Consider the following 137,616-nt stretch of genomic DNA (forward strand, 5'->3'; position numbering starts at 1 on the left):
CAAATCATAATGATTGTTATCCTGATTACTACAGTTGGCTGTTGTAGGCGCCGATAGCCACAAAACGTTTTCACGATTAAACTTTTCCTCGGCAAGGATTCAGCTTTAGTCGGTTTAAATATAAAAACAGAGAGAGTGGGTAGATTCTCTTTCGTTTTAATTAATCATTTTGAACTACCGGTTTAAAAAATACCCGTGATTTTCTTTCAAACCTCCGAAACATTGTGGAAGGTATTTTCTAATATCTTTTACAAAGGAACTGACACGAAGCTCAAAACGATAAAAATGGTCTGACAAAACGAGATGAATAGAATTCAGTTTCTAAGATTTTCAGACATGTTTACGATTACTTTGCAAATTAAAGGAAACTTTACATAATTTGCATATCAGCACATCTTCAGCGTGTAAGATTTTGTAAAGGCTTGACAGAATTCTTATGTTATCATATGGGTACGGTAATTAAGGAAACGCTGAGAGAAATTAAAGAAAATACGGAGCTTAAAATTCAGGCAATAACCGCATGGATTCAAACTGGTATAGTAGAAGCCTGTATCCAACACGGACTCCACTTTGCTAGCACAGCTGGCAGCTGTAAATGAGGTATGAATACCCTATTTTTGAATACTTGTTTTCATTTTAGAATTCTTTGTTTATATACAATAAAGCATAAAACAATCTCTTAATACAGAGAATTCACAGTAGAATTGTCCCCAGTGTCAACTGCAGCCATTAGCCCACATCTACAAGTTAGAAACCTCTTTATACACAGCCTGAAATGTGTGCTGTAAAAACTATAAATGAAAGGGTTTGCCGCAGCAGAAGCTATGGTTAGTAACTGGCTTAGTTTCCAAATTAATTCCCCTTCATACCAGTTAAAATAACGAAGTGTTCGAGTGAAAACGAAAGGAGACCAAAACGCGAAAAAGACTATCGTGACTACTCCCAACATTCGACTGGCTTTTCTTTGGCGCGCTCGCATTGAAAGAGCGATTTGTTGATTTGGTGCGACCTGCGATTTAAAAACGCGTTTGATCTTCAACTGCGTCCATATCATTATTAAAAGAGGAGTAAAGAATAGTATAACCCCGGTTAAACTGTAATAAATTCGCCTTCCGAGGTGCGACCATGCGTCGTTTAAACAGCGTATGACGCTGTTACCATTTGAAGTTTCTTCCGTCAAATTGTACGCGTAGAGAAGAGGGGAGCATAGCAGTATGGCCAGACTCCACACGATTATGGAGCGAGATCGTCTTTCTTTGACCCGCTGAATGCGCGATTTTATCCGTAAATCCGAGATTGACTTAACCCTCTCGCGGCTGATTGCTATGAGAGTGAGTATACCAGCGGAGTAGCATAACTCGACAAGAAATCCCTGAAGTTTGCACAAAATGGCTCCTGTGGTCCACTCGTAGAGAATCGCGTAAACAGCATCAAAAATCGTCAACTGCGTGAAAAGGAGGTCCGCAATGGCAAGATTGGCGATGTAAAGATTGAAAAATGCTGTGCGAGTAGGTTGAAAGGCTGTGTTTCGACTATTTTTAGCGCAGATATACAACACCACTACGTTCCCTAAACTCGAGGTTGAATACACTACAATGTAAAAACACATGAAGAATATTCCCATTAGTGAGTTCAATGATAAACCGTTTGCCATTTCCTCTTGGACTGTAGAATTTGGTGTGAAATATGGTTCTACAGTAGAATTTACTACATCCAACTGAATTATTTCGTGATGCTGGTAAATTAACAGGCGGAATTCATCAACAGAAGGAGGTCTTAGGAGGGCCTGCAATGACGTAAACAGCAATCAAAATGCTCGAATATCAGTTTGAAATTCTAGTTCCTCTGTCTTTACTGTTGACACTTTCCGCGGAGAATCATGGTATCATTCAAGTGTCATAAGAATTTAAACACAGACTATAACATTTTTGTAACAACGATAGAAAATTCTGATAGGTTAATGATTGCAGTATTTTCTGAATGACACCTGTCGTCTCAGAGTAAATGAAAGTTGTTGGAAAATGGCATCGGCGTACAGATTTTTAAACCTACGTCAGTATAAATTCGAATGTTTGTTTACGCACTAAAACAAAGATTGACAAAGGTAGCCACTTTTCGTATAAATAGGAAATAATATTTTAAACGGTGTAGAGAGTACGAAAACCAGTTTCAACCCAATCTCTTGGTCGTGACCACCCTAAAGTAAAAATAGGAAAGCAGATGTCTTGCAAACTCGTTATGGTAATTAATTATTTGTAAAGCAAAGAAAGACTAGCTGATTATCTCGCGCGATATTTTGTCGTCCCTCCATTTGCGGAGACTAGCGAATGGGATAAAGGTTTAACGCTTTTCTTTTACCTACTTAAAGAGAACAAAAGAAAGCCATTTTGTTAAATTTATTACCCTTTCGCTGACAGTGAAAAATCAAAAAAGTTAATGAGAGGTTTCACATTTGGTGCAAAGTTCTTTCGTAAGTGGCTCAGTTCTGCACATGCTACCATAAAAGATTTTCTCACCGACTGGGAAAAAAAGGATGTTAATTATTTATTTATGCACTTTAAACAAACGGAATAGATGTCAAGCTTTGACTTGAAATCTAAATAAATTGCACTGATAACCTTCGAAAAAGAACAAGAAAATTGGGGAACAGAAGTTGCTCGTGAGCTGTTGACCCCTTCCAATTTTTTAGTCTTGAACAAAATTATTTTTGGAAACATGATTGCTTTGGTAAGCCGGACATATTAGATCCGGCTGCTATTTGACTGGTTCAAATACTGCTTGCGTCACGTCAGTACGCAGTTATCAAAAAATGTATATTTGCTTTTATCCAGAACTGTTCAGTTTGGTTACGCTGGCGGCAAGTGATTGCTTCTTTCTTTATTCGACAATCAAATACGAAATGTTTCGTGACACGATGCATGTTCCCTTTTGGTCGCAATTTCGGAAGGTAAATCTTGATTTAGATTCTGGATTGTGGACTCAGGTTAGAGTCGGAGTCCGATAGCTTCTGTGCCCTAGTGGAGATGGATTGTAATGGCACCAAAATCACAAACCACATTTGAATAACTCACGTCTAAAGTTAAAACTTTCATAATAAAGGCCACATCTAGTTTCTGCTGACAGGAGTGAAAAAAATGAACGATAATAAACAATGTGATGTAGTTTAACAAGCATTAAATTTGCTTTGTTTCCAAGGAAATCCCATGTCGCTTTGTTCTATACTGTTCTGTTCTCTCGATGAAGAACAGAAGATGTATTGCATGGGTGGTTTAATTTCGAACTTCTACGTACCTCTACTATTAATGGACTCTCAAGATTTCACTCGCCTCTTTATTTTTAGTGCATTAGGCTTTCGAAGCATCCTTTATCAATACTTTAATCTGATAATTTTTTCGCGATTATTTTTCTTAAAAACACATCAACATTACAATCATATTCTATCAGTCAGCTTTCGAGCAATATTCATCTCGCGCAAAAGCACATGCTTCTGTCTCACACGCGTACGGTAACCGTAGTGATGAGTTTTCATATCGATATAGAAATCAGTCGGTTACGAATTTCAAATCCTAAAGAGTACCATTCTTCGACGAAATTAAAATTCATAGCCAGGATATCCCGTCGTTCCATTTTATCCCAACAGCTCAAGTGCTAGCAATTCATCTCATATACACATTTCAATATAGATATTGTCGTTAAGACCGAGAGAACAATCCAGTGTTTGCAAAATATAATTATTTTTATGTTGATAGACGATCTTATCTGGTGTTAACTAAAGGGCGTATCGAAAAAAATATTGTAAATCCACATCCACTTAAGTGTCTGATAGGGGTCAAGTTTAATATAATTAAGGGCAATTGCTCTTCTACCAAGAGGTAATTATCAAACGGAAGAAGACTACGTTTCTGGCAAACTTGATACTAGACATACATCATTCATCGAGCAGGTGATGAGAATAGACAAACTTATCATCTTGATAGAACACTAAATTCTCCTAACTAATTTACAGGTAAATATATATTAACTAGAAGGGAAAATTACTAATCAGATCTTAGCGGTTTCTACAAGAAAAAAGTGAAGGAGCAATATAATTTATGAATGGAACCGAACTGGACACTCGGGTCCGACTTTCAAGTGCTTCAATCCGCCTTCGCCTTGTTGTCCCGTGTTCCAGTTTGCAAAGGACTTAAAAGCAGTATCGTTTTTTTTTTTCCTACGTGGGCTTGTCCCGGTATAATTTCGATAAGTTTAGAGCATTTCGATTATAACAGCTGGTATTTTGAAATTCACAGACACGGAAAACATATCTCTGTGTAATTAGATACCGATCGATCACAATGGACTTTGCAGCTCCTTGTAATTAAGTCCCGAGAACAAACTGGGACAGAGAAAGTGAGTGAGACAGACAGAAGTGTTAGGCGGCCATAATTGGTCTCGGGCTTTGGAAGTCCTTTGGAGCAAACACCGGGGCGCTTAAGTTGAGGGAGCCGCGTAGGAGGTCCCTGTATTTGTTCCTCCCTGGCGCCCTCAAAACTTCCTCCATAAAGAGCTTGCAACTGGTTAATGAGTAAGTATTAACCACTGTTTGTGGAAAGAGAATGGTCACTGATGGAAGGACGCCTTTTGCTAACAAGGCTATATGGATAACTTTATGCCTCTCAAGTAGAGGGCGATTGAATATTGGCTGGGACTTAACTTGTTCAATACATGGGCTAAAAAACAAGCCACTACTCGAGAATTGGATTATGGCAATCCTCTCGGATACGGGAAAACCGGAAAGCAGCGAGATGCGAAATCGTGCCCAGTCTTCGCCTCAACGCATGATCTGCTTTATATCATGGCCAACAGATTACTTATCAGGCGCCAAAAAAACATTTTATTATTTCTTTATATCAACATATCTTTCCAACACATTACAAATGTTATCATAATATATGATATTGAAAGTTTGCTTGTTTAGGATTCACGTCGGTTCAACATACCTCATGCAGTGTGAAGTCACGCTCATGGAATTTGTGGTGATGGGGTTTTGTCTCGAAGTTTAGTCCTGATTTCTCAAATGTAATTCGACCTCCTCCCCCTCGATCAAACGTTGGTACAACTGTGCCTTTTAAATACTGTAATTAAAAGCCCCAAAATGAATTAGGACGGGACCTTTTGGGCAAGTATCAAAAGAGGATTTTGACAGCCACTATCGTCAGATAAGTTTAATAATTAACAACTCCATAGGCTACCTAAACCTATCAAAACAATGTCTATTCTTTTTGGAAATGTTTTTTTCCTCTATCTGCATTTTTAAGATTTTTCTTTATGATGCTTCTTTGTCTCCTTCGTAGTTAAATATTTAGTCACAGCATGCGTTCGTAACCTCTGTAATTCAGAGACGCACAAAAATCAGTTTCTCAAATGATTTCTTCAAGTCAGATTAAACCAGCTGTATATCAACAAACAACTATGATTGGAAATATAAAAAACTCACATAAATGTAGAAATAAACAAAAGGAAAAAACAAAACAGAAGGGGAAAAGTAAGACTTACTAAATATAAAGGTTAGATAACGATCTTAACCATAAATTCACTGCATTGATTCGGTAATCAAGATTATATTGGCTGCCAACTTTAAATATCCTTAGGAGGAGATTTTCAGGTAGTTGATTTTCTCGCACAAATATGATTGATTTATCAGTCGTCAAATGATATTTCTTACTGTTTTGTTTATATGTTACGTTTTTTCTGATGGGCTCTTGAAAAGGACAGACATTTAATATTCAAGCCTGTTACGTGCTCACCCACGCGCTATGCCATGACTCAGCTTAAGCCACGATTACGTGACATACTCAAGAATTTCTCTCGTGTTTATTTTGCTGTAAGCTCTTTGTGGCTTTTTGAAGTTTAAAAATAAGTCATTCAGCTTTATTGGTAGTGTAGGACGCTCTTAGAAATTTCATTGGGCTTTCTTGCAATAATTCCTTCGTATTTCAAATAGATTTGCCTGTCGCCAGTAATTAAAGTGCGTGACGGACATTGTTATAATGATGTCACTCAGGAAAATCCGTAATAAAAATTTGAAAATAGTGACTTCCGGAAAACAACTTGAAGGTTGTGTTTGTCTCCACGTCTATGTTAACTTTTGAAAAACAAGCCTCTTGCGTGCTTCTACGAAGAAGACAGAGGACGGAACGTCGTCGAAATATATTATGAGGAAGTCTAAAAGATAAAGATTTTGTGTGGGCTGAAGCTAAACGATTGACATGGACTTGTTGACGTCTTGTTTAGCTACTAGAAATCACTAACCATACATCCGGTCACGAACTCCACACCACAATGGCTGTGATTTTGAGGGCAGACGCGCCGCGCCTTGATAACATCGTGTGTCTAAGGGCTCTACGACCATCCAATCACAGCGCAGTGCCCAAGAGAGCGTGGAGAAATACATGAGCAGGAAATTGCAAATTCAGAGTGTTGTGGTCAGTGCGTTGTTAATTAGCTGAGAGGCAGTGCAACAGAAATACGAATCAACTAGTTGCGTTTTTCCGCTTGATAACAAGCTGTTGTGTTTGATTGCTTCACTAGACCTTCGGTACTCTACAGAGGCTTGACAGAAATTTGAAAGTGACGAAATATCCCTAAAGGGCCTTGGAGTAGCACTTGGCGTTTAAAAATTTAGCAGCTGGCGTTTTTGAAATCTAGCACTTTGAGAATGGCAGCAAATGACAGCTCAGAGATGAACAGCACTTTAAAACCCTCTGTTGTGGATGAAGAATATCCCTTACCGCTGGTTATAGGATATGTCATCTTGTATGTTGTTTTCTTCACATTCGCCTTCTTTGGAAACATTATGGCACTGTTGACATGCTACAAGAAATACCGCACATCACAATCAATTCTTCTCTGTTACATCTCGAGTCTAGCGCTTGCAGATCTTTTGTTCGCTATTCTCTCCATTTTTGACACCGTCTACTTCTTTCTGGGTGACTGGCCCGGTGGCAATCCCGTGTGCAAAATTCAAGGGACTCTAATCGAGATATCGTACTCCGCATCAATACTAACCTTAGTAGCAATCAGTTATGAAAGATCGCGATCTGTCACATCGACAAGTCTGGCCAGAAATCGCGGTATCGAGCAACGCACCATAGTCATAAAAATTGTGTGGACTGTGTCGGTTATTTTATGCGCACCTTTATTTTACGGGTACGCAACGAAAGAAGTGAACGGTGCGCAGCTCTGTTTGAACACTAACTGGGGTGACGGCGGCAGGCAAACCTACTATATCCTTCAAGCAATTTTCATATTCATTTGCCCTTTAGTTTTCATGATTTGGGCGCATACGAAAATTTTGCGCGTTCTGCAAACGCACGTCAAGAACACTTCAGGAGTGGGATCCGTCGAGTCAAAACAACACAAAGTAACGAAGATGTTAGCTGTAGTGACCCTGGTCTTTTTTTGCTGTTGGTCTCCGTTTATCATCGTTCGCGCACTGCGCTACTTTTACGTCTACGAGGGAAACGAACTGTGGAAACTCACGCAACTGATCATATTTGGAAATTCGGCAGCCAATCCAATGTTGTACTGCTTCTACAGCGGACAGTTCCGAAGATCTTTTAAAGAGATTATCAGATGTAAATTTGAATTTGAAAGTCGACGTAAAAGTCGCACCAAAAGTCATTCGACCTTCGCTTTGCACAACGTCCGTCATAACAGCGTAAAAAGAACCGCTGCGATAGAAATGCATCGTGATTTGACGCTGAACAGCTCCACTACGGATTTTCAGTAGAAATGGAAGATCTCATGTCTTCATACTAATCTTCTAGCCTTTGAAAAAAGTTTTCCCGACCGTCCAGAGAGAACAGTTTTCTGCGCGTTTGCTGGGAAATATTTCAAGAACTCCCACTTATAAACAATTCTTTGTAAGAGCACGGTGACCCTGTATCTCTCACCCGGTGGTTCGAGCATCTTCATCAGAAAAACTACTCTTTATTTCAAAACTATTGGAGAATATCAGTAGGGGTCGAGACCTCTTATTGCGCGTTATATTGAAGTTTAGATCTCAGATCAAAACAAAGTTATCCACATGGATCATGTCGTTTCAATTGTTGAATACTAAACGACCGGATCTAGCAATTACAACGCAATTTCCGTCCCATATTTCATGACCATGTAAAAAATTTATTGCTCATCATAAGCAAGAAAGATGTAATAATACTATACCGTCGCTTTCCTTCACATCATACAAGCAAATGAAATTTCGCGAACAGAAGTTCATTTATGTTTTAGGATAATATATTAAGATTGATTTTTTTTCTTAAAGGGCCTGCTGGTTGCGGCAAAAGAAAATATGCATTATATGTCAATATAATTTTCTAGAATATCATCTGCTGATTGCTAATTTAATCAACTCCTTTCATCTGAAAATATGGATACCGTGATAAGATATTGTTGGTTTTTTTGGATTTTGATTTACTTTGACATTGCTGACACATATGCCGACGTCATCTGTGAAAAAATAAACAAATACAAGATGTATGGAATGAGTCCCCTCTTTTTTGTTTTCAAAGAAATCTTACACTCATTAGTAGGAATGAAAACTTTAACAAGTTAAATTTTATGCAGTGATGCGTGTTACCTCATCGAAACACTTTGTTTGGCATATATTGCGCCGTCCTAATGCCGGCTAAAAAAAAGCACTTCTCATGGAAATTTGCCCTTGGATTTGGACGAACTAACTGGTAAAGGGTATTACAACTGACTGCACATGTACCAATGTCAACCGACTTTGATGATATAATCAAAGTTCTCTGTGAGCAAACTCGTGAATTGACACACGATTTTTTGGATTATGTTTAATGTTATCTGGTTTAGGGAATCTTGTGGTTGATTGTCGTATCTAGAGTACGAGCAGTAGTTCAGTGTTCGCTAATATAGCAAAGAAACAAAGTAACGTTGGGATAAGAAGGCATTACAATTGAAATGATCATGCTATTGCATTTGACAAGGGTGGATGATGTCATGTGTTTTAAACGTATATCATTTCTGTTTCTGGTTCAAAAGAAAAGGTTGAAAGAAAACGTGGGTGAAAAGTGAAATTTACTGTCTATCATTGTAAATATTAGAAAATCAAGGCAAAACTGTCTTAATGAAAACATTGACGATTCCCTCTTTGTCTAATGAGACAAATGGGAACGAGTTTTGAGTAATATAACTAAGCCAAGACTGCCACTGTCATTTTGGATCTCCGCCTGGGTAGATTTTAGTCACGTGCAAGGCAACGTATAAGCAGTAACAAGATAGAATTTCATTTCAGGCCTATTTATCAATTTTGTGGTGTATGACTTTCGCATTTTAGTCCGTAATATGTATTTTGAATCTTCAAATTGTCTTGAAACTTAAAAGAAAATTGTTCTTTAAAAATTCACTGAAAATCGGTAGCTAAAATTGTTTGTTTAGGTGTTATTTGATTTTCGTGTTAGCTTGTAATTTCGTTAGTCGCCGGCATCTTTTGTTGCTTCGCAGAGGAAAAACACGCGATACGAAACGTAATGATCAATTTTATCCTCAATCTCACGCCGTCACAGAAAAAGCCTTTGAACATCTGTAAACTCCGAGCGCTTCGCAGTAAGTGATATTTTCAATGAATCTTCGGATTGTTTTCAAGTTAAAGGATTGTCAATTACAATTTTATGAAAAACGAAGGTTGTTCTGTTATTTCAGTGTGAATCCTTGCATGCTGCCAGTCGCTAGCGCCGCTTGTTGAAACTAAAACGAAAAAAAAAACTCTTTTCAACCAATCGAGCGAGCGAGCGAGTGCCATTCCCCACATCGTATCTACAACTCGCTCTTGCGCATGTGCGCAATTCACGAGTTAAAAATTATATTGTTTCTTCTTCAGTCATTCTCAGTTAGTCTGAAGGAGCCCTGTGAGTCATTGCATAGAAACGTCATTTAAAATAATTTAAGATTCACTCGCAAAACCCAGGAAGAGTCTCATGAAACGCAAGAACTTACTAGGGAAATCGGTTTTGCCTGGAAACAAGCATGCTCTTTTATTTTTATTTTCAACCTTTTTTGAAATGTTACTCTGTTGGTTTTCTCACCTGCAGATGGTTTTAGCTCTGTTTCAAGAAATCTAGTGGTGTCCTTTAAGATAGCAAGCATTGAGGTAAAAAAAAAAACGTATATCAAAACTTTTTAAGTTCTTGTCTGTGAACTACTCTCGCTCCCGAGGTCCTGATCTCGAGCCAAATATTTCCCTGTCCGGCCCTCTTTGTAAATCAATAGATATATAGTGGTTATAGTACGTGAATTGCTGTCGGGCCGCACATCTGATTATAAACTGACGAGAATAATAGGAAAAATGCCACTACAGCTCTTTTGTAGTAGTGTTTGTTTTCCCCTTATTCACTCTCGCTTTTTCCCCGTTTTTGTCTACAAATCGCTGATCGATTACACCAAGATCTTGGTACTTTTACCTTTTGCCCTTGCGAGTGTGGCTGTGATGTGCAAATGATAAAATGTTTTAGCCGAATTGCAGATGTAGAAAGGAAAGAAATGGGCAAATGAAAAATTGGCTTTTCGGTAGTAACCCCGAAGAATGCAGCTATAAATTCTCGTGCTATTTCCGTCGCCAAGCGAAGGTTCTGCGCTTTTCGTCGGGAAATCGTTTCATGACTAAACTTCCCAGCGATCCGTGCGTGACGGTTCTTCAACTTTGTCGCCATGTTGTGCGGAGGTTGTAGGAAACGTTAGTAATTGAAATTGCCGTTTGATATGTTTTTTTACTTTTATTTTTGTTTATCTATTTATTTAAAGCCGACTTAATCAGTGTTCGTACCTCCTATTTGATTTTGGTCATCTCACTTAAATTCATTGCTAGCCATAGCCCAGGATCATGTAGCAAATCGCTCCTACGTCGGATCGCAGGAAACAAGATGTGTTTACGCCTAATATGGTCAGGTAGGCTCATTTCTTATCAGGAAAATCTTCAGCTCAAAATGGCATCGGATGATAAGGATTTTTTTCACGTTGATCTAAGTTTAAAAGAAAGGGTACTAATTTTCTATGCAGAAGCTTTTTCTGTATTGTTACACGAGGATTGCGTGACGTTTCAAAAAGTAAAGTATGTTAGATATAGAATAATACATGGACTGCGCGTAAATATGGAATTTCTCTTCGAGTATTTACCGTAACTCGATAGCTGACAAGTGAACACGAGAAGAGAAATTTTTCACTGTTTTAGCAGCCATAATCAGAAAAAATTCTGACATATGACCATGGATTGAGAATGATAAAGGCTTTTCCATTCATTCATCAACCTGACCAAGTGGTGCAAAAGACAATTGACGTGTCAGCAGCTGATTGCCGATATCAAACACGTAAAAAAAAAATCATATTTTTTCATGTGTGTTGTTACAGCTTTTCTCAGGGCTGGAAATCCTTGTATAACACCATAGTTTATGTGATAAATTTTGGTAGCGTTGAATATGCACTGTGTATAGCTACTTAAACTCCAAATATCCTTTGCTATTCATATCTGGGCTACTCATGCTCAAACATATTGCAATCATTGCAGGAGTAAATGAGTTATAATTATCTCTTTATGCTATGTTATCTCACTGTTCTAGGATACACTAAAACAACCATTCACCTTAGTGTCTGTGGCTAGCAATGGATGATTGCAATGGGTAATAACCTTATTGTTTAGCAGTCCATTAATGATCCACCACAAGCCACCTCCTTGTGTTGAATAGTACAGATAACTTATTCCATGATACATCACTTTTGACTTAAGTTTCAGTGTTTAAACTATTATCAATTATGTTGGACAGCTTACAATAAAAACATTGTAGCTTGATGAGAATTTTCACTAGCCCCAGTCTATTGGACAGCACTTTGGTCACACCCTGATCATGTAGGCCACTTCACCTTGTTACGGTATAATCTAACTAACAGAAAAACAATACAATCCTACAAACTCAACTACTTTATTAAACAACAAGTAGTATTCATGAAAAGGAGCAACTCCTAAAGGCAGTATAGTACTCAGGCTCAATAAACTTACTTAAGCCCACTACAGTCTATAACTTAGCTCACCACTGAGCCAACCTCACAGTTTCCTCTGTTTCTTGAAATTAGCAATCTTCCACTTTAGCTCTCTCTTATGGCATAGCTCTTTATGTGGTCGGTCACTCCTGACAACAACAACAACTACTACTACATAACAAATCCTTATATACATTCACAAAGTGTTCTGAACATTCCAAAAGCTTACAAAAGAACTATTTTAGTAGTATTACATAAATGTAATAACTGTGTGACTTGATGAAATGTTCTTGAAAGTTCTATGGTATGCATGTTAGCATGACAAAGCAGTCTGGAGATTTCTAGAAGCTTATATTTACAACAACAATTACTCATAACAGCCTCTAAGACTTGACCTTCTTTCACTAGATTAATGAAAAGAACAACTTTAACCTGATTATGGCTTTCACTTACTATCAAACCATGATCCTATTTTTAGTTCTAACTTATAAAACTGGTTTCTTCTGATAATTTCCTGCTTGCTGTGTTAGAGCATGGCTGATGTTTACTTTACATTCAAAATGTTCCTATTTATGTAAATTCTCTTTCTTACCATCTATTACTGAACATTCTATGAGCATCTGCATTCTTATTCTATTGGCTGTTCAACTATCCACTTACCATCTGATTTGACTGATCAACTTTCTGACTGGCTTACTGACTGACTAATTGACTTCATCACTTACTGACTGGCTCCTTGACTGACAGACAAACTGATTGATTTTATAACTGACTGATAGATAAGTGGACTGACTTGAGTGATTGTCTTCATCACTGACTGGCTGACATATAGATTGAAAGATGGACTGACCTGCTCACTGACTTCATGACCCACCAGCTCATTGACAGACTGACTGACTCACTGATTCACTTACAGCCTGATCAACTCAATGACATACTGATTGACTGACTAACTCACTGATTCAATGACTGCTGTATAGACTTACTCACAGACAGACTGTCAGCCTGTAAAACTGACAGAGAAGTGCCTATATGCCTCTTAAGGTGGTACGTTTTTAGTTGGGCTTCAGAACTTTATCCTTACCATGAAATTTTTCCATGCTCCAATTAAAAAGGCCGTAGCAAATAATTAGATATCTGAAAAAATAAGTTCTGGAGAAAAATAGTGTTTTTTTAATGCAAATAAACAGTTTTCAGTTTTAATTGTCCTAATATAATCTCCTCCAATGTGGATCACAAATCAGAAGCATCTAAATTTTTTGACAAATGATGACACTCCTACTTATTTGTTAACACAACACTAAAATGAAATGACCATAAAATTTGATTGAAATTTCAGTTTTTAATTTGTTTTTATTACAGTAGAGTTACTTGCGTGTTAAATAATTTCAATCAATCACATACTGCTAGCTTTCATCTCACAAGCCAGTGACATAGTACTACTTGTCTTCATTAAGGCTGGCAGTATAAAGTCAACACATTACATCTTACTTTACAAGTCACGTCACTTTCTCCACTCATGCCTTATTGCTGTTTATAGCTGGAGTCTGTCTCTGTTTCCTTCCTATGAATATCAGGGGTATTGTTGCACCCATTGGATGAAACCTGGTCACCCTACATCATTCCTATCTGGTATGATGGTTACCTTCTGCCTCCAAAGCAATTCATTCCCCTCACAAAGTGATCTCAACTTCTTTTATAGGAAACAGGTGTAGATGCCAACTGTGGAACAGAGTGTCAGCTTTTGGCCCCACTGGCTTTAATCAGCAATACAGATGCCAGGTGAAACAAATGACTTCTATCAATAGTAATGCACCAGGAAAGACTTGCTTATCCAGGGGTTTGAATCACCTTTTCCCTTTTTTTTGGCCATACTGGCTTCAATTTACAGTACAGATGTCAGGTGAAACAGAAATGAATTCTATCAATAGTAATGCACCAAAAATGACATGCTTATCCAGGGGTTTGAATCACCTTTTCACCTTTTTTTTTGGCCATACTGGCTTAAATTTGCAATACAGATGTCAGGTGAAACAGAAATAAATTCTATTAATAGTATTGTACCAAGAAAAACATGTTTATCCAGGGTTTTTGATCATTTTTTCTTCCATAAGCAGCTAAGGATGGTACAATAGGATGCTGCATAGGGAAAAAGGATTGTAAGGTAAATCCAAAAAAAGAGGACCTGCATGCAAGCTTAACAGATGGTGGTTAGAGATCTTATGGGCAGGGGTAAACTGCTGGTAACCTTCTTTCTTTAGGGACACCTGCTTATCAATTTATTTAACCCTCTAGATCCCAAAGTCTGATTGTTTATTCCCCCATCTAGCTGCTACACATTTCCTTTTAAATTAGTTACAAGAATTTATTGTTAGATCAAGAGAGCAACCTCTATCAGATAATTTTGAGTATTCTCATTACATGTTTGCTGTGTTATATATAGATATTTTTGGGAGAAGTTGCATGTTCATCACGTCTGGGAGTTAAAGGGTTAATGATTCATTGCTCAGTACAAGGGTTAATTAAATTTTCATTTTTTTTTTTACCTATTTTACCGGTTTCTGAGATAGAAAAAATGGGAAAAATTCACTCTCAAAAATCAATTTTTCTTGCACTGCGGGTACATGTTGGATTGATTTATCTGTGCATAGCGTTTGCGACTTATAGCTTTCCTGGTTCCTCCTCCTCCGTGGCGTTTACAGGATGTTAAAAAGCTTCCTCTCTTTCCCAGCATCCCCCCTCTTCTTACATCCCCCCCCTCACTCTTCCACAAACCTTCCCTGTTTAAAATTAGGACATTAGGGGCCAGAAAAGACTTTTCTTTAGTTGAATGAGAGATTCAATCCATCCTTTTCGTATTAGACAATGTGTTAGGCCCACACGATGCGGGTAAATCATATTTATCCAGCCGCGATGTTGTTCGTTTCTGCTCGTCCCTCCTCCCATATATTTTATAATCTTAAACTTTTTTTGTCTTGACGTATCCCACACGGAGAGACGAAGATCTTAAATATGTCAATTTTCTTAATGAGATCCATGTTTTATGTTCTTTCCTTCGACTCATTATCTTACATTTGCGGATTATTTTCTATTTTTATTGGTATGACCTGGAAAAGGTATATCAAAAGGCACTCAATGATTCTGGACTTTGGTTAACTGTAATATTTCAATATTCATATCTCGTAGATCTATCTCCTACATGAATATTTAATCGTTTGCCTCACCTATCACGTGTATCTTCTCCCGAGGAAAAAAATGGCGGCTGGTGTTAAATTTTAAAGTTCCTTCAAGCAACCACCTAAAGCACTCTTGCGCTGAAATTCGCCTTTTTTCCAACCGTGTATGTGTGCTTCAGAAGTTGGGCGAAGTTTAAGCCTTGGAAGAACACGTGAAAGGGAAAATGGACGCATTGGACGCTAAGTGGTTATTTTGTTAAAGCTTCTTTTGGAGAGGTAAGCCGTGGTAACTAGCATATACGTCAATATTTTATTTAGTTAACCTCAAAGAAGACCTAGTAAGCTGATCCCATACATTAATTGTCTCTTCTGAGTAGTTTTCATAGCGTTAGATAAGATTTTAGATTCATTGATTTTGTGCACGAAGGTACTCGCCCTGTGTTAATTTATTCAGGCGTCTGAAACGACATCTTCATGATTGATACCTTTGTAGATACTCTGTGTAGTGTAGCCCTCAAACCAGTTCACTAACCTATTTTCTAAAAACCGAGTTCTGGTGGTAAAGATTTTCCTAACTGCACTTTACACCCTGATATCAGTATGCAGATTCTCAAGTACTATTCTGTAGACATTTCCTAAGGTGCTGACATGGAGAATTTGTTGAACAATCAAGAGCTTCTTTAATTTGATGATCATTTCCTTTATTGATCTTTTGTAACCTTAATATGTGATTCATGGGTGATATTGCAAGGAGAAATTAGGTGCTAGTCAATCGTAGGGGTCAAGATGGTCTTGAAATTCGGCCTTTACTTGTCCTGATTGCATAAGTTCCGCTAAGAAAAAACTTTGATAAGAACCACAAGAGTATCAAGTTCAAGATATATCGTAGGAATCTAAATTGGCCCTCGTATAATCTAGCGTATTCACTCGCAATTTATCTTACAACAGGTAAATTATGACACAGGATGAACAAAGAAATCAGAAAAGATTACAAAAGAATTCCAAGAGGGTGAAGTTAACTTATCTTGAACAAGGTGGGTTGTTTTCTTTATTTGATACGATTATTTTAATCTTAATTTAAGTTATTTTTAGCCCCATTGGTGTATGGTACGTACATGCTGATTGCTGTGTCCGAAAAGGGGAGTTAAGAAATATTTCGTTATACGGTAATTACGAGTGTTTTTACCTGACTCGTAGTTAAAAGAAAGCACATAAGTACAGAAATATCTTTTATCACGAAAAAGACAAGAATACAATCGAGATTCGTTGTAGGAAGTTTTGATCATCAGTTCATGGCAAATCTTTTTTATTTCGGTGGATTCCGCCATTTTCAATTTCCAGCGATAGAATGACCTAGTTCAAAATACAATATTTCTTTTGATGCTCGATCCAAATATTTTAAAAGTCCACGCAAAACGAAAAACAGTTTTCGTAAATCATCATCCAACAGCTTTCACAGTTTCTACTGTGCTTTGGCACGAAATCGCAGGGGCAGTTTGTGGCAGTTTGTGGCCGTTAGACTTTTTTAATATACTTGAGTTTGTCACCGTTTCTGTTGAATTCTGTCTCAAGTAACCTCGATCCAAGAGGGCGTCGCCTTTTTCCATTTTTTTTCCATTGACTTTTTTAATGATACCCTCTTTAGAGAATTTTTCAACGCAGTGAAACAAAATTAATGTCGAGCCCACCAGAATTCAACATTAGATGACAGTGTTCCACGTTGTCCCAGGAATGTCAGAAAATTATTTTCTGTTCCATACACATCAACATTTATTCTTGCTTTAGCCAGCTGTGTTAAAGTTTCCGCACACGCCTCAGAAAAAAAAAATTATTTATCAAGTTTGTCTAGAGGAGATATCAACAAGTTTAACCATTTCGTAATTGTTTGAGCTGTATCGGCCACGGGGCACCATTGATTTGAATAAACGGTGAACTTTTTCGTGGCGTGATGTAAGTGTGCTTCAGCACAAAGGGAAAACAGTTGAAGTCAATCGGTTGTATTAAAACCATTCTATCGACGGTTTTTCACAAGAGCCCATATTTAATATTCGGAATTAAACGTCTAGACTGGTTTCAATTCCATTTCATTGCAATATACCGGCGATCACTTCGCTCATTTTTAAGAGATTTATTCATCTATCTGTTCTGTATTTTAAACTGAACAAAAAGAGAGGGTTGGACACTAAAAATGCACCATCAAAATTCCATAATGCCTCGAAAACACAGTGACATCAAATTTCCATTTCCTGTTAACTTTTACACGTGGATGTTTAGCTTTTTATGAATGTGAGGGTTCATTTAACAACATTTTAAGGCTACCTTGACATAAAACATTGCAGTTCTAGAAGAGTTTTTCATAGTTAATGTTAAGAGTTAGTTAATTGGTTAATTTAAGAGGAATTGAGGCAGCGTGAGTTAAAGCAACAAAAAGAGGCCGCCTTTGATTTTCATTTCATGGCGTGAAAAAATAGGAGAAAGAAAAGGTAAACATGGAACAAACAACGCAAGCTATTATTATTACTACAATGTGGTTTCAACATTCCTTTTCTGCTCGTGCATTTGTTGTCATGCAAAGAAATATCCATCACCTTGTAAAAGTAGAATAATTATTGTAGCTGGGTTAGGAATGATTATTCTAGCAATCTGCATGTACAGTATATATATTGATTTTATCTTTTAAAACTGTCAACGTTTTAATTGGAGGAAGTAGATCGTCGTTAGTACGAGTACTGCACTGCATAGTTTACTTGATGTTTGTCACAAAGTGCGAGGAAAATCGAGTAATGATAAATTTTGCCAGTTGACTTTATCAGTGTGCTAAAATAATAGCCTACACACGACGGAAACCTGTGCTATGTGATTGAAATGTAAACCTTGTTCTGTTTGAGACATTTATTGATTTGTTTGTTTTTCTGCTCTTGCAGATTGCTTGATAACAGATATCAGAATCAACTGCGCATATACTTCAGTGTGATGTTCTTTCAAGTCAAAAGACAAGCTCAAAGCAGAGGTAGAAATTAAATTTTTACTACAATCCCCACTGAAGTCAAATTTCAAGCAAAGATCGTGTCTTCTGATTTCCAGAAAGCTTTTCTCTTGCTCGGCTCGTACCTCAGTCGAAACAAATAGATGTTAACAAAGTTGCGTAGATTTGCTGTCAGTAATTTGAAGAGTCTTTTTCAACCCCAAATTCGCTTCGTTACTAATCGTCAAATTTTTTTCATGGAGACTTTCCTCGTTAATATCCTTTTTAAAAATTTATTTTCCTACCAAAAAATACGGGTGCTTAAAACATGCATGCGTCAAGTTTTTTAAACTTTGGGAGTAAAATGGCGTAATTTTCCCGCCAAAAAACTTAGAAAAATACAGGCGCCCAAAATACGCATGCGCCGTTTTTTTTTTTTTTTATCAAAAGTATGTTTAGGACCTTATCTGTTATTGCTATAACAATTCTGTATCGTCGTTATTAAATAAAAGTCAACAATGTTCACTGTCTCGTGTTTGATCTTTATTTTCTTTCTTCAATTATTTCATACAATCAATAATAAGTGTTTTGTCTTTCAATTCTTTAATTAGTTAAGTAATTTTTTCATTAAATAATCAAAAAAGTGTGGAGAAAAATTCGTTCAGATATATACTAAGACTTTTGGCGGGAAATTCTAGAGCAATTTGCACAGATTTTCCCCTGATAACATCTTCCACAAAAAATTCAAAATGGTTTCACCTTGTGCAAAACAATTTCTTACAAAAATTGTGAAATAGCTCTAAGATCTAATTTCTCATCGAAGTTTTTGAGGAACAGCTCCCTCACTGAAGTATTTTAGTGTTTAAAATCGTTTGCACAAGGTGATGCATACACTTTTCTACTCGAACGATAAGAAATATGGCAAACTCAATTCATTGTATCTCGCAAATTGGTTTCTTCAAGATTTCTAATTTTCTTAGAACGATTAAAATATGCCTGAGCTTGCCATGTTGCTACTAAAAAGACCTTTTTCAGCCAACTAATTCATTGTCTTTCTTGCACAGGACGAATTTGATGTAGACTGGCCAATGTTTCGAACCATATGAACTTTTGTTAACAACCAAAATGATCGTAGTGTTTTTTTTATCCTTTGGGCCAAGTTAGCAGTGTTTCCTTTTTGATCAAATTATATCAGACAACCAGATCATCGCTGGGCTCCAGATATCTTTAAAAAATTTTAGTTGAATCAGATTTTAATCTCCAAACTTTCCTTTTCTCCTTTGTTACAAAATTGTAGGCTGAAAAAGTTCTTTGTACGTTACAAATGATAAGATAAAACCCAACGGCTGGTTCATAGTAGAGGATTATCAAATGAAGATCTTCCGGGTAGTGTTACTTTAAACGAAAACACTTCGTCACTAGTTATACAGACCACATTAAGACGTCTGAAACTCTAATCAAACTATTTTATTCCTCTTTTTCATACATGAGAAAAGGAAATGTCCAATTTACTAAAAGCCCCTAAGTTTCAAGTTCGCTCTGAATAAACTTTCGTTCATCCGAAACTTCTAAAAGACAAACATAAATGAAAGTGGCTTTGTAATTTCTTTTTTGCTTGCGTTTGACAGACAATTTTGTTGCCGTGTAACTGTGTTAGTGAGTGAGTACATTGAGAGTTGAGAAATCAAACCTAAAAGTCCACAGTATTCCTGATCCACTACAAAATTGTTTAATTTGTAACGCAGTTTTGTTTGTTTACACATTATAAATGGACAATTTTTTAGCTACAAGAACCTGTGATTTCACAAGGAATTGTTTTTCGTATACAGGATCGATTTTGTGGTCTGTATAACTAAGTTACAAAATTTTTGAGAATCCTAGCGTATATAACAGTTATATACGCTAAATTTTTACAACGATAAGAGAACGTAGGCAATTGGATTTTCACTGGGATAAAAGTTTTTTTACAAATTATACAACAGATTTTTTTTAGCCTGATGAAACAACGTAGAGTTGTCGTAGTACAGGTCTGACTTGTCATTTCTGATCTGTGATCGGTCAGTTTCCGTCGTTCTGTTCGTTTCGTTGTCAATTGAAAGACGTCAATAGTTTCATTTGTACGTTGTTAGCACTAGTCGATCTTTGTGTGTTAACGGTCAGTCGCCAAAAGCATCGAGAGCCGTAGCTCAAATGTTGAATTGTCTGTTGCAGGTAGACTCGCTGATTTAGCATGCATCTGATACTATAAATAACTTTTTGTTTGTTAAAAGATATATCCCGGCTTGTTTTCAACGTTGTTCAGGTATGTCCGACCTCGTAAAGATGTCGTGAGGGCAAAGGTCTCGGTACGTTGTCACTGTACTCGTCAGTCAGGTTAAAAGAACATCCGCTCAGTAATTTTAGAACATCTGCGTTTGTTGCGTCACATTCAGTTAACGTGGTAGTTTTATATTGTAAAAGTCGGGCTACATTTTTGATATCTTTTTCCTCCGATAAATTTTGATGCCTCGTAACCTACTTGCACTCGTCTCGACAAGTCGCAGAGTCGTAACTTGGTGTCAGATGTCTGGTTGTAAAAATGTCTTTTTTTCGCAATCTGTTGTCATACGTTGGTTTTGTACACATAAAATAAAGAAAAATTTTCATCCTCTCCAACTTTTTGAATGGCTGATGTGTCAGCGTTCTTTCAGTAAATGTATCGTAACCAAAGTGGTTCTTTTTCGGTTCGCAGCGAACAGTTAAACAGAACTTATGGAACAAATTTTTCTCCAATGTATGTCTGATTTCCAGTGTTCTCTTACCCATTGTAAAAATATTAACGCAGGAAATACGTGAAATTTTTAGGGTGACACTGATCGATGAATAAATTGCACTTGTCGAAGTCTAAGCATGTTTTCCAAATTTTTAAAAAAGTGTCGAAAAGAAGAACAATAGATGGAATGTTGTTTCATAGCTGAATGCCGCTTTGACAACAATAGTGAAGTATACTTTTGAGGAAGATTTGAATAATTTTGTTTGCCTTGTTAATTTAACGAGCTGAGCTATGCTCGTTTAAAAGTTCAGTTTTCTTAAAATATCATTGCTTTTCAGTGCCACCTTAAAAAAATACATTTCCAATGGTGGCTGCCATCGCCTTGAATTGAGTCTCACCTTAGTCCTCCTCGGCTTCTTTCCGTTTCTTTAAGAGTCTCTCCTGATACTCCATGACTCAGGTTTAATATAAGATCAAACAAAAGCAAATTAAGAAATTTTGGCAGCCACCATTTAAACTAAGACAGTACAACAGTATCAGAGGTCTTATCTTTGCAGGGTTTCTTCTTTATTCATTGACTACATTTTTCCTCTTGTGCTCTCAGTTCCACAGTCATCTTCTTCACCTCACTCTTCCTGCAATAGAAATAAACAAAACAATTTTGAGTCGGTTGGCTATTTTCAAACCTTTCAAGGAACGAATAATGACAAATAAGTGTGGAAGGGGTGACGCGTAGCGAACTTCAAGTAAAACAGAATTCTAGAGGCAACAACGTTGTTTTCGGTGACACACGAAGTTTATTGTAGAAGCCGATTTTGAAATGTTACTGCCACAATTTCTTTGCAGGTTAAGAGTACCCATGAATATAAACCTCAAACGCACCTGGCTGCGTTCTATGTGAATCTTATGTGCTATTATCTTTTCGAAATGTTACTCATCAAGAGTAATTTCCTCCAAAGGTATGCACGGTATTTCTTTCAACTAAACAATTTGGCGTTAAGATGAACGACTCGAATGGCACGAAGTCGAAGGCGATACATGAAGCGAACCAAAAGCGCAACGTTTAGCGACCAGCTCTTTCCAACCGTTACAGTGAGGGAAGATAACTTTAGTAGTAATTGTTAAGGAGAAACCGAATGCTTACCTTTAGACATCCTTCAAGTGTGAGTCAACTTTCAACAAAGTGTAGTTGTAGTAACACGTCCTCACACGTCCGCGACCTGGTTGGTTTGAGAAAACTTTACGATTTGCTATGAATACTGATTATGAAAACAGACCAATCACCGATAAATACGTCACCAATATGACGTGAGTTGAGTTCACACGCCCTAAAGGAGCCAATCAGGAACCCGCTTTGGGTTCGGGTCACTCCACATGCAACTCTTTAGTCAACTTAGTTACCGACGCATTAAAAAAAAAGTTTCAATTCAAAAAATATAACATCAAGTTACAGTGACATGTACCACGTAATTAGCGAGTTCGAGATAATAATAACTCCCGCTGATGTACTGAAGTGAAAAGACGAGAATAAAGAGACACTCCGCTATTTATAAGTTTGGTATAAAATGGGAAAGGGACAAGACATTGAACAAATATCAAAAAAAAAAAATTATAAAAAACGGCAAGTTCCCTGGGTCAGGATCTCCATCCTGACTGGGACCGCTTTCGCGGTACAATGCTCTACCCACTGAGCTGCGGGGAACTTGCCATGAAAGGAGAGCAAATTTTAAGATGATATTTAACAAGTTGAATTCGTACTGCAAGGAAAAAAGGAACAAAGATTCTGAGGAAAAAGGGTTTTGACTCAAAAAGACATTACTATAAAAACGTTTTGTTCGATTTAATAATGTACAAATTGAGTATCATTCCGATGCATGTCCTGAATTTAAAAGTTTAGGAAAAGGGTAAACTTGCCAATAACTGTAATGAAAATGAAAAAGTAGTTTGACTCACAAATGACTTTACTACAAAAACTCTGTTGTTTGTATTGATAATATTCAAATAGAGCCGCGTTCTAATGCATGTCCTCTATTTAAAACTGTAGGAATCGGGTAAACTTGCCAATAAATGTAACAAAAACTTCGAAAAAAAATTAAAGATTAAAAATTAAAAACAAAAAACGGCAAGTTCCCCGGATCAGGATCTCCATCCTGACTGGGATCGCTTTCGCGGTACAATGCTCTACCCACTGAGCTGCGGGGAACTTGCCATGAAAGGTGAGCAAATGTTAAGATGATATGTAACAAGTGGAGTACGTAATGCAAGGAACAAGTGAACAAAGATTCTGAGGAAAAAGGGTTTTGACTTTAAAAAGACATTACTCTAAAAGCGTTTTTTTTTTTACTTAACAATTATCAAATGGAGCGGCGTTTCGATGCATGTCCCGAATATAACAGTTTAGGAAAAGGGTAAACTTACCAATAATTGAGAGAAAACCTACGCTTATGCAATGAAGTGAAACAGTAAATATAAAAACACTTTGCACACTCTTTCTAACCTTTTTGTAAAATGGGAAAACCAACAAATCATCGGAAATTTACAAGTGAGCAAAGATTCTATGAAAAAAGTGTTTTGCCTCTAAAATGACATTACTACACGAATTTTGTTGTTTGATTTAATAACGTTCAAAGTCTGTAGAGGTTCGATGCATTCCTTCAACTTAAGAGTGTTGGAAAAAGGGTAAACTTACCGACAAGTGTTAGAAGACTTGGTATTGAATTGAAAAGACCAGTATAGTGAAGCATTCCAAACTATTTATCAGAAATATATTAAACGGGAAAATTACAACAACAAAAGAATTAAAAAAGAAGTCAAACAAAAACGTTGCAAGTATGCTCTGTCGGAAAATAAAACAGAGGTTGCAATTTCACGCCGGGCGGCCGTGATCTCCCCCACTTCAAACTAAAATCAACGTCAAAATATTAAAGATCTTACCAATCGGGCGACGTTCTTTCATCAATGAGATACATTTTCGTCTTTTGGCCAAATTATAGTTTCTTCCCCTTAGTATTTTCCCGAGATAATTGCCAGGAAAATCAAAGTTACGGCTTTCTTATCATGAACGGTGCTCACTGCAGTGAACGAAGGAATTCGAGTAATGTGACTCGTTTTAAATTGACCAATCAGTGTTTGTCTGGCCACAAAGACCAAATGCTGATCGTTTAGTACCAGAAGTTTAGAACGATCCAGTGAGAGGTTTTTAAATGGCCCGCGTATGCAAAAGTTTGGTGAACCAACATTTAGTTTCTCTTTAGTTTGCCGTCCTGTTGTACCCATCAGGTGGTCTGCCTGTGGTTACATCACGATGAATTTTCCCAACTTTCCTGTTTGCATGCTCATTTATAACCGCGAAAACACCTTCTAAAATTTGTTACTACGTATTCCTAAGAACTTCATCGGCATGCCAGTTTCAAAACTACCTACACAATAATAATGAAACAAAACGGACTAAACTACATACTTTCTTCATTTAGCAATATGATGGAAAATCCGTTAAGCTATTCCCCAGTCTTTCCTCGTCTTTGGCGTCATTTGCATAATCATGACGTATACTATTTAACATATTCGCGGTTTTCATTACAAGTTCAAAGTTCTTGCCGTGTTAACCTTTTACACACTTACATCAGTATTTACATTCTCCAAACTGATCTCTTTACATTTCCTTTGATACTGACAAGGAGAATTTGTTTGACGATCAGGAGCTTCTTTGATCGGTAATCACTTTATATAATCTCATGACCGGGGGTTCAAAAGTTAATAAAAAAATGCATTTCAACTTATTACATTTCGCCCAGTTATTTTGGTTATGATAAACCGTCTTGCAAGAGCAACTGATAATTTCAAAGAAAATGTCATCCAAAATGGAGCCCCTTACCTTCCTCTTTCGAGCGAAGCTGTTAATTAGTTAGGCAAGTTGTCTTCTTTTAATTGCTTTATTTACTCGTGAAAATAATGACACGTTTTTGTTTCCATAGGTAGCGTTACCAAAAGCTTCGCTGAAAAGTCTAACTACCTCATGTTAAAGGGAATTTTTATAATATAGTGCACAATTTCCAACCTTAAAGTTAACCACTTTAGTCTAGCAGTTTAATACCACTTAATTACCTGTATGAAACATCACTTTTACATTCCTACGTATTTATTCGTAGTGATAGGGGGTGATACACCCTCACTGCTCCACCTGCACACCTGTATGATAATGGTGACATGGACCAGCTGCTAATCCTTCAAAAGTAGCAGAACAAAATATAGTTTCACATGGAGCGTGTCCCTGATGTATTTGTGTCGAGGCAAAGATACAGAGGCCAACGAGTAAGAAAATGTGGAGATAAAAGGCAATGGACCGCTGATTATTTATCGCCGAGGGAAATGGTTGGAGGTTTTTTTTAATGTGGGGGGGGGGGGGGGAGGTTATCACATTATTTTCAAGGGAACGGGGGGTATAAGTCTTCTCTGACAGAAGTTAAAGGGGAAGCTATAGATAGGAAATTGACTGCCAATGAGGAGGGATCACAACAAATTAAGACCACTTCGTAAAGGAAAGACCTTCTTTTGACAAATGTTAGCTTCACAAAGTGGGTTTCCATTCTCTTTTGCCGGGTCTGTACAAACGTTTCCGTTTAGAATATAGGGGGGGAAATGCACCACACTCATGAAGAATGACTGCGACTCTTTCTTATCTTAAAAGTATGCATGAAGGTAAATCCGAAAGGTTTAACTAAAAAGTAGCTCGGAAACAGCCACAGTTTGTTGAGATACCACTACGGTGTGCTGTTGTAAATCTTTCATTTTTCTCAGAGATCTTCCAGTCTACTGCTGAGGGAATCCACTTGGGATTGGAGCCAGTCTTCGACTTTCTTCCCATGGTTTTTCATCCAGTTAATACAACCCTCTATGTACTCCAATGATTTCTTTGTCGCGCGCAGGGAACCCACTGTATCTTTATGTTGATTGATAAAATCCTTGAACTGTTTAAAAGATGAAAAGACCGTGTTAAACATTTATCTCATCCAATGATATCCAATATGGCGTCTCTTGTTTATCTAACAAAACTTTCAAGGAAAAGGCTTAGTACATGTAATGACATCATCTTCGGGAATACGGATATCTTAGGGTAACCGCCCACGCAAAATTTCATGATCTTCAATATGAATTATTTTTAGTGCAGTTCATTGATCCTTCAATGAACGTTTCCCTCGACTTATCCATAACATTCCCTTCGCCGAGTTACGCTTGAAAATGATAAAGAGGTCATATGTCTACAAAACTCTATCTTCGAGCACCTCTTGAAGTTGGAACTCTGTGTTCATTCCTCGGCTGGCGATGTTAACCAAATAACTGATTTCCATTGCGTCATTTCCCATCCTAGGTAAAAAAATAATTTTCATTTTTTAATAGCAAAAGCACCCTTAATCCTCTCTGTCTGTTCTCACTGTCCCTAACGTAATAACCTTTCTTCCTCATACAGTCGTATACTAGATTCCTCACACCACCTTTGTGTAAAAACAAACCAACCACAATTAAATCGAAGTTTATACATGCTCAGGAGGACTTGAAATCAAATGGCTGTTAAAAATCACCGCTTAATTTCTTTTTAAACCTTGAATTATGGAGTAAAGTTTGAGCATCCTTTTCTAAGGCCTTAGCACCACTGGCGCGACCAGAACAGACGGTAATAATGATGATCAATTTTCAAGAATGTTAAGATGTATAAAGAGCAAAACTGAGAGTTTTTAAAATCGTTAGTCCCACACCTCATTTGCCAAAGGCTTTTAAAAAAGCTCTCTAGGTCGAATTACCGCGAAGAGTGCTGAAAATCATATTTTTTACAGGAACCCTGGAGGCCTGTTTGTTGCAACACCTCTTTTCTTTTTTTTTTAACAAAAGTGAATCTTTGTACCTAAGAAGAAAGACGGGGTAGAGGGGAGGGAGGAGGGGTTTTCTTCACACAGTCTTATCCGACGGCTGACGCAACTTTTCTTCCCACAAACAGTTGTTTGCAGAAGGGTTGTCCCTCGAGGTAATTTGATACAGGTTGGAAGCACACAGGTTGGAGGCTTTTTTGAAAATTGCGTGTACCTTGATACTAAGACCGCTAGCATGTGAGTCGTTCTTACTTTTTCACGATCTTGTCAAAGTTCTTTCTGATGAAGTCCCAAGTCAGAAGGCGTCCATAGACATGTGAGCCAACCCCTGAAATAGCGTGTAACATGTCCTGTGTTCTGATCTTTGATTCATCAAGTGAAGATTCCAGGATCCTAAATTAATTGAAAATAATTAAAGCTTAGTGATCTAGGAGAACTGACGGTCGATCGATTTAAAGATCAACTTTAATACAATATGAGCTACCTTTTGTCATATCTACGTTTTAAAGCAAAACTAGAACTTTTTGGATGTTCATTTGAACAAATTTCTATCCCCTGGGGATAACGTAATAATAAATAAATCTTCATCACCCATGCTCACTAGAGAGAATTTTCCGTTCAAATTTCCTAACACGAATCCGGTTAAATTTTTCTGTCATTAACCCAGGAGGCTGTAATTAAGATAAAAAATGATTCGAACATTTTCCAAGCGAGTGCTATAAAACTAAGACCATAGCAATAACAAGCGTCGGTTAACATCACAAGGAGCCTAAGAGTATATGAAGGCCGCATTTGCCTGAGGCACGGCAACACGTAGGCTCAATTACCAGCCGCTGTTCGGGAACATGAGCCCGCGCCTCTGCCACTCGAACCCACCTCTCTTCTCGGGGAGCTGCGAAGACCAGACACGGGAGAGTGGCGGAAATCGAGCCTAAGGAACACCCGAGTGACTGGGTCACGATTGGTTTCCTACTTGCATTTGATTGTTTGTGAGCGCGGTGCAAGTTTTCTAGACTAGTTACAAGGCAGTTTGAAGCAAAACCAATGCATTCCCATATTACTTTGAACACCGCGCTGAAGATTTCTCATAAGTTTACCTGTTTAACAGCCAAGGTTCTTTGGTGCCTGTTAAAGCGTATAGTATCCTGGATTTCTCAGTGGCGTCAATGGAGTTCTGGTATTTCTCCCACATAAATTCCCATTCCTGTATTCCACCGAACTTAATAGCGGTATGATATACAATGTCCCGTAGATGAGGAGAGATTGTAAGGCTAAAGAGACAGAGAACTAACATGACTTTAAGATATAATGAAATGCGTACATAAGGAAAGGCTACTAGTTGTAGCCCTTGATGGTTACGTGAACGTGCATAATGAGAAGAGGTTATGAAGGGTAGAGGAAATGGTGGAATAATGAACAACTGAACCAAACAAAATGACCGAGGGGAACGAATAAACAAAGAAAGACCATAAAGTAAAAAATGAACAAATAAACTAAGAAACGTGAGCTCAAGAACGAACAAGTAAGCGTAATACCACATGGATGAGTTAACGAACGAACAGTCAAACAAAGAAGCGAGCAAAAGACCGAATGAAAAACGAAGGGAAAGGAGTAGGTCTATGTCATGTAACACAGGTTACACGATTACAAACATTTTGAGTTTACCACGAGGAATCGAACCTAAGACCTTTAAAATAAAATTTTTAATCATCCGTTCTCCGATGTTATACTACTGAGTTACAGAGGACTCTCTGGTGAGCTTTGCCATAGCTTGGTTCCTCTGTGACACGCGTCCTGCATACTGCTGGGATCAGCAATATCGAAAGCGTCATTTGAGTAAATTAAAATAGGATAATAAAAGATGGTGTATTTTGAGCTCGTTAATAATTTTAGTCTGTATCGTTAACCTCTGATTCTTCATCCACATTCTGAATCCAGTCAAACTGTAATCCACTGCGTGTTCATCACCATGGCTGGCTAATGTTGACAGCACATTGTTTCGCAGATACCTGGTAAAAATTCACGAATTAAATTTCACAGTGAAAATATATATACTGTACACATACCGAAGAGAGCCGAATTGGATACGAAGGTGCGCAAACAAGGAGAAGGCATTCGGACTGAAGTTAACTAAAACTGAAAATCAGTCAGATGTAATTCTCGTCTTGGCGATGGAGAAGGACGTTTCACATGATTTTATATGATGTTCCCAAACGAAATGCCGATAAATGAACCTTCCAAACATTAAAGTATGCACGAAAAAGATAAATCCAAGACTAAATGTTAAAATTAGGTAATACCGTTAAGGAGACATAGGAGAAGCTTCGGGAGTTCTGTGTGCATATGTAATCACACACTTTTTCCACCTTATCATCAACAACACCTACGGTTTTGACAAATTTGCCATCTGATTTCATCTCATTGCCATCTCAAATCTTTGTTAGAAGTTATTCTTAGAAGATGATTTGTTGCGATAATGATCCTCTAGGTCTCTTTACTTACATCTTGAGGATATCACCATCAGTTCCCCATCCCACGTACTTTTCGAGTGGCTTCACCTTCTTCACAATGTATTTCTGTGCAAAGGACGAAATATGGCAAATGTTGGTTATAATAAATCCTGTTGGACTGCGATCACTTCCTCGTAAGTGGTCGATCAAGTGGCCACACTGATTCGCCTGTTACTTTCTTTCCTTTTGGCGTCTCTTTGGATACACTGTAAGCAGTAGAACTTACGTATTCTGAATAAGATCACTGTTTAATCTAGTGTCCTTAAAGCAAAACTAAATTCATCTCAACAGCCCATGAAATATACGTAAATACTGATCACAATGATCACGAAGGCCCAATGAAACGAGAAGTAAACACACGTGACCGAACTAAGGCTCGGAAAAACGCGCGTGGCAAAGTCGCGATTGGTTTTAATTTGCATCTGATTGGCTGAGAAGGAAGCAAGAATTTTTTTTTCTTTTTTTTTTTGGAACAGTCAAAGAAAGTAGCGAAGGAGGAAAATAGCAGTGTATCCCAGGACTACTTTCGACTGTCAAAGTAAAGCTTTTATAAATTTCACTTGATCCCTTCTCCGATCTTCAACCCTCCACTTACCCGGTAGAATCCGTATGAAGGACGCATGGTCAACATTGACCCAATGAAACCCAAATGACCGAGAGCAGAGGACCATGGGACGTATTCTCTCTCCTTATCTAAGTAATTCGTCAGACCCAATGCAGTGGACATGTCCAGTTGGCCAGCCCTGCATACAGACAAGTTGATGGTGCGATTTTTAGCCATCGAAAAGAATAACTCATACATTAATCTTAGGAAATACAACTGTTCGCTTTACAAGAACAAAGCAAGGGGGAGGTGTAAGGGTGTATGTTACTCCATCTTGATCAAGGAAAGTTAACAAATTATCATAATAAACAACATGACATGTTTCTGAATCCATGTCAGAATTTAGTGTGGGCGCCCTCAGAGGAAAATCCTCCAATCATCCCGTCATTACTAGGGAGCTTCAGCACAGAAGTTTTTGAATCGCAGCCGGAAGCCCGGAGTAGAGAACTCGTTTCCTCAGCGTTATTCTATTTTAATGTCTTATTTTCAGCAACTGTTTCAGTCTGGATGAGTGTTGGAGCGATCTTCAATCAAGTGTCAGAAAAATATTGGTTTTGCCTTATTCCGCCCTGTGATTGGCCAAGCCTCTCAACCAATCCAATTCAAACCTCAAAGCAACGGTAACTCGGTCACTGACAATCTCTCACCCTTAAGTAGTTTACATCTTTACTTATTTGAATTCTCATTGGCTTGTAGTGATATCTTCCAGCTCTATGATTGGCTGTCATGATTACTTTTTATACGACAGTCAATCGAAATGCGCTCTAACTCAACTTCATACTATCAAGTAAATTACACTCCTTCTCTTGTCGTACCTGGCCAAGTTAAACGCATCATCAATCAATCCGCTCCTATCCACAGCAGCCAAAACCTAATATAAAAAACAGTCACTTTTTATCGTCATCACTGGATTTTCTTGGAATTTCACATAATCATTTGGACGCGTTTGGTAGTTGACTATGGTAATGGTAAGGGTCAGAGTGTTCCGTTTAATCGGATCGAATTGAGGTTCTCGAGTCGAAAGCCGTTAGACAGTTCTTCGATGTATCTAGTCCAAACCAGTATATACATGATTATTTCCTTTTGGGATTCAAACTTTCCCTTGATAACTCTCACTCAGCCAAGTTCTTTGTTTAATAATTTATCATAAGAAATATTTAACGCATGATACATTCTATCTTCTTTCAGTTAAAAGAAAATTTTACGACCCACACACGGAAGAAAGGGTTCATTACAACTGGCTTGATTAAAACAATGGAACTAAAAATTGGAGTGTATCCGTTGTGAAATCCAGAAAGTAATCATATCATGTCATTTCAAACTTGAGCGCTGTAGCCTTTCAACACACAACATGCAAGTGTTTAAGATAGTTTCGACTACGAAAATCTCGTTTTCAAGCCGACAGTAGATGTTGGAAGAGTCACTGAGATCAAGCTATCAGTGAAGGACGTGTCGTTCAGACACTCATAAATCTCCAGTAAAGGGCAGCCCATAAAACTTATCTATCAACTCACGATTGATAAAAGGACAATTTTCAATCAAGAGGCAAAATAAATTGGGGCCACGTTGATTTTACTTCAAGCCTTATAACTAGTCTAAAACATTTGGGTCAACTTCTTAATCAATCCCCTTTTTTTGGCTCTTAGTTTGCTTATATTTACTTGGAATTTTCACTGAGTAATTGAAGATTGTGATTCCTTGCTATTGACTACATAACACTCAGAGGAAACGTGTTTTTAAATAGCATCTCTTTACCTTGTGATTATTCTGGAGCTGTTTGACAAGATTGTTCCAGTTCTTTTTGCTGTAGTTTACACGATAAAATCCTGTCTGCCCAACGTTTGCCTTGATCCATTTGTACTTCTTGACAGACGGAACGTGAACTGTGAATAAATTCAAAAAGGATAAAATTTAATCTTTACCAAAAATATAGTCAACGTACACTCTCGCCTGATATATAACCCAACGTAAAGTAATGTATTAATCGCACAGGCTACATTCGCATGGCAAAAACTATTGACGCTTTCATTTAAATTTTCAAATCGACTTTTTAAGTTTACAATCTCACATTCGTATTTATAGATTAAATCTCTCAGTTATCAGTTACATGAACGCAATATTACTCGTTGTAGCACTCCATCGTCAATTTTACGAATACGAAAATGGACAACCGCATACTAATTTCAAGAGCATATCCACCTTATTTCCAGTCCTCACTCACCATTTTCCTTCTTCATCCACACCGTATGTTGCTTATGAGGGTTTTGCGACGTCACATATGTCAGCGGTATGTGCCATTGATAACTACAAAACGTATCCAATAAACGTGGACACAAAATGTACATATATAAATTTCATGAACTATATTTCAAGATGACGAAAAGAAAACCTCGTCATGTTAACTACTGAATGATTTGAAGCATATGTCTGAAATTAATTGACCAACCTGACTACAACGTAAACTGTAAATGCCATAAGTTACGACTTTTAAGTTACAATATCAAAGTTTAAGATGTTTAATTTGAGTTTTATCGTTGTTTATTTCCTTTGTAAGGTCAAGCTCCAGTATATCAGTCCAAAACATACCCTTTGGACTCGTCATCGTATTGTTTTGTTCCTTGTCTAATGTCTCGTAAGAATCGTTTCTGAGTTGCGAACAACTTTTTGGAGCCATCTCTCGCTTGAGCGCTATTCTCCGCGATGTAGACCACAGGGTACCCTTTCTGTTTAATCCATGTGTCCATGATAGCTTTTACATCGAGATCCTTGCAGATCTTAGTAAAAAAACAAAGGTAAAACACCTGAATTTCCTACAGGTACACAACTGTTGGGAGCACAGAAGAAAGGCTTACGTAAAATTAAAACAAGCTACTTGAGGTTTGTAAATCTTACTATATTCAGCCTGTTTTCCTGTTCATGGTAAGTTGTGACCCGAGTCAATCTTGTACATTTTCAGCCCTCCCTGTTCCTTCTTGATTCATCATAACTGCCTCTTTCTTGTTTTTTTTTTTTCTTACTGAATCCTATGTGAACACTAGCCTATTCCAGGCTCCAGAGTGACCAGTAAAAAACGAGAGGAAACAAGGACTACGGAGGCAGTGGTCAGACGTCTGCGCATATGCTAACGTTGCAATGATTACGTGCCGCGCTTTCAGGCTATCAGAACCAAGTTGTCTCGCACGAGTTACAAACAAACACACAAGCCAGTAAGTCCCGGTGTTTTAGAGGCGTATACCCTTTTTGGTAAAGCTCAAAACGGAACGGTAACTAAACAGGATACCCGCACTTGAACAAGCTTTGAGTACGAAAAGTCTCAAGTTTACTCTTTCCCTATTTTTTTTTTCACATACAGAATTTTATAACCGTTTCAATTAATGTTTGCTTATTTTGCCGGACTGCGATTGTTTCTTTTGCTTTCTTTTGAAATTTTTGGGCGGGAAATTGGTGCGCGGGCTGCTAAAATTGATCTCCAGCGCATGCTCGACGTACGCTCTCTTTCTGGCTCGTCTCTGCTGACCGAGAACCTGACCCACCATAAAAAATGACACAAAATATTTTGGCGCCTTTCAGCATGTTTCATCTGCATATTTACCTCACTCAAAGCGCTCCATAGGTCATCAGCGGCGGCATTAGCATACTTGTGACGATTCAGATAAAGCTGAAAATAAAAGTGAAACCAACAAATTGAGATTTAAGGAAATTTTTAAAGGATAAATTCATGGCCAATTGAAAGAATCAGTAAACACCTCCAATCCTTTCTGGAAATTCTTGTCTCCAATAAAACTTCTAAGCATACGAATAATGGAAGAACCCTGCAAAAGGAAAAGTTCAGGTAAGTGTTGAATGAGGCAACCTTTAAAAAGTATAAGAGGGAGTATTGAGCTATGGTTACAGAATAAAATTACTAGTAACTAGAGATTCATACCCACGCACTGTATAGACAACACCCACGATAAAATGGAGACACCGCCCACAAACATGAAGTACACCACCTTCCGGACAAAGGGGGAGGGAGTCCCTAGGATGCACGTGACAACTCCTCCCCCCCCCAACCTCATTGTTTGTTGATAACTGTGACAATCTGTGATACTATAAATAACCTGATGCCATTGTAGCATCCCCACGTCTTCGAATGGAACATCCACCTTACACCGCTGAAACTTTCACTACTACCCACCAACGTCTTCGTGTAAAACACGTTGTAAAATCTTATCACACGAGGTGAATCATGTATTGTAGGATCTTACTTTGTCATAAGAGATGCTGTCAAAGATCTCCGTGATCTGAGAGGGATTCTTGACCGGGACGGATATGGGGTGTGTGTTGGCCATACTGTCAGCGGACAATGCTGTCTGTAGTGTGTGTGCAACAAACTGCTCCAGCTGCAAAATGAATGAAGAAAGAGCCAGACAAACAAATTTAATCAAACCGTGCAAAGGCATTGTTCAAAAATAAAAGCTTATCACGACATGATCGAAAGGTATGCAGCTTGAGGTAAGTGCTTCTCTGATTATTTGATATTTTTCAACAACCACGAAAAAAAGAAACGAGTATGCATGCCGGACTGACTCAAAAGGCTTCTCGTGCTTTTCCTGAATTCTGTTTCATGGAGTAACAGATATGAGTCCAGATTACTGACAATCAGGCAACTGCGTCTAAAAAAACCGTTACGGATCCAAGCTTACCACTTTCCAATCCTTTCGGAAATGATCCGTTCCGATGTATTCCACATAGTTAGCGAAGCCTTCGTTGAGCCACAAGTCATTCCACCACTTCATAGTGACCAGGTTACCAAACCACTGGTGCGCAAGCTCGTGAGACACCACTACGGCTACATCCTGTTTGTCAGCGGCACTGGCAGAGGCCGGGTCACTCAGCAAGTAAGTTTCGCGGAAAGTGAGTAGTCCCCAGTTTTCCATCGCTCCAGCCGCGAAATCAGGCACAGCAACCAAGTCTGCGGAGTGAAAAAAATTATGAATAGGAAAACGTTTAGTTTGAAAGTTTGACGCAAAAAAATTCCAAACATATAACAATTCTCTACTTCTTGAGGTCCAAACTATTTCTTTTAATAGAGAGTTTACCGGAGAGCTGGAACGGGTGTGCAAGGTTCATATCTTCTCGTGGGATTCAGTTTTTCCTTTGTCTCCCTGTGGATCAATAAATTGAACATATCTCTTTTAACATCTTCAACCTACCCATCTTAGGCAGAGGGTATGGTATATTGAAGAACTCCTCGTAATAATTCAGGACGTTTTCTGCCACACTGACGGCCAATCTCGTGCTCTCGATAGCATCCTTTCTGGACCAAACTCGAATCTGAAAGAAAACATCAAGTACTTGTACTAAACAATAATGCATTTACAAAGAACGAGGAAACTTTGAATTAGAAGACAAAAGTTTTTTGAACCTTCTAGTCAGTGGTTGTCCTTTTAAATGAGCCACGAAGCGTCCGTGACGCACACTTATAGAGGTGACGAGAGAAGGGAAAAAGAACAGAAAATCTTCTGCGGCCGAGTAAAGTTGTTTTAAATTGCCACCTGATTTTATGGGAAGGAGTACACGAAGATTTGTGGTGTATTTTGGGCGCAATAACAGGCATCAGAAGAGATCTGCTTTTCCAATTTAAGCTAGTCAGAAATCTAGAACAAACTCATCTATCGATTTAGACCCTCTCTTTAACAAGCCCCTTCTATCTAATATGGCCCGCGCTGTAATACGACCCTTCTGTCTTAGAAGACCCCCTTTCTAATAAGTCCTTCCTGTCTTACAAGACCCCCACGCTCTCAGTCCCCTTCTCACTAACGGGTCCCCCGTCTTGGGACCCCCACAGGGAATAAACTATGTGAGGATTTGTGAAAGCGCTGACGGTTAGCAAAAGTAAGCAAAGGACAACTGAGAAATGCAAACATTTTATGGCTTCAATGACACCAACCTTCTTCCCAGCTTTAGAGTGCGTTTCCTTGTAAGCAAAATCACACACGATGAAGGCCAGTAAATAAGTACTCATCTTGACACTCTCCTTAAAGTGGCTCTCCATGAAGCCGTCGTCACGTGTGATGACCTTTTCCACAGGCATGTTGGAAAGGGCTGAGTATTCCTTCTCGTGCACCAAGGTGACGATGAATTGTGATTTGAACTCGGGCTCGTCAAAACAGGGAAAGGCGGCTCGGGCGTCCGTGGCTTCAAATTGGGTCGTTGCCATGTACCTTGAAAAAATGAATGAACAAGTAATAGTTGAGGTGGTTGTCAACAAAGCGATCTACAACAACAAAAAAATTGCTTCTACATCGTAGTTCTTAAACCGGTCCCATCCCACCCCATAAACAGAAACAAGTCAAAAGAGCCACTTGGTCCAACGAGATGAAACCTCCGTCACTAAACTGTCATAGTCATGTATGACAAAAATACGTCCATGAAGAATCTTGCCTTGCTATTAATCACCAATTGTTGTTAGCTTTATTTTTTTAACAATCTAATTGCTTTACCACAAGCTTATAACCTGCTTGGTTATATGCTTCTGGCCTAATTTGATATTGACAATTAAAGAAAAGTCTGCCTCAGGAAATCACCGTGAAAGGCATTTATGAATAAGATAATTACGCAAATAATTTCTAGCGAAACTGTTGTGTTTTGATTACGGGTACATGTTAGTTGCGTATCAACGTGAAATTACTCAAGGTAAAATGACACCGGAAATCTCGAAAATCTGACGTTCAAGCTTAAGCCCCTGTCAAGGCTTCAACAAAATTTTTGCTCCGACGGAGGGTTAAGTTAGGACGATCAATTCACCTTCATCTAATTCACGATTATAATGAATTAAGCCTTTAACTCCCAAAATCTGATTTCAAATTCTCCCATTTAGCATTTACACATTTCCTTGTAAATTATTACGAGAAGTTGGTGTCAGAGCAAGATGACAACTTCCACCTGATAAGTTTGAAAATTCTCAATACCTTTTTGCTGGATAACCTATGGATATTATTGGGAGACGTTACATGTTAATCACCACTGGGAGTGAAAGGGTTAAGAATAGAAATATTACCTGACTTCTCCGCTCTTGGTCTTGTACGAACTCTTGTAAAATCCTGTCATTGTGTTCGACAAATGACCATTAAATTGAAGGTTCACAGTGTATTTTTCGCCTTCCTTCAGCTCATCTTTCATCTCAACCAGATATTGCTCTAGCTTCTTGCTTTCTGCCACTCGTAACACGGGAAGGTGGTTGCGACTAGAATCCTGAACACCATAGCTTGTGATCTTTAGGTGTTTGACATGTAGAAGAATATTTCTTGTCGGTTTCTCGCATACCACATCGATTTTCACCCCTCCGTGAAAATCGAAGCTTGATAAGTTTGGATGAAGGTACACTTGATATCTTTCTGGTTTTACATCCTTCGGCAATAGGATGTGTTTGTGCGGGAAATCTTTCTCGGTCTCTGTTGATCGGGCAAATCGATCTCCTGTGACATAGTTCACGGCTCGACGATAAAATTCAATTTCGCTATCTGATGCATGGACGAATGCAGAGAAAATGAACAAGACAACTGCACCAAGAGCAATGGATAAAGTTAGAAAGATCGCGCACAGTTTCCCATTACAGAATCGATTTCCTTGATACTTAACGCGTGATCGCGAATTTGGAGACAAAGATTCGCTGCCATCTTCTTCCGGAGCGGCTCTATATCCCGCTCGTTCGCGCATCATCAGTAAAAATCACAACTTTTGCTTTTCTTTTTTTTACCTTCCCACGCTCGTTCACGGTTTTGCCAGATCTACCTATGGTTTTCTATACCAATAAGATCATGCGATTATTTTATGTGTCTAATTTGAGATATTTACAACGATCCCCAAGCAGCAATAGTGATGTAAACACAGAATCCACCAATAGGAAGACGGGCTAAAAAGCGCGCGCGCAACAAGATCAAATGATGTGTAATAATATTAGGTTTTCACATTAACCTATGGTAATGAAGCGTTTAAAATCCTCTGTAAAGTTTTTTTTCTTGTTCGATGATGCAGGAAAAACAGTGAGTGAAATAAAAAACTCCTTTAAGAGATGAATTTAGTTCATTCAAGAAAGCAGCAGGTTGACACAGGTGGCCAGCGCACTTCTCATTTCCGGTTCGTGCTCGACTTCACAGATGCCCGCGAATAACTCTGGGACCAGCAAAAGGAATCCGTTTGAAAATCTGGGAAGCACTGCACACGTTCAAACTCATCTAGCAAGAGAGAAATTTGTCTCCTGAAACTTTGCTCCGACTTGAACCGATGGTTATCAAGCTACAGGCGCCAAAATTTTAATTTAGTATTTAGGATAAAACTGACCCTTTCGAAGGAGTAGCTAAATCAGTTAAGAAAATTGTTTTGGTGTCATGACAACAGATTTACTGGTACAAATACATTCGAAATCCAATTTTAAAAGAAATCTCATGATTTTTTCATGTAAAGAAAGATAACCACAAATCATCCTTTGATGTTTATTTGATATTTATTTTTTTATAGTATTACTTTTTTATACCTCGAGAGTTTCTTTTTTTGGATCAATATCAGTATCTGGGCAACTGCCCAACTACCCCTCCCCGAACCTAACATTAACCTTAACTGTTGTTGGGTTCGGGGAGGGGTAGGTGGGCAGTTGCTCAGATACTGACATTGATCCCTACTTTTAAAGGAGTTGACCTGCCTTGAGTTACGGCAAAGAAATTCAATTTGTTCCGTTTCAGAGTTAGAAAGGCGACATTGAATGATCAAATTGTATTAAGCTACTCTAACTTCTCAGTCTTCTATAAAACGACCTGTCATTGACACCTGTTGCAAGCTAATAGATTTGCCCGACGAACCATTCACCGCAAAATCGAAAACAATTATTTAAAAAATCTGGGTACAAACGCTGTTATTGACCGTTGTGGTTTCATGGCGGTCTCCCGACTCTTTCCCCTCGCTTTGGCGTTTAGCGTGGCTTTGATCATTGCTGTTTCGACAGTTTACACTTTCATCAATGGATACAGCGAAGACTTTAGTTTGGTGTTTAAATTCAAGCGAAACCAAGAACCGTCCGTTAGACAATCAACTCTTGACAAGGGAGTGCCATTCCCGCATAACAACATTCGCCTACCAAAACAAGTTCTTCCACTATCCTACCGCATTTACATCCATCCAAATTTAACAACGTTCAAGTTTACAGGCACAGTTAACATCTTACTTCGATGCTTTCAACCAACGAAGAACTTAATATTACACATGCGCGATCTCAGCGTTGGAGAAATACAACTCACAGATTCAAAACAAAAACGTTTAACGATTGTAAGACGAATGCAACACAAGGAAAATCAACAATATTTGATTGCCACAAATGAGGAGCTCAAAGAAAAAGAAAGATATTCACTTAGTATGGAATTCAGTGGAGTTCTATCTAAAAACATGGAGGGATTTTATCGAAGTAGCTACAAGACGAAAAGCGGACAAGTCAGGTTAGTGACCAATAAATATTTTCTCCTTACAATATTGATACATTTTTAAGCAGACATGTGATGAGAATGAGGAAAAATTATCGGGAGGGTTTGGTTTGATTCAACACCAAATTCTAAGAAAGATTTTCATGAAAAATTCGGTGAAGACAGTAGCGAGAATTGGGCAAATTGGGATATCAAGCGTTCATGAGGTCAAACAGCGACCAGAGATACATAAATTCAAACCTGAATTCAGTGCGTTGCCACGGGACAATCAACTATGCTTCATGATTTTTAATCTGTTCTAGTCAATCCCTGAATGTATCTTTGATTTCAAATTGCAGATACCTAGCCACAACTCAGTTCGAGGCTACAAACGCTCGCTCGGCATTTCCATGTTTCGACGAGCCCGCATTTAAAGCGGTTTTCCACATCACTGTAGCACATGACGATAATCACAAAGCGCTGTCCAACATGCCTCTAGAGTCGAGTGACAGAAGACATGATGGTCTTGTGGAGAGCCGTTTCAGTGCAAGCGTTCCTATGCCAACGTATCTGGTGGCGTTTATCGTGTGTGACTTTGAATATAGAGAGTCAAAAACTAAGAGTGACAGAAAGGTAGGATAATTGACCTGGAGTTAAATTTCACGGTGTAAGGCTCCACAAGTAAGACTTTCAGGTCACAACTTAACTAATTACGAGGGCTTTCCATTCGTCAGAAGAGGCTGATTGGACCGTTATGTCCATAAATGGAAAGGGACAGTTCTGACAACTGACGTAATTGAGTGGAACCAGTGACTTTTCAAGCTTCTTTGCTGGCGGACTAACCGCAAGATGCAATGAAGCTCTGAATGTCCATTAACAAAGACGATTGTACAAAACATTACCAAACCTCAGGTATAGATAGTTCGTTTAATTTGGCAAGACTTAGAAAGCACCCTTAGTATCGTTAGATGAAAGATTGTCAAGGATATCCTACCTACTTATTTTCTTAATTGTGAATACTCCGTCCATTTTTTTGCACCAGAATATTTCAGCTATCAATCTCGATTGTAAAACTGCCATCTTATATTATTCGGCAGATGAGGTTTAGATATAGTCAAAATTATGCATTCAAGAATACAAATCACTTCAATTAAGCAGTGGAAATTACGATTATCCTGAAAAATTCCTGAATACAGCTTCTAACAATCGCTATTTCCTTTGATTACCACCACAATTAGCCTGTGTTAAAATTGAACAGTCTCGAGACATATCTTTTTTTCTGAATTAATCTCATGAATATTGGAACACATTTTAGAATGAAGAAGGACATCGAAACCCTTTCTTTTGAAACAACAGGAGAAACATCTAATCGACATCTAAGTAAATCACGTACTGTGAAAGAGCTCAAATCTCGTGAAAAGCTTGGTGACTTAACAAAAAAAAGCGGGGGATAAGTAAAATTCTAAGTTGCCTGCAAGCATTTAATCCTCATTAACTTTGAATGCTAAATCAGAGAACTCGTTGGTGATACACCAGGTTTAAATTTGATGCTTGTGATATTTTCTAGATAAGGGTGTGGTCTAAGCCTGATGCTATACACAGTGTGGACTTTGCTCTCGATGTTGCCAAGCGCACGTTGGAATATTACGAAGATTTCTTCAAGGTTCCGTATCCACTTCCTAAGTTAGGTAGGTTAAAGACTGAGAAGTATTACAATTGGTCCTTCCTCACTTGGTTAATAACTTCTGACTGCTCATAAGCTATTGCTAGGGAACATTCACTATTTATAGCAGGGGGGGTGGGGAGAATTTTGGGGAGAGTTACAAGGTTTTCAGGGAGAAAGCTGAGGAATCAGTCGTTGCAAAAAGAGTATATAGAGGGAACTTAAGAAAATTGACCATCAGTGAAATGCCAACAAGGTGAGGATCATAAGAATTCTACAGAACATTATGGGGGGATCAGGTAAATTTCATCGAAACACGACCAAAATATACCGACCCCTCCCTCCCTCTCCCACTCACCAAAATGATTGAGGGAGGACGCAAAGTTGACCACACCTAATTCACCATGAGGTCTAAAGTGAGTCAGAATTTCACAACAGCGTTTGACAAGTAATTCCTACCTAATATTAATAGTAAATTATTATTTATGAAATCGTTCAAATCGTTGTTTTACAGATCTCATAGCAATTCCAGATATGGGTGGTGCTATGGAAAACTGGGGACTAGTTACATTTCGTGAATCTGCTGTACTGTTTGATCCGAGCACCGGAAGCGTGACTGACAAGAAACTGGTTACCATGATTGTGAATCATGAACTTGCGCACCAGGTACGGGCAATGTTTTCACCGCATCAAGATACTTGCGCAAGCAGATGTGTTGACGCCACACGCAATATTTTTGTGCATGGCTCTATTTTGAACTTAGTGCGCTGCTACAACCAGTTGCAAAAAATTTTGAGACACCTCGAGCAAAAATGTATTTCCCGATTTCATTGAATGGCCAAGAAAAAATTTAGTGTAAAAAACCAATAGCAACCCCCCCTTCTCCAATTGAATGTTTTGTACAAGATACTGCTTAGCTTGCAACATTGCTAAGGGAAAGGGGGGGGGGGGTCGCTTGGTGAACAGTTTTCCTTCTACTGGTCATATTTCACCACTACTTCTGCAAATGACTGTAACTTGTCTTAGTTCTTTGAAGTTTTGATTGGTTGTCACTTCTTATCTTCGGTGATGAGAAGGGACAAAATTACTAGGTAGAAGTTGCTATACTGATATAACTCCAGCTTCTCTCTACCAATTCAGAAAGTAATGTATGGCAGCTAGTAGGGAGAATGACTAGTCACTTCCGTACACGAATGACTTAAATACTTCTTTCTTACTTCTTTCAGTGGTTTGGCAACTTAGTGACAATGAAATGGTGGAATGACTTGTGGTTGAATGAAGGATTCGCTGTCTACATGGAATATCTAGCCACTGATAACTATAACAATCAATGGAAAAGGGTAAGAGCACTACTTACCAATACTTTTCGTCTCTCGAAAGTAACCTGCGGCCCTTCAGAAAAGTTCTCCATTGGTCCTGATCTTCAACAGATGTTGCTGTATCTTTCAACGGCTGCCATCCCATCATCCCCCGCTTTCTAGTACCTTTTCTTCTCCAGGCCTCTTTGACTCATCTAAAGAAAACAAAAGTGAAGAGTAAGCTAAAATAGATACCCACCCTTTGAGGAAAGGTGTTTTCAAAAAATCACTTCCACAGAGTTTGTGGCGACGAAAGGTATCTCTGTGCTTAAAAATTAGAATTTAAGTATTTTTTCTGTTATAGGAAGACCAATTCATATTGGACACGTCGAGAGAAGCTCTTGATGTAGACAGCTCAATGTATACTCATCCTGTGTCTGTTCAAGTTCACAATCCAGCAGAAATAAACGAAATCGTGGATAAAATAACATACCACAAGGTACGATTCTGAACCATTTCCAAATATCCATGCGCTATTGTCAGAGATCTAACGACTGTGGCCTGCTAATAACGACTGTTCCTTCTCACAAATGTTTGATTTTACAGAGTTCAGCCCTCATTAGAATGATGCAAAACTTCCTCGGAGTGGAAACTTTTAGAAAAGGAATTCAGGTATTAAACTCCTGGGCAAATCAGGCATCGTTTCTTGTTTATTTCCGCTCATTTTTTTTCAACCTCCCATTTTATTCCTTCAGAAATTACAAAGTATAAATTTAATCCTCTACACTTTTTTAAAAGAGTTTTCCTTCACTTCTCGATTTAGATTTACCTAAAGGATCACCGATTTTCAAATGCCAAGGCGTTGGATCTTTGGAAAGCGATGAGTTTGGTGAGTGCTATATGTGTACCTCTCATTAACGTGTCTCGCCCCCCCCCCTCCTTTTAAAATTGCTGGCGTTGAATCAGTGTTCTCCCTTATTTTACGCATGACAGGTAAAACAAATTTTCAAACCGGTAAAGCGTTCTTTTCACCTGTTGAATTTTCAAGAATTCCAAGCAATTTTAAACGGTAATTAAAGGTACTACAGGCGGTAAATGTTACCGGTTACTGTCTGAAAAGGAGAACACTGAATTGAATAGATGAAAAACACGATAGAAAGTTTCGATAGTCAACAGCGCGTCAGACTTCTTAGACAAAGCTGTTTTGGTCTGCGGTAATTCCCTGTATTCTCATGACCTTAATGTATAACTTAGGATTAGTACTGTAACACAGAACAAAACCCAATAGAGCCTTTGACTTCATACACAGGCCACTGAAAATCATTTAGATGTTGCAACAGTAATGGCTCCATGGGTGAGCCAAAAAGGATTTCCTGTTATATCTATAATCAGCGACAACACTCAGAAAAAAGATGGCCGCTTGTCGTACACAGCGAGTCAGAAAAGATTCTTCCGAGATTTTACTTCGCAACATTTAAAAGATGGACATACGGAAACGTAAGTTTATTGTCATCTTTTCCGAGTGTTGGGATTTTCTTTACAGTTATTTTCGCACTTTAAAAGCATAGCAAATACCTTTCAATGCAGGTCACCAAGCCACGAGAAATAAAATTTTGGGGGGGCATGTTTAAACAACGCGTCAAACGTTGAGACTTTCTGTGCTTTTGATTGAGAGATTTGCTAAAAACAACTGTTCAACTGTTTTAGAATGGAAAAGCAGACCTCAGCGAACATTTAAATCGCCACACGTTCTTGACTTTCGCTTTAAAACACTTAATTATTTTTGAGACTAACATCGGCCATCACTTTCCCAGACATTTCCCAACATTCTCGATTATGGAAAATATGTTTTGGCAGACTGTTTACTTCAAAGCAGCTCATGTAAACATTAACCCAAAGCTAATCCCAAAATCTCACATTTCTTCATCCCTTATTCAGACCTGGATGGTTCATTCCGCTGACATATATTACCAGGGATTCACATGACAGTATCAATACAGTTTGGATGAACAAGACTTCAGGTGAGAATTCCAATACTGTGTGTTCCCATTGACGTATCATTTACGCTGACAATTAAGACAAAAACGTAATCATAAGCAGCCAATGAAATCCAAGTGCATATAGTTAAATGGCATCAAGTGCAGCAAAGACAAGAGACCAAGTCGCCATTGTTTTTCATCTTAGATTTGATTGGTTGAGAAGTGGCTTAAGTTTTCTAGATCAATCACAGTGCACAGTGGAGGAAAACCAATGCAATCCCTGATTGCTTCTTATTCTCAACTAACGATTGCTCTGTTCCAGTCGTTCTTTATTTGACGCTTACAGAAACATATGCTTTCAATTCCTAGTTACATTTCAGCTATTCTTCAGCGAGTCTGGTTGGTTTAAGGCAAACGTAGGACAAACAGGCTTTTATCGAGTCAACTATGAAGAGGAAAACTGGGAAAGACTGAGTCAGCAACTACTTCACAATCACACGGTAAGGTATTGACCTCTAAAGTCAACTGTCAGATACAAGAAAAGATTTTTTATGCACCAGCTACCCTTATCAATATTTGTCAGAAATCCAACAAATTGCCAAACTAATCACAGAAGAAAATTTTCGAAGAATATAACAAAACTGACGAAAAATCAAAGCAGACGAATTATGTAATGTAAGGCGTTCAAATTTACCAGGTCTCAATTAGATTTGGCCATAAGTCTGTTTACGCGAGATACAAACGTAACAATCAAATAAGAGTACAGCTAAAGTTGCGCGAGATACAAACGTAACAAGCAAATGAAAGAACAGCTAAAGTTGCGCGAGATACAAACGTAACAATCAAATGGAAGTTCAGCTTAAGTTGTGCGCGATACAGACGTAACAATTAAATGAAAGAACAGCTAAAGTTGTGAAAAATACAAACGTAATAATCAAATGAAAGAACAGCTAAAGTTGTGCGAAATACAAACGTAATAATCAAATGAAAGGACAGCTTAAGCTGCGCGAGATACAAACGTAACAATCAAATGAAAGAACAGCTAAAGTTGTGCGAGATACAAACGTAATAATCAAATGAAAGGACAGCTTAAGCTGCGCGAGATACAAACGTAACAATCAAATGAAAGGACAGCTTAAGTTGCACGAGATACAAACGTAACAATCAAATGAAAGGACAGCTAAAGTTGCGCGAGATACAAACGTAACAATCAAATGAAAGGACAGCTTAAGTTGCGCGAGATCATCCGTAACAATCAAATGAAAGGACAGCTTAAGTTGCACGCGAACAGACGTAACAATCAAATGAAAGGAATACTAAAGTTGCGCGAGATACAAACGTAACAATAAAAGAAAGGAATGCTGAAGTTGCGCGAGATTCAAACATAACTATCAAATGAAAGGAAAGCTGAAGTTGCACGAGATACAAACGTTACAATCAAATGAAAAGACTGCTAAAGTTGCGCGAGATAAAAACGAAACAATCAAATGAAAGAACAGCTAAAGTTGCGCGAGATACAAACGTAACAATAAAAGAAAGGACTGCTGAAATTGTGCGAGATACAAACGTTACAATCAAGTAAATGGACAGCTGAACTTATGCGAGATACAATCGAATCAATTAAATTAAAGCAAAGCTAGAGTTACTCAAGATACGAAGCAGTCGGCAAGATAGAACCGAAACTACGAGCATGTTACGGAACAACAGCTATACCCGACGTGAGATTCTAGCTTAACCGATTTTTCTGGTATTTTTGTCTTCAAGGTACTAAGACCATCAGACAGGAGTGGTTTGATAGACGATGCACTGAGTTTAGCGAGGTAAAGTGAAACGTGATTTAATCGTAAGGGCTTCGTCTATGGTTCTTTTGTGTTTTTTGTTTATTCTTGTTTTGCTATGTTTTGTTAGTTGGTTTGTTTTTAAGTTTGTTTTTTGAGTAGTGTGTTGCCAAGAGATAATCGAGCTAAGACACCGAATGGGTCATAAAAGCCATAATCCAAAGGGAATGCCACAGAAGTTACTTTTAGACTCCTGGCTGTCTGTTGTGAGGAAGATACTATCCGACTGCAAGTTATTTTACTGATGGACTGTAAATGTTTTCGTGAATAGCGAATAGACATCGTACAAGTCGTCTACCTGAGTAAAATTCTCAACATAGGATTTCTTTCCAAATCGAGAGCGAGTTTAAAATATCTACGATAGAAGATAGACTACGATAATAATAGTTCACTGGGGACTCTCATCTGACACCACTCTCGAGCAATGTAAGAGATGATAATTTTAAAGAGATCTAACCTTTAGAAATGTGTTGTAATGTAACTTTCAACATCTTAATTATTTTCCTTCAGAACGGGCGTGCTAGAGTACAAAATTGCATTTCAAATGATTGAGTATATCAACCACGAACTTGAGTATGTACCATGGGCAGTCACTCTGCGATCAATGGCTTACATTGGAAACATGCTGAGCTCAAGAGCTTCCTACAAGCTGTACCAGGTAGCAGTCATTGATAGATTCAACCCAAGAATCCAGAAAAGAATTTTTCATCGCTTGACAAAGCCTACACATAAAAATCATCCTCTTTTTCTTTTGAAAAAGGGTACGACTGTGGGAGACTGCGTAACCCATAAAAGAGGTTCATTCCCCGGAAATATCCGAATACCCACCATTAACTTAGTTGCTAGGTAACATTATAGTGTCGGATTTCGCACAGGTCGCCAGTACTCCCGTTGTTCTTTGACTGGAGGGAAAAGTCGTAAAATCACAACCGCCTTTTGCGAAGATTCATCACTTCTTTCTCCTAACTATTCGAAGTAATCATTTAAAAAAATTGTCGTATTTATTGTAGCAAGTACTAACATTACTTTCTCTTAGTGCTGACTGGTAAATTTTTTAATTTTTTAATTGCAACAAGCAATTTATCGTGGAGAAAATAAAGCATTTGGGAATGATCCTTGGATGGGAGGATACGGGAGAACTAATTGACAAGTAAGAATTTACGTTCAATCAAATCTAACCTTTAAGATTGCTTGCTTGCGTGGAAATGAATTGTGACGTAAGTGCGCCGGGGATTGCGAGGCTTGGAGTATTCACATGCGACAACCCACTATTTCTGCGCTTCACTCTTTGCGAGCATTGATTTGGAAAAAAAAAGGACTTTTTGAAGTCCAGTTATCACTCAGTTTGTTTTAAAATTACGTCGATTTTAACAAAGAACGGGAAACTGCTGAATAACACAGTTATTAATCTCTTCTTTTCTTTCAGATCTCTTCGTGATCTGACCCTCTCTACACTGTGTTCACACGGTAACACAGAGTGCGTGAACAAGTCCAAAAAGTTGTTCAACGACTGGTCAAAGGTCAATGGGTAAGAGAAAATTGTGCTTGTCCTAATGTTTCTGTGATCTTTTTAAGAAGCTACGTCACTATATTTTGAATCTCTTGCCTACAACATGAATAATTAGTACAGGTAACAACATGATTTCGAGTGCAATTTGGTGTTAATAAGCACGAGTAAATTTTTCACAGGCGACAAAATTGCACGCACCCGTTGGGCGAGGGCAATTTGTAACCTTGGAAATTTTATTTGTTTATTTACACCAAATTGCACGAGGAATCGTGTTGTTCCTTGTTAAAAATCTATATGAAAAACGCATCACAGAAAGTCTAGAGGGACGAAATTTTGGCAGCACGCGCGCGCTACTTGTAATTTACACTCGTGTTAAAACTTTGCACATGAAAAATGCACTCGTTTTCAGCCAATCAGACGCGCTTTTCCCATGTACATTATCACCTTATTTACGGGCGTGTATTACTTTTTGTTGGCCCTATAATTAGCATGATTCACATAACCGGAAGTAGAATATATTGAACGACAAAACGTAGTCATATCACATAATAACGATATTAAGCTATTGAGATATATATTGTCTTTTTTGGATCGTTAAGTGGTTGTGCCATTGCGTCGCTACAAGGTACTCTGGTGAACTGCACCGTCATTGAGTCGGCAAATCTGATTTACCAGGAAGAACACGAGTTCGTGAATAAATAATAAAAAAGACGTAGCTCACCTTCTGAGCGGCAACCATGAGTCATTCTTTACAGTAAACACCTTGTGCACATTCTATTTAAATATACATTGCTATGAGACTGTTCATTCATTCAAGTACTGGCACCATTTTCTTTTTTCCCCAATAGAAGTCAGACAGCGGTTGACACGTAGGTGGTGTAACAGTCATAAATTTGACAGTCGCATACCACCGGGTCTGACGGGTTTACTATATTCTCGTAATCAATTGAAAACTCTTTAAAATTTATTTGTTTATAGAAGCAAACCCATTATGCCACACCTTAGGAAGATTATTTACTACACAGCTGTTAAATACGGAGGCCAAATTGAGTGGGAAAGTCTATGGAGAAAATACAAGGAATGCAAAAATGCAGCAGAGAGAGAAAAGATCATCTCGGCTTTAGGTGCTACACGGGATAAAAACGTTTTGAAAAGGTAGGAGGTTCAAAACCCGCATTATTCATTCATTCCTTCATTCATTGATTCATGCATGCTTTCATGCATTTATTTACTTAGGACTGAGCTCGGAAAACCCGACTTGAGAATGACAATGATAATGATGATGATGGTGATCATACTTTCAAATCGCATACGAGAGATCTCCCAGAAATAGACTGGACACTAATAAGTTGTGGAGGCACCCAGAGGGTGACACTAAGTAGCACAGGTCTGCTACTCTCTGACACACTGTTTCAGATCACTCCCGCGGTTATTTAGAGGCCTGTTAAGCAAGGAAGTAGAGCAGTGCATTTCAGTTACAACCCTAGTCCGTGAAATAATCGCGTGCAGTTTTTTAATAGTTGACTTCAGAGTGAATGTTCTACCAATTTCATTCCAAACCAAACGTTCTAGAAAAATTACTCTTGAAACTTGTTAACGAACTTCATGCAATGTCTTCCTCTGTGTAATAGATTATTAAAGAAAGTTTTGATGAGCAGTGCCGAGGTCCGCCCCCAAGACTTCATTCAAATTATTGGGACTGTAGCGAGTAACCCTGATGGACGACGGCTGGCTTGGAAATTTTTTGACAAGAACTTCAAAAAAATAGTTAAAAGGTATAGTGAATGAAACAATAAGAGCGATTCCTTTTTATCTTAGACTTCCTCAAAACTATTAAAAGATCTTTTTCCCTGATCTATTCTTTAAATGCGTGTTCTGAATGATATCCTCATAAAGGATGACTCGTCATGGGTGCGGGAAAGTTCTTGGCAGCTGAATAACGATTAATATTAATGTTGATGAGACACGAGAAGGAAGTATTTTTATTTCTTGTAAGCTTAATAATACGTGCGTTTTGATAGGTTATTTACTTATGATCTATTGGAGGACGGACGCATAGATGACATCACCAATAACAATATTTTTCTTCTTTATTTTATGGAACACATAGATATCCTTGTTACCGTGCGTCTGCTTGGTAACAGATCAAAGAAGGCGTCAAAATGTGCGAAGAACGTCAGTGGCACACTCGCCGGCGCTTCGTGCGAAACTTTTCGCACTTACTACATTTTGAGAACGTCTGTGGTCTTTAACAGAACGGCGGATGATGAATTCTGTTTGTTCAGCTCACTGACTGATTAAACATTTTTCCTCTAGGTTTGGTAATGAATCAAGAACAGTCGCATTTCTCTTAGAAAAAACAACAGAAAATCTCAACACACGAAAAGACCTTAGAAAGGTAAAAACAAAACTTTTTGTAGAAGTTGTGTTGTTTCAGCAGCTACATAGACAGTCTTATCAATTTGTCACTGTATAATTGTTCAACGTCATTGCATTAGTAAATAAAACGAGTTTAAATCCCACAGTAAGCGGCCCACATAGAGCTGAGTGCATATCGTTCACTCATCCTTATTTGACCACACCGGCCAATCAGAATGAATGAATATGTCACATGGAGACAGTGAGAAACCAACGCAAAAACAAGCAATCTGCGTGGTTTTAGTACTGCATCTGACTGATTGAAAGGTGCGAGCTTTCTCTAACAATTATAGAACACAGCGAAGTACAACTAAAGTAATACCGGATTTCGTTTGCCACGGAATCGAAAGTTGTTCTATTAAAGCCATCCGACGAGAAGCTGAAGTGAATGAACTAATTGCCTAAAAAGCGCGACTGGTTTCAATTTTAGATCCCAAATGGAACGGCTTGCTGCCCTTGCAGTGTAAACTATTTGAAAGTTTGTTTTTATTAATTCACACCAATGTTTTTATTTGCCTAAACATTATTAACGCCACTTCTCCACTCTCACACTCTTCTTGCAGGTCAAAGATTTCTTTGAGGAACATCAAAGAATGCGCCTAATTCAGTTATCCAGTAAGAAAATTCTAGAGACAATCGAAACAAACATTCACTGGATGTACACTAAAATCCAGAAGGTGGAAAGGTGGCTCATGGATCGACAAAATAAGAATTAAAAGAGGAAATAAGATCAAAGACTTATGATCTATGCTATAGAAAATCTTTAAGGGGGGCTCTGAACCATAGTCCCAGTTTGAAGTTGCTTGCATTTCGATGATGAAAGGAATGTTACTTGGTGCCACTCACAAGTGCCAAAGTTTATGTCCATCTCAAGTGTAAATAAGAACAATTGTGAGTTTTTCAGATTTAAAAAAGTTCACTTTTTATTGAATTTTTACTCATTAAGCAATTTTGAGTAAGTTTTGGTAATAAAGCTATAAAACAAAGTTACAATGCAACCCTATCTCACCTATATTTTACAGTGCTTAGGGATGGTTTCAGCCTTCTGTCCCAAAAAAGGTGAAGAGGATGAATGAGGATGTCATAGCAACATGAGCCAGTTCATAATCCTCAAAAATTTTTCTACACATAAAAAGATTATAATCAAAAGATTATGTGAGAGCACAAGGAACAAGGGAATCTAGAATACATGTCATCATTTACTTATTGTTCTTAGAAAGCTAGGTTAGATAGATTGATGGATGCTACCAGGAAGTTTTTAAAAATAAAACTATTCCACTTGCTTATGTTGAAAAAGAAAAGAATGAAATAAGCCAATTTCAGACTGCAAACCACCTTGTTTACAAGAAGCACAACTAAAATGTTTAAAGCAATCACTTGCTTCACCATTTTAAAAACAACAGCAGACAAACAATGGTTTTGTAGTTTCTGGCAATTTTATTAATAAATTCCTAACATGTAATAGTACCTTCTATGTTATATACATATATAATTAAGATTCTCACAATTCTTGGTACTTGAACAATCAAAACTCCAAAAACACTCTTGTTGACAGTTCCAAATGTATATAAACTCCTACTTTTGGACCTTCCCTCTATCAGAATACGAGATTGGAGGTACATATACAACCAGAGTGGGTGAACCTCCTTCTCAAAACTCAAACCCTTATTTTGTTGGAGACAAGTTAAGATTTGAGTCCATCAGACCAGAATAAATGAAAACCAGAAAACACTTAGACAGTGTTTTACCTTGTTTTGAGCATGAAAGGTAAAATAAATTTTCAAATCACTAGGGCAGTCCTTTCATCTGTTGAATTTTCAAGAATTCCAACCCATTTAAGATGGTAATAAGAAATACTACAGGCAGTAAATTTTACTGATTATCGCAGAAAAGGAGAATACTGCTCCAATAATTTTTTATACAAAGAGTTTTCAAAAGAAAAGAATAATTCTTCCCCTTCTTCAGCAGTTTCAACAGTTAAAATCCAGACAAAGTGTATTATGAAGAGCTACTTTCAAAGACAAAGTAAAAGACAAAATTATTCTACATTCAATAAGTAAAGTAGGAGATAAGCTAATAAATATCCATATGAATCAACAAGAAACACCTCAAACACCAAATAATCTAAAGATTCCTCACCTTTATAGATACAAAATAAATTTTTTTTTAAAAAAAAGAATTGCTTTCTTGCTTACTAAGCAACAACTACCTATAAATTCTTAATTATGCCTTCAATGAGTTATCATCAAATGATAGCAACTATTGAAACTGATACATATAATTTACTTCTTTAAACTGTACATCAATCACCTCAACAGAGATTACATTGTTACCGCCTTCTCTTCGCAGATGAAGGGGGATGAGGAGATGATGGCTGCGATGAACTTGCACTGTTCACTTGTCGTGTCCTTTTTCTCTTTGGTGATGAGTCAGGAGTGGATGCATTTGGTGAATTACTGGCCAACCCTTGAAGTTTGAGTTTAAGAAGAGCTAAAATCAAGATCACAATCTCCTATTAGGGAATTTACAGTCTTAAAATCATGCTGATGCATATGAATGAAAGTTACACTAAATAGATGGGGAAGTAGATAGGGAGCAAAAAAATACAAAAGAAAATTTCATAAGCCATAGGTATAAACCCATGACACCATAATGCCAGTCAGATAAGTTCTCCATACTTACCTCCATACATTTCATATGGTGTTGCTAGGGAGAATTTGTTTAACAATCAAAAATATCTGTAGTTCAGGGGTAATATTGTCACTAGTCACTCTAAGAGATCAAAGAGTAAATGGTTTTTTGACCCTTTCACTCTCAGGAGAGGTCGACAAGGAAAATCTCCTAACACCATCAACACATTATCAGGCAGACCAGTGATGGGAATAAAGGAAACTTTCAGCTAGGAGGCTGATATGATTTAAAAATAAATCAGAAATTGTAGTATTGAAAGGAATTTATTAAACACAAGAAATTTAAAATAGTCAAGATCTGGGAAACAAGGGGGTTAAGACAATATCCAACAACATTAGGGATATAAATCTGAATTTTAAACTATTTCCTTTTCTTTTTTCAGTTTTTTTCTAACTTTGGGTAAGCACCTTAATTTATCTGTTTCACTTTCAGGGTTTTTTTCACTCTATCATGTAAAATATTTGATCTTCAACCTTCAAATATTGTGTAAGCTCTTTTTAAAATTTTTGTACAACAATTCCTTTGCTTACCACAAAAATTGATCACAATGAAAATGTTAATCATCCAGGGTTCACAGAAGGTTGTAATTTTTCAATAAATGACTTACTTTGATTGCATTTTTATCATATTTTACAGAGACAGATGTAAACTAGGGCAAAGTAAAATTAATTCAGAGTTAAAATGCACTTCTAAGGCACCTTATGGTTCTTCTCAATGCCCAATTTTGAACTCACAATTTTCCTTGGAAAGGAAAATAATTTATTTTTTTTTATTTCATGATCAATTTAAAAAAAAATAATAGAAAATTGAAAAACAACCTAACCCTTTAGTCCCTTAGATCAGTTTGCATATTCTCCATACCTTCCTCTATACATTTCCTACAGAATTGTTCAACAGTTGAGAGCTTCTTTCACTGGTGATCATTTCTTTTATTCTCATGAGAAAATGTTTGATTCAGGGGTGATATTGTAAGGAGAAATTAGGTGCTAGTCATTCTTAGGAGTTAAAGCGATAAATAAGAAAGTCTTATTCTTTACCTGTCATGCCTTCATCTGCCACAGCAGAGGATTCAGATGCCGATGAATGAGGCTTTGCATTAGACTCGAAGATTTCATCAGGTAAATTAAATTCTGTTTCATCATTTGGAAATGGGAGGTTCTCAAGATCATCCTGTATTCATGCAAAAAAAAAAACATAAGTTTCCTCCTTCTTTCCTTAGGTAGAAATAATAAAACACAAATTTAAAAAAAAATCCGATTCCACAGTTCTCAATTCCTCTCTCATAGTTCCTAATTTCCTGATCTAGTACCCAGTGCACTCTCGGTTCTTAAACAAAACATTCGCCGAAAAAAAAACATAAGTTTCCTCCTTCTTTCCTTAGGTAGAAATAATAAAACACAAATTAAAAAAAAAATCCGATTCCACAGTTCTCAATTCCTCTCTCATAGTTCCTAATTTCCTGATCTAGTACCCAGTGCACTCTCGGTTCTTAAACAAAACATTCGCCGAAAGGACAGATTCAAGAGACGGTTTAGCTGGGTAGCGCCCATTAGTCGCTTACCATAAACAAACAGAGAAATAATGAACAAAACAATAAAGAAATAACTTAAGGACTATTGAATTGTAAAATTGAACTTCCTTATCGCTAATATAAATCATCTCTGCAAATTGTGAAGAAATTCCAACGAAAATTTACGAACGTAGTCGGATGGTAGTAGGGTTAGATTTTCCTTAAATCAACAGACAACGTTAGAAAAAGAAAAAGCATCCTGGTGAGAATACTTACCAAAGCTTGTAGATTGTACAACTCTTGTAAGTGCTCCCAGATTTGTTTCGAAGAAATATTTCGTTTCCCAGTTGACGTCGCGAATTTGTCGTGAATACACGCCATATGAAAATGTCGATTTATTCCTGTAAAACAAAGAGAAAACACTTTTACAAAATTCAGTGACAAAAACTCCGTTTGTAAATAAAACGCAGACTCACCGACTGGCTTGTGCCCTTTCATGGAATGAAACAAACTGACTTCGAGTTCTGGGGTCCAGACCAAGACTTCTTCTGTAGACGCCATCTTGATTTGTTGTTAAAAGTACGCATGCTCAACTGGTGCATCTGCTGGCAGAAAGGCTTTAAAAAGTAGGCGCGCAACTATCCACGTTTCGAACCGGCTTCTTCAAAATTTGCACTGCGAAGAGCAGCAGCCAGCCCAAAATGACTAGGAAAACTGTCAGATCTATCCTAGAGCTGGGAGATTTTTTCAAAAGCGGAGATGGAGGAGCAAACTGCGAAACGTGGGGTCCATTTAATCGAATTTTCAGGGTATCAACGCAGTCTAGTCGAATGACTATACCCAAAAAATTTGAGGAGAAATTGACTCGGTGGTTCAAGCTCCCAGGCGACATAAATGATGACCAATCCATTAAAAGAGCGGAATATCAAACTGTTGGTTGGTATTCACAAATTTCATAGAAATGTAGAACTTCTGTAAAGGCAAAACTTTGTCTATTAAAATAGAATACCTACCACCCTCTTCCTTGTGGAAGTCTGTGCTGACAGCCCCTCTGTTCAATTCCTATCCCTTAGATGTTACTGAAATAGAGATTGCGACGCCTGAATAAAAAATAAATCACGATTATGACTTGGGGGGGGGGGGGGGGTTAATCAGTTAATCAGTTAATCAAAACCCAAAGAGTTTTGACAGAAGCTTTAGGTGAAACTGGTGTGATTAGTAATGTGAGGAATATTGAGGATTCTAGCAGGGTTTGTTGGGGTATTTGTTAGGGTATTTGTAGAAAACGTTCCACAGAAACATTCAGAAAATGTTTAGGAACTGGGTAAGAATAGTTTCCTTTGATCCTTTCTGAGGGAGCATTGGGTGATATTTCAAAAGACTAGCTACAGGGGAGATAAGCCACAGGGGAGGGAAGATCACAAATGCAAAATTATTTATTCCCCAACTCTCACATTTGCAGACTGAAGGAATGATAAAGGTGACCTTGAAAAAACATGATCAAATTTTTTTTCCTTTATGTACCCTGGAAATTAGATTTGAACTAATAAGAGGAAAGAAATTTCTACTTTAATGATCATACTATCCTTGAAGTCTCCAATGTTTATGAGCAAAGACATGATGGAACTCTTGTGGCCAGTTGTGGAAGTCTGCAGAACACTGTTGGAAATCTTTTAAGTGTCTGTGGATATGATGAAGCTCTTTGCAAAAAATTGTGCATCATCAACTGACCTTGTGATTTTATCTTAAATAGTTAGAGTATTTGACCGCTGGACCTGTAATCAAACCTGTTTTAATGGCGCAAGAGCCCTTAGACCACTTAACAATGGGGAGACAAACCCTGTTACCTCGGAGTCCGCAGAAATGCCTTTTGGTTCCAAAGTACCAGAGTGTGACTTCTGCACACCACTTGATTATACTGCAGCAGGTAATACCATGATGTTCACATATTGTAATTATCTTCTTGAAAAAGTCTGAATTATACCACATTATATGATTTCAGATCAGTGGGGTCGATTAGAAAATGCAAGTGGTTTGACAGCATCCAATGTTGCAAAATATGATGGATTGCATAGTATGGTTGTATTCAAGGAACATCCACCAAGCCTTATGGATAAGGTTAGTGGAAGTCTTTTTACTTATTTATCTTCATTGTAAATAGAATTGGTCTTTTTCTTGTGGAAGTTTAGTGACAAGCGGGCAAAACAGGTACTCCTTCAAGAGGTTTTTTATATATGGAGGCCAAAGAGTTAATAACCTTTAACCTTTAACATCCAGAGGTGATTAACATGTAACCTCTCCTTATCATATCCATACACTACCCAGCAAACAGGTAATGAGAATATTCAAACTCAGTCAGACCTTGGAAGTTAATTTTTTTATTTGATTTTAGAAAAAACTGTGTGATATTTTGGACTTGTGTACTCAGTGGTTTGAAGTTACCCATAAAAACAACCCACTGGCAATTTACCCGATCATGAACTGGAATTGTCGTGCACGAGCTGGAGCTTCACAACACCATGGACACTCACACATGTTACTAGCAGAGAACTTCCATTATGGGCAGTGGGAACGCTTAAAACAGGCTGCAAAACATTACTCAACAGAAAATCCTGGCTGTAACTATTTTGATGACCTTGTGACTGCTCACAGAAATCTTGGGCTTGCAAAGATGTTTGGAGAAGCTTGTGTGTTTGCCCATATAGTACCTTTTTGTGGCTATGAGTTTAAGGTCATCTCATGGGACTTTGATGATAACTTCAAACAGGCAATCAGTGAAGCAGTGGAGGCACTTATTAACAAGTTTGGTGCAGAATGTTTCAATTTGTGCGTTCACTTTCCACCTCTTGAAAAGGGAAAGCTCAGAAAAGTTGCAGCAGCTGAAGAAGTGAAAAACAAGAGTTTGGAGATGGGTGAAATTGCAATGCCTTTTATGGCTCACCTTGTCGACAGAGGAGGAGTAAGAAATTCATCCTCTGATGTTTGTGGAATGAGGATTTATGGAAGTGCCATAGTCAATGAGGATCCCTTTTCAATTGCACAACAGTTAGGATGGTCAACGTGACCTGAGTTTCATAGTTTTTTTAAAAGTGTATTTACAAAAAGTAGATTGACTGATTATTTTCTTAAAACTCTCCTCATCATCATCTGTACTTGACTATTTTGTACCAAGAAGATTTACTATCTCGCAATTTTAAAGAACATTTTTCAGCCAATAACCAGTTAAGTACTTCACAAGAGTATTTTCAATGTACATTTTAAACTCAGAGAGCCATTTATAAATGATATCTTTTGGCTTTGGACTTTTAGACCATTTATTGTAAAATTCTGATTAAGCAACCAGCTGATTTAAAATTTTTCTATTGTAGCCATGTAATGCAATCATTAGTTTCAATTACTGTAGATAGAACAGTTCTGTACCCTGGCTTTTTAGACTAAGTATCACATCATTAAGTTATGTAAATTGTTTTGAACAATTCCTGTAAAGATAAATATCTATAAAAATTTCAAGAATTGATTTATGAGATTATTTATGGTCTCAATATATGTACATGTATGTACAGACTTTAATGCTTTGGTTTAAATTAAATTTATCCAGGTATCTTTTTGATTTAGAGTTGAACTGGTGCTGCTGAATTAAAACAAAAATTTTCTTATCCAGTAAGTTTTATTTCTATGCCACTCTTTTAAGTCAAAGACAATGGCTGTTGTTGATAAATAGAACTTACCAAAAATTAAATATAACTTCAATTCAACTTCTTTACTTTGTGGAGGTAATACATTTGGAAGGAAAGGGTTCGTGGTGATTGTACAGACTATAAGTTTAATATCTGACATTTGGCTTATAATCTGCAACTGCGAAATAACAGGGCAAGTTGAGGACTGTCTACACAGTGTGTCAATGACCATTGAACAATGATTGGTTAAATTAGGAGGGGGAATGTTATAAGCTGCAAGACTGATGTGCTCTTGTGCCAAACAAAGTTTCCTTTCAAAAGCCATTTTTTCTTCCACTAAAATGTCCTTCAGTGTAAAAGCATCAAGAAATCCAAGGAAATGCTCTTGTTAAACCTGTGATAGTCCTTTAAAGAACTGTATCTTTCAAATTTCCTCTTCTTTATTATGTATGTATGCATAATTTATAGAAGATATAGCAGGGAATTCCCTTGAAACCTGAAAGGTATAAAAGAAAAAAAAATTCTTGGTCTCTTTTCAACTGCATCAAATTACACTTCAACCAAATCATTTCTCAAGCTTTTATTCAGTAGACCCACTATTTCCGTTACATTGCTTACACAATATTTGCTACCTCCCTAACTGACTTACATTCTAAGTATTGTTAACAACTTAACTCAGCTACCAGCTACCTTACTTATCTCTGATACTTTCACTAAAGGTAAGAGAGAAAGATGAAAAAATTAAAACAAAAACCTTAATTTCCCAAGGCACAAGAATGAATCTGAACTCAAATGATCAAACACCATCATCCAACACACCTGAGCATTCAGCTTCCTCTCATGTTCCCATGTTTGATGTATAGCTGTAAACCAAACATTTCCATTCAACACTTTGCTTCATAAAAAAAGTCTGATTGTTTAGCCACCATATGATTTTTGCTAAACAGGACGTTGAACAAAAAATATGTGATTGCTTACCCCCCAATAGATTTGTGTAAGTCTGAAAATGAGAGACAAAAACTGGACTTGAAAAGTTCCAACAAGCTCTTTCAACTAAACAATCTTATCACTTGTTCAACATTCAAAGCTTATCATCTTTATCAAAATCTCACGTTACCTTCACCATTGATAATTTAAGTTTATTGGCAGCAATTCTACCATGCCTATCCATCACATTAAACAATAATCATTTCAAAGGTTTCCTCTTATTTAAAGGCAGTTAGTTTTCAAAACTGTCAATAGTACACCTTGAATGTACAAACTGGGATCTTCTTTATCAGTAGCTTATGCAGTAAATATGAAAACTGAACAAAAATTAACAAGGTAATGCTTATGAAGGCCAAGGGAAAGACAGAGCACCATATGCATTTACAAGAATCATTTAAAATTAAATTAATTGCAAAGACTGTAAGCTGAATGTACAAAAAAAATAATAGACTGAAAAACAATTGATGATTAACTGGTCACAATTTTAAACAAACTCAGTTAAAGAGAAAAGATTAACTCAAAATATAACGAGGTCAATACCCCTCAGTTTCAAAAGATTTAACACCTCATGAAATACAGTGATGGTGTTGAGATGGATACAAGGAATCAGAGTGTTAACTGACAATTAACAGAACACAACTCCAGAGAACTGCATGAAATTGTATATCATCACTTTGACCCTTTGGCGAGAAATGACAAGGAAAATTTTTTAATTTATCAATAGTATGCACTCAGTTGTAATATCAATAACTTAATTCAACACACTGACAAGAAGAAATTTCAAGAAGGGTGTTCCAAAAATGTTTTGCACTGCATAATTCACAGTTCAAGAAGAGTCCCTTTTTTAATTCATCTAAGAATCAAAATGGCATAAAAGTTTAAATTTTATTCCAGGAAGTACATTATTTGCAATGTTTCTTTCTGATATACGACTGAACCTCAACTGAAACTATTCATACACCTGCTCTCTGAAACAAACTTTTAGCTCATTATTTCCCCTTCCTTTTCCAGATATGAACACAAAGGGTTTTTGATAAACCCATACTATTAGAAGGGTTTGAGATTTGCTGTGCAACTGCTTTCCTTTAGCACAGAGGCCAGAGTTACCACTTCTGTATGGTACATATAAAATTACTGCTTCAAAACTGTTTTTGGATTCTTGGTGACATAGCTGAGCTATAGCAACAGCCAAAAACTGGCAACTTTGAAGAAAATAACCACAACAATAATAATTATAATAACAATACCACTAGTATTACTCATGAAACTTTTAAGAATGATGATGATGATGATGATGATGATGGCAATTGCATTCCCCAGCGTAATCAGTCCCCCACATCAATAGAAATCATTGCACTGACAGAAACAATGATATGATCATAAATGAAATGAAAGAAACAACAGTTCCATACTTGATAGGGCTACATAACTAGCAAAATATGTTAAAGAAGATTCCCTGCTTTTCTTTGCATTTCTTTTTTCTACATAAGTTTGTAAGTTATGGGTTATTTGGGGTGGCAACAACAAAGTCGTCTGAAAGCGTGGCGTAAGAATTTACAGCACATGTGTACTAGATTGCAATGTTTCTTCTCAAGCAGATAGCACATTATAATTATCAGACCACCACCTAGGATCTTTGCATGTATTGTCTAGTTTTACACTACCTCATCTTATAGTTATGTAATATCAAAATCAAACCATAACTGTCATAAGTTATTCCCTCAATCTTTAACTCCAACCCATTCCATTAAAAAAGCATACCAGATAAGGCTTGAGGTAAAGCTTAGTTCTTACACCAAAGATAGATTACATGCAAATGAGTCTCATTAAAACAACCACATTTCTCTGGTTGCCCTTTTAAACGAATCAGTTACCAAGCGCAGGTACCGGTAACCAAATATACAAGATATTAATTAATCATATTACTATGATCATTATTTACATATTGAAAACATCTTGATTTTTCTTTATTTCCACAACTGATGGCTCAGAGTTTGGCCTGAGCCAGGGACCGATCCCATTGGATAAGCTCCATAGCCTGCCATGCCATTAGGAATAGGTCCAGTGGTGACAAACTGAGGATGCTGCTGCTGGGGAAAAGACATTGGTTGCTGCGGCATCCAACCATTTGAAACTGATGGCTGTGCAGATGCAAACATGTTTGGGTTTCCATTTGGCATATTCATCTGCTGAGGTGGCATTTGTTGTTTGAGTCGCATCTGTTGCATTTGTTGCTGAATTTGAGCCACCTGTTTGCCAAGAGGAAAAAAAATTTAATAATCCACAACACTCAAAAATGAGTTTGCAAAATTCTTTAATGGCCATACAGTACTGGTCAGTATTTTGAATTCAACAATCATGCAATATCCAGTCACACCTGAACATTGCACTACAGTATCCTGAAAATAATCGAACACGTTTTTCTTGAGTAAAATTCTTCTTACAATCAAATCTGGCAATCAAACCTTAACCACAATAACCACACACAGCTTCTTTATCAACTGCTGTTCACACTTTCCAACTATGATCCTCTTTTCTTTTCTAACCATCCAAATCCTTCACCATCTAGGGCTTTTGGTAAGAGCCATAACCTAATGGAGTTTTGTGTGATATTCAAGGATATGCGTATTTATGCTTTTTTCTACGTGGAAACTACCATTGAACTTTCCAGCTTTTGAAAAGGTTGCCCTAGGACAGCCATTCCCCTCAAATATTATCAAAAACACAGCCATTTTGGAAGGCAGCACTATGCCCCTAGCTCCCACTAACAAATGGTAACACCTGACAAGAGACACATTACAAACCTGCTGCTGCTGCTGCTGTTGTTGTTGCATGAATGCTGGTTGACGGGGTACTCCCATTCCCACTGGCATTCCATGAGGGGGAACTGCACCCACGCCCTGAGGTGGAACTGCACCCATCCTGTTAAACATTGCTGCGTGCTGATTAGGGAGAGGCTGTTGCTGGTGTTGCTGTGGAGGGATGTACATGCCACCAGGGACACCATACATTTGAGGTTGACTTCCCTGTGTTTTCGGTGCATACAGTGCCATTATACTGTCTGTGAAAAAATCAACAAAAATGATAAAATGCAACTGTAATCCAGTGAAGTCCCCACAAAGTCATCACTATATTACCTGCTGACATACTGGACTCATAAATAGCCTAACTGTCTGAGTGGGAGACAAAGCAAAGGATACAATAACATTGTCACCACTGATTTTAATCTACAGGCCAACATCACACACTGAGAACACGTTGATATGTTGTTAAAAGGATCAAAGATCTTTCACTCTTTATTTGTAATAATAAGCAAGAAACCTTAATTCAATGAGTATATTTGGGTATACAGATATGCCTACTGACATTTCAAAATAACTGTTTATTTCAAATCTAAAATGAGATAGAGAGACATGCAAATTGTATCTTACCTTTAGTTGACTTATTGGTTGTAGAGTCATCTTTAAGAAGAGATTCTTGGTTTGATTCTTGAGGTACTTGTGTGTTGAGCTGCTGGTAGTAATTTAGTAAAGAAACATTACCAAAACTTAGAAACAATATTTATTGCCTACATCAATAACTCATCAGATGCAGTGTGAATATTGTAAAATAAACTAAATGTATTAATCATAGTAGGTCATGCAGCCTGTAGTCCTTAAGAGTGGCTGTTTTATGGAGAGAGACAGGTAATTTTTGTTATGTGATTGGCTGTCAGACTAAAGTAGAAGAGAATATTCTATATTGTCACTTTAACAAAAGGAAAGTGTGATGTGAAATGGCAGAGGCAATATCATTACCTGCTGTGATTGGCTAAAGCCAGTGTCAATTGTGGTGTTTGCTTGAAATGCACCAAAATCAATCAGCTAAAACAAATACAAGTGATGCAAAAAATAAACAAACACAGTGGACAAAACAAAATTGACTGAAATTAAAGGGCATGACGATTCAGTCCAACAAAAAAAGAAATGTACAATATGAATGTAAAGAGCTAAACGTGGTCTGTTACATGCACTTTTAGGTTGCAAGAGTAGGAGCCAAATTTGTGCTTAACTGTTGAATTAGTCCAGTGATGTGGACACAAAATATTTTTCATTCCTCTACAAAGGTGAAGTTTGTCGCAACAAAGATATCAAGTGGTGGAGAGCATGACAACTTCCATATGTAAAATCTTGAGTTAAAAAAAAAAAAAGACAATAAAAACTCAACCAACATAATGAACAAAACAGAGAAGGCAAGCTAAATTTCTTCCAATGATAGCCAAACTGTCTGAAAAACATAACATTCCCATGTTCGAGGGTCCTCATGAGACACTTGTGTTTAGTAAACCCAACAACCTGGCTGGTGAAAAGACCACTGAATTCAAACCATTTACCTCACTCTCTAAACCAGTCTTGGCAGGTTGTGAAGCAGCAGGCATAGGCTGGGCAAGAGAATTTAGCAAACCAGCAGAACTGACTGGTGCAGGTGCTCGGGCTGAGGCAGGTGCTGGGGTGTCTAAGGACAGAAGATCAACCAGAGCAGCAGGTTTGGCTGGTTCAGGTGCTTTTACTGGGGGAGGGTGGGAGTGTGGGCGTGGTTGAGCCACTGAACTGACAGCAGGAGCAACCTTTCATTACAAAAAGAGAGAAAGCAAAGTAACAAATAAGTTACAAGATTTATTTTTTCAAAATTTCCTATCTTCAATAACTGAACAAACCTTCCTTCCTTCCACACTCCTTTAATCTTCTGCAAAAAGACCTCTTAAAACATTAGGCTAACTTTCCACAGCACTTTGAATTACAAAACCTTTATGTTTACACTGCTTATTAGTGGAGCAAAGTGATTAGGAACAGTATAGTTTGCATTGGTTCTACTAAGTTTCAATACGATCTTCTGCCCATTATAATAAAAAGGCAAGTAAATGAATGATGTTATGGTGAAAGACAATTTGCCTGTTAAGATGCATTATTTAGTTAATCTCAATTGCAATTAACCTCAAAACAAAATTTAAAAAACCCAGGATTCAAAGGTGCTTGAACACTGGCCCCTAAGACAGTGTTGAGGTGCTGTCATCAACCAAGCCACACATAGCAGAAAATTTCGGTGGCAACCACCGACTGATTCTAACTTCCAAAATAAGAGTACAGGTTCATGCCCAATACAAGCCTGAATTCAAATAATTCATGATACTTAAACTTACTTTCTTTTCAGCTTCAATTTTAAGAGGGGTTATAGATATGCCTTCTTCCTTCTTTTCCCTCCTTTTCCTCTGTTTCAGAAACAATATATCTCATGAAGTAAACATACAAAAAAACTTGGTTACAACTTAACAACCAGAACCAACCTGAAACCTAACATTCTGAAATCTCAAATCTTAACTCCTAAGAAGGAACTGTACTTCACACCAAAATTTGCAGCCAAGCCACCATAGAAAGTTTTTTTTCACAAATCCATGGATCTACATGATTCTTAACCAAATAATGTGATCTGTTTTTTCTTTCTTTTTTTTTCTTTAAAGGAGGGGGGGAGGGTGCCACTAAATTTAGTGTTTTAAAAACCTTTTGACTTCCCTCACACAGCAACTGATGAACCTCTGTCATTACCCATTACCTTGTCTGAAGATTTTGTTTCTTTGGCAGAACTTGAGGTGGATCTAGTTGGAGGTAATCCGTCTTTCTTTAAATATTGTTTTCGTTCATATTTACTTCTGATAAATGCCTCTACTGTTCTGTAGATTCCAAGAGAGAAAAAAAGAAAAACAACAAAAAAAATGGCAAATGAACAGTAGTCATTCATTCTATTCACAAAATGATTAAGAATTTTTGGTAAGCAGATACATTTAAACAATGAAAACATAATGCAACATATTCAAATGTAATTGTACGAGAGATGATTATAAAATGTAACAATTTTCGAAAACAAACATCAGTGTATTCCATCCCAGACGACTTACAGAAAGCAGACTTTATCATACAAGGAATGAGTCCAGTTTTTCTCAGTTTGTTTCAAACTAAAATTTTTCAACAAAGATGTCACCCTTGGTAACCTATTTTACCACCAGAAAATGCCCATTCGCCATTCGAGTTAAAATGAATTCGATTTTGTCGCTACAAACTTGGAGAAAACAGCTGAACTAGTAAGAGCATTGAGTAAAGTGACTTTTGAAACTGCAGAGGGTAATCACTCGTTTAAGACTTCCTAATTCTTTTCGCCAGAATTGACGAAGTGCCAAAGAAAATTCGACGCGTGTGGCGAAAGATTAGACGATATTAGACCAAATTGAACGATCGGTAAAATATGAAATTTCAAAGCACGCAAACGAATTGGAATGCTCAGTTATCGCCTTCGAAACGCGCGGTATCACGTAAACTATAACCAGTGAATGCCATCGATCCCTTACTACCACAGGAACAATACCTAAACGCCCAAACAGCCCCGCCTCTCAATAGAAGACGAACATGTTTCAAAATCGGTGCATTTAAAATGGTATGAAACGCCATTGAATCGTGTTTACGGTTAACGACTTCAACGTGATTAGTTCATGATCAAAGTTACATCAAGACAAAGTTGAATTCGCAACAAGTACGAAGCTAAATTTTGCCGAAAGAAAGTTAAAGCAAATTAAGCAATAAAAAGAATATGCTAGCCGGCAAACAAGAGTATTGACTGCTAAATTTAAAAAAGATAAGGCCAAACAATCGCAGTGATACACATGAGCGGTATTTTTGAATGGTACGAGTCAGTTTGCGGTCGGCGAAAGTCGGACGGCAGATAACATTCCCAAAACTCTGCTGCTCGTTTATTTCCCCACTGCTGAATGCTCTGAAAACGAAAATACTCAAATTCAAAGCGAGAATAATACCAAGACCAGCAGAAATATGAAATCAGTGGTTAAAAGTTCAACTTACGTTCATCTGTTCCGGAGTCCATGAATCAAGGTTCACAGACTTCACTCTTGATATATGTACCCCTAAATTTCGATGTATACCGGCACAACGAATGCACAGGAAAACACCCAGGTTCCATGAAGCCCATCGAGGCCCTAAACAAGAAGTTTAAAACTACATCATTCACCAGGAAACATGAGGAGCGTAAGAAACAGAGATACTCTGTCACGGAAATAAAAGGTTATACAACATTCCAAACTTAGTTTACCTTTAGCCCCGCAATCGGCACAGTATCTATTCTCTTCCTCTTTCAGTAACTCTGATAAAATAGCCTGATTTGTGTTCTGTGCCTGTCCTTTATCCCTCTGTGCTCTTGAAGACATACTGGACGCAGAAAGTCTTATCCGTTACGTTGTACCAAGCGTTCACAGTCAAGATGGCCGAAGCTCTTGCGTAAACCGGTGTGAGCCCGCGATCACAAATCGGTGGTGTGGTCTCTACGTCACGGTGACATCAATGTTTATTCGGCTTTCCGGATTGATAACAACAGACTGACAGGAAGATCTCTTGGACAATTACACAACTTTCTATTTCTAGAACAGAAATCTTCATCCTTTACTAGAAAGGAAGGTGTAAATATTTCGATCACCATTCAGTTTCGAAAGTACACGTGGAGTCCAAGAGAAAGCTGGGGCCGGGGAAAGAGGAGTTTAGAGCAGACGCTTAGTTCAGACTTACGTGCTCTATTGGAGGGGTGGTTACCTACCTTTGCAGAAGAGGCAGTTTAAAGTAGGATGTAAGAAAATTAAGAAAATTAAGTAGGATGTAAGAATAGCGAGTTCTCATATCAACATTTCACTTCGAGCAAAAGAAAGTTTTCTTTCCGTTTCGGATAAAATGGCTTTTTTGTTTTGTTTTGTTTTGTTTTTTTTACTATTAAACGTCAGTTCTAAGACAAGTTTACACCCTCAGCATATTCATGATGTTCTCAATATCATTTTCCTGTACAACGTACTACAATATCGGGTAAAAAAATTATTATTAAAAGTTGTACTAAGCACTAAATATTTACAACTCCAACGTAAGAAGAATTTGGTGGCAGTAAGGCGATGTATAGCTTAAATGGTGAAACAGAGAACTAACTCTGAAGTGTAAATTAAAGCAAAATTAAAACTTTAATTTACACTTCAGAGTTAATTCTGTGTTTCACCATTTGTGTTCCCAGTGCTACGCGGCACAACGTTCAGATGTATAGCTTAGTATGCGCCCTAGTGCCTCACGGTCATATTTGACTTTCGTTTTCTGAGCTCTTAATAGGTTTTTAGTTCAATCAAAATCGGGTAACGTGCGTCAGCAGAGGCATTCACCAGGCATTACCTGCTGTTGGAAAATACACTTACTCCAGCCAATGGAATCGACAACGTATAATCACGCGAGTATTCCTACGCTTAGCGCGCGCAACTTATGTTTGTACGTTCAATAATGGGATACCATGGAACCGGTGTTCCTGAATTTCATTTCCTCGCTTTATTACCACCAAGGGCTGCATTGCCGAAAGCTTTGGGAGCTGTAGAAAAGCAGAGGTTTCTAGCTCCCATTTACCGCCGTTTTTCGTATTAAAGAACCTGAAAAGTGTTTCGTTCTCGTGAATTTCATGGAGCACTTCTAGGATTAAAATTTTAAACCACGGGATTATACGGGCGTATGTAGGAGTTGATTTTTTTTCAATTGTCGTTTGCAATATGTACAGGTATCAGAGCTTCTTTCCCTGTTGTTGTTTTGTATTCAGCAAGGACTGCTCTTGTCTTTGCTTTTCGGATTTGAAAGCAATCTTATTCGCTTTCTTTTCCATCCGTCGCACCTAGTAAACGAAAAAAAAAAAAAAAAGACAAATTTAAGTCAGTTCTGTTTATTTCTTTACCTTTAGGCATGGCAAGTGTTTGAAAACTAAACGCCGTCAAAAAAAACCTGAGTGCTTCTAAACAAAAAAATATACAGTTGTAGATGAATAAGTAATAAGAAAAGAACGCAAGGCGCAAGTTACTTTAAACCAAAGGATGTGTAGTTTGCGATCTACGATCTGCAGCATCAACCTCAGATTTAAGGAGACCAGAAAATATTATTTAAGTAAGAGAAAAAGAACAAATACAGAGGCTGTACTAGGCTAAGAAGGAACATGAATTGTCAGTGAGGATAGAGAGGACTGCAACTAAGGAGCTAACCCTTAGGGTCACTTTATTTCAAGAAACACAAACCGTAGCACAGTTGCAGAGTTTCCACAGTGTTTCGCCCTACGCAAAACATGTGTAAAGAAATGTGGGAAATTCTTCATTCAAAAGAATACCAACCTTTCTATCGTTCTTGATTTCTTGTTTCCTATGTTTTTTCTCTTCTTTAGTTTCGTCTTTGCTTCTGACCGTGTTGCGAGAAACATGCTTTTCTGTCTCCTCTGTTTCGCTGCGTTCGCCGGCTTGCACATTCTTGTTGGATACGCCGACTTGCGAAAGCACACCAAGTGGAATACCAGCCTTGGATAGTTTTATCGGCTTCACCTTAAAGGGAACCAAAAACAGTAAAGTAAAAACCGAAGTAGCCACAACAACCAATCATAGAAGAGGCAGCTATCGTAAGGAGCCAATGAGAACTTAAAGTAGACACTCGTTACTGACGTAAAGCGCGGGAAACCCAAACATCATAAGGAACTCGAAGTAAAAATACCTCATCGAAATAAAGCGCGGGAAAGATAATCAGAGCAGGTAATTATCGTAAGGAGCCAATGAGAACTCAGAGTAAACACACTTCACCGTCGAAGAGCGCAGGAAAGCCAATCAGAGCAAGGAAATTATTACAAAGGGCCAATGAGAACACAAAGTAAACACACGTCACCGAAGGCAAATACCACAAGAAGCCAATGAGAACTCAAAGTACACATCCATTGATTGATTAGTTTTTGTCTAATCTGATTGGTCTACCAACTGGTGAGATTTTTCTGAACCAATTACAATCCCGTATTAATGTTGAAAATTGTCAGTTGTCTTCTTGATTCTATCCTATCACAAAACAGGACTCATACGCCAAAGAACTTTGTCAAACGGGAAAATAATAAAAAAATTCTTATAATTGTTAAAAAAAAAACCGTTTGTAAATTTATAAATAAGCAAATTAAAGTGATAAGAAACTCACCCTTGGAGTGTCTTTAATCAGTTTGGGATGATTGTACAGGTTTGAATAAGTACCTAATAGTGATGATGGTAAAAATTTATTTACATTAGATTGTTAAAAGGCTAACATCTTAATCATTTCTGTCCTTTTACAAAAACTGACGAAATTGTTGTAATCTAAAACTGTCTCTCCACTTCTCAGTGTGTGTTAAACAGCACAACACAAACTAAATTGTAAAGAAGCAAAAGAACAAAATCACACTCAGAAGTAACAGATGCACCTTAAAACAAGGAGCTCAGTTACAAGAGTCGTGACTTAGTCACTGTCCCACAAGTGTAACGCTAAACCAGTGAACAAAGAACACCAGTCTGCTGACTAACTGTGGATCATAAAATAATAAAAATAAATATATTCTATTAAAAACTGACAAGTTATTTTTAAAGATGGGATGTCATTTTATCTCAGGGTATCAACAAGAGCAAATATGGCCTAATATGTTCTTTCTAACACCATACAGAATAACAGAAAAAAATAAATGTTGGCATTCTATTTGTTCTTCATAGCAATGTTAAAACAGGTGAAGTTGAAAAACTGAGCTAAACTTTTTGAGATTTGAAAAACCCTAACTCTTTCATATCACAAAACATTAGGCTAATAATTATTTTCCGACATAGATACTCACTTAAAATGGATTCACAGTCCCATTTCTCCTTGGGCTCCTCTGCAACTTTGACCAGTTCATCTGGAGAACTGTCACTGTCTTCATTCTTATCATGGCCTCTGACCAGTATACTCTCCTTAACATCAGACAAACTAGGAGAAATAATTTGTAGTCAGTAAATATGCATAGGTGGAACTGTAAAATATAATTTTTGTATATCACCTGGTCAACACTTTGGGCCATAGGATGGATCAATGAATTTACATATCCCTATTCACCTTCCTTCCATGTTTGTGAGTTTTTATTGTCATATCTTGTACAATATAAGACAAAAAGAAAACACACATGCTGGTGCTTCGATACATGACAACTGCCATGTTTTCAATGATGTAAGCATCCTGGTAAGCAACATTCACTTGTGCCCAGCCCTTCAAAATTGAAATATCTAATTCCAGGTCTACACAGTCTCTCTTTTTTTTTTAAAAATGGTGGCCAAGCGCACTCAGACGCAACAATTTTAATGCCTGAAAGGCTGGAAATTATGTTTCTGAGCTTCCATATTTCAAAATTTTCTGGGGGAGCATGCCTCTAGACCCCCCTTGTTTTGAGGGACCCTACAGTCCCCCAATGTGTTAATGCCACCTACTTAAGGTTGAGCAGACACCTATTTCATAACTTACTGAAAACCCTGCTAATATTCAATGGGTGGCATTGTGGCCCTGAGTAGAGTACACTGCTCCTGTTATTATCATGCAATGCCCATCTCTCAATTGTCACCAAGTTAATCAGTTTTTTAGAACTCACTCTTGTACTTGTTGGCTTTCAATGAATTCTTCAGCAAGAGCATTGAGCCTTTTACTGTCTGGCTGAATGGAGCCTTCTAACTCTTCATGATCCAGTGCTCCAATCTCATCTTCATCATATTCCTCCATCAACTAAAAACATAAATATTTATCAAATAACAACATAAGTTCTATGGATTTATCACTTCAAAATATTACCAGGTCCACCCACATATGTATGAAAAAAAAATATAAGTTTATGGACATTAGTAAGTGCAAATCATGATTGTTTTGTAAGTACTACTTATTATGTAAGTAATATTAGTATATTTAAACTGGAGTATATAGATTATCATTACTGTAAGAAGGGAGTTCGACAAAAAGAGTACCTTTTCAAATCTCTCATCTATAAGTTGCAAACCTAGAACCAAAATAACCAGACTTGAGTTATGAAAATTATAATAAACATAATAAGTTTCCTTACAAAATGTTCAATGACATAAAAATTCCCCTTTTCTTGATATTTTTGAGCAGTTAGTTTTCTGTGTTCTGCCTATCTGTCTGTCTAATTGTCTGTTTATTGGCTTGTCTGTCTCTTTCTTTGTTTTTTTGTCTGACCACTTGTCTGTCTACTTGTAACTCTGTCAGTCTGTCTGCTTGTCACTCTGTCTGTCTGCTTGTCTGTCTCCTTGCTTCATTCTCTCCTCTGTCAGTCTGCCATTCAAAAATCTTTTTGACATATGTCAATCTGTCTTTCTGTCTATTTATCTCTGTCTGTTTGTTTAACACAACATCAGAAGCTTGCACTATAGGGCATACCTAACAATACAATTATCCTTTTTTTTCCTTCCTAACCTTCATTCCTCCTTATTACAGATGATGTCATGGAATAGCTTGTAAATCTTGATTTAGTTTCCTCTTCCTCAAAATACGACATTCCATCATCTGACTCATCAGCCTCATCTGAAGGGTAATCATCCTCATCACTTTCATCTTCATCATCACTCTTAATCAAGTTGTCATCACTGCAAAGAAGAACATTTACATTTTTGCAGCAACAGAGTAATTCAAGACCATCTAAATATTTACCAGTACCAAGTTGTCCACAAAGAATCTGTCACACAGTAAACTTTGTAATAGAGAATAACAGCAAAAGTCTCCAAAAAAACAAAAAAAGTTCCACTTCATATAAAACAAGATTATTTTGTAACTTGTAAACTTTGGTTTAAAGAACAAAATATCTTTGAAACAACAAGTATTCAGGAAAAATTGTTTAGAGTTCAAAGTGTGTTAGACTTGCAAGGTACAAGTATGTCACATGGTCTACCAAAAAAGTACTAACCTTTCATAACATGCAAGTTCATCATTTGCCTGAAGAAAAGAAAAAATACGAATTTATTCTTAATAATAAAAGAACAACCTTTTACAAGATTAGTTGAACAGATTTAAGCAGTGATGCGAATAAAGAGAAAATGAAATTCCTCTAAAATATTCTTAAAAACACTTTTTCAATTCGGATTTATATATATCTTAAATTCTTGTGAGCAAAATACTAAAGGTAGAAAAACTGTGCTAAGATTATATCTACCTATTCTCCAAGCAGGCTGTTCATTTACATTTAGAGATAAGAAATACTCAAGCAGCTATACCAAACTTTGTGGTTAACTTTCAATAACCTGAGCGTTTTTTTAAACACTTAACACTATTCTCATGCTACTACATTTCTTAAAAAAAAAAAAAACCCCTCTTAAAAGACATCTCCATTACCTTCAACATAAAATCATCCTCTAAAATGTTATCAGGGTCATTCAAATCAAGCGCATCATCTAAGGCAGCTACAATATCAGGATCCAGGTCTGGGCGAGGACCTAAAATGAAAAATATGGAAACCAAATGAAATCAATATAATGATCAGTAGTTATGCATTCAAAGAACTTGTATTGGGAATCCTTGGATGCAATGTGCACAGCTTCACATTCGCTACTATGAATGACTTTTCACATCCTTACCCTATTATTACACTCTCTCTACACCTTAACCCTTTACCTCCCAAGATCTCATTAGTAATTCTCCTTACTGTCTGCCATATAGTTCTTTTGACATTAGTTTGGAGAATTTGGTATTGGATCAACTAATAATCTTCTAATTTATATTTTTCTACATTCTCATCACTTGTCTGCTTGATAGTGTATTGATATTGTAATGAGATATTCTGTCTCAGTCACTCATGGGTGTTAAAGGATTAACTTAGCAGTAGGTGTATATTGCCCTGAGCAATGCAAAAATATGGCTGTTTTGCAGTTTAGACTAAACACACAATTTTATTCCCCATTGTGTACATGGTCAGGCCAACTCAAGAGAGAAAAGAGATATCTGTTAATCACCTGACACTGGTGCAGCAAGATTAAGCATTCCCTCCTCTTCTTCATATCTGGAGGCAAACACTTCAGTTGGTAATTTGACTTTACCAAACTAGAAAAAGAGAATTAAATCAAATTCAGTTAATTTTAACATCAAAAGTATGTTGAGTGAAATCAACTTGTGATGAAAGGGCAAAGTGTTGTTAACAGTGAAGTCTGAGAAAATGCAACTTACCTCCACATGATCTGAAGTTTTCTTGGCTTCAATTACAGTCACATTATCAGGGAGTGGTTCCAAAGTAAAGTTTGTGCGAGGTTTAAGATGCTGCAAGTAATTGTAGTCATCGTCAAAGAAAATCCCATGCTGTCTTTCCTCCTCCTTCTTTTTATGCTCATCACTGAAGAAACAATTGCAATAATATTAATAGCAACATCAATAAAGTGATATTAATGCAGTACAAAATTCAGAAGTTACAGTAATTACCATATCACACTGGTCTGGTGTATAAACAGGAAAATAAAAAAGTACAATGTTACAAATAAGGACAACAACCTTAGTATCAAAGACATTAATTTAACTTGTTCTTTTTGTTTGTTCTTCCTTTTTTTCTTTTGGCTCTTCTAGTTTGTTTTGTTTGGTTTTCTTGAATTTTTCCCTTTGTTTACATGTGGATGTCAACTAAAGATTGTTAATCCTTTTGCTCCCAGATGTAATTAACATGGAATTTCTCCCTATAATATCCATATATTGTCCTACAAACAGGTATTGAGAAAACTCCAACTTATTAGGTAAAAGTTGTTATTATGATCTACCGTAATTTCCGGTCGATTACCCGCGGGTAATCTGTTGATTTTGCATTAAATCCGCGCCACTGCGGGTAATAGGGAGGTGCGGGTTATGTGACAATTTTAAATTCTTCTGGAAGTTGAATTGAAAAAATTTCTCACCTACCTGCGTTTCCACCTCTCAAATGAATTTTATTGTATCAAAAGTGCCACAAAGCGGCACGAAAACATGATGCCAACTCGAGTTTATTTCACGCATAATTAGTTGCATGACAAACAAATTTTTATCGGCACGCGTGAAAACAAAACCTTGATGGTGACAAAAATAATCCAAGGATATCCGGCGCATCAGTAACAAATTTCCAGTTTTCACTAGCTTGAGCTAAAGAGAATTTTCCCGTTTTAAGGGACTTGTTAGGCCCAGTAGAACAGGAGATATCGATTTTTTTGAGAAATTGCCAACAGTAATTTTAAATCCCAAATGCATCACCAGAATGTTGAAAATAATAGGTGCGAAACAAGTGGCACTGACGATGATGCATCTCAGACATCCGACATCAGTGACGATGAACAAATAACATCTACCGCAATTCTGGATCCTGTACTCGATGCGCAGTTAATGGACTTATTTAATAGTGACACTGAGGATGAAGATTTTAATGGATTTTGAACTGAACTTACTTTATCATTCAAGTTTTTAACACTCGCCCTGTATAATTTTACTGTTCAATTTTCACTGTATAATTTTATCAATAAAGTATAAGCTAATATTGACACAGAATTGTGCACATGTCTGAATCGAAAGACTGAAATGTATCGCCTTAATGTCACGTTTTCGCCACCGAAAAAGTTGAATAACAACGTGCGGGTTATCCACCGGTGCGGGTAATCCGTTGACTTTTTTTTTCGCCGTATGCAATAATCGGCCGGTGCGGGTAATCGGCCGTGCGGGTAATCGACCGGAAATTACGGTAACACTAAATTATCATAACTGATCCACAAGGAAATGTATAACAGCTAGAGGGGAGAATTAACAGTCAGATCTTGGGAGTTAAAGGGTTAAGAAGACTATTACAGAGGATAGAGGATTTTCTAGTGAAGAACTGTAGCATCTGGTACTGGATCATGCATGTAAAAAGGGTTTTATACAGTCACCACAATCAATTGGATGAATTATGATTACAAATATATTAATACTTTAAGCAATAGACTGCACTTCCTATTTTTTTACCAGTTTAATTACCTAAACAGGATGTTAGGAAACTCAAGAAAAGTATATCAATCACAAGCTAGAGGTGAGTGATTAACATACTTTTCAAGTGTTCACCCAACATCCCAAGCTGTTCTGAAACAAAATTCAATTTTTTCATGAGTTTACCAGTGCAATAAATGATTTTAACTGATCAAATTCCTCATAGCATCTCATTTATTTAATAAAATATTATAAATATACTTACATGGAGTCTATTTGACTTGAATCCTGAATGTAAGTAAAGCAAATAATTATTCACTCAATTTCAGGGGAACATATATGTTAATAAACAACATTTCTATAGCAGATGGTTTAAATGTTAGAGTATCAATGAATTGTATGGCCTGATTATTTACAATTTAAGACCTGGATGAAAAAGTCACATCACTTAACTTTAACTGACACGTTCAGTTTGAGTTGGTAAAACCAACTAAATAACTGTTCTTTTTATTTAACAACTACACCCTCAAATATTATTATCAAATGACCATTGTTTCTTTCCACAAACACAAATTTTTCTAAGAAAAAATTAACGGTAAATGTTTATCACTAATGTCTTTGAACTAATAAAATCAAATTCAACATTTTTTAGGAAACTTGATGAAACTTACCGTGAAGAACTTTCAAAACTTTTTCACACCAAATAGTGCTGTTATACCCGAGGAACATGTGCTGTGTTTTTAAGAATGTTGTTTACAGACCTTTTCAGACCGATGATAAATTTGATAAATGCTTAGATCCTAGAACTTTAATTTCAAGAATTAGATAATAATACATGCCTGACTTGAAGAATCGAGCGGTAGTAACACATGTTTAGAACTCTCCTCGTCCGCTTGTAAGGGATCTTTTTGACTCCGATGCACAAGTTGAAAACTGTGAGCACTTCTCTTGTCAATAAACGGCTTCTTTTTCTTCCCCTATGAGAGACACAGCTACATTGCTAATTTTTTCATACAAGAGATATGATATGTAAAAAGAACAGACTTAAAAAATCGTCACAAAGAGCTTACCATTCCAAATTTGTTCTCTCACATGTTCGCCGCCATGTTTGATCTTGTGCAATCACTTGCACCTTCAGTACTTTTCCAGCAGTAGCTGCGTTGAAAGAAACTTATGTCAAATAAGCTACATATTCGGTGACCAACGTCCAAGGCGGCTCATCCAACAAACTTATCTAAGATCAGCTTCCGATTTTCCCGTTAATAGTATACCATATTTTTGACAATTTTCAGCTGAACGATTCAAGAGGCTACGTCTTATTTTTTTTTCGTTTAGGAAATTTCAGCAAACAATCTTTAAAGTTTGCCTAATTTTCTCGTTTTTCATGCGAACTTGGTTCATAGTTTACCGTTGGTTTTTTCAATCCTACAGAGCTGATAATATGTACTCTCTCTTTTAAGACACTGCATTTCTTCCTTTGCAAAAGGATTCCTTGATAAAATACAACCTTTGCGTTAAATTTAACCGTCGATGACCGATCTTTCTGTCTCCTTTTCCCAGGAAAAACCGTGCGGCAATTAAAATGTTTCTTTTAAAACAGCGATTAAAAAAGTGCCAAAATCTTAATAAAATGTGGCAAACCAATATCATGAGTAAATCAAAATATCCCCAACAAATTGGTTACAAAAATTTATCGCTATTATTGTAAATAAATTTATATGTAAAATTTAAATCCTTTGAATCAAAACAAGAAATGTTTGAATTAAAATTTGCCTATGTCAATGTAGCGCCTTGACGTTGTTTAAAATAAATGTTTTGAAAGACATATTTTCTATGCTTTGTATTCACTGAAAGGGCAAAAACTCTATCATTGAGGCACCCAACATGTCTATGTTAAAAGTAAAAGCTTTCAAGTTTTTGTCTTTCGTCTGTCTTAAAATTTTTCTTTCTCCGTGAATCAAAATGAAGAAAATTTCGCGCTTTGTTATGGTCTTCGCCCTCCCGCACGCAAAAGTCAGACTTATTAAGAAAATAAATAATTCACGGTGCGGTATCACCTGTCTGTAGTTATCTATTTTGCACCCAATTGGCCAGAATTAAGCATACTGTACTTGCCTATTCACTTCTGCTTTTACTTTTGCGGTGTCATTGTAATTTCGAGTCAATTCACTCGCAGCAAAGTGAAAAGTTTGACTCTCTAGCCGATAAGGAGCGAATAGCAAATTGTTCGATCGCTAACAGTTACTTCTTAAGCGATATGACGGCTTTGAGTCAAGCCATTCGAAACAAACGTTGGAGACAAGCTCGATTGCTAATCGAAGCTGGCTCTGATATAAACTGGAAAGGCCAAAACAAGCGTTCTGTGATTATGGAGGTTTGTTTCCTAGACGACGAAGAGAAAGCACTCGGCTTGGCAAAGATGCTTTTAAAAAACGGAGCTGACCTGAATTTTCAGGACGAACAAGGGCTTACCACCTTGTCGTATGCGTGTATTTTGAAAAGGAAAAAACTTGTCGCTCTGTTTCTTCAGTATGTGGACTATGATTTAAACGCCGTCGATCGCGATGGAAACACGGCACTCTTTCACGCAATTACTGTTGGAGATATTTCGATTGTCAAGATGATTGTTAAGAAATTGAAATACTACGCTTTAAGTGTGGATACACAAAATAGCAAAGGAGAAACGCCGCTAATACATGCACTAAAAGTAGGGCATGCCCAGTGTGCAGATATTTTGATTGAAGATGGAAAGGCTTCGTTGGAAGTATGCGACTTGGAGCACTATAAAACTGCAGCACAATGGAAAAAAGAAATGCAGCGCAAAAGAAAACGGATTATTTCTCCTTTTTACACCGTCGAAAATAAGAAGGTGACAGAAAAATCAACACAAAAGTTGCGCAAGACTGTGAGCGCAAAAGCGATGAAAAGTTGTCTATTTCCAGACATTGTCGAGAGGAAAAAGATGAAGAAGGATCGGCCTTTAACTGCGCCTGATAGAATTATAGTTCCTGCCTTTTTTACTCCTTGTACGCCAGTGCAGGAAGATTTATTAAGACTTTATGGAATATTCAATCAACAAACCACTAGCTCATATCGCAAAGGGTATAAATTTGTCCCGAAACCGGTCAAACCTCTTCCGCCATTAGCCGAAGAAGGCACAGAAGGCATTGAAGAAAACCCCTCGGAGCAAGGTAAATCTAAAATGAACTTCTCGCAGATAAACGAGATCAACGTAAGACTTAAAGGTTTGCAAAAAGCCGTCAAAAACAGGAAGAATTCTTCTTCGCCACTGAGTAACACAAACACTGCAGGATCACCTCTAAATTCAGAAGGAAGAGTGAAATCAGGTAAAAAAAAGACTGCAAAGTTAGTACGTAAAGGAGAGAGCACGGAATCACCAGGAATAGAGATAGCCTTAGAAGCTGAAAAAAATTAACGATTTTACTGAAACGAACACAGTATCAATCTTGAACGACTTCAATAACTAAGCAGCTTTCAAAGCACATTAAAGATTGATAATAAAACGGGGCCACTGTAGACAAGGACGACTATAGCGCGAACTATTTACAAAAATAACAGTGGGAGCTAATCATACATGTATATGTTTGCAACCAGGCTTCATTTTCCTTGTTTTAACTGCGAAGATCAGTGGGAGGATAGTTGTCCTTTGATGCAAAAGGTAGAAGTCACGGTCAGTCTTCTAGGGATGCTTCGTTAAAAATCAATCACAAAAAAAAATTATAATTGCCTACAACCCTGAGGGGTATGCTGATGGTAAGGAACAAACGACAAATATAAACTATTTTTATTAGTTTCATAACAGCTGGTTGCGAAAACACATTACACCTACACCAAAAACAAACAAAAAATAAAACATATGGTCAAGTTTGCGAAGAAAATACAAGCCTTGTGATTGGCTGACGGCGGTCGATTTATATTTTCATTTATAAAAAAGACGTTCAGAAACTAAACCAAGACAAAACTGAGGTCATGTCTCTCTAACACACGGAGACATCTATCGTAAGTTTTCTGTTTCTCTAGCAACAAGCAATTTAGAGCGGTAGGAGTTACGATTTGATATAGCGTTGATAGTTCCTGACCACCGTCTCAAATTTTCGCGTACACTCTGAGAAATCAGCGCTAACGGCGAGCGACTTGTAATAGGGACAAAGCGCAAGAGAAGTAGGGAGAAAAGTTTCCCTTACTCCTTCGCGTTGAAATGCATCACTTAAAAAAGATGGCAAAAAGGAAAATTTCAAGTACGCAGGGTGTGCGACTGATAAAGAACATGGGAAAGACTTTTATTTTATATTTTGTTTATTGTCAAGAAACTAGGAATACAAATCAAATTCAAGACGTTGCCAACTTTACTTCAATGCTTGAATTACAAAAATCCTTTTTCGCCTTCAGTTCATTAACATAATCGTTCATTTTACAATCAAAAAAGGTAATAAATAAGATATCCTCTCAAATACTCTTGCGAATGTCAGCGTCAATCCCAAAGATATGAAACAGAGTGTATTTCGACGCTCTAGAAGAGCTTGTTAAAATTATGTTATTATTACTAAAGTTAACCAGTTTGGCGTTCTTTTTAATATCATGTGTAATTTTCAATAATAAATGATACAATAGTGATATTTTACATATTTGTTAATAAAAATGGTCCATTAAATGTTTTAACAAACAAGCTTCTCTCTACGAAACATTTTATAAAAATGAACGTACTTTACGACAACACCGTAAGATTCTTGTCAGTTCGCAGTTCCAAAATAACGGTCGCCAAAATTCCCTATAGAAAATGTAAAACAGAATACTTCTTGAATGTTCAGTGAAGTTGAAAGCTACTGAAAAACCTTATTATGATCCTCAACACAAACCCAGAAGGAATAATTATTTGGAATTCGAAGAAATTCATTTTGGGGGAAGTGGTTTCATTAACATGTGGTAGTTTTGAAGGCGTAGAGGGTCTCCTGTTCCAAAGGAGGTCTAGATTTCCCAGGGGTATCAATATCTTTTTCCATAACCAGCTGTCGAGCCAAACACAAGAGCCTGCTCGCGGGCTCAACAGACGGCGATAGGAGGTCTTATGGGCAGCGGTAGACCGCTTGTAGGAAATTTTGAAGGTTTGGCTATTGCGATGGCATTTTCCTACATTTTTATATGTCTATTCCAGTGAATGTGGCTTTGTTGTTACTAGGGGTTACTACAAATTTGATGAGAATTTCGGCTGCTTTTGAAACACCTTTAGAGCGCTGGACTGAATGAACCTTCAATGGCTCTACAAAGGGGCCAATAAGGTGCAGATGAATTTAAAAAACTCCTAATATCGGAATTTTTAGTCCTCCCTTCTAACTGCTGGTAATTTCCTTACAATTTAGTCTCGTATCATTAACACACCCTCAAGTTGATAATTATCTGTACCCTCGATACCGTTTTGTTTGAAAATGTATGGGTACGGTAGGGAGAATCAACAATTTGGTCAGTAAGTGTAACTCACCTATTCCAGGTATGACGTGGTATTTATCGTTCACTTCTGGGTCCACTGCTGCTGTGACTATTTTGACCTTCGGGTATGCATAAGCTATTGTATGGACACCTACAACAAAACAGTTTAACCGTCTTATTCTAAGACACAAGAACAGTCCCCTTTTGCCCCCCCCCTGGCTACTATTCTGTATAGAAATAAGGCAAATATGGTAAGTGCCCTCCAGTACCTGGATTTTGAAGAACCAGATGACTCATCAATACCGTTGTAGCCTGTGTTCGTCCACCTCACGCGACCCTAACCCTTCGCCAGTCATTTGGTAACACTACCCCTTATTGGAGCATTACATCCCAATAAAGCACGTAAACTCTCGCCTGTTTTTTACTGAATTTTTTCAAATACCAAATTTACTCGAACAAGCGCTTCCCACAAATAAGCGCCACATTTGAGACAAAAAGATTAATCAGCGCCGCAGCGTCGGTACGGCACTTATTCGAATAATTATTTTACAAGCTGCAGTGCTTCAGACACAGTTGAATATCTTGAAGGAACTAGATGTAAATCCTTTCGAATGCACAGACCCAGACGAAGAAACCGCGAACCACCCTACGATGGAGCTCGTAGACTCAGATTAAGAAGGAGACAGCGTCATCGATGTTGATGTAAAGCAGTTGAAATGTATCGAAAGAGAAGCGTCGTGAAAATTAAGAAATACCTTTGATAACTTCTGTAGACGTTCCGATAACAAAAATGTACCGTTAAATTTCTAGAAGCATTTCTCTGTCTCGTCCAATTTTTGTAATAAGCGCTGTCATTGAATAAGCCTCGCATCCTTCAGATAGTTTGCCCTTCACGTTCCCGGGTGGGGTGCCCACATGACAACTTTTTGGCACGGTAGTGTCATCTAGTCCCTCAGAACCACAAACTAAATTAGACCAAAATTGAACACACTCCATATCCGATTTGGCCAACTACGATCTCTACCTGTTTCAGTTCAGGCCTGGCTTCAAAAGGCTGTACAGAGTTTTCAGAATCCGTTGCCCGGATCTATTGAATGACCGTTTTTCGTTACATCTCTTTTTCCCCTTTTTCGTTTAAAAATGAAGAAAAGATAGAAAGTTATGTGTTAATAAGTTACACTGGTTATTAAACCTACATTATATATATTTAACAAGTTAACATACCTGATTCAGCAGTTATCAAAGACAAGAACAAAATATTCTCCTCTTTAACATCATGGTCCTGCAAGATGAGTGTTATTGATATCAGTGTATGTTTTATCGAATAATAAAAGGCCCAAGGATAAACAATCACTCCATCGTATAAAATACCAAAAATTACACCCAAATATCAAGAGACACATTCTCCATAATGTTCTCAATATATTTCCTAAGGTGCTGACAAGGAGAATTTGTTTAACAATCTAGAGCTTCGATCATTAGTGATCACTTCCCTTTTTCTCTTGTGACCTTTATGTGTAATTTTGGGGTGATATTGTAAGGAGAAATTAGATGCTGGTCACTCTCAGGGGTTAAAGGGCTAATAGGAACTAAGTCTACGCTCGAATTCCGCTGACCGTTTATCACATTCAAAAGCGAAGCCTATTGAGACATCACTGTAGTTGAGTACAGGTAAACACTCTTGTAGTTCAATATAATTCCGAATTAAAGGACACTTGGAGAAATGCATACCTCTTACTTACCGACCTCGAGATCAGTATCGTACGTTACGGACTGAGTTATTTGCGCTATTTGTGGCCTGAGCGAAAAGCGTGCTGGCCATAAATCCGAGCAAAAAAAACAACAGGTTCCGTAATTTACGGTACGGACCGAGAGAACGAGGTTAGTAAGATATTTAGGATATCTTTGGGTTCAAATAAAAGGGGAAGATTTCAATTCAAACAAACTTTTGAATTTAGCGGGATGTACAGTGAAATACGACCCGCTAAATTAACCAATCGTTGCGCACATTCTAACTGAAAGATATAATAACACAAGAGAAATACTACAGACTATTTTGCCTACGAGCAGAGAAGAATAACATGGATTGTTTGCGCCAAACTATAAAAAACCTCAATAACTTAATGCTAAACTTTAAAAGTTATGTGAGTTTCATGATCCTCAACACGTCCAAGTCTTTTTTTGGATTCCCTTTCACAGCAAATACCACTGCGTATGTAGCTTATATGTATTTAGATTACTCCTCTTACCAATAAAACTCGGATAGCCATGAGTGCTGCAAAAAGATAACAAATCTTGTAAGAGGAGTGAGCACTCTTAACCCTTAATTCCCATGATCTGATCGTTCATTCTCCCTTCTAGCTGCTACACATTTCCATGTAAATTGGTTACGAAAATTTGATAATAGATCAAGATAACAACTTCTAGCTGATAAGTTTGAGTTTTCTCACTACCTGTTTACTGGATAATGAATGGTTATTATAGGGAGAGGTTACATTTCAATCACTTCCAGGAGATAAAGGGTTAACTCTGCCAGAAATCCTCTGGCCTGTGACTGATTTGTCACTCAATATCACACTAAATGTACGCAACAAATGATTCACCAACCTGCTGCACCAGTTGCCACAGTAGCGTCCATAAGTATTACATGATCTTCACTAATGCCCTTTGGAAGACGATGATAATGAAGCTTGAAAAACGAAAAAAGAAAAAAAGAGACTTGTGTTAAAACAAAGTGAAAAAAATGGTGTCTCAATCGTGGTACAATCAAGAGTTAATGACTGGCTGTTGTAATTCATTTAGTTTTGGTTTTATAACACTCAATCCAAATGCGCGCTCTGAAACTCAATCAAAGAGCATTTAGCCTGGGAAAAGGCTAACTTGTACAAATTGCAAAACAACTAAATGATCCTTTAGACTGTCTCTTTACACCCTAACATCAGTATGAATAATCTCCATACTGCTAACTATACATTCTCTACATTCTTTAAGTGCTGACAAAGAGAATTTGTTTACAAATCAAGAGCTTCTTAAGCTGGTGATAATTTCCTTTATTCTCATAACCTAATTGTTTTTTCAGGGGTGATATTGTAAGGAGAAATTGGATGCTACTCCTCTAAGGTGTTAAATGTTACAACAAAGTGAAACCTCAAAGTAATCAATTCAATGGGTATACGACCAGCAAAAAGGTAGGCAAAAAAACAAATAGAACCACAATGGTTATAGATAGAGAGGACTGACACTAATTGCCAATGAACAACTGAAAATTTTTAAATGACTCAAAGAAGGACAAATCACGGAGAAACAGCGAAAGGAAATTTAATGTTTGTGTTACTTAGCGGCCTCACCTCAGGTTCTGATGTTATTTCATTGGTCTGAATGAGAATCTTTCCTATTCTGACATCTTTGCACAAAGACTCTAGAGCTGGCTCCATGGTTTCACCCGCCCTCAGTATTGATACACCACACAGCTACAAAGAAGCATGACAACAGTTTGTTCAGTAAATCAAGGTCTTCCCTCACTCTGGGGCACAAGCAGAGGCCTAATGGTCACCCTGCCTCTCAGGTGAGAGGTACAAGTTGGAGACCTGGCCAGGTCATTTTGTTGTGTTTTGGGGTAGGACGCTTTCCTCTCGCAATGCATCTCCCCACCCAAGAGTACAAATGGGTACTGGTGAAGTATCAGGTAAGCAACCTGTGATACACTGGCATCTCATCCAAGAGGAGTGGCAAACCTTCTAAACCATGCAACAGAGACCAGGATAAGCTAGGCTGGATAGGCCACTATGTTCAGGTGGTAAATTTTTACTCACCCCAGATGCAATAGCCTTCTGGTCAGTGCTTTGGAAACTGGGTTGAGAGGTCTGGGTTTGAAACCTGCCTAGGTCAATGTGTTGTGTTCTTGGTCAAGACACTTTACTCACAGTGCCTCTCTACACCCAGGGGTACAAATGGATACAGGCAAATTTTGGGAGATAAAGGGTTAAAAGCCTTTGACCATGACCCCTTCTCCCAAGTTAGCACCTGTTCTGGTGCTGAGAGGTTTTGTATTTAGCAAGTCCTACTGTAAACGACAATGAAACTTGCATTGCATCATAAAAGAGCAAAAGATTTTGTCTCATTTACCCTTTTCCCTGCAAATTTTCTTCCTTCATAAATTTTGCCCTCCATTGTTGTCACCACATGTTTCTAAACGAAAAAAAAAACACAAGTATATCACAACTGACATCACAAGGAGTTCATGCTAAATTAAATACACACTAACCATCTACAGTACATACTGTTGAAGGTTTAGACTGATTTTGTTTTTCTGAATAGAAGAAACTCTTACAAATTGGGGAAGTTTGCAAATACATGACATAAAGATTTGTTTACTTACAACTGACAGAAAAGCCTGATTGGGTTAATTTGTTTGCCCTACAGAATCAAGCATGCTCAGTAAAAACGCACCAAATTAAGGTAACAGCATCAAGCATGCTCAGTAAAAATGCACCAAATTAAGGTAACAGCATCAAAGCTTAACACCTCAAGACAGCAAAAATGTTCCACATACTAATTCACTGAATGTAATGATAGCTTAGCTCACCATCGAGTTCTCTACCACTCATAGGAGCTTCAGAGCAAGGAAACCAAAGGTCTGGGTTTTAATTTCTGGTGGAACTCAGGATTCCTCTTTGTCTCACACTCGTGACAAGATGAAGGAAATCTACTTACTTTGAATGGTAAGAGTGAAAGTGCATGTTCAATAAGAATTCTCATCAGCCTCTTGGAATAAAAGACAAAGTCATCTCGACTGGCCTCCTCATTCCTTAAAAAAAATTACCATTAAGATATTCAAGAAATGTGCTCGCAAGCTAAGTTATTCAAATGAATGTATCGACTCTCTGTGTCCACAAAACTCTGTTATTAGGTCTCTTTGTGACTTGCAGGTTGAAGTTTGTTTTTTTTTAACTCTACTGCTTGCTTCACAACTAGTTCTGAGTTATCAGAATTTAAAAAAATAAACTTTAAAGTGCTCTTCTATAAGCAATTCTAAAAGTCAATTTTGTGTAGTTTCATTCTTAGCTATTAAAGAGTTATCAGTTACTGTAAAAGTTTAGTGACTTGACTTGTTGTCTTGTGTTGCTGTGTTATCATTGAAGACCAAAAAATCCACAATACTAACCTAATAATTGCATGTAATCCTCTGACTTGTGGAGTACTTTCTAAAATACTCAGTGAACTAGGCAGTGGCTGTCCTTGATGGAACGACCGAAGCTGTGCTCTGTAAATCATCAGAGTACATAACAGAGGTACAACATGTCAGTTAAAAAGAAACTTAATGAAAAGATTTAAACAAAAAAGTGCGCAATTCATGACATTAAGGCCCAAAATGTACTTTGTCATCCTTTTTGTAGCAGAGCTTTTGATTTAAAGTATTCCCTATGAGCAGTTCCAAAGACTGAGTGAGCTATTTCTAAACCTTTTAACTCCCATGAGTGACCAAGACAAAATTTCTCCTTACAATATCAACCAGATAAGTGATGAGAATAAAGAAAAATGTCAATTTGGGGATAATTAGTTGATCCAATACTAAATTCTCTGAACCAACATTGCAAGAATAGCATGGTTGACAGTAAGGAGAATTACAAATTTGATCTGGGAGTTAAAGGTTTAGTAGTTTCCTAAAGAGAAATTAATCAGCCATCTCATGTTTTGTGGGTAGGTTTTTTAAAGAAACTGTTAGGCTGCTGTAGTAGTTATTATTATTAACTGAGTTGATAATGTAAATAAAGACACTTTGTTAGAGCTAATGTAAAAACTAACAAATGGTCATGTTTTCAACAACAGTGTCAAACTTACTGCATACCTGAAATTAAATCCTCTCTGAAGAGACATGCAAAACAATAAAGAGATAACAAAAATTAATGATTTTTCTAAATAAAATTTAGCATGAGTCTTAGGTGAAAATCAAAATAAACCCGAAAGCCAAATTTAACCTGTTCCAGCTGTGTTCTAACATGGCGCACAATCAGGTCAATTGCAACATTATTTTCACCACCTTGAAATTGAAAGAAAAATTTTTAATACATCTTGGCCCTCTACACCCTAACATCGGTATGCATATTCTCCATACTGTTCTCTACACATTTCCTAAAGTGCTGACTAGGAGAATTTTCTTAACAATCAAGAGCTTCTACAATTGGTGATCATTTCCTTTATTTTTGTGATCTTGATGTGTAATTAAGGGGTGATACTGTAAGAAGGAACCACATGCTTAGGATGCAAGGGTTTAAAGGAAAAGTAACTGTTTTTTTGTTTGAAAAAGTATTGTTTAAAATTTAGTCTGCTTGATGAAAATGTCTTAAGAAAACTATCAAGAGGACTTTCATGATGGCAAATTCAAAGAAAATTTCTCATAAAACATACACACCTCTTGGGACAACAATGTCTGCATAAACAACTGTTGGTGCTATGTATTGATCAAAGGCCTGAATAAGGAATAATACAAAAGATGTGAAAATGAAGGAAGGTGACAAACAATAAGCACTTTTTAGCTTCTGCAGAAAAAGTCAACAAATTCAACAAAATCTCACTCTACAAAAGAGCAAAGAAAAGGAGCTGGCAAACTGTGAGGGGCACACTGAAAAAATGATGGAGTTGAGCTGCTCAATCACAGATTCAAATGGTTAGGGGAGAGAAACTTAAATGCAGCAGATATCATCCTGAAGGGACTAAGAAGTAATCCTGAAGGGATTGATAAATAACCCTGAATGGACAGAGAAGCTTTTACTTTCTCCATACTTGAAAAAGTTGTGGGAATATGTTACAAGAGTCTAGCAACTGCATATCAAAAGGTTCATGGCTCATGGCTCAGGGCCCTTAGCCATTAACAAAGATACCTCTGAAGAACTGCACTGAACTACTTCTACACGTAAATAATACATATATATTCTTAATTACTCCTACAGGAAGTTCAAATTAAATGTTGGAATACTGTAGTCTGCCAAATACAGGTACATACAGGTTTCACAAAAGTGTTGTATAGCTGCAAGACACCAACAAGGTCCCTTTCTCGTTCAGAGATGTCTCTTTTCAGCCTGGAGAATTGGACATGTTTGAAAAATTATTTAGAAAGTATATATTAAGCAAACAATTTTTTTCCTCTTTTTTTTTCCCTTCAACTTGATGCGTTAACCCTACACATTCTAGCATTAGTATTCATAATCTCCATGCTGCTCTCTTTACAATTCCTATGGTACTGATTGATTAACAAATCAGACTCCCCCTTCATGGTCACCTGTTAATCACTATGATTTTGGTAATCACTATAATTACAGACCGAAATGGACTCCACTCAGTCTTATTATTGATTCAACTTTTTTTTTTTTAACAAATAACTGGAAAAGTCTTAACTTACCGTCTTGCCAAGCGAACATCAGGATCAGCATCAACAAAAACCTTCATATCCATCAACTAAAAAGAGTTAAACATTCAAGAACACAAGTATGATATTCTAAACCAAAACCAAAGTGATGTTTTCACAAAAGGTAGGATAAGTGAGCTTTATGGCTTACATCTCGCAAATCCTTATATGCAAAGGCCATGATTCCTTCAAAGATGATGACATTTGCACCATATATATTAGTCTGCAAGAAAAGGAGAAATGAAACAACATTGTGTAAGAGACTCATTTTTCCATGGTATGTCACGCTGAGAGAAGTATCTTTACTTTCCCTTTTACACTCTAACATCAGTATGCATATTCTCCAAACAGTTCTCAGTACATTTCTTAAGCTGCTGACAAGGAGAATTTGTTTAATAAACAAGAGCTTCTTTAGTTTGTGATCAATTCCCTTGTTCTTGTGACCTTAATGTTTGATTCAGGGGCGATAGTCACTCAACAGGGCCCAAAATACACTAACATACACTGGCATTAAAACTTAAAAGTTATTCTACATGTATATAAGGAACATTAAAAATTATTGAACAGTTCCTGTTAGTGATAAGCAGAATAATTATTTCCTAAATCCAATCTAAGGCAAATCATTGACAGTGACTACCAGTAATCTTGATACTTGGCAAAAGCCAGGTGCTTTTCTTTTTTTTTTTTTAATTATCTTTACCAATTTCTCTTTCAAAGCTCAGGGAAGCAATGTTTTACTTCGCACAGAACACCTTAGACACAGTAGACATTGGCACAACATTATTTGAAGAAAACCCTGGCCAGACCTTGTTGAGCACAAGCAATCATATTTGCAAGCAGTTATTTGATGGGATTTTAGCCAAAGAAAAAGAAAAAAAAAGGTGTCAAGTGATGACTGAATTTATGCTTTACCCTCTAAACCCTAAGAATGACCAGCATATAATTTCACCTTAAAGTAATATTACTAAATCATTCATTGAGATCCTGAGAATAAAAGAACTGGTCACAAAACCTAAGCAGTTTTGATCAATAACCAAATTCTCCTTGTCAGTACAAAAGTGAATATATAGAGAGGAGTAAGGAGAAAATAGATACTAATTTCAGCATGTAAAGGGTTAAAATACTAAGAAACATTGAGGTATAGGCACCATACCATCTGTTCCTGTCTGCCATGAGTTTTGAAGTCATAAATGGGCACCTAAATGGGAAAGGTTAGAAAATGCTTAAAGCAAAATTTCCATGTATTATCTTAGGGCATGATGCCTTAACATGCATTAAACAATAAGTGATCAATGGACTAACTGATGTAACTTCCCTGAAAATGAGTTGGAACAGAAATTCAAGTGTAAGGCTTGGCTGACCAGCCACCAAGCTCTTTCACCCTACATCTTTCCCTCACAAAAGCAAAACTGCTTTAAAAAATTCAGTACCAGGTTGATAAATTGCAAAAATATATGTATATTAAGTGCATGCAGTATATGCAATGTAATTGCAAATACATGTAGCAAGAGAAATTTACAAACTCAGTAATTGTAACTGTTAGCAGTATTTCGCATGTCAACCAACATACATGTACATGTACCTGAACACTCTTTCCTTCTTTCAACTTCTTTAAGACACTTGCAGCCAGGTCAGCATCAAATGAATCTTAAGGTACACAAAAATACGACTAAAAAATACTCAACTAACAGTTCTGTAATGCAAACATAATTTAAGAAAACCAAAACTCATAACAATTCTGACAGTCTCCATAATCTCATCTTCATCATACACCAAAGCAACCCAATAAAGAGTTAGGGTTGCATTGCTTTTGGCAAGTTTCTGCAGTTCTGCATGCATGCATTTCCTGAACCTTGCTGCTGTCTTGTCAGCTACTGACTCATTACTGCCAGAGCTAATATCCCAGTTATAATTACATGAAGTGCCTTGGAGCACTACTTCTAATCCATTCTGACAATTTCCTGAAGAAGAAAGGTACCATGAAAGTAAAGCAACTTGCACTGGAAGATGACACAATGATCCAACTGACACCCAGACCTTTCAACCTGACCAACCTGCTAAAGAAAACTTTGAAGAAGGTACTCATTTGGGTATGACCATAACAAAATCCTTCTTTCATCAACCTTACCTGGATGATCAAAGTTGTACTCATTCCTTAGTGCTGCCTTATGTTGTTCTGGAGTCAGTACCTGCAACAATTAGTAAATCTATCTCGGCCAAGGATTCTTGATGCTTTTAAGCTTAATTAATGACACAGAAATACTTCAAAAAGTTCCTCAGCTACTTCTATAAAAGGTTTTAGATGTAAAATCCCCTCCATACCAGAAATTTACTATGAATCTGAAGCAACCTCTGTGTTCTACCAATTTTGCAATCCTTACTTACAGCTCACCTTATAGAAGGAATCAAGTGAGAGCATGCTGACCCATGGAACTCCAAGTTGTTCAATGATCTTGTTGGCAACAGTGGTTTTTCCCGAAGCACTGCCACCACACAAACCTGATATTCAAGATTGCTATGGTCAAATTTACAAAAATGTAGCATTGAGCAGAAAGGATGCCTATGGCTATATCATTGAACAGCCACCAGTAATATAACTTTGACAGAGATCTGCCAATCATATCAAATTTAGTTACAATTACAGTAAACTAGCTATTCTCTACCTTAACCCTTCAACTCCAAGAAGTAATTAACATGTAACTTCTCCTTATCATATCCATACATTATACCACAAAAGGGTTATGAGAATTCTCAAACTTATCAGGTTGAAGTTTTTGTCTTAATACAACACCAACTTCTCAGAACTAATTCACATGGAAATGTGTAGCAACTGGAGGGAAGAATTAACGATCAGATCTTGGGAGTTAGAGGGTTACGCATTTTTGTAAGCCTGGCTTCCTTTCAGATTGAAATTCAAATGCATGTACTTTGTCCATTTGTTTACCCCAATATCCACAATTTTGATGTAAAATTTTGCAAGTTTCTTTCTCATGCTTTTGTCCAAGACAAGTGTATGAGGATGAGGTTGAAGAAATTTCTGCAACATAAAATTTACAACTGCAACAACTTTACCTATGACAAATGGTTCTTTAAGCTGTCCTTGGAGATTGTACCATGGAGGGCGACCTAAGAGAAAATAGATGCACATTTTTCATCCCTTAATTTTTTGTTTTCCATTCAACACTTTTGCTCACATGCCAAATCATCTTACAAACAAGATAGCAATAAGGTTACCACCCAAGGTTAATATATGAACTTCGTGATGGCCTAGCTCACTGTACAGTCTCTGTGGCTCATTGGTAGAGCATTGGAGTGCATAATCTGAAGGTCTGAGGTTTCATTCTTCAGACAGACTCCAGAATTTTTTTTTTGTCCCACACTCATGACAAGACAGAAAACATCTTTCTCTAAGTTTAGCACCCTTACTCAAAACCTGAAGGCAGGCTTTGGAAAATCAGGTAAGATGCAACATTTTTTGTTCCTTTTTTAACCCATTTATTTTGTTTCCTGCTTTTTTTCCAATCATTTCTTTTTTGTTTTGTTTTTTTTAATGCTATGTACAGTTGGTAATTGTTCTTGTTGGCCTATTTTTGTTGATGTTATTGTTTTTGTTTTCTTTTTTTCTTTCAGAGTTGCAATACAATCATTATGTTCTGCAAAACATTTGGCTTGGGCCCAGTGGCCATCCAGCTGGAGCCTGGCTTCTGTAGCATAAAGTGACTAGGAGTTTTGCCCCTTCCCAGGTGGAGATGTCAATCTATTGCAGGTTACCTCCCTGAATTTTGTAGGGCTTCCCTGGCAGTTTTCTAGCAGGGTGGAGAGAGGTACTGTGCATGTGAAGTGTCTTGACCAAGAGTATAACACAATGACCTGGCCAGATCTCAAACATGAACCTCTCAATCTGGAGTCTAGTGCATTGACTAATAGGTAGCTACATCTCCCACAATATTCATTGAGCAATTATTTGGATGTTGAGCCTATAGATCTAAGATTTTGTCGCTAGTTGAAAACCTTATTGGAATCCATCCATCAATTGCTTATGACTTTAATCATTTTTTAACTTTCTATATAAAATCAAAAATTTGACGAGAAAGAGGTTCATCACCCAATACCAAGGGAGTGTCTCAAAAACTATTTGTTTGTTCAAATTTAATGCAAATTTATCTGAGTCACTCTGAATAATATGTATGAGTGTAAAGTAGCTAATGAGCTTAATTACTCAGTGCTAAATTTGAACAGCTGGTAATTGTCATGCAAAAGGGGAAATATTTGTTTATAACAGGTGTCCGTATCAAAAACTTCCATCAAACTAGGATAATCTTTAGAGGTAACCTATGAATTAAGCTTGAAATCACAAATTTGACGAAGAAATCTCATTGAGCTTTCAAAGGGAAGAAGCTACTCATACCTGAAATCTAATGCTACAGGTAGTTTGCCAAGAATTTGACACTTCTTAAAATAAACAGATCACTTTGTTATGCCAAAAATAGCTAATATATATCACACAGTTGTATCATCTTTCAGCATTCATTACTCTGACCCAAGATAAAATTAACAGCTATTTTATGCTTGACAAAATATAATATAATAATTCAAATATCAAAGTATAATGAAGTGAGTTAAGAGATAGCGTGTTTAAGGCCTTATTCAATGGAAATGCTCACATAGTACTGAGAGTAATGTAATTACATGGAGTACTGTAATAAACCATGTAAAATTATCTATCTTTGCAAAATTCCCCCAGTTATCCTTTATTTGGCTTGTGCGATATAATTCTTACCAGTCAAAGTATACAAAGGCATAACAGGACACTGGGCTTAAATATTCACTTTTGAGTAAACTTAAATCAATAAGCAATAGCCAAAAATAACATTTTTGTCACTAGGGAAAACGAGAGGAGGACACTTTGTTCAATATTACAAGATATACTTTAATACTGTTGGCAACACTATTGAAAATCTCATTTGCTATTTTTAGGAGATGAAAATAAATTGAAAAGGCATCAGTAAAACTCCATGTATATATCGAAGTAACTTTAACTTTAGACCATAGTTATAAAGTAATAAAAAGATTACCCTTTCTTATACAACTGCCAAACAAAGTTTGTGAAATTAGAGACTTAAACTCAAAAAACTTCTGCTTCCACTTGCCTTTGCAAATAAAATGGTCACAGCATGAGGTGCAACATTGGCCGCTAGTATGCAAATACAGCACATTAGAAAAGAACTTTTAGGGTGAGCTTAAAGTCTGAGAAATGATTTATATACAGGTACACTGATGGTATGATGGTGATAGTCACAGGCTATAGTATGCAAGGACTCACAACATCTGCGAGCTTCACATCTGAGGCAAGGGGATCATATGCTTATGGAGAATAACACATGGTTCCCTAAGAGTGACTGGCTTTGAATTTCTCCCTTCAGTACCATCCTTCAATCCAAACATTAAGGTCATTAGAATAAAGGAAATAAATGAAGATCACAAATATAGGAAGCTCCTGGTTGTCGCACAAATTCTCCTTGTCAGTACCATAAAAAATATAATGCTAGAGTGTAAAGGATTAAGATATCTAGTAACAAAAGAGTTCTGTGAATCAACACTAAGAAAGTAACCAGGTGTGAATAAGGAATAACTCAGAACATGGAAATTAAGCCCAAGAATTTTGCACAAAGCTCAGAAATGATCCTTTAAGAACACCCAAGTAGCATCTGCCTATTGATACCATAATTCAAGTTAAATTATTGCAAGGTGTTTGTGGATGACACATGGTTGATTAAGACTTATTTATGGCTCTGAACATTTTCAAGCATATGACAAAATCTAATCTGTAGCACATGACATTCACACGACTCAAGACAAAAGAAAGATAAAACCTAAAATACCTTTACATAATATGAATTAATTTAGGGTATTTGCAATAAATTAACCGTGTACGCACACGAGAAAAGCGTTTGCAGTAGCTACTAATACTAACAACAGTATGCAAGATCTCCAAACTTTCGTTGATCGTCTAAGAGGTTTTAAGGTAAGTACAAGTTGCTCTTTAGAGTTTAGATTGAAAACTTTCATAAGCAAACAAGTAACGTTAAACAAAATATAAATAAGCATTAACAGAAAGCGGTAGGAGTCAAAAGGAACCACTCGCTAGATTTACAGTGAGCACATTGGATCGGATTGGGCAGATCGATGGCGTTACGAACCAGCTCGCCATAGCTTTTCTCAACAGCTGCCAAAATGGCAATTAAGTTTCCTTTATTTCTGGATTGGCTGATCGAGTATCGCGTAAAGAACAATTCAAAACTTACCTGCGGTATAAATAGTCCTGTTTGACTGACGGAATACAACATTATCGGGTTTGGCTTTCGAAGGAGAACTGGGAGTCTGAGGTGGCGCTTCATTAATACTATCAGAAATCGAATGGGAAGATAAGAATACAGAAAAACCATAGAAATATAACATTTCTTTTGCAAATTTACCTTTCACAGCTTCCTGAGCTGTCTTCATCGGGAGAAATTGGTTGTAAATCGAGTGTCAACTCACATGGCTTTTCAGACTTTGCCGCCATGTTTGTTGCTGCGTAATGATTCGACGCATATCATTTTAATTTTGACCGCTGTACCATAACATTTACTGCAGGCTCAGTTTCTCCTGTCAAATTTTCAATTTTTTTTTGTGGCGAAGAAAAAAAACTTAGGATCGTGTAATTGTAAGGCTCAAAAATTACTATCCAAGTTCCGCTTTTATCCGCCTACAAAAATGCTCTTAACATTATCAGGGCAATTGCTTTTTTTCATAAAGTAGTTTGGATTGTCTCAGTCTTTCGCAAACACAACTGAGTAAATTTCGACCTCAAGAACAATACTCAACTTCAGCTTTCTCCTAGACACCGAGAATTTGAGTTCACACGCCGAAATTAGGATGGAAAATTAAAATTTCAATTTCGTTTCCTTAATTTCTTTCCGTGATATGACCACCTTTTTAAAACAAACATTTGCGACCATTTACAAGTCAGGGCGTTCAATGAGATGTAAATTGCAACCTAGTGTTTTGATTTTGTTCCTTCTGGTACCTACCGTATCGATTGAAACCAACTTGTAAAACGAAAACAGAGCAGTTGATTCGAAATTCAAGTCTTTCCCTACAGATGCTATTGAAATTTCCTATTTTCAGCGTTTGGTAATAGGCTAAATTTATCCATTTTATTCTGGAATATTTTTTTCTCCGGATTATTATTTTTTTTACTGACTCACTTAGTCGACTGACAGGTGAAATGTATTCCAACGGATTTCAGAAGAACAATTAACACTTCTAAAGCAGCAATTTCTCGCGGAAAACGATTCGCTTTTTAAGACCTTTCAGACCTTTAACAAAAGTCGCATAAAAATACCAGACATTGAATTTCATAGTGAAGAGGCTAAAAGATCTCGGTTTTTGGATAATAGGTCGCTTTATTAGCTAGTAACAAGTGAAATTTTAATTGCCATTGTTCATGGAACTTTCGGTCGCTTGGAATTGGAAAGAGAAAGAAGGATCTAAGCCAACTTAAACTCAAAGTGCCCTATATTGTATTCACGCAGGAAAAAATAAGCCCATAGATTGTTTTTATGGCCGAGATTTGAGATCTTTGAACTATATTTTTAAGTGACCCAAGTTAAATGCATAGCAAGTTTAGAGAGGCTCAAACGTAGTGCGTAGGTGGTTCCTTGGTGACGCTGGTAATGACATAGCCTGCGGGGTGCTATATTCTATTGGAATAGGCTCGTCCGCCCGAATATCACATCCAAATAGGCTGTTTTATCTTGAAACCATAAAGGCAAAAAGGAAATCTAATATGTGATCAGGAAACTAAAATGATGTTATTCCTATAATTCTTTTCCCATCGCTTAATTTGACAAGCTCGTGTTTATTCAGCGTTTGACAGCTCGTAGATTCTTTATTCCAATCTTGATACAGGGATGACTGAGCTGCATTGTTCCCAAACAATATTAGAACTCAGAGAATGCGGCTTTCAAATTGGAACAATACATGCGTCGATGTGACGAGAGTAACTCCGGTAACCTTAGAAGGAATTAGATACTTATGCTATTTAAGGCAAAAAACAACCGCGATAAAAAGTGTCCTCGAAAGGAAAAAAACCCGAAATTCAAATCAGTAAACTAGCTTGAAGTCAAAACAAACTTTTACAGACCTTGTTTTATTCTTTACCCTTCACTGAACTTTCTAACAACTTATCCCTGCGGTTTCTAATTTGGTTTTAGTTAGAATATAATAGCCCACAGCCGTTTCTTAATTTTCAAAAACTGAATATCTATCTATTCCAATATAGAAGATTGGAAAGCGAACCCTCTAAAGTAAGGGTTCTCTGGCCAATCATGGTAAACCGATTGTGACCGAGACGCTTCATTTACAACGAAAATTTCATTTTCGTTCAAGCTTTGAGATCTCTTATGTTTGTTTTGGTGAAATGAAACAAACCTTTGATAATAGACTTGCGAAAGGGCAGTCAAAATTGGTGTTAGGTTCTGAAACCTGAAGTAAATAAAATCACCGTCTATCTTGGTTCCACGTGGAAAATTTTCCCATTTGTCCACAGGAACCAATGAAATTTGAGCGCAATTTAAATAGAGTGTCACTCTGAACCAATCGCGTGCCGTTATTATACTGTAAATTACACAAACACAAGGCAACGCACTGCTGCACACACGCTTTCATCTGTCATTAGTGTCAAAGTCTCTTCGCTGTTGCAGGTTTCGCAAACACTGCTTGCTTCAAATTCTACGCCTTGAACCTATTCCGTGTAAACCTTGGACAACATTGGGACTTGTTTCACCGAAAAGACATGGCTCCCCATACGGGCAAGGCGACGAGAAACAAGCGTTACCGTAAGTTACGGAAGCCGGTTTAAATGAATGTCATTTTGCAAGTAAACCATCCAAGTGCGCAACGCCTCTCTGAATGAATGAGTTGTGCTTTTGACAGTGTTGACTTCATGTTTGTCGGGGGAAAGTGTTGCTTGGAATATCATTCTCTCTTCGTATCTAAAGCTTACCAAATGTTTAAAACACGATTATAGTATTTTTTGCACGGAGGGAATAACTATTACTAGACTAGACATGTCTCGTGATTTCACCGTCCGTTCGCTGCCGATGACAGTTGAAGTAGTTCATAAGATCAATACATGTCTTGCTACAACACTCGCACAGTCGCGTTTATCCCATGTCAGTCGCTTGACTCTCAAACCCTGACCGGTTAGAAACTCGTGCTTTTCTTTACAATGTTTCTAACAATTCATTATCCTCTCCCGCAGTGGATGAGAACGTGGAAAATATGAGGGAAGAAAGTGAAAGGGTACTTCGCGCATCACGTGTCACAGCTAGCCCACCGCCCAAGAGAAGAAGAGGGAACCTTCCGAAAGATTCCGTCAATGTTTTGCGGATGTGGCTATGGGAGCACAGATTTAATGCATACCCTTCGGAGGCAGAGAAACAGTACCTATCAAAAGCTGCCAACTTGTCAGTGCTTCAAGTTTGCAACTGGTTCATCAACGCGCGTAGGCGAATACTGCCGGAGATGATTCGACGTGAAGGACGCGACCCTAGCAATTATACCATCACGCGAAGAGCGAATGTCAAAAATCCGTCGCCTAACAGCTTGTATCAACGAAATTTATCGCCTAGTCCCGAGCCACACTTCGAAAAAGACTTTACTAGGCACGATCAGGAGTCTTATATCTGCGAGTATCGAGGACAGTTCGAATACGTGGGGTGTAGTAGTCCTTCATCGCAAGGACAACCGGAGGACTGCGACAGTGAAATGCCGGCAAATGAACATCACACTGCACAAACTCTGGATGCTTTCAGTAGTATCAATTTATTAGTGGAGGTCGCGTTAAACATGGACGAATTTCGTAAACAGGGTAAAAATTGCTTTCAAAAGGTAGCTTCTTTGTCATGCTAACTTTGAGGCAATTTGAAATTTATATCGCATGTAGACTTTGTGTTGTGGCATTGTACCTGGGAATCCTTTGTGCATTGTAATGAATAATAGATCGTTGGCCGGGAGCGACCTGACTTGTTGCGTTACCTGCGATCGAATAATAGTTTCACTTGCAAGACGCGTTTGGTCCGCTCTCGGTTTTGCCATTCGAGCCATTCGAACGCCTCGCGCGCGCGATCATTAGGAGTCGATCCGTGTTTTGCGCGCGTCGGTTGTCTGCGGATTAGAACACAAGTATCGCGAAATTTAACAAGTCAGAGATTATGTAGATGCGTTCATTGTTTTGCCAAACGCTGTGTAAATAGAATTCTGAACTGACGTTATGACAGACGGAGTGTGTCAAATCAGCGAACTCCCCGCCGGAGACTTGAAAGAGAACAACCCGCTTCTGAAATTAATTTGTCATTTGTTTCCAATTTTCTGTTGCGGCTCAGTCAAGCCGGCTTTGACGCATACTCCGAAATTAAAACTCGAATTCTTCACCTAAGCCCTTGTTGTGTTGTAGTCTCTTGAGCGTGTTTTGTTTAGTGGTAATTTCGTCATTTAATCCTCAAGTGTAATGTTCCACTGGTTCCCGTATATACCCTGTCTGCGATATGTAAAGCCTCACGGCTTATATTAGCGATCAGTATCTGAGGCCCTCCCCTTATCACACCGGAATATCGCAATCACATCTTTCAGTAATCACCCAGAAACTCTCTGGAAAACAGAGAACTGAATAAAGCTATATTCATGTAAATTTTGAAAAGACATTTAATCTGACAACAAGATCAAATTTGCAGATCTATTTATTGGATAGTCTTCTCTGAAGATTAGAAACAAGGAGCACATGACTTCTTTTCCGGTAAAGAAAAAGAGAGTCCTATAAAAGGAGAAAAATTACCTCTGAAGACTTATTATTACATGACCAACGTGTAAATATTTTTTTTAAGGGATTTATTAAAACGGAAACTCTCGCCACATCCGGGTGAGAATCTCAGTAGGATTTTTGACAGACCACCAGAATTTTTTAGTGAACGTCAACCTGTCTAAGGTAACGCTATTTGCTGATCTTTCCTTCAAAACAGAGATTAAACTTCAGTCTTGAGAGAGATTTTCTGGGTTCTTGTGGGCATATTTCATTTTTATTATTTTTGTTTGATTAAAGGTTCTATTTCACTCCTTACAGATTTGTTCCGGGCATTCTAAAGCCCTATAAAAACAACCTGTCAAAGCAGCTGAAAAAAGTGTAAAACGGCTGGTGTGTTTAGATCGATTTACGCAATTTCATTCACGATAGAGTTTTGGTGAACTTGATTCTCGAGAGGGTTTCTTGTCAACTGGCGAAAAGTCCTCAGACAGCGTGCAGTATACTTTAAGTATTTGTGTAGATAGATAGTGCGATTTATTTCACTGAAAATCGAATTTTATCGTCTACAGGTAGAGCTGTGTGAGAGAGCAGGTCTGTTTGGAGACAAAGAAACAAAAGAATTTACAAGTGATCTTTCATAAACAATTCCACTTCAACTATCAAGTTTTCATAAAGAAAGATGAGAATATTGCTGTCGTTCATAAGCGGCCCTAAGAGCGGTTTCAGTGATGACTAGAAAATTTCCACATTTCCTTTGAGATAAGGGTTAAGAGGTGATAGCCAAAGAAGACCCTTATATAGTGGTGAAACAGATCAAAGAAGGCTCTAGTAGTTAGTTGGTTAGCATATGATTGACGCAGAGTGACGATGATGAGCCAAGAAACATGATATAAGGAGCAACCGATAGCTTTTGATATTCTTTACGTAAAATCTGACTGAAATGCTGTCAAGCGAAAATTAAGTGAAACAACTGTGCTCGGGAAAATATCGGAAAAGAATTTTACTCGCCAAAAATGTGTCTGTAAAGCTATTAGAAGCTTATATTAATAAAGCATAACAATTCTTTTGTTCCGTTCAAGACGACTGGAACAATTATGTTGTGAGGTGCAAAATTTGGTTTCTTGGAGACAGCAACACTTTTCAAAAATCCCACTTTCTCTCACTCTGGGAGCTCTTGTTCAACTTAAAACTAGTTCAAAACCAATACTGAGATATATATCATAATACGGTTATGGTTTTAGATAAAAATACAGAACATTTGGCTACTTTTCACCTACGATCGAAAAGGCACGAAGAAAAAAAAATCGGCTTAGGGGTCAAAAATCATTTTCGACAAGTAGAGTAGGATTCGATTTTATTTCTCAGTTACTGAAAAAATTTTTGTTATAGTTCCATCCACTTGACGCACCTGAAAACCTTTTTTTCATCGCATCTTATAACTTAGTGTTCAACCTATGAAGCCAGACGCATGGTTTTGCCACTCGACTCAATTTTGACAGCCAACATTGATCTTTGAGAGAGATTCATATTTTGAAGTAGTGTTTTTTGCTCTTTACATTAATTTTGCACAATGACTTTGGTTCACAGTTGAGCAAGCGACCAACTGACTAGTTTTGAAAATTCGTGTGTAAATGTAAACGTTCACTGCTTTCACTCGGACTGTCAACTGACACATGCTGTCATTGCATTTGTCAAATTTTTCTTGAAAGTAATTTAGGCTCAAGCCCATATCCCATGAACTTCCTAGTAAGAAACACAGGAAAATCTTATAAAATTTCTCTCTTTTGCGACAAAGCAGAACTGAAAAGCTAAAATTTAACAACGAGAAAACGTGAAAATACCAAATTCAAATCAATATACGACCAGAAAAGAGCTCATTGTCTTGTCTAATTAAAAACAATAAAGTTGACATATGCAAATAACATTTAAATTTGTCAGCTTAACAGCTAATGCGAGCATTTTCACAAAAGGTTCCCAACTTGCAAGGTAAATCGCTGCTTTTTGGCATATGGGCGTTAAATGTTGCAAAACTGAAAGGCTTTAAAACGAACTGAAGCTGATTGGAAGCGCGCCGAGGCCATGAAAAGTAAGACATTTTCAGACTGGTTATTGCAGTATTCATGTTTCTATATCATGAATTGTTATGATCGTGTAAATTCAAAATAAATGGTTCCTGTCACGTTCCGAAATAAGAACAGTATCACAGCTCAATATTGTAATATTTCACATAAATTCCTTCTAAATTGGCCCGTAAAGGTCAGTTCTCACAAATGTAAATAATCCTATTTCCCAATCTGTAAACCCTTTCGCAGCTGCTTAAACGAAAAATCTGGAAGAGCATTTGACAAACTCTCAGTATCGCACGAGAGAGAAAACAACATGAAAAATTGCTTTAACTAAATCAATAACAATCACGCTTGTGTCGTCTCGTTGTCATAGTCCATATCAAAGGAGAAATTGAAACACCACATGACGATGAACAAAATCTTCCTTGTTCCGTTTTCAACCATGTTGATATTCATAACATGACTTTTGATGAGAAGTTATAAACGAAAATTTTCTTGCTTTTTCGGTGAAAGCTCTGCTGAAGATTTCGAACAAACTTAAATTTCCTGCACCTTAGAGACGTTGTAATATATAAATTATTTCACAACAAACTTTCCAGTTGGCTTTCGTAAAGTAAATTGGGTTAAACACCATCGAGACAATATTAGCTTTTAAAAATTTTGTCAGATAGGAAGTGCATATGTCCTCTTCCGTCAAAAAAAAAGGAAAAACCTTGAATAAATCACGCCGAGACAAACAAGGAATATGCTTTCCCTCCATTGAACTAAATTTAAGCTATTTGAAATTAAGTTTCGATCTTCAAATTAGATTTTAACCAAATATAAATTGACTCTGAGTTCCAGAAACGCTTCTCTCGTTTCGTTTACTGCTTAAATGTGGGATGAAAAACACTGAGCTCTTTTAAGTTAAACGTACATTTAGATAGAAGAAAATTTATAATATACGTTACTTATTATTACCGATTTTATAAATCTGTTACGGCTAATCGTGGAGCTGTTCCTAAAAAATTAAATTCTAGAAGAATTCTAATACGGCAAGAAGACATCTAAATATGAAACTTCCGTGAGCATACTAAGATACTTAAAACTTTAAACTTGTCCAAGTTTTAATTTATACGCGGCCTACACAGTACTTAAGAGGAACAGTTTTTAAGGCAATAATTTTTCCTTGAAGACTGTTTTATTAATTTGGATATTATGATGTTCACATGATGTCCCCATAAATGTCTTTCAGGTTTCTGATCGGAAATGGCTTTTGGTAGCAAAGACTGGGTTAAGGTTATGCTGCTTTTCAATGTAGCTTTTTCAAAGGGTGCTTACAAATATGCACACGAATTCGAACACCTTTATTTTTTATTTTTTACCATGACTGCGATTTTTCGGATTTTACAGACTTCGCTAATTTTTCCGACCTAGAAGTTTGAGATAACAGAGACATCATGCCCGAGGCAATACCTTTATGTCAAACTCAAATAATTTATAATTATAATTGTGAGATTGAAATCGAACAAACTTCGTATCATAGTGATTTCCCTATCTTATAATCTTCTTAAAAAGCATGAAATATTAGCCTGAGATATCTCGACGAGAATTCGGCCTTTCCGGACAACGCCATAAACAGCGCTGAAGCCACCAAGCAAACAGCATTTGTTTAAGGGTGTAATTTGAAAAAATAAAGATCTGTCAAACGCTTTGAAAGTCCACGAACGAGGTTTGAATCAGATCAGCTGCACTAAGCAATGAAAATGATTTAGTGTGCCCCGCATTTGACTTATCTTTCGCAGTCCGAGGACAAATTTTCATTACATTAAAAACCTCTGCGCGATATCACACAGCCGTTTAACATGGTCTGAAGACGAAATTTGCTCCTGGGGGGAAAATTTGTTACTCAAAAGCTACTGTAACGATGAATCAGTTCGTTATAAATGTGGTTTGGGAATAAAACCGTTCATAAAAGATAACTTTAAGACATAAAGTTCATATAGAAATAAAACTTGATAATTGACTTGTAAAACCGAGTGTGAACTCATCGGCAAACATGTACAATATTTTCTAAACTTATGTTGAAAAAACAACCTCGGTCATTATATGAACATACTTAGAAATTCTCCAAATTTCCATCATACCAAGCTGAAGCTAGGTCACTTTATTAACTGTATTAGCCGTTGTTGTTCTTCATTGAGTACAAAAATACGTGCTACACTTCGAGGAGGTCTTTCATTAGCCATTAAGCTTTAAGAAAAAGACATCAAATGGTCCTACGAAACCGCAGTTTTTCTTTAGATCGAAATAAGTCCCCAGTTAGCTCGATCCTACATCTGGCCGGATTAAATAAAGACAGGTAATTTCATAGTAATGTTATCCGCAGAATATCGGGATTGTTTTGAAAACACAAGCCTACATGAAAAATAACACGCGGGCCGTTTACAGTGTTTCACCGGGACTTTGTTGTCTAAAGAGAAAGTTTTATTTTCGCTCCAAGTAAATTTTATGGATCCCGATCATTTAAGTTCTCATAAAAAGCGGTGAAAATAAAATAAATTCTTGAAGGAATGCAGCCACATAGGTCAATACAACAAGCGGTCTTTCAGACGAATTTAAATGCCTTGTAAATTAAACGCGATTAAGCCGGCTCGTGAAAGTTGAAACGCCCACGAACTATACTTGGCCGCGTTCGATGCCCACTTGTGACCTCGCGTGCCATGCGCGTGCGGGAGAGGGGGTGGGTTCGTCTTGTCTAGACCTTAACTCGAACCAAAACTTAACTGAATATGATTTGTTTCCCATCATACTCAGAAGTCAATTTCTCTAAAACAAAAATACCAACAGGCACATTGAAATAATTGATAAAACCAAAACGCTTAGAAAATAGAATACCCCCTCCTCCCTCCATCTATTCGAACAAATGACCGCGAGGTCGGACAGCCACTCCGAAGATACTTGTAGCAATTATGTAAAAGAATGCCGACATTGCGCGGCGTGAGTTTGAAAATGGGAAAAGTCCAAATCGTGGAGGGCCTTGCCCACCGAAAACTCTAGTTACAAAGCTTTCTCAAACGCATCACATGACAATGCAACGGAGCTTAATGATCCTACATAAACGGTCGTCCCACGTACTGGTTTCAGCTGTGATTTCGAACGCGGCTTATTGCACTTAAACCGCGCGAGCTTCCATCTACGTGCGCGAAGAACTTGAGCTTATACCACACGAAAATCTACTCTAGAGTCATCTTTCAATCCTCCTTAACTCATCATGTTCTTTTGCTTTACCTGTCGAGAACGAAGAAAGCCGACACGCAGGCTAATATCATGTTATGATGATAACGTCATCACAACCAAAAATAAACAAGATATTGAGCAAAGAAGCGAAATACAATGTGCAGCAGGAGCAAAAATCGAGCCAATGGTGACGTAGTTTGACGTGTAATGAGCAAATCACGTTCCTCATACGAACTTGAAGTAAGAAAGTACTAGCTTGTTGAAAGTTTAACTGACTTCGTAGTTGGACGAAAATCGATGACTGTCCAACACAGCTTTATTGTTATAAAACAAGGATGTGCTTGTTGGCGACTGCAATATGACGATCAAATGTCTAGTTTGTCGGGTCAAGCCTAAACAAGTGTTGTTTCAAAACTCGCTCACCTTGATGTGCGCCGCTAAACTGAACAATGGCTATTCTAACCTTAATGTTTGTGAACAAAATATTGAAATATAACTTAGAAAAGGCATGCGTGTATCTTAGCTTCGTATCAGCGTGTGACGGAGCGATTAGCCGAAAAAAGACTTTTTGGATGAGTACGACAGGAAACCTGCACAACTGGTGAACCGGATGTGGTGTAACGATAGCAGAAGTATGGAATTCTTTTTATCTAAAACGAGCCTTGTTGTCAACTTACAAGGGCACTGGGTCAAAATTCCGTGACATTCTCACAGTCTTGGCAAAGCAAAGGAATATATCAGTTTTGATCCGGGTAAGGGAGGGGTGGGGAAGAGGGTGCTCTCCTAGACTTAGCCTAAACGAGTGTGTAACGCCGAAAAAGGTAAGGTTAAGGGGTCTTGAGTCCTAGGAGGGTATGCAGTATTACTTTTCAATGCCTCACCAGGCAGTTTTCTAGAGCGGTAACCTTGATCGCTGCGTGATTTTGGTAATGCGCGTTCTTCGTGCACGATTCCAACTATTTTTTCAAAATCTAATTTAAAAAATTAAGTTAGACTTGACTTCCTGTGGTGTATATGCTTTGGGTTACTGTCTTGACAGGGTCGCGAAATGGACGGATTTTTTCTTAAACAGGGTCAGGATTGAGGCCTCGGGGTAACCAAAAGTCCCGGGGGTATTGATAACTGAGACAGACTAGAGTCAGTAGGTTATCCGCTTTGCGCTTGCTCTAAGGTTCTTGCGGAATATCAAGTACGGATGAAATTTGAGAGCACCCATTTAAAAATGATCACGAGAGTAAAGATAAAGACTAAAAAAGCAATTGACTCGCAGTGCTGTTAGATTACCGAGACGATCTTGATTTTGTAACGTCAAGCTACAGTGATTACGCTTATTCTGCGAGCATAGGGTGCTGATCCTTCGCAGCTAGCACCCCAACATTCAGTCGAGTTTTTCTGATAGTTAACTGGTACCCAGTTTCCCTCATAAGCGGAGAGAGAGAGAGAGAGAAAGAGACTGTGAAACCCGAGTGTCTCCTCATCAACAGGATACAATGAAATGACACCCACCCACACCCCTCGACCTAGTAACTTTCAACCCAGAGTTTAATGTGCAAACCATTCGGCCTGTCTCGGTCTACGAAGCAAAGAGGCATATCAACTTTCAGAACCGGCAAGAAATAATCCTTGAGATAAATATTCATCCTCTAATAAACAGGTTATGATAAGAGACAACCTAAGAAGTTTAAGGTTGTCATCTAGATTTACTAACAAACTCTCAGAACTTATGTACAGAGAAACTTGTGATAGTTAAAAGGGAGAATTTGGAATCATATCATGGAAATTTGCGGGAAAATGGGCCAAAGATGCGCGCCGATAGAGATAAAATGCAGCAAGGATTGGATGAATTCATAACCTTAAACCCTATTAGAATTTTGTTGGGCACATCATTTGCTAGTCGTTACTCACTAGGAAAATATTTCTCATCCTGCGTTTAAATTCCGATTGGAAAATAATAGCTTCATAAAGTTTCCTTTTCGTGTCACGTGGTTATTACTAAAAGAGAGAGACCCGGCCTAGTAACATCATTATGGTTACTAAGTAACTTGAAGACACGCGCATGTTGGAGGTACACTTCCTTTTCTTCAAAGTTCCAAAAGGTCTGTGATAAATGATTAACCAGACAATATTACTCAACACTCAAGCTTTGGTTTTAATATGTACATGCAAATAAATACTCGTGAAATAAATATCTGTAGGTAAGTAAAAACCAATTGGACATTAATTTGTGTGCCAGTTTGAGAAGTTCCGCCAACTTGTGACACCTTTGTGATGCACCACACTCATGTGTCATACTTTCAGGAAAATCTCCGGCCCAGAGTTCCTCTCTTTCTTTCATTCTTTCTTTTTTCTTTCTTTTTTTTCTTTCTTCTCCGCCAATACTGTAATCTCATTTCGCGTCCTTACTTGTCCTCTGCCATCAGGATTGTTTATTGAGGAACGTAATGAATACCACGTTCGTTATCCCAAGCCAGTGATTGTCTGTTCTCGTAGTAAAGTGGCTCGTACGTTTTATACCAGTTTTCGCAGTCAAAGGTGGGAAAGAAAAAGCCGATTTCTCTCTTAGCGGATTTATCGGAGTCTATGAGAAAGCCACGTGATATTTAGTGCCGTGAACGTCAATCACGAAAGCCTGTAACCCGTGACACAATGCTCTGTGATTGGTCTAGAAAACTCGCGTCACTCTCTCAACAATCAGATACAACTGTTTCATTTTATTGCGATATTTCTTTTGATCTGATTACCAGCTGTGACGGCTTCGGTTTAAGTCAAACGACAATCAATCAAAGAGTGCACTGAGGCGAGGAGAAGCTAAGAAGTGGGAAGGGTATTAAAGACAGTAGCTTCCACAACTTGGCACATAATGTCATTGCAACACCCTTTGCATGAAAAATATTCCTATTGTAACACCTCATGATATGATTGACCACGCAAAATTGGTATCGACGCAAGCTTTGCAGTAAGTGGATTCCAGTCCTACTTGTTGCAACAGCCATGCGTTAACGTTGCGATAACATTTTTATCCTATACAAAACCAAGCCATTACTAGGAGAAAGTAAGTTAGCGATATTTTCCACTGGGAGGCGGGGAGGACTGTAACTAGAAATTTGATGGGGAAGCGAGGTTGTTTTTACACCTACCTTTACATCTTAACCACGCCATTGGGGGATGTTTCCCTAGGCAACGTATAACCCAAGCAACTTGCCTAACAACAGGACGACGGGTTTGAAGAAATCACTGATCAAATAATCACCTCAGAGAGTTACAGGGTCTGGGATAAGCTTATCTTGGAATCATTCTTCAAAAGAAGTGCTCTTAGGAGTTGAAAATAACTTTTTCCACAAAAGATCTCCCCATTTGTCTTCAGTTAAAGAAACGGAAATTTACCTGAGCCGTGAGTAGCATTCCTCGTGTCGCTTATTCCGTACAAAGCTCGGATACTTGTTGGAGCGATATCTCTTGCTCTGAAGGAAAGAAAAAAGTTCAGTCAGACTATTTTCAGAGCGCCAAACAAGCGTAAGGAACTTATCAAAGGCCGAGCCCAACAAAAAAAACATGCTAAATCAAAATATTCGAGGCTGGGCGCTTATTTACAGGGTGGCCGCTTATTCGAGGTCGGGCGCTTAATTGAACGGAAGCGGTAATTAGATTTTAGGAGATGCAAACGTGTGTAGTTGCGTAAAAGTCGTTGCACCCCTAACTATGGACTGGAAACGCGACAGGACTGCACCACTTAAAATACAGGGCATGATATTTTCAGTAATTTTTCGCTACGTGCAAATGTATCTTCAATTTGAAGGAGACTGCAAAATATCAATTCGTTAACAAAGGAAACACAAAAGGGGCGATAACAAACAAAGAACGGGCAAGAATGGCTAAGGATGAGAAAGATCGAAACAGGATGTTAGGTAAAAGTAAAGGACTTAAAGGCCATAACTTTTTTAAGATGCAACGAACATGTCGTAATCCATATGATACCTGTAAGTCTTGGTGGGACCCATCAATTCCCGCCAGTGAGCGATACCGTTTGCTTTAGCAAGAATCATGGCTGTCATTGGGCCACTGAGAGAAGAAGGAGAAACGTTATTCACAATGACTAATGGTTTGTTTTAATACACAGCTTCAGTTTAAAGAGCTCAAGCTCAAAAAACTCAGGGGAAAAACTCCGACGCTTTTTTTAGGTTTAATTAAGAGTAAAAAAAAAATATAATTTGTTTCACCACAGGGGGAGGACACTAAAAAATCCATAAGTCCCTCACGAGGAATCAAACATCCACACTTTCGGATTCCATGCTCTGATACTCCAGTTATTTACTAAAAATTATTATCATCCTTCTTATTTAAGATTTATGATGTTTAAACACAGAATAAATTAATGTCACTCTTAGCTGGTTTATTTTGCAGTATTGGGGAGAGAGAGGTCTTTGTTTGGAACGCTTTACAGAAGCAGTGATTAACTTTTATTATATCAAATATTTGACTCAATGATCTCTTAATCAATTCTCTCCTCTAGTTTCTATACATTTCCTTGTAAAATAGTGAAGAGACTTTGGAGTAACATTTGTGGAGGATTAATGTCCCTATGCTCATCACCCTTTTGCTGGATCATATATTGATATTGTCATGAGAAGTTCCATGTTAATCAACTCTAAGATTTAAAATGGAAATCTCATTGTCTTATAAGAAGACATGTGTCCTTTATTTTCTTGCATAAGGAATTCCTATAAATCTATTTTGCATTGAAAAAAGATTTGTACACAATATTTCTATTTATTTCAAAGAAAAAGAGGTGGAAGGTGCTTACAAACTCCAATTTTTTTTCAATACAAGGAAGGACTCTTTTGCTTAGATACTGATAGATAGCTTACTTGGTAAATACATCAATTACCTGCTCATGTATCCAGTTAACCTACTGAAGAAAAACCGCTCTGAGGAAATAACAAAACAACAACTTTACTCCATTTGCTTCATGAACACCTTTCCACAAGACTTCCCCCACAAAACTTACCTGTAAATTGACTAAATTTTGGAAAGGGGTCCTAAAATATCTATAATATCATAATGTCTATTTATCTAAGAGTTACTAATGAACTACCTGATAGTGCTACCCTTGTAAGTGCAAACATCAGGCTAGTCTCCATTGCAGCAGTTCTTTAAGGTATGATGCAAATTACTATCTCAGAGACTGGCTTGAATGGTAGACTCTGAGCAGTCCCTCCTTTTCCCATGACAGACTTTGCAGAAAAGGACAGACTGCTTGTAGACTACCACAATGGAGACTAAAAATGAAAGTTCTGTGTCAGTCTTCTAGATATCTCATCAGAAATTTGTCGCCAATGTTTTTAAACCAAACTAGGCTCCATAAATTTTCTAACCCCAAAACTGCTTTGGATTATGTACTTTACAGCCTCTTAGGGTGCTTTTAACCTAATCCTAACGAATATTCAATACAGGGATGCCAGTGCCCCTTCTAATGAACATTAGAACCACTCACCTCTATGCTCCTCATAAAACTTCTCTGCATCTCGAAGACTGAGATAGGTAACTTTTGATTGGATTACAAGAAATCCATTGTTCTTTATGATGTTCTTTACCTCCTGTAATGAGTGGTAAAAACAAAAAATGCTAACATTCAATAAATCCTCAGCTTAACTCTAGGGCTTTTAGGAACAGTCATCAAATTTTGAAATTATTTTATGATGCCAAAAATGGCCTTCACAACATATCCAAAACTTATGGCAACAAGTCAGAATACAGAAATGTAGATCATTAGTATCTTCTTTAACTATGAGTTATGAGTACTCAACCAAAGTTTCCAAACGCTATTTAATTCAAATTAAATAAACTTTGCATCAAAACTTCTTAAATCCAAATCCACCCTGAATATTCCGTGGTTAGAGGATTAAAGATTCACTCGGAATTACATAGGAATAAGTAAACAAACGATCACCCAGTCTAGCACCTCTTTGGTGTTGTGGACATTATTCTTCCTTATTCCTGAACAAATTCAAAGTCCAGTCCAGTCAGTTCCCTATTTTACAACCTTGAACGATCTTGTCAACCCGATTACTATCTGACGTTCATCCTTTTAGCTGAATTCAGCGGTTTTTTCGCTGTCTAGTTATTCTCCATCCGCTGTGGGTGGTTATCCTCGATCTATTTTTCCAGTGGAGCCCGCATTATTTCTTCTCGGGAACACCCCGAGTACAACCAAACAAGATAACGACATCAAACCCTCGAGGCGGTGAACCTACCTTAGTTCTTACTGGGTGCATCATAAGGTCTGGTTTTAGAATTGCAAGCGTCAACTGAAGTCGGCTTCGACACATTTTGTGTAAGAAAAAAGAGTTATTATTGTCAACAGGAAGACTCGTTCCGCTCACAGCGTCACAGCTGACACATGCACATGTAGTGAAGCCAGCCCGCAAAGTTTCTTTTTTCTTACAAAGAGGAAGAACTCATCATCGAAAAAACCTAAATTGCCGAAAAAGCTTTCCTAGAAGAACGAAAAATAGCAAGAAATTGCCTAAAATTGCTAACGTTTTGTTCCAGGTGTTTTGGACGCTTGATCATTTGTTCCAGGTATGTCGTCACGCACGTACAGCGTTACTTTAACATTCGTCCCCAGATTTCCCGCACCGTTCACCGTGGTCATAACATACTCTCTGCGTGATGTTTTCCTAGTTCGGTAAGACACAATCAACTTCGAGAAATAATTATAAAAGTTAAGTTCAGTCTCTAAGATGCCTCCGATTTTGGCAACAGGCTTTAGAAGAAGGAGAACTTTCAGGGATTATTTCTTTGATGCGCTTCAAGTTGTCCATTTTTTAATAGCAATGGGATTTTTGTGGGCTGGAGTTGTTGAGTTCATCCGTAATCCACCGTACTTCGATGCTTATGGCGATGCAGCTACGTTGAATGATTTGCCAAAAGGACTGTTTGAGGTAAAAAGGTTCTGAGAGTCTCTTGATTTCTCTTGAATGAATTTAAGTTTGATTTGGATCTGCAAAGCACAATCTATTCACTTACAAACTGGACATTTAGAGATTGTGCTCGAAGCATATTTTGAATTGATCACGATCATTCTTTTGACTTTGATCCGACCTGAACATGATTGATGCAAGCTCAACATACTTTTTAACAATTTCATGTGAGTTAAGAATTTTAATTTTAGACTTTATTTTATAATTTTTTAATTATGTAAGTTTTGTCGAGCATGAAAACATTGGACTGTAACTGAATTTGAAACAAAAGATTAACTTAATTCCTTTTATTGTTTGTTGAATATGAATGACGGGTTTCTTATGAATTTTTAGACTGATCCAAGGAATATCAATAGAGAGGTAAGTGCAAACTGCATAGATTGCCTGATGCAAACACTGTTAAGTATGGAAATTCTGTGACATTTGCATCCTGCATAACCGTACAATTAGTAACCTTATTGACCACCCCCCCACCTTAAACTATCAACACATCATCAAGTACATTTATGGTGAGAATCAAATAAATAATTGATTGAAGCAAAGCGCATGGGCACCCTAACACTAAAATCAGGTCTTATATATGTTTTTGTTTGTTCTAGCAATCTCTTCGCCTCATGGATCTACCAATCCTTTTTATGCTATTGGTAAGTTAAAAGATCACAGGATTAATCAAAATTAAAAAGGGTGTCAAGGTTGACTGGGAGTGAAATTACATATTTGCTGTGTAAACAAGCCAGCTCTCTATGTTTCAATCTATTAGTTAGTATTAATTGTAATATCTTTATTCTTTTTATTTAAAAGTTAAATTGTGATTGTCTTTATTTGTTCCTCATTTTTTTATGTGTTTGGTTACAGTCCTATTTTGTTGTGTGCTGGTGGTTAAAGTTTAAAGGCTTGTCCTGGATTTTAACAGCTTGTATCACCCTTGTACTGCTTTGTTTCTTCTTTGTTAATTTCTGGGCTTCGGATCTGTTTGACTGGAGGTAGGTAATCATCAGTAGAAATGATTCAATAATGGTTTCAGCTCCAAAAGTGACTAGGTAGTGGTTCTTCCTTATCCCATTAACTCCCAGGATCTCATTAGTAATTCTCCCAATTGTCTGCCACACAGTTCTTGTGATGTCAGTTTGGAGAATTTGGTATTGGATCAACTCATTATCCCCTAACTGATATTTTCTTTATTCTCATCACTTGTCCACTTGATATTTTGTTGATATTGTAAGGAGAAATTCTGTCTTGGTTACTCATGGGAGTCAAAGGGTTAAAATAACGATACAATGGTAAGCAGACATGTGATGGGAAGAAAAATATCAGTTAGGTTTGATTTATCGTTACACTCTAACTGCCAAACTAGTAAGTATTGTTTGGCAGACAGTAAAGAGAGCAATTATTGAAATCTTGTGGGTAAAAGGGTTGATGAATATTGTGAAATTTGTCATTTAAAAGGTGTGTGAAGAGCATTTTAACAGCATGTGTCAAATGGGTATCTCTTCCTTACAGGGTTTCATTCTTAGGGCCTACCTGTGGAAAACTTGGACTCAGGCATAAGTTGTTAAGCCTTTATGCCAATTTGCGTCAGAAAGCACACAACCTAGAATTTTAAGCCCAGGTTTTCTAATTTGCAATGAGTTGCTATAAAACTACATGAATCTGTTTTCAATTGTTTCCTCTAGATATTACAGACCAAGAATGAGGGGTCTTGAAACCCAAGTATTCACACTTTCACTGGCTCTCACAACAACATATGTTGTGTTGTTCTACTCAAGAAAGAAGATGCCATTCAAATTTAAGGTATTTGATCATTTGGATTTAGTCAAAGTTTATGAGCTGATTATAAAATGAGGTTACTGAGTATTTTCCTACTTGCACAGCAAACATCTCTCAAAGAGGCATAATTGTCAATTGAGAGTAAGCCAAGGTCATCGAGGGAACAAAAGGAGTAGGGAGTAGAGGTACTGTTAGGGGTGGTGTTGGGGTGTTGTTAGGGGTGGTGTTGGGGTGTTGTTAGGGGTGGTGGTGGGGGTGGTGTTAGGGGTGGTGGTGGGGGTGGTGTTAGGGGTGGTGGTGGGGGTGGTGTTAGGGGTGGTGGTGGGGGTGGTGTTAGGGGTGGTGGTGGGGGTGGTGTTAGGGGTGGTGGTGGGGGTGGTGTTAGGGGTGGTGGTGGGGGTGGTGTTAGGGGTGGTGGTGGGGGTGGTGTTAGGGGTGGTGGTGGGGGTGGTGTTAGGGGTGGTGGTGGGGGTGGTGTTAGGGGTGGTGGTGGGGGTGGTGTTAGGGGTGGTGGTGGGGGTGGTGTTAGGGGTGGTGGTGGGGGTGGTGTTAGGGGTGGTGTTAGGTGTGGTGTTTGGGAAGGTGTTAGGGGTGGTACTAGGAGTAGAGTTACAGGTGGTGTTGGGGTGTTATTTGGGCCTTGGGGTGGTGTGTTGGAGGTGGTGTTAGGGATGGTGTTGAGGGTGGTGTTAGGGATGGTGTTGAGGGTGGTGTTAGGGATGGTGTTGAGGGTGGTGTTAGGGGTGGTGGTGGGGGTGGTGTTAGGGGTGGTGGTGGGGGTGGTGTTAGGGGTGGTGGTGGGGGTGGTGTTAGGGGTGGTGGTGGGAGTGGTGTTAGGGGTGGTGGTGGGGGTGGTGTTAGGGGTGGGGGTGGGGGTGGTGTTAGGGGTGGTGTTAGGTGTGGTGTTTGGGAAGGTGTTAGGGGTGGTACTAGGAGTAGAGTTACAGGTGGTGTTGGGGTGTTATTTGGGGTGGTGTGTTGGAGGTGGTGTTAGGGATGGTGTTTAGGGTGGTGTTACGGATGGTGTTGAGGGTGGTGTTACGGATGGTGTTGAGGGTGGTGTTAGGGGTGGTGTTGAGGGTGGTGTTACGGATGGTGTTGAGGGTGGTGTTACGGATGGTGTTGAGGGTGGTGTTACGGATGGTGTTGAGGGTGGTGTTACGGATGGTGTTGAGGGTGGTGTTAGGCATGGTATTATGGGTGGTGTTAGGGGTGGCTTTAGGAGTGGTGTTAGGGGTGGTGTTAGGGGTGGCTTTAGGAGTGATGTTAGGGGTGGCTTTAGGAGTGGTGTTAGGGGTGGTGTTAGGGGTGGCATTAGGAGTGGTGTTAGGGGTGGTGGAGAACAGGGAAGGAAAGAATTATAGCTAATGACCACAGAAATTTTTCTTATGCTGTCCTGCCCTTCTGTTTTTGTTTTCTCACATTCTCCAGTACAATTACAATAAATTAATTATAATAACATTGCTAAATGACCTTAAATTTCAATAAAAATATAAAGTTGAGGTTGTTGGGTTTTCTTTATTGCCCAACAATTATTGATAGCAAAGTGGGACTATACCACAGCTACATCTTCACATTTACCTAAATCATTTGATTGATTTTATCAACCAATTTTTTTTTTACAGTCCACCCTTCCTATCCGACCATTTGGGAAGATCCATGTGTTCTGCAACTTTGCAGCAATGTTTGTGATTGTCTACTTCTGTTTGATAATGTGGTTCTCCAAACTCTATGTATCTTGGTCTTGCTTCAAAAACTACAAAGAAGTTTTGCTATTATGTCAGAGCACCACCATGGTAAGTAGAACACAAATCTTAGCAGAAAGAGGGTAAGCTTGTAAAGAAACTCTGATACTGTGTTGTTGGTGGGGGGGGGGGGGGTGTTACAACAAGATAAATTGGTTTCATCAACCAAGTCGACAATTTAGATTGGCCACTGTAAAGAGTTTCTAAAGCTGATGTAATTGGGAAATGGTGGTGTTACAAGAAGATAAATTGGTTTCATCGACCAAGTCGACAATTTAGATTGGCCACTGTAAAGAGTTTCTAAAGCTGACGTAATTGGGAAATGGTGGTGTTACAACAAGATAAATTGGTTTCATCGACCAAGTTGACAATTTAGATTGGCCACTGTAAAGAGTTTCTAAAGCTGACGTAATTGGGAAATGCTTACTTTGTGATGGTCTGGCATCCCAGCCAGGGGAATAAGCTGTACTCCTAGCTACTTTATGCTCTGCCATGAAGGACCACTTGAATCCAATGAAAACTTAACATCTCACTTAACCTACTACTCAACATCTTTGCAAGGCACACTTCTGTCAAAATGGCATTCCCTGATGCCTTGATTTTCCCCCTTTCATCAATACTTCACCTTTTAAGTCACAATATTTTTTGACATTTAGGTACAATGCTTTCCATGTAATAGCTGTGATCCAGATGGATTAAAAAGCTGTGTTAGTGAACAACCCAAGATGTTTCATTGTCAAGAGGTTCTAAAAGATCAGGTAAGATGTAAAGAAAGAACTTAATAGTAAACTACTGCAAAGTATTTACAACCTGTTGTTGAGCCTCATTGGGACTACAACAAATACCTCAAGACAACTGGTGTCTTAATTCCTCTCCTCAGGGTATCTACGAAAATAAAGAAAAGATCATAATTTATTTCAGATGAAGACAGACATTGTACTGTGTGTTTTATTAATTTAAATAAGCCAGTACTTCAGAAACAAGTAGCGCTCGTGCTTCTAGAGAAAACTGCCTCCATGGCAAGCACCCTTAGGGACATAAGGCTATAACTACTTCTTTCTATTTAGCTTGTTTTGTGAAGCATCTTTTGCCTCACAGCTGAGTTCTGTCTCTAAGGTTGCCTAGCCACCTCCTTACAATGGACATTTGACATTAAAATTCAACTCATTCCATCATTTTCTTGCAACGTATCTCCTAAGGTGGTGATCTCTGTGAGATGAACAGCATACTGTTCAAAAGAAAAATATAATTGTTTGTCTCATGACGTGGTCACTTCCGATGTGGATCACAATGTTTTAGTTGCATACTTCTAGTCTTCTGGAGGTGATGAGATCGACCCTGTACTGTTGTTGTTTCTGAGAAAAATCACTCCTTTACCACTTGAAGAACGCATAACCTCATCTTTACATCACTGTGAAGTGTGACTGAATGATATGAAGCACCCATTCGTATTCCCTCTTCTAGTAACCTCTGTAAAACTACAATAGAAGATTCCATTTTGAAAAGGATTAGTCAGAGGGCACCTTAGAATAACTAGTTCTTTGAATGTTTTTTATTTTTCAGGGAGCCTTCTGCATCTTCAACTACAACCTCAGTGTCTTTGTCTTTCTCACAGGTATTACAACTTAGAAGTTCTTATTCTTCCCTTCTAAAATACCTACCAAGGTACATAAAGAGCCTTGAATTTAATATAAGGTATTGAAATTTCCAAACTAATGTTCAAGACCAGGGAACATTATGAAAAATTACCTACTGAAAAAATTGGAAGAAGTCTACCAAAGCCATAGTAAGTACTGTTCATTATAGCTTGGTTTCTATTTTAAAATTCATTGTGAAATAATAATCCTAGTTTATTGGGGGAGTAAACCTTACAAACTTGATAGTCTCATCCTCAAAAGCCTTGGCTAAAAGTCTATTGGTTAACACTGATTTTTTTTTTCAAATATTGAAGTTGAATTATGACTGAGTGAATTTTTCTACATGGTAGCTGAATCAGATGAGACCAAAACATTCTATCATGATAATAATAGTTAGTGAATTTTCAAATTTGAGGCCAACCCTTAACAACTGCCCTTGTGACAGAATATTTCTGTTATCTTAATGGTTTCTTTGTTTCCATTTGTTTTCAGTTTTTGCCTATGTTGGTGGCTTAGTAGTGTTTCTTAGCAAAGTCTTCACCATCTTGCTCCATTACACATTTCGAGCATTCTTCCTCTTCATGAAATGGTGTCAGATTAAATTTGGTGCTAGGGAAGGGCACAGAACTAGCATGGATCTTCCTACCATTCAGGATAACATTGCAAATGTGTCTATACAAGAACCATTCCAATATGTTGAAAGGAACACTGATAACGAGGCCCAAGTTACAGACAATAGCTGTCGTTTAAATGCCAGTATTGATACATGTCACATAGAGGAAGGTGATCCATTTGTTGAAGCTCTTGTGGCATAGTTTACATGACAGCGGAAGATTCAAGAGAATTCAGATATTAATGGAATTATAATAATTTCAATTGCTCTTGTTTTGTAATGAACCAATACCTTCATCCCTCTAAACCTCTTTTTATAACAGTTTACACACAAATCCTTTGGTTTATCATCAATACAGCTATTACAGAGTCCTAAAAAATGATTTTTATTGACAAGAGAACTAAACATTGTCAAATTATTATAGCATGTCTTTGTAGTAACAACTCAAGTCTAGTATCTCTAGGATATCACATTATAATTGAGTAAAATTCTCTGCTGTTTTCTAACATAAATTACCAACTTTGATTTTGCCTCAAACCTTAAGTAAAGAACACCAGAAAACTATGAACACTTTCATTTGTTTGATTGACAGTCAATGATTGACTGACCAATCACAAAAATGTTCAAGAAAAAGGGCATCTGATGCTTGATTGGTTATTTCCTTGAAACACAACGACATTCCATAAATTGTGTTAACAGTTTTCTGAGTGTACAAATAACATTATCAGTGATGAAAAAAAAAAGGTATGTTAAATGTATATGCTATTGCTAATATCTACAATTACCACGTTTTAGGAAAGGTTTTGAAAAATAGCCCCATTCTCTGTCACGACAGAAAGAATTGAATATTTTAGTAGCTAAAGAAATGTTAATATCACAAATTTTTCAATTTGAAATGTATCATTCAAACACTGATTTCATGCAACTGCTGGCACTTCATTTGCCCTTAACACCCTAATGTCAGTATACATATTCTCCATACTGTTCTGTATAGATTTCCTAAGGTGCCGACAAGGAGAATTTGTTTAACAATCAAGAGCTTCTTTAATTGGTGATCCATTCTCTTGTTCTGGTGACCTTAATGTTTGATTCTGGGGTGACAGTCACTCTACAGGGTCCAAGGGGTAATTTAATGAAAATCTTCCCCAAATCGTTATGGCAAAAACACACTACCATAGGCTGGCATTGAAACTATAAGTTCATTCTACATGTATATAAAGACCATGTAATGTTTGATTCAGAGGTGATACCAAAAGAATAAATTAGATGCTAGTTATCATTTAAGTGATGACCTCTTGCAAATGTACCAGTAAGTCATACCTTTGTTTGCAGGTATACATCAAAGTAATCAATTGAAAATTAACATGACCAGTTTTGAAGACACCCTATCTTTTTAATTTTTATCTTACATTAACATAAGTTTGGTCCTGAGAGATAACTTTTCAGTGCCTAAGACATATAAAGATAAAACCTCAAGTCACTGCTGCATCCATAATGTACATTCTGACTGTCTCAACTACTGTAAATTGGCTTTCATTACTAGTAAGTTGTATTCATTTCTTACTTATGACAATTTTTGAACCATCAATTATGATCCTTTCTACATTATTAATAGAAACTAATGAGTAACACTCCACTTCATTGCTGCATCTAGAAATGTACCTTCTGACCGTCTCAACTTCTGTCATGAGGTTTCCATTACTAGTAAGTTTTATTCATTACTAACTAATGATGATTTATACATTACAACTTTTAATACTTTTGTTAAGAATAACTAAACAGTTTTTTCTTATCAAACGCTTAACTGAAAGAGGCAGGTGTCTTCAAGACGTATCCAAACACCTTTAACTTTGCTGTGAATTGTGTGAGTATTCAGAAAACAAAGAATCAACTTCAGCACCTAACATACTGTACTTAGCTTCCTGTTAACAAAGAAAAAAAAATGATTTAATAACTTCTGCTATAAATATCTTTAAATCATATTTCAACAACATCATTACCCAAATTATTCCTCTATCATAATAATTAATAATTAAACATTGATAACCATCAGTTATTTGTTAGTTAAAATGATAGTGATAACAAAATAAAATTAATGTCTTTTTTTCCATCCTCAAAATTTTCTGACGCAGATCCCTACCTTGAAGTATTATTATCATAGAGAAGAGGGGGGGAGGGTGGTGGAGAAGCAGGTATGCAAAAAAAGTACGAAAAAACAACTGTGGATATATGAAACAGATGCATTTGAGATGCAGACAGGCACCCAAATAAATATACAACTCCTGCATGTCTTGACATCAACCAATTAGTGTAACTGCCAAAATTGGGCACTTTTTTAACATCAAGAACCAGGAACCCACTACTCCTGAAAGAACTAAACACTATAGACAAAAGATCTGTAGCAAGCACCAAGGAAAGATATATGCTTGTGCTCCAAGTCAAATGTATCTGAGCCTAAGCTTGGCCCCCAGCCCTCGAGACCTCTGCAAACAACTTCAATACACAAGGAAAAAAATAAACACAATCCTGATATAGTTATTCTTACCTGATCCAGTCTGAGATACTCTTTGCGCAGAACAAGAAAGAAAATTATAAGAGCAGGAATCAGGAGGAACAATGCCAAATCATATGAAGTAAAATACTTCCATGGTTCACCTGAAAAGAAATATTAGATATCATTCACCTTAACCTTTTAACTCCCAGATCAAATTTGTAATTCTCCTTACTGTCAACCATACCATTCTTGTAATGTTAGTTCAGAGAATTAAGTATCGGATCAAGTAATTATCCTCAAATTAATATTCTTTATTCTCATCACTTATCTAGTTGATATTGTATTGATATTGTAAGGAGAAATTCTGTCTTGGTCACTCATGGGAGTTAAAGGGTTAAAGCCAGTAGTCACTTTAACTGTAACCTCTCTTTTATCCCTCCCTTCCCTGCCTTCCTAGCCCTTTTGTCATTGTTATTGAACTGAGTGGAGTGCAATTGGGTCTGAAATCATATGTTACTGTGTGATACTCCTTTATCACATTTATGTTGAAGGTGCAAAATTCAGTCACTCAGTTACAGGATTTTTTAGGTAGTACAAATGTTTCGATGATCCATTACTGAGCTGGTTTGTAGAGAAATTGACTTTCCTGCAATTTGATTGGTGTCTTTAAACAAGCAATTGGATGTTGTGTTTTGGTAAAGCTTCCTCACTGGTTGGAAAAAAGATGCAATGTAGACCAGAAAATGGTGCAATTCATGAATAAATCACACCAATGAGAGCAAATCAGAATACAAGGATCACCAGTGATTTCAAAATAGATGTAAGAAAGCCCCTAATCTCCCTTCCCACCTCATCATATCACAAAATGCTGATAGCTCAGCTATTTGGTCCACTTTGAATAAGCCTCTCTGATCTACTATAACATGCATCACTACCCCTCACTAACAATCCCCATGCTAAATTATATTATAATTTCCCTCTCTAAGGATACCCTTTCTAAAGATACCTCTGACTGAAAATCCCTCTCTCTGATAATTCCCTTTTCTAACTGTCCTCCTATCAAACATAACCTCCTACTGACAATGGTCTCCCTTCCTGATGATCTGCCCTCTGATAATTTTCCCTCTGTCAATAACCTCTCTGACAGTCATTCACTCTAAAAATCCCCCTCTCTAATACTTTTAATTCCTAACTTACAATCCCTGTCTCAAAATCTCCCTCTCAAACAATCCCCTTCTCTTACAAACACCACCCCTCCACCCCCTTCTGATCTGGCAATCATCTCTGAAAATCCTCCTCTCTGATTTCACTCCCTCTACAAAGCTCCCCCACCCCCACCAGCACTTTGAGTCTTGAGTACCTACCCATCCCTAATAAGTATTCAATGATCATGAAAGGCCTGTAACAGTTAATACTTCTTTGAGGAGACCTCTTTGTTATGTACTCACAAATTCCATGAATATCATCAATACAAGACGACCAAACAATGGATGGAATATCTGCAGGTAGAGTGATGAATACCCCACCAGCAAGAAAAATCTAGAAGATAAGAAGAGTAATGATAACAAACAATTGGGACATTATAAATGAATTCAGTTTCCTCTGTTCAGAATGTTTCAGTATATTGTTACAATTTCAGGTAATTTCTGTACTTCTTAGCTTGTAATGATATTTTGTTGAACCCAACATGGAAATGATTACATTTGAATATCAATAATAATGCCTATGCAAGCTATGATGATTGAAATCTATTGGCTATTAGTGCTGTTAAAAAAGATTTAAAAACATTTCTTCTTAGAGAGCCCTTCTCCCCCCCCCCCCCCCATCACAACCTACAAGTCTACTTCTAATATAATTTCTACAGAAATTTTGTTCTTCAAGAACACCGTCAGGACCTTACTTAGTTAAGAAATGATTTTTTTCATTTGAAACTGCACATTTAAATAGCAATGGACTTCTTATCTTTACTTTTAGTAACTGTCTATTGGAAGCTTAACAGTGTGGCTGTACCAAGAGGTGAGAATATTATATTAATTTTTAATTTCCTAGGAAGTTTAATTCTTCTGGTGAAAATTATATGTTAAATTTATTTACTTACAGTATATCAGTAAATACTGAAGTTACTCTTAATTAATTCAAACTCACCTTTGTCATGAGTGTTGGGCCCTCTTCATCATCATACCAAAAAATCAAAATGACCCAAATAATTGTCAAAAGAGCCTGTGTCCAAAATAAGGCCATGTACGTCCAAAAAAGTTGCCTCAAATAGCCGCACCTATTAAAATAAAAATAAGAAATATTCACTACTGAATATGATTGTAAATACAGATACAGTATTTCCTGGATATGGTATTTCTGCAAAAAGGAGGGGCACTCAATCGAGGGAGGTGCTCATTAATTTCCTGTACTGTATAGTTGAAGCCTTAAAATATAAAAAAAGTGGCAATAGAAACAGGTATTCCTTGTATCCATAATATCTAAGAAAGTGAGGAAGGAAGGGGGGTGCTTATTTGAGAGGGGCTTGATATTATGTCTTAGGGGCTGGGCGCTTATTTGGGGTAGGACACTTATTAGAGTGTAGGTACATTAATAAATTGATACTATATCAAATAATATCACACCAGATAAACACTTATTTATAATAATTCAGTTGATTGTATGGAAATTAAAATGGAACTACCTCTGTCAGTGGAGACTTGACCAAGCCAAAATGGAGATTTGGTTTTAAATATGTCATTTCGGGAAAGGACAATCATTGGCAGCAATGGCAGAATATGTAAATTGACTCACAAATTTAAGCAAGTACTTCAAAGAATACTTACATACAAGCTTCCAGTAATGTCAGAAACAGTATTACCAATAGTACTTGTACTGTGAACAAAATGATCACTTTCTTACTTGAAAACTGCGGGTTGGTGATAAAAACAAATCAAAAGATTTTAATCAAATATTCATTGGTATGGTTGTTAAAACAAAATGCAATTTTTCAAAGCCTTCCAAAAATGGTCTGCCTGATAAAGCACCAACATGATATACTAAGTCATGGGTGGAGGAGTGGGGGGGGGGGGGGGGCAAATTTATGTTTGGTAGGACTTTTTCATTTGAGCAGCACTGCCCTGTGTTTAAGAAGCAGACAATGTTCTTGGAATATTTGAGTAAGGGTATGCATTTGGCCTGGTAAATGGAAGCCCACCACACTTCATGGTTTTGACATTTAAGGGATATAAAACTACATTTTTACATCAACCGCAGAAAAATTAATTCTACCAATAAGAAGAGATTTATTCAACCAATCAGATTATATTGCTATGAGAAAATATGCATAGACATTCCACCTTTTTAAAAGAAACCATGCCTAAATGGTGCAGCACACAGCAGAGAGATTTCTCAATTAATTGAGTGTATAGTGAGTCTATCAATCGCAGCAAACATAAAACTTCTTAAATCTGCATATGGAAATTAAATTTCAAAAATACCATTGTTGTAATTCCAGTCCGTGATCCAGTTTCAGAGCTAGTTGTACTGTGCCCTCCCGAATTCAAACTCCTTATTTCCTGCATAAGAAATCCTGGTTTGGGAAGAAACAAATCAAGCCAGATTGACTGTATCAATAACACTTACTCTTGGTACACCAGTAACAGGATTGTTACAGGAATCAAATGGAAAAAGTGTTCATGCTAGCTGAGGAAAGAGGAAGGTTCTCTCATACTAAGTTAAGGGCTGGGTTCAAGTTAGGATATTAGATGCCACCCGACCATGTGACTCATTTGTTTATTTCTTGCCATATGAAACAAAACAACAGCTTAAATGTACTTGCCCACCCACCCACCCATCCCCCTTCTCTCTTTTGTCACCAATTGGCATGTTGTTCCTCTGATATCAAGCTATGACAAGCTTGCCAAAGGTTTATTTTTCCAGTAATAGCTTGCAAATTTACAATAAATTATGATCTGTTTGTAAGTGTTGGCTTGAATTGTCAATAAAGTGCTGACGCTTTCTTTGCCTGGCAGACAAATGGCATTTGGTGTGCGAGAAATGAAGAAAGTGTCATTACATATCAATAATCAATAGCTACCTGATGATCTAAACCGCCATTGATGATTCAGTGCACATAACAAACAAAAAACCTAGAAAAAAATCAAAATAACCTAGTTCAACTCAGAAATTAAATAACCAGTCATAAATTTAAATTTAAAAAAAATCCATTAAATCTTTCAACTGAATACCAACTTAAGGCTTGACTTAAATGATACTTTCAAAATGGAAAAGCTATCGAACTTTTATTTCTGGGAATGACCATGCAACAAGGAATATCTCCTTACATCCTTAGTACATTTTCAAAAAAAAAGGTGATGCAAAGAAGGGGAAAATATTAACAACAGGATATCACTTGATTTACTACCAAATTCTCAATGTTGTAATGTATAGCAGACAGCATGAAGAATTGATATTCAGACCTTGTCTGCAAAAGTCCTCATGATACCATCTGCTCACATTGTTAACAGAAGTCATTCAACCCTTAAACTCCCATGATCTGATTGTCGATTCTCCCCTCTAGCTGCTGCACATTACCTTGTAAACTAGTCACAAGAATTTGGTGTTTTATCAAGATAACAATTTCTACCTGATGAGTTTGAGTATTCTCATTACCTATTTGCTGCATAATGTATGGATATTTTGGGGAGAAGTTACATGTTAATCACTTGTGGGAGTTAAAGGGTTAAACTAACATATAATTATTTTGAGGATCACCCTTAACCACAGTTTTTAAATTTTTCACAGTTACATTTTTCGTAAAATAAATATTTACTAAAAATCATAATTATGAATTGACAAAAGACTTAACACCACATTACTAAATGTTAACCCTTCAACTCCCATGAGTAACCAAGACAAAATTTCTCCTCACAATATCAAGCAGACAAGTGATGAGAATAAAGAAAAATATAAATTAGGGGATCAAATACCAAATTCACATACATCTTGTACAACAGACAGTAAGGAGAATTACTAATGATATATTAGGAGTTACAAGGATGATAATAATACTATCTAATATGCACTTACTGGTGGACAAAGTTTCAAAACAATTCGTAAAACTTGCAGATGAATACATTTAGCATAACATTAACGTAAACTTCAAGTTTAAAAGCTGAATGATCATACATCACAAATTTGAATACCTCTTGGCAATAACTTTATGTAACAGATATGACTTATCTGCAAAGAGCTACCTCTTCTTTTTTTGATCTTACCTCAAATGACTTTAACACTCCATCTAAAAACACAAATACATTTGCATTGGTTCATAGTCATTGTAATTGTGATAAACATATTTGGCTGGTTATTTATACAAGGTCTACCCTATCTCAAGCCTACAGTGCAGGTGACAGTCTTACAAGGGTGAGTTAATGTTAAGAAGCTTGTGATCATTTATTCAACGAGCCATGTTTGATTTGGAGATAGAAGCTGTGGGGGAGGCAGGCAGCCAAAGGCAAAAATCTTCACTCCCCCACCCCCACCCTACCCCTTATTTTTGACCATCAACTGCCCCCTAGAAACAAATTTCTCTCCTCAGTATTCTACTGCCATTAAATTAAAAGATTGCCACCATAATTTTCCCCTAAGAAAATACTGAGTAATCTCTTGCCAAAATTCCACCTGCTCTGCAGGCTACCCTAACCCACAGTTTTATATCATCAGTGGGCCTCCAGCTTTCTCAATAAGAGGGTTGATTTGATTAAATGAATGTCCTCCTACTCTTAGCTTTTAACCTCTTGATGCTGTTCAGAAATATAAATGTTCAGATAAAAAGTTCAGCTAAAACAAGGATTGTCTAGGATGCTATTTTGTTAGACAACAGCTAAAAAATGTTTGAATGATCAGACCATTGAGCCTTGCACTGTTTTTAACTATGCCCAGTTTACCTTCTTGGGATCAAAAGCAATAAGTTAAGATTTATGCAACTGTAGTAATATTATTGATTATTAATACTGCAGATACCTGCAATGAAGTAGACTTGCAGTCCCACTCGAGAGTGTTGAGTTGCACTCGAGTAGATACCTGCTCCAACAACTGATCTAGACAGAACAATGGTTCCCTCAGTTAATATTATTGAACAATTATTTGCTGAAGGCAAAGTGTATGTTGTTGAGTAATCCCAAAGACAAAGCTGTTCTGCTGATTCCAAATTCTGTTGTAAGTTTGTTTTGGTGTTGAAACCATCCTAGTACAATTGTTTTGTTAAATGGTATTGAAATATGCAACCAGTTTCCACTAGAATTTAACAGGTTTATTTAATTCAGTCTGCAAAGACTTCATATCTCTCTTTTGAAAAGTGTTATGCCAAACTAAATGGCATCTTTTGTACCAGCTGGAATTAAATTTTCTTCAATGGCCTTTATCATGTCCTTGCTAACATTTGACACTACCAACATCAGCCATTTTGAAAATTAATGCCCCTGCTGCAATCACCTTCGCAAGGTAATTATAGGGAGATATGACACAATCCTCAACCAATCAGAGCATGTACATCTCAATAATCACCAGAAAATCATACTGACAAACTTATAAAGTTTTTGCTGATTGATCAAGTGAACCTATCAAATTTCAGTGGAAACTAGCTCTTTATCTCGATAAAGTGGTCATAACAATTAAAACAGAATGGTTTTAACATCAAAACAAACTTTTCTTATATGTTATTAAGTAATTACTGATCAGAATGAGGTTGAGCATGATATAATACAAAAACCCATTCATAAGTTGTTTTATTCTACATTTTTTAAACAATCTGCAAAAGAAAAAAACACTATTGTGGGCAATTATACTAAAACAATTACTTGCCTCAGGCTCACTGAAGATTGTTGAATAATCCCCCTGACTTTGTCTCAGGGACTATTCCGAAATATTCACTGAGCCTGAGGTGAATAATTGTTAATTAGACTTACCATGAAAAATATGATTGACTGATAGCATTCAATCTTTACATAATAGCATGTAAAGTTGACATGATAAATGCAATACCTACAGTGATTTTCACTTATCACCACGATGCCATGTTCAAATTCTGGTTAATTTCCAAGCCCCTTGTTCGTGTAGTGTTCTCAAACTTTTGCAAACTCAGAGAGAGGTGTTTTTTTCCTTTTGCAGTGTTTAAAAAATGTAGAATAAAACAACTGATGAATTTGGTTTTTGTATTATATCATGCTCAACCTCATTCTGATCAGTAATTGCTTATTAACATATAAGAAAAGTTTTCTCATTTGTTTTACACTATAGGTTATGGCAAAATGAAAAAATCCTTAAAGCCAAAGATACAATTTCCAGTGATCAATCTGCGTTGCAAATGCCCTAGAAACTAAACTGTACTAGTACCAAAATTGATGTAACTAACTTATTAGGCTACAAACAGCAGCTTCTCTACCCACCTTATGAACATGACAATGAAATATGCAATCCAAGCATTGTTAGAGATGACATTACTTCGAACAGTAACATTCAGGACAGTAACACTGGAATGTAACAATACAAAATGGTTCACTTGAACAAAATACTTCCTTCATTACAAAACACTTCTGAAGGTATGTCATTTTATTTTTGTTAAAACATACTTCAAAATAACAATACAGTGGACCAAAATATCCAATGCATCTGTGATTGCCAGCCAATTCATTCCACACAATAAATTTACATTCATGTTACAATGGGTTAGTATAGTTTCAAGTAATTCTTCAGGGCTGGGTTGTTCAAAGCTGGGTTAAGATAACCCTGGGTTAGTATGAAAATTGGTTTCCGATCTGAAAGCTTAAAAAAATTCAATTTAATTATTTCTGTCTGTAATTTGATGATTGGATAATCTAAAAAGAATAGGAAAAATTATCCTAAAAAGGCTCATAGAGAAAAAAAGATACCTGGATTAAAATTTAACCCTGGGTTTGTGCTAACCATCCTTAAACTGGACCCAGATGTTTTAAACCTTCAAGTACTTCAACCATCCACTGACCTGTTGTACTTTAGAAAAGCAACAGCACTAAACAAGACACAGAGGACTGCAGTCACAATGTAAATGGAGAACGTCACTGGATGATATGGTGCTCCTGAATAATATGTTCCTGAATAATTTGTCCCTAAAGAAATAAAATAAGAAGATTTAACCCTTTCACTCCCACAAGTGACCAAGACAGAATTTCTCCTTACAATATCAATACAATATCAAGCAGGCAGGTGATGAGAATAGAGAAGAATATTAATTATGGGATTGTTGGTTGATCCAATGCCAAATTCTCTGAACTAACATCATCTGAATTGTATGGCAGACAGTAAGGAGAATTACCGATTAGATCTTGGGAGTGAAAGGGTTATTAACTTGAAGATAAATCCTCTAACTCCCAAGATCTACATGTCAACTCTCTTCAACCTCTGCTATATATTTATTATACTAAAAGCTTTGGGAATTTGGTGTTAAAATCAAACAATATTCCCCAGTTAATGTTTTATCTTTTTCCATCACCTCTTTACTTGAAAGGGTATTGATCTGGTAATGAGAAATTCCTTTTTGTCACTCCTTGCAAACAAAAGGTTCATTCAGAGCTAGAGAATGCGAGTTTGACTTAAAATCTTATCAAGTGAAGGATTTCTAGATTCCAGTCTTTCAATATTCAAGAATTCTTTGTCGTAAACAGCCAATTAAAAAATTCCAATCAATTCAAAAATCCCATGACCCCAGATCCCTTTGTTTCTCATGCCAAGGTTTCACCAGCTAAGAGTAGCAATAAAGGCTATGGGGACAAAAATGGCTTGAGTAATTTCTTCATAAAACACTCAAGGATGAACAAGAATTAGTCACTTACAAAAAAAATGTTAGTAGTACAACTAGCCTCAGAGCCCTAAGAGAAATGAAAAGGGTTATGCCGTTTACTAGTTTCAGTTTCCATGAAAACAGAATGTCAGCTCAGAAAGTAAAAGCAAGGAGACACATATATTAAGATGTGGAATTCACTTTACAACTTGAAGTAATGCAGAAAACTTTAATCCAGGTAAGGAAGCTGAAATGTGATGATTTCCCCCAAAAGAAACCAAGGTCTTAGTTTTCTGGGTCTTGGGTCTTGGGTCTTAGGTCTTAGGTCTTAGCTTTCCAGACACCCAAGAGGGAAGAAGAGGCAGAAGAGGTAGGAGCTGATGGGGTAGAAAGTAGGTGCAAATGCTAAAAGATAAATATCCATTTTTAATCATTCATCTGCAGTACTCATAACAAAAGGGGTCAGAAGTCTGTAGTCAAATCAGGAGGAAGCAATAGGATAGCTAATAAACCTTAGTTCAAGCAGGAGATTTGAATCTCCTTTGCCCTCCTTCTGCAACTCTCATTCCCCATTTAATTGTCCATCACAAAATCTCTTAGGCTTTGTTACAGTTCTTTAATATGTAATGAGACAAGGGCAACTAATCAATAAGACATTGCTGTATTGCTCATTGGAACTCATCATTCCATTTCCTGTAATTTTTTAAATACTATTATTGGAATCTTTGATCGTAAGTAAAAGTAAAAAAAAAAAAGATTGGAAATTGAAACTGAGATGCTAATGAAATTGGGAAACAAAACCCAGGATACAAAATCGATTGCAATCAGTCAGTAACCTCCATTAGTTTTCTCTAAACAAAGAGGACATCTTTTCCAGTTCACAGGAGCGACCAATTTGTAAGTTTTCCACTCTGTGTACACTTGGAAAGGTCTGTACACTGAGTGAAAAATTAATAGAAATTTGAAACTCAATTAGCACCTCATCGAGGGCTATCTTTTGACTGAACTCATGCTCATCAGCGATATCAAAGGTACTCACTATTCAGCTAGAGCCTTAGCTTATAAGGGAAGGCCGACACTGTTTCGTTGCCTTTCGTTTATTTGCTTACCATTGCAGTTTCCGTTTAGTACGTGAAGAGACGTCAAATTATACCAGTTAGTTATGTTACAGACCATGCTTCTGCAATCTTGGTTGGGTATATGCAGAGTGAAGAATCCCAGACCTTGCTGTGAGCTATATCATCGACCGACATTCACCATCCGATTTGGAAAACAGCAACGTTCTGAATCCTCGTTGATCATCAAGCACTATCGAAACTTAGTCTTTAAAAACACCCGCTGTCCAGTGAAGTCTGACGTTTACTCAAACTCTCTCCCTCTCTATGGGGATACGTCGCTTCGTTTGTCAACTCCGACTCTCCGTCCCCCTGGGGAAAGTTACTCGGATTATTCCCGCCATCTTTGCGATCGGTTTGTGGCATCGCGTGTCGCAACATATACATAAATTATACAGTGATGTTAAGAGGAATGGCTGCCACAATCAGAAAAATAGTAAGCACTTCCAAAGCTCCTGGAGCCATTGGACCTTACAAGTAAGATCAACAAAGTTAAATACGAGGGAGTGTGCGTCGGGGTACAAAGACAGACGACACTGATTAAATGTGCAGACAAAAATAAGTAATTGAAAGTCTCGCTCACGTGCATTGTTTCAAGTACTCGTTAAGTTTTCATTTTAGACGGAACTTGTAAGTTTATTTTTTGGAAAACCTTTGCGATCGGAGAGAGTCGCTCTCAGGAAGGAGAGACAAAAACGTTGCCCCTCTCCCCCCTCGATGGTCCATGAAGCAACTCGGTTTAAGTTACTTCTCCTAAGATTTACACATGGCTACTATAAGAAAGATTGTCCATACTTCGAAGCGAGTTCAGCCGATTCGTGGTGTGTACAGGTAAATATTTCGAAGAAGAAGTTACGAGTATGCCCGTAGCATCGAGAGAAATAGAATTAGAGGGACGTGAAAGATCGACCTAAACGCATCAAATTGATACCCTGTTTCGGACCAAAAGGGGTCTTCAACAACACTCCTTGGAGCTGTGCATGCCTACATAGCCTATGTGGAGGAGTTTCCCCCTCCCTTCCTGGGTGTCAATCGTGAGATGTGTAATCATGTGAGCTGCAACGAAGTCTCGATCACAACCAGAACGACCTACAACATTTTTTTGAGGCCTCACCTTGAGTAGTCTCATTAGGCCTTGAACTCATGACTTCCAACTTGCACATCAGTTCTCTTGCCAATCAAGAGAACTGCTGTGAAAGTGGTAAGCTGGTAATCTAAATAGTGTTCTAAAAGAGACTCATATTGGCTCCTTCCTATTTTGAACAGCCAAGCTGTAATTGCAGACAAAACAATGTATGTGTCTGGACAGCTGGGACTAGACCCAAACGTGAGTGTAACCATAATTAAATTAAGATAATTCGCATCACGTGACAGCATGATGGGAGGTATGTTTACCAAGTGATTAGTCTGCTGGACACAAGATCAAGAGGTCCCAATTGGAGTACTGGCTCCTTTTTTGTGCTTTATTCTTGGAAAATATATTCCTATGCTTGGGAAATCCCTCAAAATTCAATGAGATTACCTAAGATGAATAAGGAGCCTCTTCCCCCCAAAGTGGGAGTAGAGATACTCCTGGTCTCTTCATGCCACAAAAACTGGGGATAAACACCAGAAGTTATGGACTCTATAGCCACTTGACCTGATTCCCCATCCTCCTCCTTCTCCCCCCCCCCCCCCCACTCCTCCACCTCCTTACAAAGACAAAGGGCAGAGTTCTTGCAACCTTGGCATCAGTGGGGGATGATGTTGGTAGTTCAGATTGTATATAGAATTAGTCTGTCAGTGGCATCAGCTTGCTGAACCAGGGTAGCACTTTGAATACCCATTATCTTCAACTTCAAGGTGTTAGTCTCAGACTGACAGAAGTCATTTCCATAACCCCCTTCAAGCTCAAATTTGAACTGACCACTGTAAAGACACTGTACTCACTCTGATGATAACAAACCAGAGATAATTTTTGTTTAACAATATGAATCCCAAAAGGGTTAAAAAGAAATGTGTACTACACCCTTGAACAGGTACTTGTAACTATTTTACCATTCAATTTGATATAAACATTGTCATATTATTTTTATATTTTGTCTTTTTGTCATCTGGAAAGACTATGGATTTTGTATCAGATGATGTCACAGAGCAAACTAAGCAGGTATTTTGAACAAAAGTATGTTTAATACAAAGCATACCACACTTCCTATGAGAAGAATTCCAGTTTTATCTCATCTTCTGTCCTTATTGACAATATTGTCTCTTGAGACTTACTTTTATCAACCCTTTAAGTCCCACTAGTGACCAAGATAGAATTTCTCCTTACACTATCTGCTCAATATCAAGCAGAAAAGTGATGAGAATAAAGAAAAATATCAATTGAGGGATCATTTGTTGACCCAATTCCAAATTCTCCAAACTAACATCATATGAATTGTATGACAGACAGTAAGGAGAATTACTAATGAGATCTTGGGAGTTAAAGGGTTAATTAATTTCTATGCTGTTTATATGAAGGCACTGACCAACATGGGCCATATTCTGGAAGCAGGAGGCTCATCATTTGACAAAGGTATGTAACTTGGTCATGGGAGGGTTCAAGCCCCAGACCAGACCAACACTCAGGTCTAAAAAATAACTGAGGAGAATGTGTCACCTTCGCTATGACATCTGTAAGTGGTTAGACTTGCTGGTCTTCTCAGCTAAGGGTAATTAACTGTAAGCCCCATCTCCTACATCTCCTCTGTACTGGTTGGCAAGGGAGGTTAATGAACCCACGCACTTCTTGCAAAGAGCAAGGAATATAGCTTCTGGTGTTGTGGTCTGGCCTTGTTATTATTAATTAATTTTAAAGATTACCCAGTAGTATTTACTATATAGAAAGAGGTGGGGTGACAGAGGAAGAAGAAGAAGAACTTTTTATACTCTTCATTTTATAAGTATTATAATTTAAAGTTTGCTGTCCAAATAAAAAGAATGGCTTCAAAAAATTGCGAGCAGCAAGCAATATTTTTACTTTTGAGTAATGATATCTATATCAAGTTAGAAGCACTTGCACCAATTCTTGTAAATTATTTTGTGAGCTTTTGATTTACAAATGTAAGGGAAATCATCAGATCTGGACTTTCAAATTTTAGCAAACTAATCATGGCATGTTTCTAATATGCAAGCAAAATTTACATTTTAGTTGTGAAGACCACCGTTCTATTGGCGGACATTGGAGACTTTGCCAAAGTGAATGAGGTTTATGCCACATGTGAGTTTTCCTGTCATTGATGTGATTTTCATTGTAACAGTTGTTAACCCTTTAACTCCCAAGATCTGATTGTTAATTCTCCCTACTAGCTTCTAGAAGTTTCCCTATAACTGAGTTACCAGAATTTGGTGTTAGTTCAAGATCACTACTCCGACCTGATAAGTTTTAGTATTCTTATCGCATTTTTGCTGAATACTGTTTGGATTTTGTAGGGAGAAGTTACATGTTAATCACTTCTGGGTGTTAAAGGTTTAAATGGTTTTTGTCTATATAGTGGGATTCATGGTGATCAACTGGATAGCTTAGTAGAGTCAGGATTGAAGGGTCTGGGATTGAGTCCTGGCCAGAGTTTCCATTGTGTTCAGTGTTAAGACTCATCACTCCATGACTCTCCTCAGCCAGAGTTCAAACAGGGTTGCCTGCAATAATGAGGGTAACCTAATGAGATTAATTAGTCAATCCAATATCAAATTCTCTAAACTAACTTCACTATAATTGTATGGCAGACAATGAGGAAAATTACTAATGAGATCTTGTGAGTAAAAGTTTTAAGGGTTGCACTGTACTCTGATTGGCTTTTAGTGAAGGAAAGCATTCCATATTGTTTATTCTTCACAGTTTTCACTTCAAAACAGCCAGCAAGGGCAGCCTATCAAGTAGGAAATCTTCCCAAGGTAATAACCATTTCATCCATCAGAAAATTTACCTTTTTTTCCTTTTTCTGTCAAGGGTAGTAAGGGCTCCCAGGGTACACCTTGCCCCTTTCTGTCTAGAAAAAGTGATACTTTTCACAAAAGGCGTTTCAATTGAATGCCTTGAAACCAAAAACCAAAGTACAAGGTACATAACACAAGGAGCTAATGAAAACTCAAAGTGAAAAAAACCAAGCTGAGTAACGCGCGTGAAAACGCGAGAGAAAATACGCGGGGAAACGTGAGTGACCATATCGCGATATAAGCTTATGTTATAAGGTTCTGGTCGCGATTGGCGTATCTTTTGTATCTGATTAGCTAAGAGGGTGGCGTGGGTTTTCTAAACCTACACAGAGTGACGTACAGTCCTGGTTTACTTTCGATGCTCGATTAAAAACTCTCTGTAGCAGAAAAAACCCTGGCGTGCCCCCAAACGGTATTAAGATGTTGGTTTGGTATTCACATCCTGGAAAATACTGCATGGGTCCCAGATCATAGTTCGCGCGACTCCCAAGGTAAAGATACACTGAAATAAGGAATTTTTTATATATTTCTTTTCAGTATGGAAAAGTTGAGATAGAAGCAGTTGCGATTGTGGGTGAGGTAAAGGATGAGTAGGCATTGATGTGGTACTACGATAAAGACACAAACTAATCCAAACTATAAAGAAAAGTTTAGAACCTTCTGTGAGTTTAAAAAGAGGGAAGTGTAAACTCGCTTAAACTTTGTAACGGGTAGGGAATGATGAATGCTCCAAACGAAGTCACTAGTGTGAAATAAATGTTTTTGCCTTTTCAGACTTGGTTATTTGATGATTTTCTTCTTTTTTCGGTCAGGTTTTTTTTTTTACAAAAATAATATGGGAACTAACAAAATATTTAGAAAAACCCATATGATGAAGACCCCGTTAAGCTTCGTGGAAAGCTTATTCTGCGTGTAGTCGAGTTAGCCTCGGTCCGCTCTCACGCAATTTTGTTCTTCTAAAATCTCTTTACGCCTCGTGTGATGAAGAGGAACAAACCCTGGAGGTTCTTGACGTTCTTGAGGGTGATTAGATAATCTGTAACAAGAACGTCGCTCGATACGTGTTTCCTCTTTTTGTTCCCATCACTGTTTATTATCGTATAAATTTGAGCTGGGTCTCTCTATCAGGGTTGATTAGGGAGGTTTTATCGTCAGAAGACACCAGACAAAAAAATTGCTGCAACTCGTCGCGGGGGACATGGAAGAAAAATTTAAATCTTTGGCTTTGCGACAGAATTTTTTTCGCCACCATAGGTAGCACAAGTTAAAGTAGGTTTAAAAAATAACGTTTGCAGCGATACATTAGTCGCAGCGATTTGTTGCGGTGACACGACGCACGAATCGCTGGTTTGTCGCTGAGACCTAACTAGTTTGTCCCAACCAGGTAGATAGCGCTGTTTAGTGGATAAATCTCTACTTGGAAATAAGGTGTTAGGAAAATGGATCACTATCCACTAGGACCAGTTGCTATTAAGAGTGCATGTCTATTTAGTGTCGTAAATCCAGGGCCGTAGTTATCGCAACGAGCCCGCATTGACCATTCAAAGTCAAAGCAAGCCATCTCTTCAAGGCATCGAAAAACGCGGGTGATAAAAGTCGTGAATACAGGGGATATATTTCTAAAGAAACTGTGGTGCTGCGTCTGTGGGAGAGGATAAAAAGCTAAGTTAGTATTATCAACTGAGTTGATAACGTAAATTGGCCATTGTAAAGAGTTCAAAGCTTACGTTTCAAGCGTTAACCCTTCGCCAGAGCGAAAGACAAAGGACTAACGCTCAAATCCTCTTATGCTTTTTTGGCAACGTCGAAGTTATTTGCCTTCTTCTTACGGTAGGATTTCTTCTTTGCCCTGGTTTAGGTCACTGCAAGTAAGCTGTAATGGCATGGAGATGTTGGGTGATATTCAATGATATGTAAAAATTTTAGAGCCAGAAGCGTTTTTTTGATAAACCTCAGTATATGTCAATAAAGATCCTCTCGTTGAGTGGTGCAGAACGGTTCTCGAGTGTCATGATTAATCCGGTTTGAGTTTTGCATCTGATTGGTTGGGATGCTGGAAAGAGTTTTCTAGACCAATCACAGAGCAAGGCACAGCAAAATCAATTCAATTGCGGACTTTCAGGGTCGGTAATTTTCAAATGAGTGTCGAAATCAATCCTGGTCAGTCCCGAATTGCTCTAAGCTAGCTTTACTTCGCTCCGTGATTGGTCTAGAAAACACGCGCCCCTCCCCCATGCAACCAATCAGATGCAGAACCAAAACCAATCGCGCCTCGCTCATAAGCGTTTTCCCGCGCTTTACGCAGTTTACTCGTTTTCACTGTGCCTTCTCATTGACTCATGAAGCTATTTTCCCTTGTTCTGATTGGCTGTTGTGATAACTCTGGATTTGGTTTGACGACACTCAATCGAAAAGCACTCTGTCGACGCCTGTCAGTCGGTTTCTTTGCAATCGTTGGGGTAGTAGTAGTCCTTTGGTTTGTGAAGTCAACTTAGGAGGGCTTACACAAACTACTTGCACATAAACAAGCGGTGATTAAACTGAACCACATGGAGTTTCGATACGGTAACGAGAGAAGCGGAGAAGGAAACGCTATCAACTCCGACATAGAACTGAGTTTTATTTCATTTAACAAAAACAGTTACAACAGTTTGAAAACCTTGACCGGAAAGAGTCAAAAACTGTTCTTCACAGCTGTTTACAAATCATTTAAGAAAATCATTGTAGTATTTGAACAATGTTTCCTGTCATTAAACTCGTCAGTATGTTATCTACTACAAACTATACTATAGCATCATCAGTGATCAAGATTTCTTTTAGCTAAATCGATGTTTTACCCAGACCTTCACACATATGAGTTACTAATTTTCCTCTCTAGAAAATCACAGTCTACGTACAATTATACTACAGAAATAAATCAAGTTCTGCTTTCTTCAGTATTTACAATCAATTTTCATATCCACATGCCTCAGCTTATTTATAGTGTAAACTATTATCTTCTGTCATAGGGAAGTAATTGTAAGGCACCGAGAAATAGTGAAAATTACTGGTTCTTTTGATACGCAAGTCTTATGATTTAATCATATTCAGTTTATCAGATTTCTCAACACTTACAAAATATCAATTTCTTTTGCTCTATTTCATAAGGTAAAACTTTCCTTCTCTTTTAAATACATAGTATTTTATCTTGCGTTAAACTTAGATTTGTGTGTTTTATTTTGAGTTTTATGTTTTTAGGTTTGGTGTTACTAGAGTGACGATTTACTGTTTTGCCGATATGTATTCAAGTAAACCTTGTGTATGATAAAAGCTGTAATTACTGATTCAGATTCAACAGATCCTCTCAAGGCCTGTGTCTCTGAATACATAGATACGTAAAACCTTCATGGTAAAAAGGGTCATGCTTCAGAACCCAGTTTTTCGAACGATAGATAAAGCTGTCCAGCAGATAAATCTTTATCCAGCGGATAAGTGCTTACAAAACGTACTACACTATCCACAAGATAGAAATTTAACCACTGGATAGAGTTGTCCACCTTAAGAACCTACGTGGACAAGGATTTTGTGTACAGTTCCAGACTGTAAAATTACGTGAAATGATAGGCGTTCACTGTTTTTACGGGAACCCAATACATTCTTAACTGTCCTCACTAGCCGGTGTTTCCTCTTGCGGTGTCGCTTCTTCGCTTTTTTGCGGTTCTTCAGCTGCTTGCTGTTCGTCGGCTTGAGGTTCTCCATCTGCGGGATTTGATTCCTCAGCCGCAAGATTCGAATCTTCGGCGGCGGGCTTCGCTTCTTCGGCCGCAGGATTCGCTTCTTCAGGCGCAGGTTGCGCTTCTTGTTCCTCAGGTTTTGTTTCCTCGGCCGCTGGTTGTGATTCTTCCTCCGCAGGTTTAGATTCTTCGGCTGCGGGTTGCGATTGCTGTGTTTGATCAGCAGCAGCTGGCATCTCTTCTGCGTTTTCTGTTTGTGATGGCGTTTCTCCGTCCACTTGTGCAGCCGCCTCTTCACCTTCCTTTGCTACTTCTGGTTCTCTTTCAGTTCCTTCTTGCGCCTCTGTTTTCACAGCTTCATTCTGCTCCTCTACTTGCTCAACATCAGGTTTATCACTACCGCTGCTTTCCGCTGCGGCCTCGGCGTTCACTTCACTCTCAGCCGGTTGCTGAGTTTGTTCTTCGTCTTTACTGGGAGCCGTGCTTTCTTCGCCTGATCCACTCTGTTCTCCTCCTTTGTCTTTCTTCGCCTCCTCTTCCTGTGGTTTAACTTGTTCGTCTTTCTTTCCTTGTACAACTTCTTGTTGAGATTCCTCCACTACTTCAGGTCTCGATTCTTCACCGAGAGGATCTTCTCGCGGTTCGTTCTCGCTCGCTTTCTCGGGAACGGAACTTTGTGGTTTACCATCTACTTGAGTTGGTTGCTCTGAAATAAAAATAAAACAATAAAAATGCATTCCCGTTTAGCCAGTAGTATCATTTCAAATATTCCATACGTTTCCTCGACAGTAACGCATCAATAACCCGCTTCAACATTTCTGGGGTTGGTTTTTTAAAAGTTGCAACTAATGGATAAAATCTGAAATAAAACTTGCAAATTATTTCGAAACCAGAGAATTGCTCCTGTCAATGCAAGCGCAGAATTGGCCAATGATAACTCCACTAGAGGCACAGCTAAGGAGTTAGGTATTTCAGCTGTAACAATACTTCATTTGCAGCCGAGTTTTCCCACCTTACAACACGCAAGGCGCGTTTACACTTGCTGGTTCATTCCCTCAAAATCCTCTACCAAAACACAGCGTCTAAAGGTTGACAAGGC

The 137,616-nt window shown here is 37.6% G+C and overlaps 17 protein-coding genes across 32 annotated transcripts in view; 8 read left to right on the forward strand and 9 right to left on the reverse strand.

Moving 5' to 3' along the window:
- Window positions 1–140: 140 nt before the first annotated feature.
- Window positions 141–2,203, reverse strand: LOC113685913 (galanin receptor 2a). The gene has a single exon (XM_027203500.2). It carries the CDS (start codon window positions 1,652–1,654, stop codon window positions 680–682), a length of 975 nt encoding a protein of 324 aa, XP_027059301.2. The 5' UTR covers window positions 1,655–2,203; the 3' UTR covers window positions 141–679.
- A 2,921-nt stretch (window positions 2,204–5,124) lies between these two features.
- On the forward strand, window positions 5,125–8,520 carry LOC113686136 (type-2 angiotensin II receptor). The gene has a single exon (XM_027203740.2). The coding sequence runs from the start codon at window positions 6,698–6,700 to the stop codon at window positions 7,769–7,771; it is 1,074 nt and encodes a 357-aa protein (XP_027059541.2). The 5' UTR covers window positions 5,125–6,697; the 3' UTR covers window positions 7,772–8,520.
- A 2,170-nt stretch (window positions 8,521–10,690) lies between these two features.
- LOC113685591 (uncharacterized) lies at window positions 10,691–18,704 on the forward strand. Of its 6 annotated transcripts, XM_089190130.1 has the most exons (7): window positions 10,691–10,735; window positions 10,868–10,947; window positions 11,616–11,675; window positions 13,736–13,815; window positions 15,220–15,495; window positions 16,158–16,243; window positions 18,134–18,704. In XM_089190130.1, the coding sequence occupies exons 3-5, from the start codon at window positions 11,663–11,665 to the stop codon at window positions 15,310–15,312; spliced, it is 186 nt and encodes a 61-aa protein (XP_089046256.1). In that variant the 5' UTR covers window positions 10,691–10,735; window positions 10,868–10,947; window positions 11,616–11,662; the 3' UTR covers window positions 15,313–15,495; window positions 16,158–16,243; window positions 18,134–18,704. The 6 variants fall into 6 exon arrangements, 5 of the variants coding, with proteins under 5 accessions (XP_089046256.1, XP_089046257.1, XP_089046254.1 ...); XM_089190131.1 differs by having other exon boundaries at window positions 10,691–10,947; window positions 15,220–15,485; XR_016181877.1 differs by lacking the exon at window positions 11,616–11,675 and having other exon boundaries at window positions 10,692–10,735.
- Window positions 18,705–24,845: 6,141 nt separating this feature from the next.
- Window positions 24,846–37,933, reverse strand: LOC113685306 (endoplasmic reticulum aminopeptidase 1). Its single transcript, XM_089190121.1, has 18 exons — window positions 36,947–37,933; window positions 35,837–36,110; window positions 35,100–35,220; window positions 34,590–34,858; window positions 34,152–34,286; window positions 33,651–33,716; window positions 33,497–33,562; window positions 32,491–32,678; window positions 32,126–32,208; window positions 31,660–31,787; window positions 30,720–30,775; window positions 29,896–30,043; window positions 29,293–29,366; window positions 28,698–28,799; window positions 27,888–28,061; window positions 27,043–27,183; window positions 26,209–26,290; window positions 24,846–25,893 (listed from the first exon to the last, which is right to left on the reverse strand). The coding sequence occupies exons 1-18, from the start codon at window positions 37,606–37,608 to the stop codon at window positions 25,720–25,722; spliced, it is 2,943 nt and encodes a 980-aa protein (XP_089046247.1). The 5' UTR covers window positions 37,609–37,933; the 3' UTR covers window positions 24,846–25,719.
- Window positions 37,934–38,552: 619 nt separating this feature from the next.
- Window positions 38,553–51,345, forward strand: LOC113685786 (endoplasmic reticulum aminopeptidase 1-like). 2 transcript variants are annotated; one of them, XR_016181874.1, is made up of 19 exons: window positions 38,553–39,374; window positions 39,698–39,971; window positions 40,906–41,026; window positions 41,516–41,667; window positions 42,228–42,341; window positions 42,664–42,798; window positions 42,906–42,971; window positions 43,123–43,188; window positions 43,609–43,796; window positions 44,238–44,320; window positions 44,648–44,778; window positions 46,043–46,098; window positions 46,627–46,774; window positions 47,193–47,266; window positions 47,543–47,644; window positions 48,652–48,781; window positions 49,258–49,401; window positions 49,943–50,024; window positions 50,608–51,345. XR_016181874.1 is itself a non-coding variant. In XM_027203339.2 (19 exons), the coding sequence occupies exons 1-19, from the start codon at window positions 38,818–38,820 to the stop codon at window positions 50,758–50,760; spliced, it is 2,823 nt and encodes a 940-aa protein (XP_027059140.2). In that variant the 5' UTR covers window positions 38,553–38,817; the 3' UTR covers window positions 50,761–51,345. The 2 variants fall into 2 exon arrangements, 1 of the variants encoding a protein (XP_027059140.2); XM_027203339.2 differs by having other exon boundaries at window positions 48,605–48,781.
- Window positions 51,346–51,461: 116 nt separating this feature from the next.
- On the reverse strand, window positions 51,462–54,871 carry LOC113685158 (MRG/MORF4L-binding protein). Of its 2 annotated transcripts, none has more exons than XM_027202648.2 (4): window positions 54,722–54,871; window positions 54,522–54,646; window positions 53,773–53,905; window positions 51,462–52,510 (listed from the first exon to the last, which is right to left on the reverse strand). In XM_027202648.2, the coding sequence occupies exons 1-4, from the start codon at window positions 54,804–54,806 to the stop codon at window positions 52,374–52,376; spliced, it is 480 nt and encodes a 159-aa protein (XP_027058449.1). In that variant the 5' UTR covers window positions 54,807–54,871; the 3' UTR covers window positions 51,462–52,373. The 2 variants fall into 2 exon arrangements, with proteins under 2 accessions (XP_027058449.1, XP_027058441.1); XM_027202640.2 differs by having other exon boundaries at window positions 51,462–52,534.
- On the forward strand, window positions 54,849–58,000 carry LOC113685174 (uncharacterized). The gene is made up of 4 exons (XM_027202658.2): window positions 54,849–55,181; window positions 55,999–56,172; window positions 56,248–56,363; window positions 56,638–58,000. The coding sequence occupies exons 1-4, from the start codon at window positions 54,947–54,949 to the stop codon at window positions 57,307–57,309; spliced, it is 1,197 nt and encodes a 398-aa protein (XP_027058459.2). The 5' UTR covers window positions 54,849–54,946; the 3' UTR covers window positions 57,310–58,000.
- A 1,775-nt stretch (window positions 58,001–59,775) lies between these two features.
- On the reverse strand, window positions 59,776–66,266 carry LOC113685112 (stromal membrane-associated protein 1). Of its 4 annotated transcripts, none has more exons than XM_089190125.1 (10): window positions 66,044–66,266; window positions 65,797–65,930; window positions 65,625–65,710; window positions 64,499–64,616; window positions 64,089–64,157; window positions 63,282–63,515; window positions 62,707–62,772; window positions 62,341–62,419; window positions 61,713–61,970; window positions 59,776–61,163 (listed from the first exon to the last, which is right to left on the reverse strand). In XM_089190125.1, exons 1-10 carry the CDS (start codon window positions 66,156–66,158, stop codon window positions 60,877–60,879), a joined length of 1,446 nt encoding a protein of 481 aa, XP_089046251.1. In that variant the 5' UTR covers window positions 66,159–66,266; the 3' UTR covers window positions 59,776–60,876. The 4 variants fall into 4 exon arrangements, with proteins under 4 accessions (XP_089046251.1, XP_027058394.2, XP_027058402.2 ...); XM_027202593.2 differs by having other exon boundaries at window positions 59,776–61,158; window positions 61,714–61,970; window positions 62,341–62,422; XM_027202601.2 differs by lacking the exon at window positions 59,776–61,163 and having other exon boundaries at window positions 61,486–61,970.
- A 411-nt stretch (window positions 66,267–66,677) lies between these two features.
- On the reverse strand, window positions 66,678–75,926 carry LOC113685150 (protein LTV1 homolog). Its single transcript, XM_027202633.2, has 14 exons — window positions 75,789–75,926; window positions 75,558–75,695; window positions 74,984–75,006; window positions 72,976–73,138; window positions 72,765–72,852; window positions 72,148–72,248; window positions 71,723–71,751; window positions 71,236–71,405; window positions 70,770–70,801; window positions 70,403–70,533; window positions 69,620–69,750; window positions 68,959–69,011; window positions 68,124–68,327; window positions 66,678–67,636 (listed from the first exon to the last, which is right to left on the reverse strand). The coding sequence occupies exons 1-14, from the start codon at window positions 75,789–75,791 to the stop codon at window positions 67,529–67,531; spliced, it is 1,374 nt and encodes a 457-aa protein (XP_027058434.2). The 5' UTR covers window positions 75,792–75,926; the 3' UTR covers window positions 66,678–67,528.
- A 900-nt stretch (window positions 75,927–76,826) lies between these two features.
- On the forward strand, window positions 76,827–79,402 carry LOC113684568 (uncharacterized). The gene has a single exon (XM_027201969.2). It carries the CDS (start codon window positions 76,976–76,978, stop codon window positions 78,152–78,154), a length of 1,179 nt encoding a protein of 392 aa, XP_027057770.2. The 5' UTR covers window positions 76,827–76,975; the 3' UTR covers window positions 78,155–79,402.
- On the reverse strand, window positions 79,018–94,333 carry LOC113684578 (uridine-cytidine kinase-like 1). Of its 4 annotated transcripts, none has more exons than XR_016181876.1 (23): window positions 94,045–94,333; window positions 93,874–93,971; window positions 90,641–90,694; window positions 89,961–90,067; window positions 89,697–89,757; window positions 89,151–89,215; window positions 88,722–88,766; window positions 87,720–87,791; window positions 87,563–87,618; window positions 87,167–87,242; window positions 86,576–86,633; window positions 86,142–86,203; window positions 86,012–86,028; window positions 85,328–85,426; window positions 84,877–84,970; window positions 84,289–84,351; window positions 83,511–83,633; window positions 82,771–82,852; window positions 82,413–82,438; window positions 81,388–81,445; window positions 81,188–81,288; window positions 80,216–80,314; window positions 79,018–79,507 (listed from the first exon to the last, which is right to left on the reverse strand). XR_016181876.1 is itself a non-coding variant. In XM_089190123.1 (23 exons), exons 5-23 carry the CDS (start codon window positions 89,985–89,987, stop codon window positions 79,470–79,472), a joined length of 1,221 nt encoding a protein of 406 aa, XP_089046249.1. In that variant the 5' UTR covers window positions 89,988–90,067; window positions 90,641–90,694; window positions 92,719–92,762; window positions 93,874–93,971; window positions 94,045–94,145; the 3' UTR covers window positions 79,018–79,469. The 4 variants fall into 4 exon arrangements, 2 of the variants coding, with proteins under 2 accessions (XP_089046249.1, XP_089046248.1); XM_089190123.1 differs by lacking the exon at window positions 81,188–81,288 and adding an exon at window positions 92,719–92,762 and having other exon boundaries at window positions 94,045–94,145; XM_089190122.1 differs by lacking the exon at window positions 81,188–81,288.
- On the forward strand, window positions 93,455–98,051 carry LOC113684593 (uncharacterized). Its single transcript, XM_027201998.2, has 3 exons — window positions 93,455–93,593; window positions 96,316–96,450; window positions 96,876–98,051. The coding sequence occupies exons 2-3, from the start codon at window positions 96,408–96,410 to the stop codon at window positions 97,523–97,525; spliced, it is 693 nt and encodes a 230-aa protein (XP_027057799.2). The 5' UTR covers window positions 93,455–93,593; window positions 96,316–96,407; the 3' UTR covers window positions 97,526–98,051.
- Window positions 98,052–105,379: 7,328 nt separating this feature from the next.
- LOC113685211 (nucleoside diphosphate kinase 6, mitochondrial) lies at window positions 105,380–110,298 on the reverse strand. Its single transcript, XM_027202701.2, has 6 exons — window positions 109,951–110,298; window positions 109,191–109,293; window positions 108,585–108,624; window positions 107,675–107,758; window positions 107,084–107,160; window positions 105,380–106,277 (listed from the first exon to the last, which is right to left on the reverse strand). Exons 1-6 carry the CDS (start codon window positions 110,023–110,025, stop codon window positions 106,126–106,128), a joined length of 531 nt encoding a protein of 176 aa, XP_027058502.2. The 5' UTR covers window positions 110,026–110,298; the 3' UTR covers window positions 105,380–106,125.
- A 30-nt stretch (window positions 110,299–110,328) lies between these two features.
- LOC113685202 (uncharacterized) lies at window positions 110,329–117,361 on the forward strand. Its single transcript, XM_027202693.2, has 9 exons — window positions 110,329–110,640; window positions 111,013–111,039; window positions 111,279–111,323; window positions 111,535–111,662; window positions 112,353–112,470; window positions 114,072–114,242; window positions 114,848–114,949; window positions 115,755–115,806; window positions 116,321–117,361. Exons 1-9 carry the CDS (start codon window positions 110,440–110,442, stop codon window positions 116,641–116,643), a joined length of 1,167 nt encoding a protein of 388 aa, XP_027058494.2. The 5' UTR covers window positions 110,329–110,439; the 3' UTR covers window positions 116,644–117,361.
- Window positions 116,803–129,084, reverse strand: LOC113685296 (uncharacterized). The gene is made up of 12 exons (XM_089190133.1): window positions 128,842–129,084; window positions 126,938–127,061; window positions 126,363–126,446; window positions 124,939–125,015; window positions 124,191–124,213; window positions 123,011–123,062; window positions 122,412–122,503; window positions 121,758–121,840; window positions 121,081–121,210; window positions 120,384–120,474; window positions 118,987–119,096; window positions 116,803–118,363 (listed from the first exon to the last, which is right to left on the reverse strand). Exons 1-12 carry the CDS (start codon window positions 128,906–128,908, stop codon window positions 118,286–118,288), a joined length of 1,011 nt encoding a protein of 336 aa, XP_089046259.1. The 5' UTR covers window positions 128,909–129,084; the 3' UTR covers window positions 116,803–118,285.
- Window positions 129,085–129,187: 103 nt separating this feature from the next.
- LOC113686220 (2-iminobutanoate/2-iminopropanoate deaminase) lies at window positions 129,188–134,796 on the forward strand. 2 transcript variants are annotated; one of them, XM_027203819.2, is made up of 8 exons: window positions 129,188–129,324; window positions 130,114–130,174; window positions 130,949–130,993; window positions 131,350–131,404; window positions 132,020–132,088; window positions 132,707–132,762; window positions 133,342–133,383; window positions 134,663–134,796. In XM_027203819.2, exons 1-8 carry the CDS (start codon window positions 129,248–129,250, stop codon window positions 134,681–134,683), a joined length of 426 nt encoding a protein of 141 aa, XP_027059620.1. In that variant the 5' UTR covers window positions 129,188–129,247; the 3' UTR covers window positions 134,684–134,796. The 2 variants fall into 2 exon arrangements, with proteins under 2 accessions (XP_027059620.1, XP_027059625.2); XM_027203824.2 differs by lacking the exon at window positions 129,188–129,324 and adding an exon at window positions 129,495–129,678.
- Window positions 134,797–135,404: 608 nt separating this feature from the next.
- LOC113685945 (uncharacterized) overlaps window positions 135,405–137,616 on the reverse strand; it is a 5,107-nt gene continuing 2,895 nt past the window's right edge. Inside the window, exons 1-2 of one of the 2 annotated variants that reach the window (XM_027203546.2) lie at window positions 137,294–137,444; window positions 135,405–137,223 (exon numbers count right to left, since the gene is read on the reverse strand). In XM_027203546.2, the coding sequence (XP_027059347.2) occupies window positions 136,442–137,223; window positions 137,294–137,333 (822 nt within the window). In that variant the 5' untranslated portion in view covers window positions 137,334–137,444 and the 3' untranslated portion in view covers window positions 135,405–136,441. Of the gene's footprint in view, window positions 137,224–137,293; window positions 137,445–137,616 lie in introns of those variants that run through there. The other variant, XM_027203538.2, reaches the window with a different exon arrangement.

Source organism: Pocillopora damicornis, chromosome 12 (genome assembly GCF_964200805.1).
Source record: "Pocillopora damicornis chromosome 12, jaPocDami1.2, whole genome shotgun sequence".
NCBI classification, from domain to species: domain Eukaryota; kingdom Metazoa; phylum Cnidaria; class Anthozoa; order Scleractinia; family Pocilloporidae; genus Pocillopora; species Pocillopora damicornis.

What these genes read in the sequence shown, in the direction of transcription:
- LOC113685211 (XM_027202701.2), bottom strand. Translation starts at nt 110,025, where the DNA reads ATGTGTCGAAGCCGACTTCAGTTGACGCTTGCAATTCTAAAACCAGAC. An exon ending in GTTTTATGAGGAGCATAGAG is followed by an intron (nt 108,625 to 109,190) that starts GTGAGTGGTTCT and finishes TTATTTCCTCAG; the next exon opens with AGCGGTTTTTCTTCAGTAGG. An exon ending in GGTCCCACCAAGACTTACAG is followed by an intron (nt 107,161 to 107,674) that starts GTATCATATGGA and finishes TCTTTCCTTCAG; the next exon opens with AGCAAGAGATATCGCTCCAA.
- LOC113685296 (XM_089190133.1), bottom strand. Translation starts at nt 128,908, where the DNA reads ATGGTCTGTAACATAACTAACTGGTATAATTTGACGTCTCTTCACGTA. An exon ending in ACATTACTGGAAGCTTGTAT is followed by an intron (nt 121,211 to 121,757) that starts GTAAGTATTCTT and finishes TTATTTTAATAG; the next exon opens with GTGCGGCTATTTGAGGCAAC. An exon ending in GCCCAACACTCATGACAAAG is followed by an intron (nt 120,475 to 121,080) that starts GTGAGTTTGAAT and finishes CTTATCTTCTAG; the next exon opens with ATTTTTCTTGCTGGTGGGGT.
- LOC113684568 (XM_027201969.2), top strand. Translation starts at nt 76,976, where the DNA reads ATGACGGCTTTGAGTCAAGCCATTCGAAACAAACGTTGGAGACAAGCT.
- LOC113685174 (XM_027202658.2), top strand. Translation starts at nt 54,947, where the DNA reads ATGACTAGGAAAACTGTCAGATCTATCCTAGAGCTGGGAGATTTTTTC. An exon ending in AGCGGAATATCAAACTGTTG is followed by an intron (nt 55,182 to 55,998) that starts GTTGGTATTCAC and finishes TATCTTAAATAG; the next exon opens with TTAGAGTATTTGACCGCTGG. An exon ending in CACCAAGCCTTATGGATAAG is followed by an intron (nt 56,364 to 56,637) that starts GTTAGTGGAAGT and finishes ATTTGATTTTAG; the next exon opens with AAAAAACTGTGTGATATTTT.
- LOC113685112 (XM_089190125.1), bottom strand. Translation starts at nt 66,158, where the DNA reads ATGTCTTCAAGAGCACAGAGGGATAAAGGACAGGCACAGAACACAAAT. An exon ending in GCTTTAGCCAATCACAGCAG is followed by an intron (nt 62,420 to 62,706) that starts GTAATGATATTG and finishes TACTACCAGCAG; the next exon opens with CTCAACACACAAGTACCTCA. An exon ending in ACAGCAGCAGCAGCAGCAGG is followed by an intron (nt 61,164 to 61,712) that starts TTTGTAATGTGT and finishes TTCCTCTTGGCA; the next exon opens with AACAGGTGGCTCAAATTCAG.
- LOC113684593 (XM_027201998.2), top strand. Translation starts at nt 96,408, where the DNA reads ATGGCTCCCCATACGGGCAAGGCGACGAGAAACAAGCGTTACC. An exon ending in GACGAGAAACAAGCGTTACC is followed by an intron (nt 96,451 to 96,875) that starts GTAAGTTACGGA and finishes CCTCTCCCGCAG; the next exon opens with TGGATGAGAACGTGGAAAAT.
- LOC113685150 (XM_027202633.2), bottom strand. An exon ending in TCTTGCTGCACCAGTGTCAG is followed by an intron (nt 72,249 to 72,764) that starts GTGATTAACAGA and finishes TTTTCATTTTAG; the next exon opens with GTCCTCGCCCAGACCTGGAT. An exon ending in TAGATGAGAGATTTGAAAAG is followed by an intron (nt 70,534 to 70,769) that starts GTACTCTTTTTG and finishes TTATGTTTTTAG; the next exon opens with TTGATGGAGGAATATGATGA.
- LOC113684578 (XM_089190122.1), bottom strand. Translation starts at nt 94,133, where the DNA reads ATGGCGGCAAAGTCTGAAAAGCCATGTGAGTTGACACTCGATTTACAA. An exon ending in AGCTCAGGAAGCTGTGAAAG is followed by an intron (nt 93,972 to 94,044) that starts GTAAATTTGCAA and finishes GATTTCTGATAG; the next exon opens with TATTAATGAAGCGCCACCTC. An exon ending in TTTCACTCTTACCATTCAAA is followed by an intron (nt 84,352 to 84,876) that starts GTAAGTAGATTT and finishes TTTTTCGTTTAG; the next exon opens with AAACATGTGGTGACAACAAT.
- LOC113685591 (XM_089190127.1), top strand. Translation starts at nt 10,923, where the DNA reads ATGTGTTTACGCCTAATATGGTCAG. An exon ending in TTTACGCCTAATATGGTCAG is followed by an intron (nt 10,948 to 13,735) that starts GTAGGCTCATTT and finishes CTTCTTTTATAG; the next exon opens with GAAACAGGTGTAGATGCCAA. An exon ending in AGGAAAGACTTGCTTATCCA is followed by an intron (nt 13,871 to 13,900) that starts GGGGTTTGAATC and finishes TCCCTTTTTTTT; the next exon opens with GGCCATACTGGCTTCAATTT.
- LOC113685786 (XM_027203339.2), top strand. Translation starts at nt 38,818, where the DNA reads ATGGCGGTCTCCCGACTCTTTCCCCTCGCTTTGGCGTTTAGCGTGGCT. An exon ending in TTGGATGAACAAGACTTCAG is followed by an intron (nt 44,321 to 44,647) that starts GTGAGAATTCCA and finishes TTCAATTCCTAG; the next exon opens with TTACATTTCAGCTATTCTTC. An exon ending in TTCAAAAAAATAGTTAAAAG is followed by an intron (nt 49,402 to 49,942) that starts GTATAGTGAATG and finishes TTTTTCCTCTAG; the next exon opens with GTTTGGTAATGAATCAAGAA.
- LOC113685202 (XM_027202693.2), top strand. Translation starts at nt 110,440, where the DNA reads ATGCCTCCGATTTTGGCAACAGGCTTTAGAAGAAGGAGAACTTTCAGG. An exon ending in TGCCAAAAGGACTGTTTGAG is followed by an intron (nt 110,641 to 111,012) that starts GTAAAAAGGTTC and finishes ATGAATTTTTAG; the next exon opens with ACTGATCCAAGGAATATCAA. An exon ending in TCGGATCTGTTTGACTGGAG is followed by an intron (nt 111,663 to 112,352) that starts GTAGGTAATCAT and finishes TGTTTCCTCTAG; the next exon opens with ATATTACAGACCAAGAATGA.
- LOC113685913 (XM_027203500.2), bottom strand. Translation starts at nt 1,654, where the DNA reads ATGGCAAACGGTTTATCATTGAACTCACTAATGGGAATATTCTTCATG.
- LOC113686136 (XM_027203740.2), top strand. Translation starts at nt 6,698, where the DNA reads ATGGCAGCAAATGACAGCTCAGAGATGAACAGCACTTTAAAACCCTCT.
- LOC113685158 (XM_027202640.2), bottom strand. Translation starts at nt 54,806, where the DNA reads ATGGCGTCTACAGAAGAAGTCTTGGTCTGGACCCCAGAACTCGAAGTC. An exon ending in GAAAGGGCACAAGCCAGTCG is followed by an intron (nt 54,647 to 54,721) that starts GTGAGTCTGCGT and finishes TTTGTTTTACAG; the next exon opens with GAATAAATCGACATTTTCAT. An exon ending in GGCAGATGAAGGCATGACAG is followed by an intron (nt 52,535 to 53,772) that starts GTAAAGAATAAG and finishes TCTTGATTTTAG; the next exon opens with CTCTTCTTAAACTCAAACTT.
- LOC113686220 (XM_027203819.2), top strand. Translation starts at nt 129,248, where the DNA reads ATGTTAAGAGGAATGGCTGCCACAATCAGAAAAATAGTAAGCACTTCC. An exon ending in GGAGCCATTGGACCTTACAA is followed by an intron (nt 129,325 to 130,113) that starts GTAAGATCAACA and finishes TATTTTGAACAG; the next exon opens with CCAAGCTGTAATTGCAGACA. An exon ending in AGCTGGGACTAGACCCAAAC is followed by an intron (nt 130,175 to 130,948) that starts GTGAGTGTAACC and finishes TCATCTGGAAAG; the next exon opens with ACTATGGATTTTGTATCAGA.
- LOC113685306 (XM_089190121.1), bottom strand. Translation starts at nt 37,608, where the DNA reads ATGATGCGCGAACGAGCGGGATATAGAGCCGCTCCGGAAGAAGATGGC. An exon ending in ACAGCATCTCTTATGACAAA is followed by an intron (nt 33,717 to 34,151) that starts GTAAGATCCTAC and finishes TTCCTTTTGCAG; the next exon opens with GGTTCTTCCATTATTCGTAT. An exon ending in CTTCATACGGATTCTACCGG is followed by an intron (nt 29,367 to 29,895) that starts GTAAGTGGAGGG and finishes TCCTTTGCACAG; the next exon opens with AAATACATTGTGAAGAAGGT.